The 144,179-nt window shown below is 45.9% G+C and overlaps 1 protein-coding gene across 1 annotated transcript; it reads left to right on the forward strand.

Annotated features, from left to right (window-relative positions):
* Window positions 1-20,195: 20,195 nt before the first annotated feature.
* LOC144763947 (fucolectin-like) lies at window positions 20,196-77,254 on the forward strand. Its single transcript, XM_078649997.1, has 4 exons — window positions 20,196-20,320; window positions 31,142-31,209; window positions 49,537-49,828; window positions 76,557-77,254. Exons 2-4 carry the CDS (start codon window positions 31,143-31,145, stop codon window positions 76,729-76,731), a joined length of 534 nt encoding a protein of 177 aa, XP_078506123.1. The 5' UTR covers window positions 20,196-20,320; window position 31,142; the 3' UTR covers window positions 76,732-77,254.
* The last annotated feature ends 66,925 nt before the right edge of the window (window positions 77,255-144,179 follow it).

A 144,179-nucleotide genomic window follows, 5' to 3' on the forward strand; every position in this document is an offset into this window, starting at 1 on the left:
AATCTGGCTGTTGATTTTTTAATATCCCGGAGGAAGTCTGGTCCTGGGTGAAGGGATGGCAAAGGGTCGGCAGAGGAAGCGGATCGGGGAAAAGTGCAACATTGAAGATGGAGCCAAACTGAGGAGAACTAACAAAAGAAGTCTCTGTATGAGGCACAGGGAGACAAGAATGTTTTAGAGAGAGACTGCCTGCAGTGAAATGCAAAATGGTTTCGCCAACGAAGAGAACCTTGGACAAAGGAACAATGAGTAAGATAGTGATCAAGCAAATGTAGAAGCTCAGGGAGTCCATTTGGCCTTGGGTCTTAGAATGAGGCTTCCCAGGGCGGTGGTAGTCGCAATGATCCTACAGTGAGCAAACCTTCAAACAGGTGGTAATTTCAACTGGTGGTGTGAGTATGAGACTGCACTGGGGTGGGTCACGACCAGGGCTGCGGCCTATGCTCCTCAAGTGTTTAAAATGTGTTTTGGGGTTAGATGTACTCTGCATAGTTTGGGTGTCGGGCAGTTTGACCCTGTAGTGCAGGGAGGCAGGGAGGGGGGAGAAGTTGAAAACCAGGAATGTTTTGGCTGTAAGAGTCTTTGCGAAATACGACAATTGTGGTGCCAAGCGAGGTTTGACAATGTGCAGACTAAATCGTGGCCCCATATATCAGCCTGCCCATACATTGTATATGTATGTAAAGGTTTCGGGAGAAGCTCGGATTGAACACGAGAACACAGTCGGCCCTCAGAAATTGGACGTTGTGGTCCCCACGGGGGAAAATAAAGGGTGTAAAGTGATGTCCTGGAACAGCAATGGGATGGGAGACAAAATAAAAAGGGGGATAGTCCTCCAGAATTTGAAAAGGCATGCACCAGACGTGGCCCTCCAACAGGAGATGCACATTGAAGGCACACAATATGCGGTGCTCAACGGATGGGGCTATAAATTAATTGCACACTCCTAATATACTAGGGGTTCTTGAGGATTTGGTATATTGATGCGCCCTTCCTTTCCCTTACAAATCCAAGGGTAGTGCATGACCCCCAGGGTTGGATGGTTGGGGTTACAGGTGGCTGGGAGGGACACATTTTTAATATCATCTCACTGTATATCCCCGCCGAACAACAATCCCTGGTTCTGTCAGAACTGGGGGCTCTCCTTTTTAATCTCCCAAGGGAGTGATTGTCATTGGTGGCGACTGTAATGCGGCTCTGTCCCCTACACTGGATCGTCTTCCACCATGACTGCAAGACCAGTAGGGCACGAAATTAGCTGACTTTGTGTCTGCCATTGGCCTACACGATATATGGAGGGGCCTCAATCCTAATTCAGGACAGTATACATATCTCTCGGAGGCACATGGTAGCATGTCACATATTGATTACTTTTTCACACTGGCCTAGCATGCACCCCAGTTTAGAGAAGTTTATAATATGGCTTGGGGAATATTAGACCATTCTCCAATTTGTGCCCATTACAAAATGTCAGAGCCCAGGCCGAAACGTCTCGGAAGGATTAACCCCTGGTACTTTCAAATCCCCTCAAATAGAACCAAAATATATGAAGCAACTGATCAATACACTGGCACAGTGGACTCGACCTGCACACTTTGGGAGGCTTCTAAGGCGGTGATCAGAAGGCAGGGAATCACTCTCATAGTGGGTGAAAAATAAGAAGTGTGCGCGATTGGAGGAGATAGAACGAAATATCCTGGCCCTGGGGGCAAGCCTGATAAGTAATAATGACATGGGAATTAAGCATCAGTTGAGTTTGAAGAAAGCGGAGTATCGGGCGATAGCTGAAGAGGCCGTGAACACCAGATATTGGGCGATGCAGCAGAACCTTCTTGAAGTGGGAGACAAAGCAGGCAAATTGATGTCATGGTTGGATAGAAAATTGGAGGCGTCTAGATGGGTTCAGGAAGTGCAGAGGAGGGATGGATCCACTGTTCAGGGTAGGAGTCAGATAGCAGAGGCTTTCGCTGATTATTATGAGCATCTTTACGCTTCATATTCCAGCGCTACCCCTGTGACCTCGCCGGAGCTACTGGCTGCGCTTAGATTGTGGCGCCTTGGACCAGCGGAAAAGGAATCATTAGAGCAGGACTTTGTGCAGTCTGAAATAACCAAAGCAGTTACAGACATTCGATCAGGTAAAGCCAGAGGCCTAACGGGCTTTCAATTGAACTATATAAAATTACATCAATAAAGAGACACCCCTGCTGCATAAAATGTTTAACGAAAGATGTGACAAAGGAATCCTCCCCAGAGACCAGCATATAGCGAATATCGCAGTGATCCCAAAACCAGGTAAACCCCCAAAAGACTGCGCCTCATATTGGCTGATTTCTCTGTTGAATGCCGAGCCTAAAGTCATGGCCAAGCAGTTGGCTAACCGTCTACTCCCAGTGATAGATTCTCTGGTCCACCCTGACCAATCAGGCTTCATGCCGAGACGTAACACTACTCTCAATCTTAGATGATTGCACGGGGTAATTGGAAGAGCAGGGGCCATTGAGACACGACTCAACGGAGCTGACTGCTGCTTTCTCTTGTTCACCAGATTTTGTCACATGCTATCCCTTATCAAGGAGGCCCTAGCAGCCACTCTGTACACGCTTACTCCTACACAGACGCCACATATACCTATGCCCTGCAGAAGTTCATTGTTCTGAACGAAACGCGTTAGCTGACAATTTTCTGTATTTGGATTTTTGCAGTAAAGGATTGTTCAAGATACCTTAACAAAGACTTTAAGAGTTATTGAAAATAACTTTCTCTACATATACGGGTGGTTCACCACTCCACTCTTGGGTTCACCATTGAGCAGGATGTGTTGGTGGTGTCACTGGATGCAAGCATGGCGTTTATTTATTTAAAAGGTTCTATATAGCGCTGGCTAGACCCGAGGGTATCAGAGCGCTTTATAATGGTTAGGCGAGGACAACAATTGCAATAAAACATTTGTACAAAAAAGTTAAATGCATGACAGTAACAACACTATGCATAGGACAATTATATCATGGGCAAGAAAATAGAAAATACAGTTAGGCCATAACATGTATTGCATAGTTAAGCTAGCGTGTGAGGTCAGGGATGAGGGGGGATATAAAATAAGGAGGGAACTGAGGAGGGTTATGGGAGAGGTGATAGCATGCGGGTGTAGACAGTAATTAAAAGAGAACTGGAGTGGGAGGTTATAAGTATATGAAAGAAAATTAGTAGAGGGGTGTAGTGAGTCAGATATAATGGGGCGGGAACATAGTACATTCAGGAGTAGGTTGAGACACCATGCTAGGCGGCAATGGTTAAGGACCCCAGTATTTGTTGAGAAGGTGCACCTTGAGGTCTTTTTGAAGCTGAGGTAGGAGAGGTTGCAACGTAGATCTTTAGGGAGTGAATTCCAGATTGTAGGCGCATTCCTGGAGAAGGAGCGTGATTGAGTAGATTTTTTGCTTAACAAAGGAGGAACTAGTATGAGAGCATTGGTGCTCCTCATTTCTCTTGCGCAGCCGGCCTTGTGGAGTTTATCTGAATAATACAATGGGGTGTGAAGATGCAAGGCTTTATGCGTAATGCAAGCAGTGTTGTAGGTGGATCTGCCTTCAATGGGAAGCCATTTGAGACCTTTGAGGATGGAGGAGATGTGTTCAAACTGTCTACAATCGAAAATAAGCCTGGCTGCGAGGTTGAGGACTGATTTGATTGGGGCTAAGTGGACTTTCGGTTGGACACGGTGGAGTGGCACTTTCTGTTCGCAGTACTAGAGAGACTGCGTTTCGGCCAATATTTTTAAGGTGGAATGCCTAGCATAGGTCTCGGTAAACGGGGTTAGGTCTAGAGTGTTTGAACTTTGTAGGGGGACGCAATAGGGATGCCCGCTTTTCCCCCTGTTGTTTGCGTTGGGCCAAGAACTGTTGGTGACCTGGATTCGGGAAGATCCCATGATCAGTGGGTTACTTTGAACCACGGAGTGGGAGGACAACATTTCTCTGTATGCAGACGATGTTCTTCTGTATGTAACAAACGCAAGGGTCACAATCCACAGGGTGCTCAATATATTCAAACTATTCTGCAAATATTCGGGGTACACAATAAATTGGGACACGTCCGTGATTTACGTATTATCAGGAGGCCAGCCTGTACTCCCCAGGGGATGTCAACTCCGAATAGATACAAGGGGGGTTTCGATACTTGTGCGCATACATCACTAAAGATCCTAAGAGCTATTATGAGCAGAATTTGGCCCCAATGTCGCACCGTCTACAGTGTGACATTCAATACTGATGATCGTTACCACTCTCCCTGACGGATAGAGCGACACTTTTTTAAATTATGGGTCACCAGCCATGTAGGATGTGTTACCTTCACGCATTGATGACATGTCAGTTAAACACTTCATTAGGTGTCTATCTTTTTCTTTTTCTATACATTCATGGAGACTGGGTGGATGTCAGGCTGTGTAGGAGGACATGTGCGTGAGCAGAGCTTTGTGTGTAATGTGTGTAGCCCATTAGACGTGGGGATCAGTGGTGACATGGCCGCCAGGTGGCTGTGGGCAAAGGAGTGGAATAGATGTGGGGAGTTGGTCAGAAAACAGGGCCTGGTGGGAGTTGCAGTCCTGACTCCCTGTCCCAGCCCACACTCGTAAAATAGCTACCTACCTGTGAGGTGAAACTGACTTGTGTAGATGGCTGTCAGGTAGCTGTGGGGCAAAGAGTGGAATAGATGTGTGGGAGGTGTTGATGCAACAGGGATTGATGGGAGTTGCAGTACTGTCTTCCTGTCCCAGCCCACACTTTAGCAATGGCTACCTGCCTGTGAGGTACTGTAAAGCTGAGTGGATGAGATGGCTTCCAGGTGGCTGTGAGGAAAGGAGTGGAGTAGATGTTGTTAGGTGCTCAAAAAAGAGGGCCTGATGGGAGTTGCAGTTCTGACTTCCTCTCCCAGCCCACACTTGTAAAATGGCTACCTACCTGTGAAGTGAAGCTGAGTAGAGGAGATGGCTGCCAGGTGGCTGTGTGGAATAAAGTGGAGCAGATGTTGATAGGTGCTCAGAAAAAAGTGCCTGGTGGGAGTTGCAGTCCTGACCCCCTCTCCCAGCCCACACTAGTAAAATGGCTACCTACCTGTGAGGTGAATCTGAGTGGTGGAGATGGCTGTCAGATGAATGGGGAAAAGGAGTGGAGTAGAAGTGGGGGGTGCTCAGACAAGAGGCATGGTAGGAGCTGCAGTCCTGACTCTCTCTCCCAGCCCCCACTAGTAAAATGCCTACCTACCTGTGAGTGGAGAAGATGGCTGCCAGGTGGCTGTGGGTAAAGCAGTGGATTAGATATAGGGGAGGTGCTGAGGCAACAGGGACTGGTGGGAGTTGCAGGACTGTCATCCTGTCCCATCCCACACTTGAGAAATTGCTACCTATCTATGAGCTGAAACTGATTGGGGGGATGGCTGTCAGGTGGCTGTGAGTAAAGGAGTGCAGTAGATGTTGTTAGGTGCTCAGAAAACAGGCTGTCTTGACTCCCTCTGCTAGCCCACACTTTTAGTTTGGCTACCTACCTGTCAGGTGAAGCTGGGTAGTGACATGGCTAACATAAGGGGATGATGGACAGAGCGCTAAAACTTTTCAGGCAGTCACCCCCAGTCACAGACCTGGGTTGAATCCATCATCGTTCTTTAGTTCACTTCGCCACCCCAGTTCAAAAACAGCTACATGCAAACCAGTCTTGATCCTGTACCTCATGAGAACAGTCTAGCCTGAACTGCCAAGCCATGTCTTTCCTGGACCGGAAACATGTATGTTGGGACCGGTTTTGGGGTAACACCCCTCATCAGCCAGGCTAGCTTGAGTCCAGTGGCTAAGTGAGCAAGGGACCCATGTCGGGGCATACCCTGCCAACTTAGGTGTGGTGGTCGATCACTGCTGTGTGACCAAGATTCCTACCACTAGTACATCAATCTCATCATAATCTGCTCATTGGATGGACCTCAGTGCTTTCGGCATTGAAAGGCCTATCGGAAGACTTTACGACCATTGGGGTCCACGCAGAGAGCTTTCCGACCGCAGCAGTTGGATTTTGCCATTGCATGCATCATAATCGGTCGTGGTATAGTCCACAGACTTGGCGGTCGGAATGGACACGCGGACATGGATGCACAGTCCGATTGGCATTGTAATCAGCCCCTATGTCTATCTCTCGCTCTCTCAATTTTCATGTGGTGTGTTTGTCACTCTCTCTAACTCTCTCTATCTCTGCTTTATCTCACTCATCTAATTTTTAATTCCACTTCTGGTTCCTTTACTTCCCGTTCTCTGATGTATCTTGAAGAAGATTCTAACAATCTGATTAGTGTCTCTTTTCATTTGGGCTTTACTTGCTGTCTTCCAACCGCATGACCTAGTCACCATTTCATTCAATTCAGCACGTTCTTCTGGGGTTCTTCCACCTGTCCACCGAGAAAACTGTCTATTGTCAGCACCCTTAGGTCTCTGTAATTTTCTATTTGCACTTAATTCGTTCTCTCTCCCTCCTTTTCTCTTTTTTTCTGTCTCCTTTTCTCTTTCACCCTATCTGTCCAACAGTCTCTCTTTCTTTCTATTGCTCTCATTCTATCTTTTTCTACATCTCTACCCTTGTCCTCAGTCTCTGTCCTTCTGTTTTTCTATCTCCCATTCAATGACTCTTCTACTCTTTTCATCAGTCTCGTTAAGGGGAGTGCAGCCGCTGTCCGTGCAGGTAACAGCGGTGGGGCAGTGGGGCCGTGTAAGGGGAGATTTCGAGGGATGATGCCGAGGGGAAAAATTTATTATTTATTTAATTTTCCATCTGCATCGTCCCTCGGGACGCTACCGGTTCAGCAGGGACCGCGGCTGGGGGAGAGGGTTTGTGGGGTGGGAGCATTGGGCCACTCACCACAGGGAAAGCAGGGGAAACTGTCCCTCAACCATGGGGGTGGAAGTTGTTTGCCTCTGAGGGCCCAGGGCCCGTCGTACTAAGGCTGTGCACAGTGGGTGATGGCGTAGTTTGGGGGCCCTTTTACTCTGTGAGCTAAACTATTATCACAAATGCAATAGATCTTTGCCACGTGTATTGCAAGTGAATGAGTAGATAAATATTTCAGATTCAAATTGAAATAACAGTTTCAAGATGAGTCAAAATTGAGAGTTGTATTTTCGTTTCAAGAGATTTTATTTCTAATTTAAGAGATTAGTAAAATACTTTCTTTATTTTAAGATTTATTTGGTTAATCTATAAATCAATACATTTACAGAAATCTCATTAAAAAAAACATTGGTTAGAGCAGAGCATCAGTAAATTTAAAAGCATTTAAGCATGTTCTGTAAAGAAAACGTTCCCTAGTCTTAAGGTTCTATTTCAAGTCCTAGATTTCATGAACCTGTAAAAAAATCAAAATGAGGAAAAGAGCGAAATCAGAGGAGCATAACCTTCAAATCAAATCGGAATAGTAGAACGCCCCATAAAGAGCAGTTCATAGACCCAGCCAAGTCTTTCAGTCAATCCAAAGTTAGAGTAGCAATCTCTGAAAATTAGTAGAGTGGAAAAGGGAAAACAGTAGCAGCAGTAACTACCACCGTCAATGGTCCAGATCAGCATCCATAGGAAAAGCCGGCAACATCTGCGCTCTAGTCTCTCTAGTCCACATCGTCTCTCCAATCTGGAGTTCTACCTACCTAGTCTTCTACGCACTAATATAAAATAGACAAAGCATTTTCAAAACATTGTATCGGAATTCTTCCACAAGCCAATGAGGGGGCAGGGGTCTTTGGTAAGCCAATTCATCACCTTCAATCTCACATAAACAAGTGCAAGGTATACTATTTTATCTTGTTGTTGGCTACAGGTCATCCTACAAGTTACATTTTAGATCATCATAGTTTTCCCCATAGGCTTCTCGTCTTCATCGACCTTCTATAGCTCCACTTATTTCATTGCACAAACAAAGAATCACTAAATAAAAGACAGAAAAATCTGGTAGGTACCACACACATCTATAATAAAAAGACAGTCATTGTTTAAAATGCAAGCTCCTCTGTTCAATGATTAAATGAAACATAAGAAAGTAGGAAGTTCATTACATTCAACTAAGAAATGTTGCATAATAAAATAAATGCAAAAAGAACAATTCATGAACAGAATGTAGAACAATGGAATACATCCACCCCAGTATATGGATCTTGGTCTAAATCCATCGTTTTGTGGTCCCCATCCCTTTCCAATTTGAACCCAGACATAGGCAAATCAGTCTTGACCCTGCGCCCAATGGGAACAGTCCAGCCAAAACTGACAGCATCCTAGGAATGGTTTCAGGGTTTTACCCCCAGGGGTGGCACTTCTATTAGGGCAGAGGAGTGTCGCCCCACCGCTTTCTCGTAGTGCGAGAAGCAGAAACATAAAATGGTATTTTAAATACTATTTCATGTTTCTGCTGCTCACAGAAAGGGGTGCCTGGTGGAGGGGCGGGTGGGTGAGCGAGTCAGGGAGGAGTGGCTTGGCCAATGGTGTAGGCCCTGACTGTTTGGTCGGCCCTCTGGGGCTGACCAAACCAGTCATGCACACTTTACATTTTCTCAATGTAGGCTGCATGCACCCTACATAGAGAATATGGCCTCCCTACAGGCGCCCAGCTGCGCTCCGCCAGCACTAATCACAACGCTGTCATTGAAGCGTTGTGATTGGTTTAGGGGAGGGGGATGAGGATGCCTGCTTCCTGTTTCTGGATGAGCAGGAAAGCAGCAGGAAAAAACGGGTGCAGGAGCGGAGGAGGCGCTTTTTTTTTTACCCCCGCGAACCCCAGCACAACTTATTCCTACCCCCCCCCACCCGCCAGTATTGAGAGCTTCGACTGTTCACCCCTCATCAGCCTGAGTAGCTTGACTCCAATGGAATGGAGAGCACGGGACCTATGTCTGGGCATACCTGCCCCACTCAGGTGACAAATGCAAAAAGAACAATTGATGGACAGAATGAAGAACAATGTAATTCATTCACCCCAGTGCAGAGATCTGGGCCTAAATCCACCGGTCCCAGGATGCTTGTTTCCAGTCCAGGGAGGACCTGGCCTGGCAGTTCGGGCTGGACTGTTCCCATGAGACACAGGGTCAAGACTTATTTCATATGGCTGGGTCCAAACTGGAGTGGCTTAGAGAGCAGAAAAATGATGATAGATTAAATCTAGATCTGTAACTGGGGGTGAGTGTCTGAAAAGTTTCACCACTCCGTCCATCATCTTATTGTGCTTGCTATTTTAACCCTAAGTGGCCAGGGTATGCCCAGACGTGGGTCCATTAGTCTCTTTAAAACTAAAGGGGATGATGGACGGAGTGTTAAACATTGCAAGCACTCACCCTCAGTCAACTGATCTGGGTTTAATCCATCATCATTCTTTAGCTCACTCTGCCACCCCAGTTCAGACATGGCCATATGACAATCTGACTGACCAGGTGCCTCATGGGAACAGTCCAGGCCGAACTGCCAAGCCATGTCTTCCCTGGACTGTAAACAAGCATCCTGGGACCGGTTTCTGGCTAATAAGCCGTCATCAGCCAGCCATGTCTTTACGGTCCAGGGAACACATGACTTGGCAGTTCGGGCTGGGCTGTTTCACAGCCAAAGCAAACTATTTTGCAGACTTAATCTTAAAAAGCTCCAACAAGTCACGCGACATCTTTAGGATAGTAAAAGAGCTGTCCCATCCTAAAGGTGCTAATAGCAAAATCAAGCCCTCACAGGAACTATGCGACGGTTTGGCCTCCTTTTTCCAGGAAAAAATTACCAAGATCATTGAGGGCATGAAGGATGCCCCCACCTCCCTAGCGCAGCGTAATAGCAACATAGAGAACGGGAAGAAGAGCGAAGGAAAGGAAAGACACTCCATACCAAAGGCTATCTTAGATAAATTCGAGACTCCGACAGAACAAGAGTTTGCTCAAACAGCCCTCAATATAACATCGGGATCCCCACTGGACCCTCTACCCCACAAAATAGTAAAGGAGTTTGGGGATGAACTCTTTCCAGTACTTCATCAGCTGTGTAATCAATCCCTCGAAACAGGTATTGTACCAAAAGATTGGAAATTGGTAGTTGTCACCCCCTATTGAAGAAATCAAATTTGGACCCCAATTGCCATAAAAACTACCGACCTATATCGCTCCTGCCGTATCCAATCAAGATCATAGAACGGCTGGTCAGCAGATCATTGTCCCTCTTCCTGGAAACTAACAACATCCTTGAAGAGGAGCAATTCGGTTTCAGACCAGCCCATGGAACAGAGTCAGCTCTGCTGATGGTCCTGGACAACCTGCGAATGTGGGCGGACAGGGGAGAATCAGCAATCTTAATTCTGCTGTACCTGTCCGCCGCATTCGATACAGTGAGTCACGACATTCTGCTGACAAGACTGAAAAGCCTTGGAGTTGGGGGAGTTGCGCTCAAGTGGTTCCGCTCTTATCTGACGGACAGATGGCAGGCAGACTCCCTCCATACCAGTCTGAGTTTGCTACAGTCCCACAAGGGGTCCCACAGGGGTCTGCAATCAGTCAGATACTTTTTAACGTACACATGCAACCCCTGATGGGCATCATCAAGGCTCACGGCATTAGCGTGATCAACTATGCGGATGACACCCAGCTGATGATTTCTCTTGATGGTGTTCATGCAGATTCACTCGAGACCTTCCACACCTGCATGCTGGAAATGGCATCTTGGTTAAATAAGAACTCACTACAGTTTAATAGTGATAATACCGAGATAATGCACTGCAAAGTAGGTAGAGTCACTAGAAGCCTGCCTGCCGACTTTTGGCCTCTGGAGCCAGGGGAGCTACTAACTCCAGTAAAATCAGTGAGGAACTTAGGGGTCAGCTTTAATTACAGTCTGAGTCTAGAGACCAATGTCAACAAGCAGGTAAGCAGCTGCTTCGCCTTAATGCGAGGCCTTCGAAAGCTGCTGCCCCTTTTACCAGCACAGGTTAGAGCCACCATAGTCAGGAGCACTATTCTCAGCCGCCTGGACTATTGTAACGCTCTGTTACTGGAATCTCCTGCTTACTTGATCTCCAGACTTCAGAGCATCCAGGCGGCAGCAGCCAAAATGGCACTTTCCCGAGGACGAAGATCCTCCACCACTCTTGCACTGGCCGAACTACACTGGCTGCCCGTACATCAGAGGATCCTTTTCAAATCCCTATGCACTGTCTTTAAGCCAGTGCATGGGATGGGCCCCTTACCACTACAAAACACATTTAAATGGTATGAACTCACTCGGACCCTCCGATCCTCCTCCACTAACCTCATTAGCATACCCAGGATCAGGAAAGCCACGCATGGCGGCAGAGCCTTTAGTATAGCGGCAGCCCATCTCTGGAATAGCCTCCCTATTGCTATCAGGAAAACAGACGAACTGATGGCATTTCGAAAAAAAGGTAAAGACATGGCTCTTCCCTAAAGTCTAACTGCCCCAGAATCAAATGACCACCCATTCTACCCATGATGCACATCGTTCCAGCTATACTATCACAGCGCCAGGATGCCCGTAGGGTTGCAGAGCGCTTTATAAATACTATAAATAAATAAATAAATAAATAACTAATAATTTCCATGAGGCATAGGGTCAGACTGATTTGCATATGGCCATGTCTGAACTGGGGCGCACTTAGTGCACCCCTCCTAGTCCAAGATGGGTGCAGGACCTCACTTTTGTCAAGGGACTGGCTTAAACCACTGCATACACACTAGATTAGTAAGAAAGGGGCTAAAATAAAAAACAGGATTCTAGATACACGCAGTCAGGCAACCATCACAGAAGTTTACAACTGAACCCCACCTACGGTCGAAGACGAGGCTCATGAACCCTCTCTGTCACGCCATCTGCTACTAACGATTCTAGAGGAAGAACTAATGTCTCTAGTCGAAGACATAAAGTCTAGGTCCCCACTTGACCCTTGTCCGCATTTCATTTTTAGACAGCTGTGTTCAGGTATAATCTCCAACTGAGGAAATTTTTAAAAGAATCCCTTAATCAAGAAGTTCCAATACTTTCTGAAACTGCTCTAACTACTCCTTTAATGAAGAAAGCACAGTCAGATACTTCTGGTCCTAAGATTTTTTTGCCCCATCTCCTTGCTCCTATTTAAAGCTAAGGTGCTATAAAGATACATTATCTGGTTCATAGAGCATCATCTTTCGACAGATAATTGTCCCGCTAATTTATAGACACACTTTAGACCTGCTCATAGCACTGAGGCAATATTGTTGTCCTTGTTAGATGATTTGAAGACAAATAAAGCCCCCGGACAGATGTCTGCCCTAATTTGTTGGACCGGTCAGTGGCATTCTATACATTTACGTTTTTCAATATGGTACAGTTTTAAAATGGTTCTCAACCTGGTTCTGACAGACCTCTCCCCAGTCCTGACATCAATTCATTTACATGCCCCAAAATTCAGCACTATTCCTCTTTCAAACTTACTGTATGATGATTTGGTTTTGTTCAGCCATACCAAGGGGGGGATGCAGGTCCTTCTGCATGCCATGTACGATTACTCAACAAAAAACAATCTGACAATCAACACCAAGAAAACCAATTCATGAACGGCTGCAGAAGAACAGGCAGTAAAATATGCTTGTTCCTCAACTCCATAACGGTTAAAGAAGTCATTGAATAAACAGGCGCCACCAGAGCAGGTAAGAGCGGTGGGGTGGGTGGGGGTCGACGACTAAAACTTAATTCCAAAAAAAGACAAACATGTTTTTATTTACTTTTATTTAAGTTTCCCTCGTCCTCGTATATCGACTAACCCACCACCGTTCTTGCCTGCACGGATCACGCCTGAGATTACAAGGAACTCGGATTAACATTTGACAACAAAGGAAACTTCAAAGCATACAGGGAGGAAATAAAGTGGAAAGGGCTTGTCCTGGCAGAGGGCTCAGTTTACTCTTTAGAAACCTGAATGGGGCCATCGTTCATCCCAATCTTGGAGGTAGCTAGGGTGAAGATTGTTCCACCTTTGGCACATGGAAGCAAAGCCGTACTAGGGAGGGCCTCAATCACTCTGGACAATACTGGCATTAAAACCTATTGGGGAATTTTCCAACTACCCAGATACACCTCTGTCACCTCTGTCACCTCTGTCACCTAAATCACTCTAGAACTTGGTCTGGCCAAACAAGTAAAGAAGAGCAGCATTTGTTAACATGTGCAACAGGATCTATTCATAAATCACATCTGTCTTGAAATCAATAAACCCCATTTAGCAGTGGGAAATATTTCAAAGATTTCATCGATCAGCTCGGGCTAGCTCAGTAATGGTCTGTAATGCCCACCATTGTTGTGTTTAAAGGGCTAACAAGCAAAATGTGGCAAAAATTTGTATCCCTAGGGGACAAGGCTTTTCTAGGGAGCCGTGCCCATGCTTGGATGGTCTGAAATAGTTATACACTGTTCAAACCAGGCTCAAGGGAGCCTTCCCGAAACATCGCCTTGGTGTCCTCCTGCGAATATGCATGCAGCAGGAGAAGCTCCCTGCAGGCTGTGTCATCAACTAAAGGAAGACGTGATCCACACCTTTTGCCTTTGCAAGTCCACTCTAGAATTGTGCCGCCGCTAGCTCAGGGTCCTCTGGAACCAGGTTGGGGACGCTCTTGCAGGCAACAAATAATTGCATGTTTAAATTCTGGTGACCCTTGAGCAATCACTCGATCAATAAATATGTACAGGGAGTTGACCAGGCCTGAAAGAAAGCACATTATCAATCTGTCCAGCTCACACAGCAGTGACCACGCATCCACCCCCGTTTACTGGGCTAGAGCCCCTTGCCCTTAAACACTGCCCTGGACTTGAATTTCTGGCTTATTCAGAACTTGGACTCCAGCCATCATTTGCACAGGTGTTCCCCCTGCACAATGCACTTTCCCCCCCCCTCCACAACCTGAATCCTAATTGCCTTTAGGCAGCGCTAACAGTCAGAATTTATTTTACAGATTACACCGCCTCTTGGTACCTGCATATAGCAGAACTCAATTTTAAAGCAGAGATACTTATTCATGAGCCTTGAGAAATTCTCTTTTTAATATTTTAACAAACTCTATTTGTCACTGTTTTTCATATTGAATGAGTTTAATTAATCTAAAGCTAAAGCTTTTACTACTACTTTAAAACTGTTCTATTCTTTTCTGTCAAACTGGTCCCAGATGTCAAACTAGGCTCATTTACTGGACAAAAACTCCCTAACAATTATGGGTTCTATAACAGGGCCTCCCATTTCGGGCACTAGCCCTGTGCGCGCCACGCTGGAGCAATGACACACACATACTGAGAATTATAGTGTGAGCTAAAAGACCCTGTGTGGTCTCTGCCTGTTTATTATATAGTGTCTGGCCAAGCCTGGCCGCAGGATGCATTAGGTGCAGTTCCAGGGCACGTCATCACTGCTGGGGCGGTGCCTACTGGTTGTTACATCCCTCCCCAACTTGGCGTTGGACATTGCTGTAGTGATTGGCATGCAGAGTCACTGAGTCTGTGCCTTGGGAGCGGATTGGGCCTGAGGTTATATCTCTTATGACAGGAGCAGTTGTTACTGTCCTCCGACTCCTAGCGCACTGGTGAGTGTTGACAACATTGTCTCTCGAGTCACTTGATACAGGGGTAGGGCTGTTTGCCGGGATCTCCCCAGAGCCTGGCTGCCAATATGAGCTCTTCCACTTGTTCTCTTGCTCCTCTTCTTCTGAGACTGGCTGCATCGGTAAGTCTACTCTTCAGAACCATGACACATTTCTGGGAACTGTTTCTTGGCCCTTTCGGGCAGTGATCATGGTACTGTCTGAGTGGATGACTGTCCAGGTTCCGGGCTCAAATGGAGTTGAAAACCTTCACCCTGATCTCCTATTCTTTATCAATACTTTGTCTCCGGGGGATTTTACTCAGACTCTTGCATGCCGCCCCACACTGGTATGTACTTTGGTTTGAGTGCGCTTCGTCTTGGCACATGCTGGATCATATGGAGGTGAAGTCCATCCTGGGGAGACTTGGATGGTGTCTCGCCTGCTCCCCTTGAGCATTAGGGACCATGGTCACCGTTGTGCGGTGCAGTGAGACCAGGTATTCTCTTAAGAACATGTGCATGCTCAGTTCTGGGTTGGTGCTTTCAGCGATAGCAATTCTGAGAGTTTCATTCAGGGTGCTCATGTAGTGCTCAACTTTGCCATTGGCTAGCAGCCATTTAGGGGTAATCCTATAGTGTCTGGTCCCCAAGTTGTCAAGGAGTGTTTTGAACTCTGATCCCTGGAAGGGAGGGCCATTGCCCTTCTTTATTTCATGTGGGACACCAAACAGCTCAAAAGTTCTTGGCAGTTCGGGCTGGATTGTTCCCATGAGGCACAGGGTCAGACTGATTTGCATATGGCCAGGTCTGAACTGGGGTGGCAGAGTGGGCTAAAGAAAGGTGATGGATTAAACCCAGATCTGTTGACTGGGTGTGAGTGTTTGATTGGTTCAGATGCTCCGTCTATCACCACCCCCATTTGTACCGCTTTGTCGCCATAAGTTGGCAGGGTATGCTCAGACGTTGAGTCCCTTGCTCGCTTTGCAACTGGGTTCAAGCAAACCTGGCTGAAGACGGCTGGAATGCCAGAAACCGGTCCTAGGAACCTTGATTCCGGTCCAGGGAAGGCATGGCTTGGCAGTTCCCATGAGGCACAGGGTCAGACTGATTTGCAAATTGCCATGTCTCAACTTGGGTGGCAGAGTGGGCTAAAGAACGGGGATGGATTAAACCCAGATCTGTTGACTGGGTGTGAGTATTTGATTGGTTCAGATGCTCCATTCATCACCACCCCCTTTTGTAAAAGTTTGAAAAAGTTCTTTCCAGCATCAGGGCTGTTGGAGAAAGCTGCGTAGTCTACCACCTAAACGATGGGAAACTTAGAGTAGCTGTCAACCATTACAGTGGTAATGCATCCATCGGGGAAGCTCTCAAAGTCTAGGCTCACCTGGGACCATGGCGTGGTACTCGGTTCCTCAGTGATGATGGCACTGGTGGTTCTTGCAGGCTTGTGATCTAGCACAAGGGATTGTGTCTCATAGCTTCTTCAACTGCTGATTCTAGCTTGGAAAACCAGACCTTTTCTCTTATCCTGGACTTTATACGAACTGTCCCTTGGTGTCCTCCATGAGCTAGGGCCATTACCTTGTCTTGCAGGTTTTCGGTTATAACGATGTGGGCCCCATGCAGCACTAATCCTTCTGGCGTGGCACTCAGGTCATCATGAACCTGCCACATTTTGAACATGTTTTGTTTAGGGCCCATGACAGTCATAGGCCTTTCTAAAGAGGTAGTAGCTGATGGTCAGTGACCAAACGGAATGGCCTACAACTGAAGGAGAGATGGAAATGGTCACATACCCATTTGATGGCCAATGCCTCTCTCTCTATTTTGGAGTATCGGGTCTCAGATGGAATAAGGGCGAGAGGTGCGAGAGGTGCCCATTTCCCTGGCTCCACTTCTTGTGTGAGGACAGCTCCCAGGGATACGGGGCTGGCATGAACCAGAAGTTTAGCCTGTCACTTAGGATTGTCATTTGCCATCGTCATTTTGCTCAGGAAGGCTTCTTTCACCTTTTGGTATGCCTCCTCTTTCTGGTCCTACTGCCAGGGGACATCCGCTTTCATCAGGGCGTGTAGAGGCTCAGCAATAGTCGCTAGGTTGGGGATGAACTGTCCACAATAGGTGGTCATGCCCATATAGTTTTGAATTTCATAAACCGTTGTTGGTGCTGGGGCTTACTTCATAGCATGCGACTTGCGAGGATCAATCTGGACTCCGTCCTCGTTGAAGACATAGCTGAAGAACTTAATGGAGTTTTGAAAGACAGAGCATTTCTCCCAGTGGCAGTTGACACTGTGCTCTGAGAGTATCTTCAATGCTGATCGGAGGTGTCTATGGTGCTCCTCAGGTTGCAGAGTGGATCAGGAGGTGAGCACTCATATTCATGACCACCTGAAGGCCTGTCAGTGTGCTTCTGATGGATCTTGGAAGACTTCCGCTGGGGACAAGAATCTGAAATTTAGATTCTTATATCTGTGTAACCCCAGATGCGTTAAGAAAAGGTGGTGATGTACCTTTGCCAGCAGCAACTGGTGGTTTCCTCCATTAAGGTCTAGCTTAGAGAACCATTCAGGTCAGCAATTATATTTTCCAGTGTCAAAGTGATATGTTGTTCCCGCTGTATGGCTTGGTTGGGAAATTACATATCAATGCAGAGACTTATCTTGCCAGGCTCCTTTAGCTTCTCAGTGATAACCATTGGGGAAACCCACGGTATTGGACCAGATACTTTTTCTATCACCTCTAGGCTTTCCAGTTTGTTTAGCTCTTACTCCACCAGTGGTGTCACATGGAAAGGTATGCATGTCTGGCGATGGGCGACTGGCTTCTCAGTTTTGTCGATATGTGAATTTACTGGTTCAGGCTTCTGAGCCCTTGGAACAATTCGGGGAACTGACATGAGTTAGACTGCTTGGAATCACTTCATGTTCCTTGGGAAAGATACAATTCCGAGGTCTTCTGCAGTGTGGCTGCCGATGAGGGTGAAGGCCTCTATGTCAACGACATGGACAGTTGCTGTGACCTTTCAGTAGTCAGATCTCATATGTACTGTCCTTTTCTTCTTAACAAGATCATAGATTTTCTTCCATACATTAATATTTTGGTGTTTATACTGACTAACGGTGGTCTTGGTCATAGACGCTGATATTGTTGGATTCCCATTACATTTACCGAAGTGCATGTGTCAATGAGGGCTTTGACGCTGGACCCTGCGACATCAACTAGGCAGGTCAGTTGAAGCCTTCTGTGTAGTTTGAGTTCATTTATGAACAATATAAGGAATACTTTGTCTTTGTCATCCGGTGAGTAATCTTCCAGCTGGTGTCGCTGGTGGGGAGTTACATTGGCGGCCTCAAGGATGCACAGTCATTCATGGACAGTTGTCAGACTGACTTGGGCTTGGAACTACCCCCTCGTGTGTCTCGTCTTCTAAGGTCCTTTCTACAGACAAAATTGTTTAGTTTGCCACATTTGGAGCATATGCAACCTTGGGCTGGACATTCGTCCAGTGGATGTTCACTGTGGCTGCAGTTTTCATAGCTTGATTCTGAGTGATGGGGCACTGACGTCTTCATTATCCTTCCCTTATTGCCAGTATTCACAGTGTCAGCATGTTCCATTGTCGTAATCGTGTGTTCTCGCTGTTGCACGATTTTCATGTCATTAGACCTTGTTGCATACAGGTCATGAGGCCTGGCCAGGACCAGAATATCATTCAAACTAATATTAGGTTGCCTGAGGATAAGCCCTCTCAGTACTTTGTTCCTGCAGCCCTGTCTGATTTGGGCCTGCACATCTCTGGGTTGATCGTCAACTGTACAAGTACTGGCTAGTTCACACAGTTGTGCATAGCAAGTGTCTATCGACTCACCTTCCCTCTGGCTGATAAGACGGAGGTTTTGTTTGTTACTGGCTGGAGTGATTTATGGCTAGATAGCTACTGGCCACCAGTAATGGGAAAAGATTCCACCCGTCAGCAATAATCGAGAGTCTGGAGGTCAAAAGCAATTCTTTGCATACTTTATCAGCTCCGTTTTCATCAGTGTTATCCTCCTACTCACATAATTTGGAAATTCTATGTAAAAAATTTCTTTTTCTGTCAATGAACTGCAAGCAAACAGGAGCTAGATCCCTTAATGGGTCTCATTTAGACTACACAAATACTTTGCCCTTGAAGTTACCAGCATGCCTTATTTGGAAAAACTTGAGGGCGTCCAGAACAGTGCAGCATGGCTAACTTTTCGTTGTCCCCATAGTACCCAAGCCAGACTTTTACTTTAGAAACTTGGGGGCATATTATCAAGAACAGCGTTAAAATTATGGCGTTTTAACAGCAGGAAACTGCTCCTAAAGCAGCGATAATGGGGTTGATAATATGCCCTTGAGAATTCCCATGAAAGCCCATATTCTGGTGTGAACCTGGGCTGCTATGGGAATTCACAAGGGCATATTATCAAGCCCATTATCGCTGCTTTAGCGGCAGTTTCCTGCCGCTAAAGCTGCGATAATTTTACGGCCGTTCTTGACAATATGCCCCTATATATTAGCTTCCAATACAACGGTGTATAGAATCTAAGGCATGTTCCACTATTTTTAAGACCTTGCAGTTCAAAGCCCCCAGCTTTATCAGCAATTGTTTCACAAGATATAACCCCTCTAGTATATTAGGGCCATGTCTTTTTTGGTTCTCTGATTTAAAAGTCAACAGCTGGGAGGTCTCTCCCTGTATCCTTACAGCTGTTTAGATCCTTACTTAGGTTTGGGAAACAGCTTCTCCGCCAAGCATTTAAGGTTTAAAAGTTGGGAATTCTGAGTCTGAGTGGCCCTTCTGCTCATCATTTTATCCAGTGATGTGCCTACAGGCCTTTGGTAATAGAGTACGAAATAAATGCCTATTAATATAACATAACATTACTACTCAACACTCTCTTTGTATCTCTTGCTCTTTCCTTCTCTCCCTCTCGGTAGTAATGTCTTCATCTATTCCTTATAGCTCCCTTTCTCTACTTTGTATATCTATCTCTCTTTTAATCTTTCTTCCTCCTTTTTTCTTAGTGTCTGTCACTCTTGCTCTTTTTCTCTGTTTCTATCCATTTTCACCTCCCCGCTCGTCCTCTCCTCTCTCTCTTTGTTTTGTCTCCTCCGCCTACTCTCTTCTTGGCCTTCTCTTGGATTCTTTCTTATACTGTTGTGATTGAAAATGGTTTCTAACCCTCAGATAAGCGTTGTTGGCATTAGCTGGGTGGAGGTTGTAAGCTCTCTTTGCATATAATGCACTGGGAGTAGTCACTTTCCCTAACCCTTGTTAAACAGTCACCACACCCCAAATGTGTAGGTTCTGAGATAACTTCTGGCTACGAGCAAACACACATGGCGCTGAAATGCAGAAGGCAAAAGAACTACTCAACATTTTCCAAGGGAACACTCATTGGTGTGAAGTTCACCACATATTGACTTTTAACTTTGGCAAATTTCCTTCTTTAGATATTTGTCCAACAAACTCACATAACAGGTTTGCCGCAGGCAAATAATTAACCCATCTAAAAATAACTGGGAGGCCAAATCCCATCAGAGGTCAGACTGAGATTTGATTTTCTTTTATTCCTCCTAAATATATAAATACATTGGTTTCCTCGAGTAGAGAGCCAAGACCTGAAAAGCAGCTGTCTGGACAGCACGCCAGCGGTGACGGACACTCCAGCTCGACCAGGTGAGGTGTGGTCTGCTCTATGTCGACTCATATTCTGCCCCAAAATGAGGAATGGGAGTGGCTGCAGCAGGCTGCATTGGTCCATCAAGGATAAAGTGTTGTTTGAGTGAAAAACATTGTGGATGTATTCAAGTGATTTCAAACACAGAAGATCAAAGATTTATCGAAGTTTTGATTTTTTTGTTTATTTGCAGTATTCCTTTAACTTGCCCATTGCCACTGAGCAATTGGCTGACTAGTAAAGTTGATTAGTTACCAGCTGCGAGGCAGGGTTAGACAGGAAGGGTAGAAGGCCGAGCAGCACTTTGAGGGCAGAGGTGAGAAGAGTCTTCACAGCACTGAGAGAAGCCACAATGCTGGGACCCGGAGAATGTCTTCTGCAAGAAGACTCCAAGCTGGATGTAGATCATCACTAACCATTGGTACCAGCCAAGGATTTCTCATTGGCCCAACTCTTCCCAATGCTCTGTTCACTGCTAGCGAAGCAAAATATTCAAATAAAAGAGCAGCTCTTTTACTAATACCCAGTGTGTCCCTTTGTATAAATTAAGTCACATTCATTTACATCTCAGTGCCCAACAGTAGTATTGGCGCCTCATAAAACAACTAATTCTGGAGTTACCCAGGTTAGCCTTGGATTAGACTTGACAATCAAAAGGAGCAAAAGGGAAACATGAGCTAGGGATCATCCTCACTAGGTGATTGGACTCTGCTTCCTTATAATCCTGGCATTCCCTTTCAAACTGTACAGCGCTTTGAAGTGACTGTGAAGTGATACCCAGCGCTGTATAAAACTTCCAATTCAATTAGACATGCATACAAAGTTGTTTTTGCACTACTGCTCTAAAAAGTATTAATCTTCTAGCAACATGTAAGAACAATACAATTCACAGCATAATGTGAGATCATGTAAATAAAATACACTGCTTTATAAAAAGCACAGGGGTAAAGACATCAGGCTGCAGAAGCTGGTCCGTGTGGCTACTCTCTCTTTAATGTCTTCTCTTCAATGCAAGAGTGGACAATGGCCACTGTAATAGACACTGGTTTACTAAAGCTTTGCACCGTAGCAAAGGGACGAAAGTGATGCAGTGCTGCGCATTGGTATTTACGTTCCAGTCCTAAAGGTATTTTGTGCTTAAAAGGTGCTCTTTTGTTAGCTCATTGCTCTGCTGCTTTGTTACTTTGTGTCAAGGGGCGTTACTTGGGTGATATTTGGTGGATCAGTGCAAACACCCATAGATTGTGACATAAACCTTCATCTACCTCAGATAGCCAGGCCATGCTTTTTGTCAAAAACGTGAGACTCCACTCATGTTTGCAAGGCTAGTGAAGGTACACGAGTGAGACTCCACTCGTGTTTGTAAGGCTAGTTAAGGTACACGAGTGAGACTCCACTCATGTTTGTAAGGCTAGTTAAGGTATACGAGTGAGACTCCACTCATGTTTGTAAGGCTAGCAAGCGTACGCAAGTGAGACTCCACTCATGTTTGTAAGGCTAGCGAGGGTACGTGAGTGAGACTCAACTCATGTTTGTAAGGCTAGTTAAGGTATGTGAATGAGACTCCACTCATGTGTGTAAGGCTAGCGAGGGTACGTGAGTGAGACTCCACTCATGTTTGTAAGGCTAGCAAGCGTACGCAAGTGAGACTCCACTCATGTTTGTAAGGCTAGTTAAGGTATGTGAATGAGACTCCACTCATGTTTGTAAGGCTAGCGAGGGTACGTGAGTGAGACTCAACTCATGTTTGTAAGGCTAGTTAAGGTATGTGAATGAGACTCCACTCATGTGTGTAAGGCTAGCGAGGGTACGTGAGTGAGACTCCACTCATGTTTGTAAGGCTAGTTAAGGTATGTGAATGAGACTCCACTCATGTTTGTAAGGCTAGCGAGGATACGTGAGTGAGACTCCACTCATGTTTGTAAGGCTAGCGAGGGTACGTGAGTGAGACTCCACTCATGTTTGTAGGGCTAGTTAAGGTATGTGAATGAGACTCCACTCATGTTTTTAAGGCTAGCGAAAGTACGTGAGTGAGACTCCACTCATGTTTGTAAGGCTAGTTAAGGTATGTGAATGAGACTCCATTCATATTGTGAGGTTAGCGAGGGTACGGGTGTGAGACTCCACTCATATTTGTAAGGCTAATGAAGGTACATGAGTGAGACTCCACTCATGTTTGTAAGCCTAGCGAGGGTATGAGAGTGAGACTCCACTCAAGTTTGTAAGGCTAGTTAAGGCAGGTGAGTGAAACTCCACTCATGTGTGTAAGGCTAGCGAGGGTACGAGAGTGAGACTCCACTCATGTTTATAATGTTAGGTAATGTATATGAGTGAGACTCCACTCATGTTTGTAAGGCTAGCGAGGGTACGAGAGTGAGACTTCACTCATGTTTGTAAGGCTAGTTAATTTATGTGAATGAGACTTCACTCATGTTTATAAGGCTAGTGAGGGTACGCAAGTGAGACTCCACTCATGTTTATAAGCCTAGCGAGGGTACGAGAGTGAGACTCCACTCATGTTTGTAAGGCTAGTTAATTTATGTGAATGAGACTTCACTCATGTTTATAAGGCTAGCGAGGTTACGAGAGTGAGACTCCACTCATGTTTATAATGTTAGGTAATGTATATGAGTGAGACTCCACTCATGTTTGTAAGGCTAGCGAGGGTACGAGAGTGAGACTTCACTCATGTTTGTAAGGCTAGTGAGGGTACGCAAGTGAGACTCCGCTCATGTTTGTAAGGCTAGCGAGGGTACAAGAGTGAGACTCCACTCATGTTTGTAATGCTAGTGCGGGTATGCAAGTGAGACTCCACTCATGTTTGTAAGGCTAGCGAGGGTACGTGAGTGAGACTCCACTCATATTTGTAACGCTAGGTAAAGTATGTGAGTGAGACTGCACTCATGTTTGTAAGGCTAGCGAGGGTACACAAGTGAGACTCCACTCATGTTTGTAAGGTTAGGAAAAGTATGTGAGTGAGTTTCCACTCATATTTGTAAGGTTAGGTAAAGTATGTGATTGAGATTCCACTCATGTTTGTAAGGCTAGGGAGAGTACACAAGTAAGATTATACTCATGTTTGTAAGGCTAGCGAGGGTACTAGATTGAGACTCCACTCATGTTTGTACGGTTAGGTAAAGTATGTGAGTGAGACTACACTCATTTTTGTAAGGCTAGCGAGGGTACACAAGTGAGACTCCACTCATGTTTGTAAGGCTAGCGAGGGTACAAGAGTGAGGCTCCACTCATGTTTGTAACGTTAGGTAAAGTATGTGAGTGATACTCCACTCATGTTTGTAAGGTTAGCGAGGGTAAACAAGTGAGACTCCACTCATGTTTGTAAGGTTAAGTAAAGTATGTGAGTGATACTCCACTCATGTTTGTAAGGCTAGTGAGGGTAAGCAAGTTGGACTCCACTCATGTTTGTAAGGTTAATTAAAGTATGTGAGTGAGATTCCACTCATGTTTGTAACGTTAGGTAAAGCATGTGAGTGATACTCCACTCATGTTGGTAAGGCTAGTGAGGGTAAACAAGTGAGACTTCACTCATGTTTGCAACGTTAGGTAAATTATGTGAGTGATACTCCACTCATGTTTGTAAGGCTAGCGAAGGTAAACAAGTGAGACTCCACTTATGTTTGTAAGGTTAAGTAAAGTATGTGAGTGAGACTCCACTCATGTTTATAAGGTTAGTCAAGGTAGGTGAGTGAAACTCCACTCATGTTTGTAAGGTTAGGTAAAGTATGTGAGTGAGACTCCACTCATGTCTTTAAAGCTAGCAAGGGTACACAAGTGAGACTCCACTCATGTTTGTAAGGCTAGCGAGGGTACAAGAGTGAGACTCCACTCATGTTTATAAGGTTAGGTACAGTATGTGAGTGGGACTACACTCATGTTTGTAAGGTTATGTAAAGTATGTGAGTGAGAGTACACTCATGTTTGTAAGGCTTGCAAGGGTACACAAGTGAGACTCCACTCATGTTTGTAAGGTTAGGGAAAGTATGTGAGTGAGACTCCACTCATGTCTTTAAAGCTAGCAAGGGTACACAAGTGAGACTCCACTCATGTTTGTAAGGCTAGCGAGGGTACACAAGTGAGACTCCACCCATGTTTTAAAGGCTAGCGAGGGTACAAGAATGAGACTCCACTCATGTTTGTAAGGCTAGAGAGGGTACGCAAGTGAGACTCCACTCGTGTTTGTAAGGCTAGCGAGGGTACGAGAGTGAGACTCCACTCATGTTTGTAAGGCATGCAAGGGTACACAAGTGAGACTCCACTAATGTTTGTAAGGCTAGCGAGGGTACGAGAGTGAGACTCCACTCATGTTTATAAGGCTAGTGAGGGTACGCGAGTGAGACTCCACTCATGTTTGTAAGGCTAGCGAGGGTACGCGAGTGAGACTCCACTCATGTTTGTAAGGCTAGCGAGGGTATATGAGTGAGACTCCACTCATGTTTGTAAGGCTAGCAAGTGTACGAGAGTGAGACTCCACTCATGTTTGTAAGTTTAGGTAAAGTATGTGAGTAAGACTCTACTCATGTTTGTAAGCCTAGCGAGGGTACGCAAGTGAGACTCCACCCATGTTTTAAAGGCTAGCGAGGGTACAAGAATGAGACTCCACTCATGTTTGTAAGGCTAGAGTGGGTATGCAAGTGAGACTCCACTCATGTTTGTAAGGCTAGCGAGGGTACGAGAGTGAGACTCCACTCATGTTTGTAAGGCTTGCAAGGGTACACAAGTGAGACTCCACTCATGTTTGTAAAGCTAGCGAGGGTACGCAAGTGAGACTCCACCCATGTTTTAAAGGCTAGCGAGGGTACAAGAATGAGACTCCACTCATGTTTGTAAGGCTAGAGAGGGTACGCAAGTGAGACTCCACTCATGTTTTTAAGGCTAGCGAGGGTACAAGAATGAGACTGCACTCATTTTTGTAAGGCTAGAGAGGGTACGCAAGTGAAAATCCACTCATGTTTGTAAGGCTAGCGAGGGTATGAGAGTGAGACTCCACTCATTTTTGTAAGGCTTGCAAGGGTACACAAGTGAGACTCCACTCATGTTTGTAAGGCTAGCGAGGGTATGAGAGTGAGACTCCACTCATGTTTGTAAGGCTAGCGAGGGTACATGAGTGACAATCCACTCATGTTTGTAAGGCTAGCGAGGGTACGCGAGTGAGACTCCACTCATGTTTGTAAGGCTAGCGAGGGTACGAGAGTGAGACTCCACTCACTCATGTTTGTAAGGCTTGCATGGGTACACAAGTGAGATTTCACTCATGTTTGCAAGGCTAGCGAGGGTATGAGATTGAGACTCCACTCATGTTTGTAAGGCTAGAGAGGGTACGCAAGTGAGACTCCACTCATGTTTGTAAGGCTAGCGAGGGTACGAGAGTGAGACTCCACTCATGTTTGTAAGGCTTGCGAGGGTACGCAAGTGAGACTCCACTCATGTTTGTAAGGCTAGCGAGGGTACGAGAGTGAGACTCCACTCATGTTTGTAAGGCTAGAGAGGGTACACAAGTGAGACTCCACTTATGTTTGCAAGGCTAGCGAGGGTACGAGATTGAGACTCCACTCATGTTTGTAAGGCTAGCAAGGGTGGGAGAGTGAGATACCACTAATGTTTGTAAGGTTAGGTAAAGTATGTGAGTGAGACTCTACTCATGTTTGTAAGCCTAGTGAGGGTACACAAGTGAGACTCCACTCATGTTTGTAAGCCTAGTGAGGGTACACAAGTGAGACTCCACTCATGTTTGTAAGGCTGGTGAGGGTACATGAGTTACACTGCACTCGGTTCTTTGGAGAGGATTAGCAGGCAAAAGAGTCAAGAGTGAGCAGGGCGATTCTCACACACATACTGTGCAATCATTTAGGAACTTGGGTTTCATATGCAACCTTTACACTTATTTGTGTCATTTGGAAGGTGATGTAGTTACATGACTGAGGGCCCCTGGTATTTACAGTGCTACCACTAGAGCAATGGGATCACAAGCACGGTGGCACACTTTCATTGTTGTATCTTCAGGAAGGATTACGGTTTTGATCAGAGTAGGGTGACTGTTTCTTGATCAGGAGGAATTAGTGCTTTTAGGGATACACGGGCCCTCTGAACCTAAATATCTTTTTCATTTCAGCTGTTAGGTTGGGCTGTTTTGGAGGGTCGATTTTCAGATGGGTTGTACCACTAAATATCAGCGCCAACAATTTTGAGATACAAGAATACAGAGGACAGAATGTAGATGCACAAAATATCAAAAAGTAAGTGCATATAGGGAAGTATAGATGTACTATTCCCAGCTGCACATCTATGTACCTTGAAGATATATGTACAGTATAGGTACATATATGTGGAGTTAGGTATAGAAAATCTAGATTTACTCACTGGTTGATATTTTATTTTCGAAATTATGTCCCAGATATTATGTCCAATCAATATTATGTTTTCGATAGTCAGAGTGCACACCTTCAGCGGCACCTCATTGCCCAACATCTGGCAGCCAAAAAGAGACATGAATATAAAAACACATCCTGCTGAGTGCATCCAAAGCCATGGATTATATCATTTCCTGGAAGGAGCAGGAAGGGGTACTCAGTCCACTGGCGCCCTCACCGGTGTCATAGAAGGGAAAAATAACGACGTACCCTGATTGGAAGGCCGATTGCTATATCTACATATAAACTGAAGTGAGCAAAATGACTGATGAGGAGATGGCTGAGGTTAGCAGTCTTTATGTCCACATGGGAAGTGCCTCAACAGGTGATTGCACTTGCTGTAGGGATGTGTGAGTCTGAGTGTAAATATTTACAGTAGGTTTCTGAAGAAAGCTTACACTTTTGCTCCATGTACTGTGCATGTTCTGAGTGAGAGAATCTTGCATTTGTGTTACTTGTTCTGTGCATGTTGCGCTGTGTGTGGGGGGAAGCGGCAATGCACATGCCTGTGTCTATATAACTACGAAATAAGGCGGTTCTGTACTGCTGCCTCCTTTTTTGCGTATATTATGTGTGAAGATATCTTGTTTAATCCGGCCTGCTCTGTGTGGGAGATGAGCTCGTACTGCAGTGGTCTGTACTGCATGTATTGTGCATGACAAGTTTTCATCATGCTTTGTGCCTGTCCGCGTAGCTGTGAGGGGAGCCTGTTGTGCTACTGCTCATAGCCTGCCTGCCTGGGCATGTACTGGTGAGATGCCTGAGCTGCTGCCGCTGTTGTAACTGTTGTATGTGTGTGAATGGAGCTTTCGGTGCTGATGGTTGTTGTGACTTGTACTGCTCTGTGTTGGTTACCAGGACTCATACATTAGAGCATGGATAGTATCAGGTATTGTACATCAGGGAAATGCATGAGACCGCCTGCTCAGAGACACTTGAGGAAGCCATAGCGAGGCAGAGCTGCTTTTACTGCCAGTTACAGCCTTTGCATAATTTAACCACAAACCAACATCTCATTAGCCAAACTTTCCAAACTATGAGGGGGGACTTAATGAAACATTCTCAATAAAAGAATGACAACCCAGCACACTTGTGTTACCCTTGCCAGTGTGAATAGCTCATCTACTACAGGGTCTTTTTCACATTTTTAGGTCTCGCCTAGGCAGCTCTTGCGCTGTCTCTTTGAGAGATGCTGTATTCAGGATATGTGCATAAAGATCCGCCCACTTTCCGCCCATCTTTTTAATTGCCTCCTGTCACTGTCCTTTGTAAATGGTGGCTTTTCATTGGTCAATAGGCTAAGTAGTCCTTCCTTAGTACCGCCTTGTCTCTTCTTGTCACCTCCCATGAGGACACCCCCTGTTAACAAGTGTAGTTACTCCCTAGGTTTTAATTACAACATCAAGGCACTATTTTTTTAAAAGGCTTCAGGCAAGACACACTGTTGGTCCTAAGCTAAGCTGGCAGTGGTTACTTTGCTCACTAGCTCTAAGAAAAAACAGGGTGCCTTTTCCTGATTCTTATGCCTTGTAGGTATGCCACTCCTACTGGAGGTGGCAACCTATGTATGAACAGGAATCGTGCAGTCTTATTAAGGTTACCAAATTTACAACCATGAATTAACAACCTTTCAGTGTTGTACGGGACCACATATAAAGCATGGAAAGCATAGAAATGTTTAAAATTTGTAGTGCATTTATTCAAAAGAATTTATTGTTTAAAAAGTCATAGTATCACAAAACTGTTTCATTAAAAAATCGTTACACGGTATATATTCAATGTATATAAACAATATTAATAACACATTTCTTAAAAGACAATATCAATTATTTTTAAAAAAAGTTCTCCTTTATACAGTATTGTTTCCAAAAAACATATTTGTAAAAAGATAATAAAACACAAATTTGTGTTTTATTATCTTTTTACAAATATGTTTTTTGGAAACAATACTGTATAAAGGAGAACTTTTTTTAAAAATAATTGATATTGTCTTTTAAGAAATGTGTTATTAATATTGTTTATATACATTGAATATATACCGTGTAACGATTTTTTAATGAAACAGTTTTGTGATACTATGACTTTTTAAACAATAAATTCTTTTGAATAAATGCACTACAAATTTTAAACATTTCTATGCTTTCCATGCTTTATATGTGGTCCCGTACAACACTGAAAGGTTGTTAATTCATGGTTGTAAATTTGGTAACCTTAATAAGACTGCACGATTCCTGTTCATACATAGGTTGCCACCTCCAGTAGGAGTGGCATACCTACAAGGCATAAGAATCAGGAAAAGGCACCCTGTTTTTTCTTAGAGTTATTGACCCAGTCCTTTTCCTGACAGAAAGGGTAGCTCCCTACACATAATTTTTTTGACAATACTTTGCTCACTAGAACATCTCACATTTACATGAGACCGTTCATCAGTTCCAAGCAGAGTACAACCTAATCCGAAATAAATGTAATAATTCTTTTGTAATATTTCAAAGTTACTAATTGTATATATGGACATAGCTATTTGGATGTACACGTAGCACTGTCTTGCATGCAATGCATTATAGGTAGGGTGGATTTACCACATCTTCTGCAGGGTGCAGTACCATATGTGACCAAAAAGAGGTCCCCAGTGCTGGTGTCTTGTTCACTAGGGGCCTCAAGGAGCAGTTTGCGGTTCGGCGCCTAGACATGCAGTGCTGGTGCCTTGCTCGCTATGGACCTCTAGGAGCAGCTTGTGATACTGCACAGAGAAATGCAGGGCTGGTGCCTTACGAAGTAGGGACATCTAGGAGCAGCTAGCGGTACTACACCGAGACATGCAGGGCTGGTGTCTTGCTCATTAGGGACCTCTAGGAGCAGCTTGCTGTACTGCACTGAGACATACAATACTGGTGCCCTGCTCACTAGGGACCTCTAGGAGCAGCTTGAGGTACTGCACTGAGACATTCAATGCTGGTTCTTGGCTCACTACGCAAGCATTTGCACTGCACTAAGTCTTGCATTACTGAAAGTATGAGCTATTGGGGTTGCATTAATATTTGCAATGCCAATACCTCAAACAATCAGTAATGCGAGACCTATTTCATTGAAAATGCTTGTTGTTCTGGTCGTTTTGTTTTTCATATTAAAAATTCAGATCTGCAAGTATCAGACTGCAAAGAAAACAGCTGAACTGGGTGAGCTCTACACGTCCATCATTGGAAAAGCTGGAAAATGTGCATCAGTTTAAGGAATAAACACATTTGCTCTGTGGTTGTTGGGTGCTCCATCAAGATTATTAATCCTGCCTTCTAGAGAAAGAATTGGGAGCTGCATAGAGGCAGATTGCTATGGATGTCAGGCAGATGGAACTCATAAGCTCAGGAAACAAGGACTGAAGAAAGGAATTATAACAGCATCATTTTTATATTTCCTGACCAAATGGCTGTTATGTAAGGTCACTTCTTCACTGAGTACCCAATTCACAGAGCCACTTATGGCTCGTAAAGTTACGAGTGCGGACTCTCCTCACTTGGGACGGACTCTCAGCACTGAGAACTGCGGTATGGAGATCCCGCCCCCAGAGCGGATACTCTGCACTGGTAACTTTACCATTCGTAAGTCCCTTTGTGAATTGGAACCCTGATTGTTTTTTATTATCCTGTCACTGGACCATCATTAAACCTCACACACAGGTCCCCTGACAAAAAGAAAGGTCAAAAGTAAATGTTTTCATCTTTAGTGGGATGTTTACTCAATCTCAGTTTGTGACTACCCCAAGTTAGAACCTTGACATGAAGGTGCCCAGCATGGCATGCAGTGCCCATACCTGGCATATGATTGTGATGAATGTGAATTTTTAACCTTGGTTGATGAGGCTAAATATGGACTTAAAATAGGAATGTCTGAGCATTTGAGGAGACTACTAGTGTCTGAGCATGTACATGGGAGTGGAGGTGGTATCTGGCCAGGTGGAGGCAGAAGACAAAGAAAGCACAGGTTGCAAAGGACAATCTGAAGTTGTGGCCGGAAGACCCATAACTATTTGAGGTGGAAACAGTGTTTCCAAAAACAATTTCCAGGACAGCAATTGAGAGTTTCACACTTGCCAGGGTTGAGGCCCATATTCTGTGGGAGCGCTAGGGCCCTTGGCACCTTTACTACCCGCTGCACTACCAGTACTCGTAGGGTTAATAAAGCGGATACAACGGGCTGTGCGCAAGTGGTCGTGGGATCCGGAGATCTCTCTCTGGAGGTATGACATCTGACTATTCAATTGTTGGTCGAAGTCTGTTCACTTTTCACCTCGAGTTTCTGCACTGCAATCAGTTCAGAGTAAGAAATTAAATATTACATGGCAGTGTTTAACGCTATTGTCAATTAAATGCCCATTTATTTTTTATTTACTTGCAGAATGAAAACTCTCCTTGAAGCTGTGTTTCTGTGCTGTGCTCTGCTCAGCAGTGCTACAGGAAACCCAGGTAATGATGGCTCAGGTTTACTGTAAATAATGTTATTTGATAATTGATTAATACTGATGGGAAACATAAGGAGCTGGTTGGTGAGCGGTGGTGCTCTCAAGTGTGTAGAGTTATCCAAAGCACATGGTTGTAGGGCAAGGCAGTATGCAGGGGTGAGGTGATGTGAGTCGGTTCTTTAAGGGGTTGGCTGGCTGTATTTATATATACTGCTTCACGCTGCACTTCTGTTACTTCTAAGCGCTGTAAATGACGTCCATGCGACTGCTCAAGTTAATTAATTTACCATGTTTGGAAGGATGCGAGGAGAAGATGGCCACCCCAGGAATAGAACTTGTGACCTTGAGATGCTAGTTGCAAACCTTCTTGCCAAAATAGATTCTTAGGTAAGGAAAAAAAAGTTACAAAAAAACAGTAGGTTCCGGAAATAAAATAGGAAAGCAAAAGGGGGTAATTGCAGGAGAGAAAGTCCCACCTAGAATTGTAGAATTGTTTAAGGACATCTTTGAAAAGGGCAAAAGGCAAATGTGGCCGGGCCTGGTGACAGTCATTAAGAGACAGAAGAGCAGAGAGCTTCCCGGAGAAGGGATGGAGTTTTTCTGAATATGGAACCCTATCAGGATTAGGAGGGAAGCATAATGTGCCTGGTCACATGTTCAGATCAAGTCTCTGATCTTACACATTGGCCTGGGTGTTGATAGGCACTTGGAGTGGAGTGAAGGGTGAAACCACCCTAGGGACAGACAAGTTGGAAGCCAAAATACAGAAGCAACTTAACTTCAAGCAGAGCGGAGCGAGTTAAAGTCATCTCATCCATGAGTTGTGAACCTTGAGCAATCTGGACCTAAGTGAAAACAGCAATGAAATCAAGGGACACCGCAACCCTCTCACACATTTACCTACCCTGCTTCCCACCACCAAAATGATACTGGTACTTAAATTACAGTATTACATGCAGGGTTAACACATCATATGGTTTTTCTGCTACAAATAGTACGACATTTGGCAGTTCGTCACTGCCCTATAAGAACAAGCATTGGCAAAGCCAATAGGTCTTGCCTTTGGGACCTTCTAAGTTTTAACTTTGCAGGATATTAGCCTGGGTGCATGATCTGCCAGGGATTGAAGAGCTACACAACAAATAAACACACCGATGAACACATGCATGCACTATTCAGAGCAAACAATAGATGGCCATTAGCACACGTAGGTAGACCAACATGCTTGCAAAGTTTCACAACCTCAGGCAGAAAGAACACACAGATACACACAAACATACCCCTTACAGCTCCTCCTGTGCACACACACACAGTTCCACCTCTGGGACATTCAAAGTCATCAAAATTAAAATTGAAGATACAAGAGGTTTACATACGTTTACCACTTGTATGATGGTGTTAGGATGCAATTGTTAGAAAAAAGTGAGGCAAACTGGTTAGTGTGGAAAGGAATCTTTAAAGAGGTTAAGAAAAGACAGTGTGCTGTGCAAATGAAGAGATTTCTAACAGATTTGATTAAAGCCTGCATGTGAGATGGTATATAGTTACTTTTACTCCCGAATGTTTCTTTTTTTTAACTGAGAGTGCTCTGTGCTGCCTGCACTCAGCAGATAATTAGGGTTTAAGTTCCGGGCTCTGCCGGAGGCACCGTAAAAAGTTTCCAGAGGCAGACCGGCTGGCTGAGACGCACTTGGTTACACAGCGAGTCCGTTTCATTTTGCAACATTTGTTTTGTATGCTAACAGGCTGACAGAAGAAGTGTTGCAAAATGAAACGGATACCCTGAGTAACCGCGAGTGTCTCAGCCAGTCGGTCTACCCCGTAAGCCTCTGGAAAGTGAATGAAGGGTTTAGCAGAAGGGAGCTGCAGAGGGGATACAGCGACACCGGCTCCACCCCTCCCCCTCCTGCAATGGCCGCCCCTCCCCCTCCTGCAACGGCCGCGCCACAGAGCCCGAGAGGCAGCAACAGAGGAGCTATGTCTGCATGATAACACGTTCTGCAATGTCTAAGGTAGAAAAAAAACAGCCCACGATTTATATAATTATTGATACAAAAAAACGTGCATAGTGGCATGCCTAGCCTGATCTATTCGGAACAACGAGCACTGGTAAATACAATTCTGCTATTTCAACAATTGCAGAAGAAACCTTTGGGTCTAATGAAAAAAAAATGATCCAGTTTACACACATTATAATGGTTTCTACCGTTCTCAGTGTCATGAACGCAGGAACTGACACCAGTGGGCAGAAAGCGAGCCGCACATTTCCAGATGCGCGGCCGGTGACCCCCTAGCTGCAGAGAGCTCAGCGGGACACTAAATCACGGGCGGCAAATAATGGCAAGGTTTTCTCTGCCTCGACCTCAGTCATTAGTGGTCATTTATACCTACAGTGCATTTGTAGATTCAACAGCCCATCAGAGCGTGAGCGAACACACCGCCCAACAATTCATCAAGTCATTTAAACTTAACTTGCAGCAAAGTACAGAAAGAATTTAGGCAGGCCGCCGACAAATTACACAATTGTAATTTACAGCCTGTAATTCTGCCAGATTACCTCCAAAAACATAAAAAGGCTGCGAGACCGTAACAATCAAAAATACTTTGCAGGCACTCTAAATCATTATGACATAAACGCTTCACAAGAGTGTGTCGTTTATTTTGGTTTCCTTTTCCTCATGCGGTAGCTGCTGTTATGTTTTGGGTTCATAATCCGCCCCTGGCGTAAGGGGCGTGTAGTGTGGAAGTCATGTGACCGCCTATAATAAAGAAAGGCTCCGCACGCACGTACGCCATTCTGAGACGGGCGCACGGAGAGCCAGCAAGTTATTTCCCGTGTCTGCATCCTTTATTCCTAGGGCCACGTGTCAGGCCTAGTGCCGATTAGCTAAGTTGGTCCAACCTGTCTGAAGGACACAACAATTGGCGACGAGGGTGGCTGCTGGATCCTCGCTGGGTGAGAGTACCTGCCTCCTGCCCCGTGTGGCGGCCGCGAGCCTGTCCCTCGGCTCGTGGTGCTCGTGCCGTGCGGCGTACCCCACCTCCGCGCAAGCGCGCCTGGGAGGATGGCGACGATTCCGCCCATCGAACCCTTTGTGGTGGAGGGTGCGCCCTCAGCGCTCGCTCCCAAATGGAAGGAGTGGGTGGATAGACTACTAGTGTTCTTTGAAGCTACGAAGACGCACAAGGAACAGAAACGGGCCATGGTGTTACATCTCGGCGGCAAGGACATACACTCCATTGCTCGGACCCTCCCGGAGGCGACCCCCAGAACTCATCACACGCTGATTAATGCCCTCAATGCCCATTTTGAGCCCATGGCCAATCAAGATTATGAACGATTTGTGTTTAGACAAGCGCGCCAGCTGCCCGAGGAATCGCTGGACACATATCACACCAGGCTCAAAAGGTTGGCGCTCACGTGTGGGTTTCAAGATACCACTGAGGAAATTCGGGGGCAAATCATACAGGGATGTGCGTCGGCCAAATTAAGGGAACGGATTCTGGAGGAGTCTGGCAAGCCGCTGACGGACATCCTAACTCTTGGCCGCACGAAAGAACTCTCCAAAGCTAGGGCTGCGCACATGGAAGCTGCGTTGCAGGCATCGGTCAAAGTGGAACCGGTCAACAAGATACAGACACACACGCCCACCAAGTGGCCCAAGAGACCGCCCATTCAGGGTGGAGCGTCGGGACAGTCATGTGGGTATTGTGGAGGTCCGCGACACCAGATGGCAGAATGCCCAGCACGGGGCAAGCGGTGTTCGGGATGTGGCCGGCAGAATCACTTTGAAAAGGTGTGCCGATCGAAGAACTTCCGTAAACCACGCCCCGCTGTGCAGGCCATAGTGGAGGGGGAACAGAGTCACAGTGACATGGATGATGACGAAGAAGAAGAACGGTCGGTGCACAAGGTGCACATGATTGGCACCGCTGCCCGCCGCACCAGGCCCCTGCCTCAATGCGCCATACAGGTAGCGGACCAAGATCTTATAGCCGTGGTGGACACGGGCGCATCCATAAACTTGATGAGTGTTTCCCTCTACAGGACCATGACCACGCCTCCAGCACTGCGTCCCACCCCCATCACTGTCTTCGCGTATGGGCAAGACACCCCTCTCGAGATTAGAGGAAAGTTCAAAGCGGTAATCCGCCATGGGAACAAGACGATCAAAACCAATGTCTTCGTGTCAGAAGAAGGCCAAGGCATGCTGCTGAGTTGCAGAGCGGCTGAAGACCTGGGAGTGGTGACATTCGCCTTCGGGGTCCATGAGGAATCTGTCCAACATCTCCTCATGGAGTACCCGGACCTTTTCGAGGGCATTGGCAAGTTCAAAGGCCGAGAAATTCATCTGCACATTGACCCAACGGTGCAGCCGGTGGCTCTGCGACACCGCCGCATTGCGTTCCATCTACGGCCGCTGGTGGAAGAAGAACTGCACAAACTGGAAGCGGCAGGCATAATCGAAAAAGTTTCGGGTCCCACCCCATGGGTTTCGCCCATCGTGGTCAACCGGAAACCGAAGCAACCCGGAGCGGTCAGGATATGCGTGGACATGCGCCTCCCGAATGCTGCCATAAAACGGGAGCGCCACATCACGCCCACCATAGATGACCTCATCGGAGAGATGGCAGGTGCCCGTTGGTTTTCCAAGCTGGACTTGCGGTCAGGGTACCACCAGTTGGTGTTGGACATGGAGTCGCGCAACATCACTACTTTCTCCACTCACATCGGCCTTCGAAGATACACTCGCCTCAGCTTCGGAATCTCCAGTGCAGCGGAGGTGTTCCAGAATGTCATCCAGGAGCTAATCGCTGGAATACCTGGAGTGATAAATGTCAGTGATGACATATTGATACATGCCCGCACCTTCCCGGAGCACAATCAAAGGCTGGCCCAAGTGTTTCGGAGACTCAAAGACGCAGGACTAACGCTCCACCGAGAAAAGTGTGAATTCCTGCGGGACCGGCTAGGGTTTTTTGGTTACGTCTTCTCAGCCGAGGGTGTCAACCCGGACCCGGATAAGGTGAAGGACATTAAAGATGCGCCACCCCCGCAGACCGTTACTGAAGTCCGGAGTTTCCTGGGCATGGTCAACTATTGTGGCCGGTTCATCAGAGACTTGGCTAACCTCACGCTCCCCCTGCGGGACCTCACCAAAGACTCCACTCCCTGGCACTGGGGGCCTGAGCAAGAGAAAGCTTTCCGAGACATCAAAGAGTCTCTGTCCAACAACACCACTCTCGCTTTCTTTGATCCCCGCAACCTCACGCTTATTGCTGTGGATGCGGGGCCTGCTGGACTGGGAGCGGTTCTCATGCAAAGGAAGAGAGACGACATCGACTGGACGCCTGTTGCTTTTGCGAGCAGATCTCTCACGGACACGGAACAGAGGTACTCGCAGATTGAGAAGGAAGCGATTGCCATTCATTGGGGGTGCCGACATTTTCACCTCTACATATATGGCAAGCCATTCACTGTGGTGACCGATCACAAACCCCTGCTGTCCCTGTTTGCGGGAACCTCATCCAAACCCCCGCCTCGCATAGAAAAGTGGCTGCTTCAACTGCAGGAGTACAACTGTACAATCGAGTATCAGCCCGGAGCCAAGAACCCGGCAGATTATCTGTCCCGACATCCCAGACCAGCCACGGCTGAGGAGATGGAGGAAGCTGAAGAAACAGAGGCCTATGTCAGGTGGGTGGTGGCGCGATCTTGCCCTCGTCCCATCTCTCTCAGCGACATTGTGAGTGTCACAGCGCAGGACGCCTGCCTCCAGAGGGCCAAAGAACTTGTTCACACGACTAACTGGAATCGGGCCAAGGAGGGGTGGAAGATGCTCACGCCCGAAGCTCAGAAAATAATGGAGAGTCTGTACCATGTCCGAGAGGAGCTCAATGAAGATGAGGCCGGATGCCTTCTGCGGGGGCATCGCTTGGTGATACCCTCAGCCCTCACTGATCAAGTCATACAGTTAGCGCACGTAGGTCACCAAGGCATGGTTAAAACCAAGGCACGCTTACGGACAAAGGTGTGGTTTCCTCTGATGGATGACATGGTGGAGCAGGTGGTGAGGGCATGCGCTGCGTGTCAGGTGACGGGGGAAGCTCCTCGGGAAGCCCCGATTGCCGTGGAACCTCGTCCACAACAGCCATGGGACAAGGTCAGCATGGACTTTGGCAGCCTCCCGGATGGGAACTACACGCTGGTCATGATTGATGACCATTCCAAGTATCCGGAAGTGGAAATAATAGCCAGCACCAGCGCAGAGTGTGTGATCCCGAAGGTAGAGAAGATCATTGCCACCCATGGAGCTATGTGCGAAATTCGCACAGACAATGGACCCCCATTTCAAGGACAGGAACTGGCCACCTATCTGTCATCTCTGGGCATTCGGCATCGACGCATCACTCCCCGATGGCCACAAGCGAATGGGGAAGCGGAACGCTTCATGAGGACCCTTAATAAAGTGATTCGCATTGCTCATGACAAAGGACAGTCCGTGGAGATGGCCATTTTCACGTTTCTTCGCAGCTACCGACAAACCCCCCATTCAACTACCGGGATAGCCCCGGCGCATCTCCTGATGGGACGGATTGTACCTGATTCCATTCCTCACCACCCTCAATGGGCCCCTGCCCCCGTGAATGAAGAAATAATTGCCCGCAAGCGAGAGACTGCATTTGCTAAAATCAGCCACAAGAGAAGAGCCATGGTGACACAATTCAGCAGAGGAGATGTGGTGCTTCTCCGTAACAGGGTGACGAGCGGAAAGTTTCGTTTGAACTATGAGAGAAGACCCTGGCGAGTGGTTGGTGTTAAAGGAACACGCATCACTGTGGTCCGCGGAAGGGAGACTGTAACCAGGAATGTGTCGCACTTTAAACATTTCCATGGGGGTTTGAGCGCCTCGGATTCACCACCTCTGGTAACAGAAACTGAAACTGCCCAGGACTTGCCAGGCAGGGAGCCGACGCCCAGTCTCGAGATCACACAGAGTAGCACTCCGAGGGCGGTGATCAAGGAAACAGAAGGCGGTGCGGAGGCCCAGGAAGGGGTGTCAGATCCGGAGGAGCCCGACATGGAGGCGCCTGAGACCGGCTCCGCCCCAGAGACAGACTGTTCAAGCCAGAGGGGCGTGGATCAAAGGCTGAGACGTAACCCGACGCCTTCCTGTCGACTACGCGATTATCTCACGTAAGACTGTTCTATGTATCAGAGTTAAATACAATGTTCCGTAATGTGTCCTACGGGTTGGGAGCAGTTTTTGAAAGTGAATTTGAAGTCTATGAAGATTAGTACAATAGACTACCCCTCAAGACGGAAGGGTGCAGCTGTCTGAGAATTATTGTTTTGAGTTTTTCTTGTTTTAGGAGGAATGTTATGTTTTGGGTTCATAATCCGCCCCTGGCGTAAGGGGCGTGTAGTGTGGAAGTCATGTGACCGCCTATAATAAAGAAAGGCTCCGCACGCACGTACGCCATTCTGAGACGGGCGCACGGAGAGCCAGCAAGTTATTTCCCGTGTCTGCATCCTTTATTCCTAGGGCCACGTGTCAGGCCTAGTGCCGATTAGCTAAGTTGGTCCAACCTGTCTGAAGGACACAACAGCTGCCAAAGCGGTTCAAAATCCGCGCAGTCCGTCTCCGACTGAGTTCAATGGTCGCACTGTCCATCTTTGAATGGAGTCCGCGTGTCCGTGCGTGGGGAATAATGGCAGCGCCGTTCGTCGTGGGGTTTGATGGTCGTGTCGTCCGAAAGGGTTTCCCTACATCCCCGGCTCCTGCTCATGAAACTGGAGCCGCGGCCACCAGCAATATATCAGAGGGCGCAGGTGCACTTTTAAAGGCGCGCTCAAATGTTAGGACTTTAACATCAACTTTCTGTCCAAATAATCACACTTCTTCTTGAAGCTGTGTTTAAAAGAAACATGTTTGTCTCTATTCAAAATTAAGTCTTTCCTAAATAAAGCGAGCAGGAAACAGAATGGGCTGCTTGAATAATAACTTTACTTTATTGCGTGATTAATAAAAATCTTTGCAATGACTGTTTATAAAAACAGCAAACAAACAAATTCACAATCATGAGTTTTACAAAAAAGCGCATAAAATCAATAAAAGAAAATTAAAAATATGGGCAAAAAATCCATACAAAGTAGTACAATGGATTGCCTTTGTATAATAAGGAAGAAACCGTTCAGCAATTACTGATGATTAGCACGCGCTTCTGGCTGCTATTCCCCGGGGGGAGACGCCCCCGGAGGCCTCCCCACTGGAGGATCGGGTGCTTGATGGTCATCTCCCAACGAGAACGATATCTCTGATATGTAAAAAGTTAGTTAATCATATGGGGGATCCCCTTGGGGCTCTTAGGGCTCAATGGACTGCGGATGGTCTGGTCCTCGATGATGAGGACTGGAGAGAGGCGGTGGCGTCTCCAAGGGTCATTGCTATCCAAATGAAGCTCCTATTGGTTCAGTTGAAGATCCTCCACCGTTTTAATGTCACTGGCCCCAGATTGGTGCGTATGGGTTTGGTTGAGAGTGGTGAATGCAAAAGGGGGTGCGGAGAGGTTGGAACGCTTATGCATATGTTGTGGGACTGTACCCTCGTCCGGGGGTATTGGTCAGCGGTCCATGATAGAGTGCAGGAGGTTTGAGGCGTGGGCCTTGAGTTGGAGGTGCGTAGATGTCTTTTGAATGTTTGGGAACCGACGGATCTTACGTCTCATAGTAGGGTCTGGGTCACGCTGGCGTGTGCCATTGCCAAGCGTAATATTGCTCAATTGTGGGGGGCGAACCAACCACCCACCATAGGTAAATGGGTGGAAGACCTGGACTGGTGCATGTTCAGAAAGCGGGCTGTGTATATGGCTAGAGGGAGGCCCAAGAAGTGGGGAAAATTTGGGGGGCTTGGAACGCGTTTAGAGGCGATATTTGTTCGACTCCTGTGGCTCCAGATGTCCATGTGTTGGCAGATGATCCTTGAACCCGTAGTCTAACATCCGCAATGTAATTCTGTATAGAAGAGAGGTGACATCATTTATTGTTTGCCAGATCATAACCCAGTGTACTTTATTGTTTGTGTTTGTGTATTATTTTTTGTATGCATTTAATAAAAATAATTAAAAAAAATATATATATATATTGCTAGGAATTGAATAAAATGCCATTCAATGAAATTAGGAGAATGGTAATGATAAATACAGCAATATGATGTTGCTGAATTTATCCTACCTTGGACAGAAAATAAGTTATAAGACATTCTTGTCTGTAAGCCAACATTCAGCCTTCCTGCAGTCTTCCCTGATTGGTCAGAGTTAACAGGATTAGCCAGGCTGCTTTGACAAAGTGATAAGAGGCCCACTGGGACAGAGAATCTATTGGGGAGAGCTCTGCTAAACAGGAATGCCAGAGCATGGGGAAGGGGTTGTAAAGCATGAAGCTTCAAAGAAGGAACTGGACAGACAGGGAAGGCCAGGTCCACTTACCCCCTTCTCTCTGACTCAGCCAGATAGTAGGCTTAAAGAAGGAATCTGTAGATGTTAGGGGAGGAGAGCCATTGAAATGAACCATACTGGAGAATGGTTTAACTAGTTCTTTCTCCTCTGCTGAGATTTCAGCCTTGATGAATTTTGGAGGAACAGTGCTTTCTGGGACCAAAATATGCCACACTTTAGAGGGAGTGGTCATGCTCTGGGGTGTTACCTTGTGTCTCATTGGGCAGGAACACTCTCCTTCTTGACTCTAGAGAACACTGAATACATATGTGACAGGTGCAAAGCCTCTCAGATCTGCTGCTTGAAACTAAGAAATGAAGAAGGCTTTCCATGCTGGAACTTGATTTGCACCAACCAGGCCCTGCACTCTAACTGACAGTGCCTGCTGCACAATCTGGGACTATAGCCCTGTGGATGTACCTTGCTTCTGAAAGACTAAACAGTGGACTCCCTGCAAGCTATAGGTTAACAGAGCTCACCTAGATCATCACCACCAAGAATCCACAGCCTGGAATGCGTCCATTGCATTTGTAAGGGTTTTGTCCAGGTGGATTGTTAGAATTGTACTTCCAAACTTTTAAGGACCATCTTGGAGCTTCCAGACCCTTGGATTGTGTTTTGGGCATGTTGGACCCTCAAGAGGAACTTTAGCAAGAAGTTCTGGAAGTATGGAGACATTTAGAGCAACTTTGGAAAAAAGCACTGTAAGCTGACCAGCTCAACTGCGAGGTCCAAGCCACCCACCTTCAACCACGAGGCCCAAGCCCCCCACCTTTAACCACAAGCCGGTCTGGATCCCTGGTTCATCTCACTGAAGAATTCTGGAGGTCTAACTCCCAGCATTTGACCAGGAGCTCCCTGCAAGGGAAGTCTGTGAACCCTCACTGAATCTGGACTGGTGAAGAGCATCAGGAACCCGGCAGAAAAGCTCCAGGAAAAGTTTCTAAGTACGAAGACAACATTTTGACCTGGACCTCCCGCTTGGTGTAGCAGCGTACGGCTCCATCGCGGTTGTACTGAAGCTTTTGCTTTGGTCCAGTCTAGCGCGCCCAGATGTCCTAAAGTAGCGCTATGAGTTTTAAGTGCTAGATTGTGTTAAATCATTAAAAATGCATATATTCGGTTCATTACATTGGATTTATGTCATATTGGTGTGATTCTAAAGAAAGAGAATATTTACTATTTTTATACATTTGTGTAGGATTTTTATTGCGTGTTGTGTCTTGATAATTGATGAATTGGTGTTTTTAAATGCTTTACTCACCTGTCTCCTAAGTTAAGCCTGTCAGCTCACAGCCAAGCTACCCATGGTTGTGCATGGGAATAATTTATTGAGACCTCTACAGAACCTTAGACTGAGTTAGTAGCCTTATTAAAGAAACACCAAAGGTGGTAATGGACGGAGCGTTGACAATACAAACACTCACCCCCAGTCAACTGATCTGGGTTTAATCCATCACCGTTCTTAAGCTCACTCCGCCACCCCAGTTCAGACATGGCCATATGCAAATCAGTCTGACCCTGTGCCTCATGGGAACAGTCCAGCCCGAACTGCCAAGCCATGTCTTCCCTGGGCCGGAATCAAGCTTCCCAGGACCGGTTTCTGGCATTACAGCCATCTTCAGCCGGGCTTGCTTGACTCCAGTGGCAAAGTGAGCAAGGGACTCACGTCTGAGCATACCCTGCCAACTTAGGGCGAACAAAGAAACACCAGAGGTGGTAATGGACGGAGAGTTGACAATACAAACACTCACCCCCAGTCAACTGATCTGGGTTTAATCCATCACCGTTCTTTAGCTCACTCCACCACCCCAGTTCAGACATGGCCATATGCAAATCAGTCTGACCCTGTGCCTCATGGGAACAGTCAAGCCCGAACTGTCAAGACATGTCTTCCCTGAACCGGAATTAAGCTTCCCAGGACCGGTTTCTGGCATTACAGTCGTCTTCAGCCGGGCTTGCTTGACTCCAGTGGCAAAGTGAGCAAGGGACTCACGTCTGAGCATACCCTGCCAACTTAGGGCGAACAAAGAAACACCAGAGGTGGTAATGGACGGAGCGTTGACAATACAAACACTCACCCCCAGTCAACTCATCTGGGTTTAGTCCATCACCGTTCTTTAGCTCACTCCGCCACCACAGTTCGGACATGGCCATATGCAAATCAGTCTGACCCTGTGCCTCATGGGACAGTCCAGCCCGAACTGCCAAGCCATGTCTTCCCTGGACCGGAATCAAGCTTCCCAGGACCGGTTTCTGGCATTACAGCCATCTTCAGCCGGGCTTGCTTCACTCCAGTGGCAAAGTGAACAAGGGACTCACGTCTGAGCATACCCTGGGGTGGCGGATTGAGCTAAAGAACGGTGATGGATTAAGCCCAGATCAGTTGACTGGGGGTGAGTGTTTGTATTGTCAACGCTCTGTCCATTACCACCTTTGGTTTTTCTTTGTTCGCCCTAAGTTGGCAGGGTATCCTCAGACGTGAGTCCCTTGCTCACTTTGCCACGATCTAACTAACGTGGCATTTGCTAAAGCAGTTCAAATGAACTCAAAATGGAGAACAGTGTAATGCAATTTGTACTGGGCATTATGAATCAGGATGCTAGCCTTGCTGTGCTCCGAGAGCCTCATAGAAGCAAGGGCGGCCACGAGGCATGATTCTCATCAGAATACAAAGGAGTAGATTCCTCTTTCTATTTGTGATACAGAATGCAGCACACATAGAAAGAGGAAGCAATGAGGAGAAATACAGTTATTTCTCCTTTTTACTCCCCTCCTGGATAAGTGTATCTTTTTGGCGCATACACAGGTTTACCAATTCTAATGTGTCAAAATCCATGAGAGTTGCATGGGAACACCCACACAACGCCCATGGAAGGGTTTCCTAGGGCGGAATGAGGTAACGCAGGGATTTACTTTGCGTTGCTTTACTCCAGATTTATGGAGCCACTCAAAGTGACCATGCGTGGCTTCATAATTCTCACTTATGGTTTGTGTCATGCATGTATCAGGGTGCATGGTGCAAACATGATGCAAACATAAATATGCCCCAAAGAGCTTTGTGAACACTTCTTCAGGCACAATTTTGGTGCTTCCCCTCAACTTTATGAGCCTCCATTAATTTGGTGCCGCAGACAGAGCTCCCACTGTCCCCTTCATGGACTGTCCTATGACACATTAACATTGGGACACATGTTGTGGCGTTGTCACTCTGACACATAAAGGGAGAGGGGGTGTAATGCAGGTATATTGCAAATGCGACTGCAGCGAGGGTGGTCTGCTGTCCATTGTAGGCCCCCAACCTCCACCATGTGATACTTTCACTAGGAGTCCCAATCCAAGCCTCACCCATTAAAATGTACGAGGTCCGCAGATTGCAACTCTTCGTGGATAAACTCCTTGAAGGGCAAGGGGGCATAATGCAAAATAAGGGGGCCCTGATTCTCCCATATCTGGCCGATATTCATTAGGCTTTGGATGTTGGATCTCCCCTAGGGGGGCCCTCTAAAGTTTGGGGGAGGGGCTGAAGGCTTGGGGATGGACCCCAGCGTTGCAAGGGTCTGTGTTACTCCACTACTCTGAGCATCCCCGATGCTTCAAAAGGAGGGTCTAGTAGGAGTGCAATGTAAAAATCATGCTGTGACCAGCCTCTTTTTGTGCATCAGGTCCCAGACCTTCTTATATTGGTCTATTATAACTCATTGTGCAGCTTGCCAAGGAGGTGTTTCCTTAAGACTTTACCATTTGCCTTGTGGAAACATTCGCTGAGGATCCTGGTTCCAGCAGCTATTTCCTGGCGGGATCTGGGATCCGGCCAGTTGAGGGAAATATGTTGAATTTGTCCTGGTGTCATTTCCTGACATAAGGACATAATTCAGCAGCGCCCACACGTAGTCTGCATTTCATTGGATGCAGCAGCCTGTAGGCAGCGAGGGGTCTTTTGTATTTTTGCTTCCAGCCAGGCCAAAACAAAACCTGATTTAAAGAGCCATCGGTTCTTCTTTTATTCGAGTATCATTATGGGTGGGAGCCATCTGGAGCTTTCAACCTAGATGCCGATATAATGGAAGGAAACAAAGGCACAAAGAATATCACTACACTGTACTTAAGAGAAACTATGACATGAAGACAGGTTTTTGATTGTGTTCAGCCCTCCATGTAAGAAATCTACATGCATTATAAAAATGCAAGATTTATCTATGTGTATGAGTAATTCACTGATAATGATTAAAATAGGACCTACTAGTTTATTTTTTATTTATTTCTTTTATAGCGCTACTCAATCAATCAGATCACATTTGTTTAGCTCGGCTTATCACCCGAGAGGTTATCCAGGCGCTGTGCTGCAACTATCAGGCGAAAGCCATATCTTGAGTCTCTTCCTGAAGTGGGTCAGCGAGGGTGAGGTGCAGAAGTGGAGGGAGAGGGCATTCCAGGATTTGGCAGCGAGGTAGGAGCAGGGGCATAGCTAGAGCTTGTGGCGCCCGGGGCTATCCATCAGATTGCCGCCCATGGCACCCGCAGTCCTGTGACTGTGTGAGGTTAAGTCTCGGACTTGAATATTTAATCACCTCACTGTCATATTTCGGGCACATATATTTCTCATAAGTATTGGAATGCTAGTTTTACATACCTGAGATGTGAAGATGACTCAGGAGTATGCATGCACACTGTAAAAGTATCAGGAGTGAGGCTTTTTTGTAACCCCTTCTTCCCTTAAAAGAACTGTACAGGTTCGAGAAGCACGGTGTCAATTGTTAAGTTACATTAACTAGTAAGTTATACTGGATTCCCATTGCAGGAACGAAATCCAATAAAATAAAATACTAGGGCAAGTGACCTAACATCCAACACGGAGCATCTTGAACTCTCGTGCCACCTCTTACTAACTCTTAGGACAGGCTGATGGCTGCTGGCATGCGTGCCACAGGCAAAACATGTGCGCCGAGGCAAAGCAAGCAAGAAAATCCTCCATCACACAGGCCTTACCTCCTGTCACCTGACAGCAGAACTGCCCGTTCTTACCACCTTCCAAGGATACATGGCATTACCCACTCCTCCTGCTGCCCAGCCAGCGCACGCCGTAGCCCACAGACCAAGGGCATTGGCACTGGGGAGGAGAGAGCTATATTTCTTTATATATGGCGCTCTCCTGTTCTCTTCTTCTTTTGCTTTATTGCCTGCTGTGCTGTGTTGCGCGAGATTTTAGTAAAACTGCCCCACAGTTTACCTACACGGCATCGCAGTAACATTACACTTATCTGTAGCATCATGAGTGCACAATATATCAGCCACAGCATCAGAACAGCACAGAATATCAGTGCACCCTCTGCCTAACAATAGCATAATATATCCGCATCCTCTCACGGCATCATAATGGCACATTGCTCAGCGTACCCTGGTTGCCTAATATTAGCCCAAAACCTTAATGCACATCATAGCCGAATTATGATTCTAATTTATGTCAAATTGTCAGTACCCTTTTCTATCACGATAATTGAACAATGCATTGGAGTAACCTCGAGGCACAATATTTCGGTGTAACCACATAATATCACGATAGCTCCTAAGTGCATCCTTACACAATAAAAACACCACACTATCTCATTCTGCTCTCACGGCCGCATCAAAGTTCAGTACCTGGATGTCTGCTCGTGGGATTGTGCTTCTTTCCAGGTGTACAGGTCCAACTATCTGCGCAAGGCCAGGTCAGTTTCCAGGTCTCTCTGTCAAACGCTCCCAAGTGCAGAGGGTCACATCACTCAAAAGGAGGCAGGCCATTGTGCCTCGGAAGACGTGTGATAATTAGCCAGTAAACGAGAAGGATGGTTTCACCGTGCCCCTGCTGCTCCGTAACTTAGCCTCAAGCATACCTCAAGGAAGCGGTGAAGGCGGCCGTGACTCCGTTATTTGGGCCGCGCAGCCTCGCACGTCCCCCACACAGCAGGTGCTGGGACACCCGGCCAGAGGCGAGCACTGCACACACACTGAGGAGGATGTGCTGCTTGGCAGGTAACCCGAGTGCAGGCAAGAGAAGCTGTGGCCCCAGCCAGAGACTCTCTCATCCTCATCGAATGTTGGTTTTTAACCACTCCCAGCCCACGCCTTGAAGCACTCCCGCTTTTTGCCGCGCAAGGGAGACATAGCTGCCAAGGTTTGAGATTGCCAAGTGTGACATTTTCATAATTTCTGTGTAATTATGAGTGACATTCCAACGACTAAGAGTGACACTTTTTCGCAAGCAAAATCAAGCAATGAAGACTTTGAAAACATAAATATCAGAAATTACGCCCATTTGAGCAACAAGACGCTCTAAAATGATGTTAAAACTTCTGGAAAGCAACAGAAACTGAAGCATCTAGTGCCCTTCTTAGCTGATCAAACTATTAACCAAAACGAGGACTCAGATCTGCACCACTCTCATTGACAGTGCGCGCCATGCCACTACAAACAAAAGGACTTTCTGTAAATTTCAGCTAATCAAGTTTTCAAGATTGGGTGTCCTCACTTCAAAGTGCACATCATTGTTCGTTGGGGTACTGAATGTATCCGAGGTGCAGACTCTCCACCACCAACATTTTTAACAGGTGTTCTGATTTAATTTCTTCTGCAGCCTCTGACAAACCGAAAATAACAAGCTTTACTAATCACTTCCCTGACTGCTCGACCGCTATAAATCTGGACAAACAAATGAGCACAGGGACATCAATAGTATTAGGAGCACCGATAGTTTTCCGAGTTCAGAGGTTAAGTGATGTGTATCTTGCACTTACTTTGATTACAGGCAGGCGAAGATCGGAGACGCACCAGGCTCCCATAACTGTTAACATGCTCACCCATTCTAGCCTTGCGGTTTCAGCCCTCTATAATTGAAGGCATCGACTCTGGTCCGCAGAGGTGCAAGGCTGGCTGCAAGCAGACTCAGGCCGTCACAGCGGGCCGCGGCAATTCGAGTTTGCCGCCTGGGGGTCAAGCCCGCCTTCCGTGATAGTTGTGTTGCCCGCTCAGCTTTCCTGACTTCTGTGATTTCCAGTCTAGTATCAGACTGTCCAGGTGCCACACAAATATTAATTGTGCAGCCGTCAATGGACCTGCAAAAGTTAGGGCCTTACTCGTTATTGCTAAGGGTGCCAACATATGCTCAAACACGCTTGGGGGCAGGACAGCACCAATTTCAGGGCCGTCATTGGTAGCGATTTTGCGCGCTACAAGATTGACGGCCCTGGGACTGGACCCACAAACGCGGTACGTCGTGCACTGCAGGGAGCTTACAAGAAGCAGGTGTGGTTGCATTTTATACGGCGGCCGCCCGGCACTGGTGGCGAACTTTATAATTTATTTGGGTACACTGTAGTGTCACTAAATATCCCCAAATAAATTATAAAGGCCCGCCACGGGCCGCCAGTGCTGCGCAGCCGCCGCCCCCAATATTGTGCCGCCTGGGGCGGACGCCCCCCCCCACACCCCCTAGTTACGCGGGTGGGTAGGAGAAGGAGCGCCCTCTGGAGCGGCCGTGAGAATATGTGGTATCTGTGCGAGGGCGAGGTGTGCGGAGCGAAGGTTCCTGGGTGGTCACTGGAACTGCAGGCAGTGGTTCAAGTAGGTGTGTTCTTGGTTGTGGAGGACTTTGTAGGCTTGGGTCAGAAGCTTGAATTGGCATCTTTTCTGGACAGGCAGCCAGTGGAGGTCCTTCAGGTGCTGGGTGCTGGGTGATGATCAGTCTGGCTGCTGCGTTCTGATTTGTCTGGAGTTCCATCATGAGTACTGGGGCTATGGAGACATTGAGGATGGGTGTGAGCTGGTGACTGATCTCGTCTCTTCCGAGGTTGAAAAGTCAGTGTGGGCATGGCTCGGTGAGAACTCCAGAGTGGATGGGGTTCATAAGGGTGGGAGTGTTCAGAGTGTTGATCTGTTCCCGTGCAGTGAGCTACTCATCCAAGTGTAGGGTGTCAGAGCGCTTTACATCACACACAGAAACACAATAAATCATACATTTGTAAATCAGTGAACAGGATCAGATAATGAGGGTTAGAAGGTGAAGGAGTCACGTATAGTCCATGTATGTTAAGAGTGAGTGGGAGGGAGAAACAGAAAGTCAGGATATAATACATAACAAAGTGGGGTTGCGTGCCCTTACAAGACTTTATTAATTTCCAGAGGAGCTTGTCTGTAAAATCTTAGAACAAATATAAATTGAGAAACAACACAAAAAGAATCTGAACCCATGAATTACAGTTTGCTTGCAGTTTCTTAATGCCAGTAAATAGATCCCTGTGGTATATTAGTATTGCAACTTATAAACTGGAAGTAATAAAAAGGTCTCAGTGTCAAAAGCAGCCACCCACTTCTTTTCTACATAAAATACAGATCTGGATCTGCATGTTACACAATGTACTTTGCAGCAGGCACATTAACTCTTTATGAGTCAAAACTGTGACTGGACAAAACACAGAACTCTTATCACTATTGCACTCCCCTCAGAATTGCTGGGCACACAAAGATCTCTACAGCAGGAGTCTTAAACTGTAAGATATTTTTACATGATACCCCTTTGTGATTAACTATGCAAGAGAGAACAGATTTGCTGTTAAATTTGTCATTGTTGCCAATTTCCTTGCAGTAGATATTTTGAAATAAATGTATATGTTGTCTTCCAGACTGTGCTTTTCACGCCCTGTCCCTTGTGACTCTACCCCTTTTTCTATCCCACACCTCGGCCCCTGATTTATGGGTTTTCATAGCACACTTTTTCCAACTACACCAGTGATCCTCACAATGTTCTCTGCTTTCTATGTTGTGCTGCTCACAAACTCCTTGTTGTTTCTTCTTTCAGTTGAAAATGTGGCTCTGCGTGGCAAGGCCACACAGTCAAGTGTGATCCTGGGCTGGGCAGTCCCAGCAGGAGCTTACAACGCCATAGATGGGAACCTGGACTCCGATTACTACCATGGCTCATGCGCCATCACCAACTATCAGCTGTCTCCTTGGTGGCGGGTCGACTTACTGGCACCGCACAAAGTTCTCCATGTTGCAATCACTAACACAGTCCTCTACCCTGAACGGATGAATGGAGCGGAAATCCGCATTGGTGACTCCCTCGAAAACAACGGCAACAGCAATCCACTGTAAGTCCATTGAAAATGTGTTATTAGCACTGGAAATGTCAGGCCAGCCTACAGGTTTCAAGTAGGACCATTACAGACACATAGTAAGGGGAGCCTGATGGCTCAGTGAACTAATACATTCGCTGATTCAGTCCATCTGTATTTGTTTTTGTGGTGCCATGTTCAGACTGTATCAACTTACAACAAGTGTTCACATGGAACTCAATTTGAAAACAATTCGATGTTGTCGCTATTTTATTCTGTGTGGATTTAATCAAGAAAAAGCGGGTTGATAATGTGCTGTGCATACTAACTTTGCCGGCACAAACATAATCTATTGCATATGGTGTCTGTGCAATGTGATATACATTGGGCAAACATCGCAACCAACCAAGACAAGAATTGCCCAATTTACAAGCTGCATATGTTGCCAAGTTGAGAATTCTCCACTTGCGCAACACTATAAAGAGAAAAAACACAGCCGATGACTTAAGGGGGCAGATTATTGAGAAGGCCATTGTTTCTCCGAGAGGTGGGGATGTCTTATTTACCCTACAGAGCCTAGAGTGCAAATGAATAGATAGATGTAACTCTATCAGACAAGGTTTAAACACACTGGAGGAATGGCGCTAGTTTGTTACTCTAAGTATCTGGCTGTGCTATCTATCCACAATATGGAATCTGCCTCCCCATTGCACATGTGAGGACATCCGCTTTGTTATTTAAACATGACCATAGGATCAGCAATACATTGTATATAAAAGGCGTAACTTTTATAAATCCAAAACTGTCACTAAAGACGTCCTCCAAACAGTACCAATTGTATTCATATCTGTGTTACACCTGTTTGATTACTTGTATATAAGGCTGATGATCAGAGACAATCAGCAAAAAAGTGTTATTGTTTTTGAATTGAATGCTCTCTTTTTTGTTTTAATTGTAATTTATATTTACATGAATAATACTTAACATGAATGTGCTGTGAAAAATTAGCTATATGGTAACTCCATGTTAATAACTGTGCCGATGAAATAGCGACAGTGGCAAACACCATTATTGACTTGAGCGGTACGTGCGCACTATGTACCACTGCAAACCTATTGGTTGACATGTCTAGTGTTGTTACTCCTGCAAATATGTTCTGTCTGAATATCATCTCTTTTTCTTGATTAAATCAACACAGAACACAGTTTGCATAGACATATGGGTTGCTCTTGTTTTTTTAAAGAAGTTCAGGCAAGTCAGCTTTGCGTTTCATCCTTCCAAGGCCAATAAAATGAGCACCGTTGAACTGCATAAAAATGTTAATTAGTGCCAAGAACCCATATGTGAATGTGCACCTCATAAATACAAAGCTCATGTTAAGGATAAACTCAGACTTTAGCTTTTACCTCGATTTCAGGTTACATACTGAGAACATCCATTCTTGATCACAAGCTCTTTTTTTTGGGTCACGTGGCTTGCTGACACCAACCCTCCAAGAAGACAGACTGATGGTCTCCAATCTGGGTGCCCTTTGCTAGGATGCTGCCACCCTTTGCCTTGTTTACTCTGTAGCTCAGCAGCTGCCTCTCTAAGGCCAGAAAGAGCAGTCAGCAGAACTTTAAGAATCCAGTGTAAGCTTGAGAACTGCCAGCTTTTCTTCAGCTTTTGCACAACTTTGTACTTAAATGTGTTACACTATATATTGTTAGTTTAACCTCTAGGTCACTTTTTGGTGTAACACACCTGAACTTGAGAATTGGAACTAGAAATACACCTCCCCTCCCCACCTTTAGGTATATTAGGTGACTATGAATACTAGTGCCTGGAAATGCCCTCCTTTTTTGAGACATATGACTTGCTGACATCACAGCATTCACAGGATAGGGAAAAGGTAAGAGTTCCAGTGTAGATCAGCACTACAGACACAGTGGCGACTAGCAGTAATAAAGTATTGTGGGGCGCGATGGCACACAACTCAGCATAAGTAGGAAGAGGGAGCATGGCCGTTGCGGCTACTTCTCACTCAGGATCCTTGTCCAGAAGCAGGAAAGGACTTCCTTCCTGCTCATTGGAATACAATCCAATCAATCCTGGAGCTGTTCTCATTCTATTATCAGCATGAGAGCAGCTTCAGAATTGGTTGGAGCTGGCTAGCTCAGCGCTTATTTTGTGGATAAGGGCCTGTGCCTCCAATCCCCGGCTGATTCACAGCCTTTGGAATGATGAGTCCACAGTGCGCATGTCGGGCTGGCCAGTCAGTCCGACATGCACACTGTAGACGATTGCAGTCATCCTGCATTTGCAGGGTTCAGCCACGCTCCTGCCCTCACACTGCACACAGCACAAGCTGTTGCAGTGACAAATAATTAAAATGTCATTGACATGCCATTTTATTTATTTGTGTTTACCTGCTCAGATTGCAGCAGATGAGGTGACGCTCCTCCACTCTTTAGAAAGAGATGCCCCTGCTACAGACTCACCCAGCAGGCACATCCGAGGCTTACTAAGAACAGGGGAGAAGATGTAGCCAGATGGCTAGAGTGGTCGCCCTTGAAGCTGGAGAACTGGGTTCAAGTCTCGAAAGGGACGCTCAACAGCCTGTGATTCTAGGCAAATCACTTTATCTGCACGTGCCTAATAAAAATGAATGTGTCCTTCTGTAATGCTCATATAAAGTGCTCTGATACCTTCAGGTCAAGTTCGTCCTATATAAAACTCAGAAAAAAATAAACCAGAAACAGGCCTGCCAGGGCCTTTGTAGCAGGGTGGGTTAGGGGACAGGGGGTAAAGTTGCAGGTGTCAGGACACCATGACATTAAGGCTAGTGATAGCCAGCTAGACAATCCTGTTTACTCCTTCCATCTATTAAGGGATTTATGGGTTTCAGTATTAAGAATATATGGTTTTAAGATTGTCCCTACAGAATGCCTGGGAGGAGAGGGCTTCCACGCCACCTCCATAAAAACACCGGCCTAACCTCATATACAAAGACTACTTGTGTATGCAATTGCTATGGTCCACAAAAGCACGGGGTTTACAACTGCAAAGGGGCTTTCCTATATGTTCAAAAGCCAATTTAGGAGTTAGAACAGTCTTTCCAGCCTGTTAAGGCCTTTTACAATCATTTCCCAATCACAAAGAGGCGGGGGCATGAAAGGGGCATCCCCCTCTTATTTCCAATTTGGAAACATCTGTATTAATGGTTTAGAAACATCCACTGTGATCTATGGCCACATATGTTCTCTTTGCCACATCCTTCACACAACATGTATGCCCTGCGAGACAGCATTACTCAGCAAAATGCCATGTGTAGTTCTGATGCAGGCGGTACCTTCTGACCACACCGTCCCTTGCCACAAGCCATGCATTGCAGCTCTAGGCCTATGCATTAGCTTTTGGCCAAACACTGCACTCAGCACTCAGGCCCACAGAATCCACTGCCCTATGTCTTTAGCTGAGCACAGTGTACTACTGGGGCTGGACATGGAGTCCAGCTACTACTGGTGCACAGCCTCCCTGCCCTCAGTTACCATTTCAGCTCTTAAAGCTTGATATATTTCCTTGTAATCTTCAAATCTAAAATGAGCCGGGGGAGCCATGATTTTTTGGATTTGTGGCATTAACACAGACCCATTGGAGCCATGACCTCCATTTAACTCTGCAGCTTCTACTTTAAATAGAACAGAAATAGTCCAGGGTCCTCCCTGTGGCAAGGGGAAGCTCTCTCATCCTATTTAGAAACCTATTTTGTCTCATCCTGTGGCTCTGAATAGCAGGCCAGCAGACTACCCCTTGGAGTGGGATTTATATCAGTCCTCTTCACCCACTGGCTTCTTTGATTTACAAAACACAGCAGTTTTTCACTTCCACGAGGCATGGCTCTGATGGTCCTTGTGAAATCCTCCATGACTCATAGGTGGAAACATAGGCTGGGCCTACTGCGGTAGCTACTGGACCCATGGTGGGCTAGTTGTGATTTTCACTAAAGGGAATTTAATACCATCTGTTTTTAGGTTAACTTGGAAGTAGACAGGAAGGGGATAATCAGAACCTGACCTCTGTGGAGGCTGAGAGATATGTGTCTTGAGCCTCTCACTGTGATCACAAGACTGTGAGAATGGAGCACGGAATATGCAGTGCCCCTTCTATGCTAATGTGACCTGGTAGTCCGAGAGGTCAGATTAGGGACGTGACTGGTAACAAGTCAATAGCAGTCGACTCCTCTGCCAAGTTGGACGAGCGTTGCCCCACTGCTCTCAGAACAGTAAAAATAAAATTATAACAACCTCGTTAATATCATTTTATTTTTCGCAATGGGGCTTGGTTGGGGAAGAGCGGGCGTGACTGGTGGCAGAGCCGGGAAGGATTGGTTCATGCAAACTCTAAGTCCGCATGACAGTTTGGCTGTCCGTCCTGACCCAGCCAAACAGTCATACACTCTTTGCATGTTCCTCACCAAACTGTAATACATAGCCCGGTGAGGAACATGTACAGGCTCCCTGTCCCCATCTGAGCGCTGAACCACAGCGCTCAGACCAATCAGAATACTACATTGCGACATTGTGGTTAGCTTAGGGGAGCCTGTGTGATTCCGGGACTGAAGCTGAGAAGAAAGCGGTCATGAGAAAGGACGAAGCTGAGGAGCGACGGTGGCTGTGCAAAGGTAAATTATTCCTTTTTTTTAAAAAATTCTCCCTGCCACCCCCATTCCCTGCAAGCCGACAGTGGTTGATAGCATGCCTTAATGAGGCTAATCTGAACATGTTTTTATTATAAATGAGTTGTGGTGTACTTCTGAAAACACACTAAGAATTACAGAGTAAATCTAAACATGCATAATGGTAGTAATTTGCCATATACTGTGGGTATACTTAGCATTACAGTGCCCTTCTCTGGTGAAATAACTACACATGCATAACATTGATATGGTATGTTGATATCAATAAGTTTGGTGAAATCTGTTTTCATCCCTTCATGCATCCACTCACCTTCTCAGCTATTAATATACTAATCCATCTATCCATCCGTGTAGCAGCTTTTCAACAAATCATCTACAGACTCACCTGGTCATCTATGCACTCGTCCGTTTAGTCATCAACTGGGTCACTCATTCATCCAGGCACGAACTCGCTCATCACTCAAATAGTAACTCATTCAAACATTCACTCAATCATACATCCAAACACAATTGCACACATAAACCTTCTTATTAATTAAAACACTTTCAAGTATGCAATACCAGGGCCTATTGGTTTTGGCTGTGCCTGCTTTTCTATGGATATCAACGAATTTGTGCAGTAAAGAGTACTGCAGGCTTTATATTTATGAGCCACTTGTGACAGTTTTGCACTGCTGTTGCGCCGCTTTTTGTGACGCATCGGTGCCATAAAACATGCCTCCTGTTACGCCCTATTTACAAAGTGAAGCATCTAAGCAGATGTAGCACTTTGTAAACCCCTAAGCTACATTACACCTCCATCAGGTATTATGTATGCAGGGGGGGTGTTCCCACACAAGTAATCCTCGTATAAGTGACGCAGTGAAATCTATGTGATTTGACTGTTCCACTTCTAGGACACAAATGCGTCAAAACCTTACGTCTGCCTCATGGCAGGCATATGGGTGACGCAGTGCTATATCCATAGCTCTCCCCCTGCATTGCTGGAGTTGCGTCACTCTTCTGTCACTACTCCAGAAATGTGTATCTGTCATACCTTCGGACATGATGCATCGTACAGTAAATATGACGCATCCATCATGTCGCAAGGAGCGAGCAATGAAAAGTGACACATGACTGTTTTCACGCAGCGATGCATCACTTTTCATAAATGAGGTCCTGCATTGTTTTTTTCCTGAAATTTTTTCATAAAACGTACTGATTTCATATATTATTTGTACAATTTAACAATTTGGTCCGGACCTTTGTGTATCCTTAAAACATTTCCCATGAATTAAAATACACCAGAGGGGTTTTATCTGCCACGAACACCTTGGATCACTTTGCGCAACATTTTTTACCATGAAATCCATCCTTGTATCCAACGTTGACACAAGAGCCATATTTATCAATATTTAATGCAACAATGCAGCAAGCCCCCTTACTGTGCTGCATGAAACAGAGAAGGCAAGAATGTGCCATATTTAACATTATACAGCACATTCCAACTCGCTGCCTGTGCTGGCACGCAAACTCCTGTCTAGGCCCAACGCAGGCACCCTTGCACCATGATACAAGAGTGCCTTTTATGTGGGCAGGTTTGTTTTTGTGCAGGAAGGGACACGTTCCTTTACAAAAACAATCCTCAGAGGCATTTTCCTCTTTCTACGTGTGCTGCAAAATGCAGCACATGTAGAAAGCAGAAACAACAAAGACAAATACAGATATTTCTCCTCATTGTGCCTCAGGCGTATAATTCTGATGCATTCCAAGGTCTACCAGTGTTGGCAAATCTGGGAATGTGTTACAATGTGACGTTTGATGCATGGGAACACCCACTTTCCAGCATATCATGCCTCCCTGCCGCAGAGTAACACAAGGCAGCGATTTGCGTTGCCTTGCATTACCCTAGATTTATCAAGAGTTTGCTCAGAGTCCAGTGGAATTCCAAAGGTAGGCATAGGTAAAAGTAGATAGCACCTTACTTTCTATTTGTGTTAGTGTGGGTCGAACAGTAAGGCTTTATCGGAGGGAGTGTTAAGCAGTTGTTGTACACACTCAATCAGCAAATGATTGACACACATTCAAAGACTGAACTCAGACCAATTTTGTTTGTATAAAAATATTATTTTAGTTATTCTATTTCCCAGAACCAAGCAAGCCTGTCACAGGTAAATGATTTATACTTTGCAACAATGATAAAGTTTGAATTGAAATTGTATTTATATTTTGGTTTGGTTACTGTAGACTTCAAATAACTAAACCTCAGCCAAGATTCATCATGGTTTTGCATCACCCTTGCACCAAGCAAGGTGAAGCAAATCAATCCTAGAATGAGCTTTACCATGCCCTGCTTGGTAAATCTGCTGTAACGCAGTGCAGCGCAAGCCTCTTCCCTGTGTTACATAGCATAGGGAAGGCGTTCCATTGGTGGAGCGTGGGTGTTACTGAATTCAGTAACTAACTCCACTCACTGAACATGAACTCATAAACATTCATGCCCCCCTCAAATCCCCTCTTCCTGACGACAATGCCACTGGTGAACTAAGAAGGAAGTTGTCATGTGCATAATTTCTGTGGCTTAGTTTTTTAAAATACATGGAGCAAGATTAAATCAAACTCGAGAGGAGGTCTTTGTACATCACCCAAATTGAACTCATATAATTGAAAAGGCTCTTGTAGGTGCTAATGAGGAAAAAGAAAACAAAGACTATAAATAATTGCTAGGACACAAAATTTGGTCAAGTGAGAAGCTGAGATTGATTTTATGTTTTTTGTCTCCCATTTAGCCATCACATTTGTATCTATTTCTCTTGCCGTTTTACTTCAAAAGTAACTGCTCGGCCCCTAATTCATGGCGCCTGAGGTCACAGTGTGGACGGCGGGCAGAATCCACATGAAAGTTTGGCTCCGTTTAGGCCCAAGAGTCAAAGGGGGCTTCGAGCTGGGCCAGAGCCAGGCATCTGGCTTGAGCCTTCAGTGGCTTGCCTTACTCTCCTGTGTACAGTACACATCTTTGTCCTTCAGCAGTGTATGCAGGTTTACTAGTGCTGTGTGTAGACCTAGGCATCAATGGTGCCAGTACTGTCTGGTGAATGTGTTTATGTCTGGTGGGCACCTTTGTGAGAGTGCTGGAAGCTTACACATCCCTGTGATCACTGCCAGAGCACAGGCTACCTCCCTGGCTGAGTATTAAATCGTTTAAATAATAAACACCGTTGGACATTGAAGTAACATTAAAAAAATTGGTAAAAAAGACATTCCAGAAAAAGAATAATTACCTAAAACATCTCCTAGTATGAGCAAAAAAGCAGCCACCAGACACCATCTTAAAGTGATGATTTAAATAATTAAATGCATTTACACTGGTTACATTGTGCTTCTTTATAATATTGTATGTTTACCCTGTATCAGTGGTCTCTTACGCTAAATGCATCCGGGATCCCCAACCGGCCTCTTCCTGAACCACTAGCTAAAGCGTTTGTTGGCTTTATGGATCTATAGATCATAAAGCGACAGAATACATAAACTACTGCACCCACTGAGCCTGTCCTTGGCTGTCCTGCTGCAGTATCAGTGTGCCTGGTCTCCAGTATGTTTTTATTGATCTGTTTTCTGTTTGCTTGTGCATAGTCAGCTGTGTTATTGGAACTGTTTGGAGTTAAACTCCCCTTGGTCCCAGGACAATCAATCAATCAATCAATTAGAATACTTGTAGAGTGCGCTACTTACCCATGAGGGTCTCAAGGCGCTGAGGGGAGGGGGGATGCTGCTACGGCTTGAAGAGCCAAGTCTTGAGGAGTCTTCTGAAGGCGAGTAGGTCTTGGGTCTGCCGTATGTGGGTAGGGAGGGTGTTCCAGGTCTTGGTGGCGAGGTAGTAGAAGGATCTGCCACCAGAGGTCGTTAGTTGGATGAGGGGGACAGCGGCGAGGGCAAGGCTGGCAGAGCGGAGCTGGCAAGTAGGGGTGTAGAAGCTGAGTCTGCTGTTCAGGTAGGCTGGTCCGGCATTGTGGAGTGCTTTGTGTGCGTGGGTAAGGAGCTTGAAGGTGATCCTCTTGTCAACGGGGCGCCAGTGTAGGTCTCTCAGGTGGGGGGTGATGTGGCTGTGGAGGGGGATGTTGACAATCAGTCGGGCGGAGGCGTTTTGGATGCGTTGTAGTCGTTGTAGGTGTTTGGCTGGTATTCCTGCGTAGAGTCCATTGCCGTAGTCCAGTCTGCTGCTGTCGAGGGCCTGTGTCACCATTCTTCTTGTTTTGGTTGGGATCCACTTGTAGATCCTGCGGAGTGTGTTGTAGCAGGAGGAGGAGACGGCGTTGACCTGCTTAGACATGGAGTGGGAGGAGTCTAGGATAAATCCTAGGTTGCATGCATGGTCGGTGGGAGTCGTCCAGTCTGAGGGGGTGGGTCCGAGGATAAGTACCTCCGTCTTGTCCGAGTGCAGCTTCAGACGGCTGCTCCTCATCCAGTCGTCGACAGCCTCCATTCCCTCCTGGAGGTTGGTTTAGAGGATGAGCTGGGTGTCGTCGGCATAGGAGATGATGTTGAGGTCGTGCTGGTGGGCCACTTGTGCGAGGGGGGCCATGTAGACGTTGAACAGCGTCGGGCTGAGGGATGAGCCCCGGGGGACGCCGCAGATGATGTCGGTGGCTTTGGATCGGAAGGGTGGGAGGCGGACGCTCTGGGTTCTGCCGGAGAGGAAGAATGTGGTCCAATCAAGGGCCTTCTCTTAGATTCCGTCTTCTTGGAGGCGTGTCTTTAGAGTGCGATGGCAGACCGTATCGAAGGTGGCCGACAGGTCCAGGAGGATGAGGGCTGATGTTTCGCCGTTGTCTAGTTGGTGCCTGATGTCGTCTGTGGCAGCGATGAGGGCTGTCTCGGTGCTGTGGTTTAGTCTAAATCCGGACTGGGACGGGTCCAGGATGTTGTTGTCTTCCAGGTGGAGGGCCAATTGCCTGTTGATGATTTTCTCGATGACCTTTGCCTGGAACGGGAGCAGGGAGATGGTCCGGAAGTTCTTGAGGTACTTGGGGTTCGCCTTGGGCTTCTTGAGGAGGGCGTTGATTTTGGCATGCTTTCAGCTTTCCGGGAATGTCGCTGTTTCGAAGGGAATGTTGATGACCTTCCATAGTTGGGGTGCGATGGCTGCGTCTGCTTTGTTGAATACGTAGTGTGGCCACGGGTCTGACGGAGATCCTGAGTGGATGGAGTTCATGACCTTGCGTGTCTCGTCGTCGTTGACGTTGGACCAGGAGGTCAGGCGGATGGCGCTGGTGGCGTTCACAGGGGAGGTTGAGTCTGCCGTAGTAGGGGCATTAGTGGTGTTGAAGCTGTCGTGGATGTCAGTGATCTTGTGGTGGAAGAAGCTGGCTAGTGAGTCGCACAGTTCTTGTGAGGGCGGGATGTCGTTGGCGTTGGCGCTGGGGTTGGAGAGTTCCTTTACGATGCTGAAGATCTCTTTGCTGTTGTGTGCGTTGTTATCCAAGCGGTCTTTGAAGCGGGATCTCTTGGCTAATCTGATGAGGTGGTGATGTCTGCGGGTGGCGTGCTTGTGGGCTGCGTGGTTGTCCGGTGTGCGTTTGTGGAGCCATATTTTCTCCAGTTTCCAGCATGCGTGTTTGGAGATCTGGAGCTCGTCGGTGAACCAGGTGGCTCTCTTGCTGGCGTGGCTGTGGGCGGGTTTCTTGAGCGGGGCGAGGGTGTTGGCGCAGTTGTCGATCCACTGTCTGAGGTTGCGGGCTGCGGCGTCTAGGTTGGTGGGGTCGGTGGGTGGGTTCTGGGCGAGGGTGATGGTCAGCTGGTCTTCGGTGACTTTGCTCCAGTAGCGACGAGGCAGCTGTTGGGTGCGGTGGTGCGTGGTTGGTTTCTTGAAGGTGAAATGGATGCAGCGGTGGTCGGTCCAGTGGAGTTCGGTGGTGTGGTTGAAGGTGACGTGGGTGCCTGTGGAGAAGACGGGGTCCAGCGTGTGGCCGGTGGCGTGGGTGGGTGTGGTTACTAGTTGTCTGAGGTCTAGGATGGCGAGGTTGTCGATCAGGGTGGCGGAGTTGGCGTCATTGTTGTTCTCGAGGTGGAAGTTCAGGTCCCCGAGGAGGATGTAGTCCGTGGAGGCGAGTGTGTGGGTGCTGGCGAGGTCGGCAATGAAGTCGCTGAAGTGAGCCCGGGGTCCTGGGGGTCTGTAGATGAGTGTTCCTCTGAGGGTGGTGTTGGGGTCGGTGTGGATCCGGAAGTGCAGGTGTTCGGCGGTGTTGAGGGTGTCGTCTGCGTGGGTGGAAACCTTGAGGGTGGACTTGTGGATGATGGATATTCCTCCTCCTCTGATTCCGTTGGCGCGATCCCTGCGGGTGATCTTGTAGCCGCCCGGGATGGCTATGGCGATGTCAGGGGCCGAGGAGTCGTTCCACCAGGTCTCGGTCAGGAAGGCCATGTCTGGGGCAGAGGTGTCGAGCACATCCCAGAGCTCGACGGCGTGTTTGCGTGCGGAGCGAGTGTTGAGGAATATGCAGCGGAGGTGGTTGGGTCCAGTCCTTGGAGGTTTGGTGGTTCTGTCGCAGGTGAAGTTGCAGGTGCGGCAGGAGAAGGGTCTGTGGGTCCGTTTCGGGGCGACCTGAAGCAGGTGTTGTTTCGCCCGGCGTTGAGTGCGTGGAGGGTGCTGGTGTCGTAGTGGAGTTTGGTGTCGTGGCGTTTGTGGGGTCCTGGGGTTCCTGGCGCTGGGTGTGGTCCAGGCAGGGACTGGCGCAGACAGGCTTGCCTTAGGCGCACCTTCGGCGCGCCAGTGGCGCGGTCGCGCAGCGTCCGGTATTAATGGGGAGGTGGGAGGGAGGAGCAGCTGGGAGGCGGGAGCAGCAAGTGGGCAAGGGGCGGGGCCGCAGGGGGCACAGCGGCGGGGAGACAATGGGACCGAAGGCAAAATGGGGCAATGGGGGGGAAGAAAACTGAGTGGCAGAGGAGAATGGGGTCAAACAAGGGGGAGACAGTGGCACAGAAGCAAAGTGGCGGAGGACACTATCAGCGGCAGAGCAGCGACAGCAAGGGCACAGTCGGAGCTGCGTTGAGGGGGAGCGACCTACCAGGAGGGCGCAAACTTCAAAATCATGAACAACAAGTCTTTCTTCTACAACCCATGCACATACAACACATTTTAACCCCATCCGTGCTCCCGTCGGCCGTTGGACACCACGAGCTCTACCTGGCTGGTGCTGGGAATGGCCAACGGCCGAAGCGGCCCCGCCCACTCCTCAGAACGCCCGCACTGCGCCGAAATAACGGCCGCGGTAAACGGATTAATATTATCAATTGTAAAATACCTTTGCAACGCAGAATGTTAACACGTGTATGCAAAGTCAATATCATTTACATTTGCAAGCAATTTAAGATCAGCAACAAGTAATCAGGGAATGTCAGCGCATTTATGCTAGTAAATGCCTATTTTCCATCATAATCATGCAAAAAAGTCCTAATTTTATTAAAGACACAGAGGCGAGTATTATGCTTTTCTTCCTTGCTTTTAATTGGATAGCAGCCAAAACTGTGGTAACAGATAAAACAGAAGAAAAACTACATATCCCAGCAACCCTCTTTAATGAAATAGCACTTTTATGTCAAGACCTGAGGCTTGTATTATGATTATTTTAAAGTACGAAGCATGTGCAATTGGTTTGCAGTAAAACGTTTTAAACGTAGAATTAGTCGGCCACTCTCATAATATCTTCCGAAAAGGCTTTGGAACAGAAAGTTTTAGAACTCAATACCCCACTGGAAGAATGAGGGCCAAACCTTGTGATATCAATACCATCCTGACACATGACTCATTTAACACAGCTGGAAGTGGGAGAGAACACAGGGGAAGGACGATTAATGAGGAAAATGAGATTCAAAGCTTTGATATCAGAAATTCGTTTGAAAGAAATGAGACATAACAGCATCGTTAGATTGCCGGACAAAGCTTCAAGAGATAGACTCACATTATCAGGGTAGGACTGAAACATGTTCAAAACAACACTAACATTCCATGACACATGGTATTTAGGAGACAGAGGGCTACTTGGCCTTATTCCTCAGAATAGTTTGTGAATGAGAGGAAATTCACCTACAGGCCTATGTTGATGATGTCATTCTTTTGCATGTATAGTGTCATGCTTCTATGATCTGTACGTCTGCATGTCTCCATGCATCTCTATGATAGTGTGGGATGTTCACATAATAGAGTATAGAATGTTGTGGGTGATTTAGTGTTAACGGTTCTCTGCTTAGCAGTTGCTCCTGTCGCTGCCTGGGTTGGTGCTGCTTCCATTAAAGCTCCTACTTTCAACTTCATTCATGTGGTGTGGTGTCTAACTACCACATCAATCTTAAATGTAGGAATGTTGTAAGGCAATTGTGGACCTGAGAATATTAACAGTTCTGTAAGGTTTTCCAGAACCTGCTAGGTTGCTGTGATAATTGGATATGGTACCAACATCGGCTTACAAGTGATCTGAATGTAATCCCAAACCCCCGCAAGTCCAAGAGTTCCGGGCTGACTTGTAGGCTCTGGAAGTGTCCAGGGACTAGGCCCTTACAATGAAACTTGCAAAAACAACAGTTGATGGACAGAATGCAGAACAATGTCATACATTCACCCCAGTACAGAGATCGGGGCCTAAATCCATCGTTTTTTTGCTCACCACACCACCCCAATGCAGACATGGCCATATGCAAATCAGCCTTGACCCTGTGCCTCATGGGAACAGTCCAGCCCAAACTGCCAAGCCATGTCTTTCCTGGACCGGAATCAAGCATCCTAGGACCGGTTTCTGGCTATCAGCTGTCTTCAGCCAGCGTAGCTTGACTCCAGTGGTGTGTAGAGCACGGGACTCACGTCTGAGCATACCCGTCCCACTCGAGGTGACAAATGCGAAAACAACAGTTGATGGACAGAATGCAGAACAATGTCATACATTCACCCCAGTACAGAGATCTGGGCCTAAATCCATGGTTTTTTTGCTCACCACACCACCCCAATGCAGACATGGCCATATGCAAATCAACCTTGACCCTGTGCCTCATGGGAACAGTCCAGCCCGAAGTGCCAAGCCATGTCTTCCTTGGACCGGAATCAAGCATCCTAGGACCGGTTTCTGGCTATCAGCCGTCTTCAGCCAGGATAGCTTGACTCCAGTGGTGTGGAGAGCACAGGACTCACGTCTGAGCATACCCGTCCCACTCAGGGTGACAAATGCAAAAACAACAGTTGATGGACAGAATGCAGAACAATGTCATACATTCACCCCAGTACAGAGATCTGGGCCTAAATCCATCGTTTTTTTGCTCACCACACCACCCCAATGCAGACATGGTAGTACAGAGATCTGGGCCTAAATCCATCGTTTTTTTGCTCACCACACCACCCCAATGCAGACATGAACAGTACAGAGATCTGGGCCTAAACCCACCCTTTGTTTTGCTCACCACACCACCCCAATGCAGACATAAGTGTGGCAGGGTATGCTCAGACGTGAGTCCCTTGCTCACTTTTCTCACTTTGCCACTGGATTCAAGCAAGCCAGGCTGAAGACGGCTGTAATGCCAGAAACCGGTCCTCGGAAGCTTGTTTCCGGTCCAGGGAAGGCATGGCTTGGCAGTTCGAGCTGGACTGTTCCCATGAGGCACAGGGTCAGACTGATTTGCATATAGCCATGTCTCAACTGGGGTGGCAGAGTGAGCTAAAGAACGGTGAAGGATCAAACCCAGATCTTTTGACTGGGTGTGAGTGTTTGATTGGTTCAGATGCTCCGTCCATCACCACCCCCTTTTGTACCGCTTTGGCCGCCAGAAGTGTGGCAGTGTATGCTCAGACGTGAGTCTCTTGCTCACTTTGCCACTGGATTCAAGCAAGCCGGGCTGAAGACGGCTGTAATGCCAGAAACCGGTCCTCGGAAGCTTGTTTCCGGTCCAGGGAGGGCATGGCTTGACAGTTCGGGCTGGACTGTTCCCATGAGGCACAGGGTCAGACTGATTTGCATATAGCCATGTCTGAACTGGGGTGGCAGAGTGCGCTAAAGAACGGTGATGGATCAAACCCAGATCTTTTGACTGGGTGTGAGTGTTTGATTGGTTCAGATACTCCGTCCATCACCACCCCCTTTTGTACCGCTTTGGCCGCCATAAGTGTGGCAGGGTATGCTCAGACGTGAGTCCCTTGCTCACTTTGCCACTGGATTCAAGCAAGCCGGGCTGAAGATGGCTGTAATGCCAGAAACCGGTCCTCGGAAGCTTGTTTCCGGTCCAGGGAAGGCATGGCTTGGCAGTTCGGGCTGGACTGTTCCCATGAGGCACAGGGTCAGACTGATTTGCATATAGCCATGTCTGAACTGGGGTGGCAGAGTGGGCTAAAGAACGGTGATGGATCAAACCCAGATCTTTTGACTGGGTGTGAGTGTTTGATTGGTTCAGATGCTCCGTCCATCACCACCCCCTTTTGTACCACTTACAATGAAACTGGCAGTGACTGTCGAAAGGCCTGGGAAAGACCATGATGGCTTGAAATCTTCGATACCATCAGTTGCAGTTATCCCGAAACAAACAGGTTATGGACTTCCCCTTTGCGACTAAGTAGCAGATCTGTGAATAAGGGAGACAGAAGAGGTGCAGATATTGACATTTGTAGAAGATCTGAGCACCAGATTTGGGAGGGCCCAAACAAAAGTTAAAACGGACCACTCCCAGTGAGTTTTCAATCGACAATGAGGGATCATGAAGAAAGTGGGGAATGCATATGGTAGCCCTTTGTTCCACAGTTGGAGAAACAGGCTTGATGATAAGGTCATTTGGTCTGACCTCCAACTGAAGAACTGAGGTAGTTGAGCATTCAATCTGGTGGCGAACAGGTCGATCAAAAAGGGACTCCAAAAACTCTGGAGTTTCCAGAAGAGTGGGACATGTAATTGCCCATCATTGCAATCCCTCAAGTGCCGAGAGAACCAATCTGCATGTGTTTTGAGATAACCGGGAGATTTCTGCCTTGACCAAGATGTGGCAAAGAAGACGAACCTCCTAGAACTGTTTTGCTAGAATACGGAAGCCGGTACCCCCGAGATGGCTGATGTATCTTACTGCAGTAAGGTTATCCATTCTAAGAAGTACAGAACACCAAGCTCTGATTTTTGTGAAACACTGGATGACAAAGTAGCCTGCAAGAAGCTCTACATACTAGATATGCAGTGAAAACTCCTTCCCTGACAATGCCCCTCCAGTCAAGAACTGGCCGCAGCGAGCCTCCCACCCTGACAAACTTGCGTCAGGTTCTATAAGAAAATCAGCTGTTGTATTTAAAAGTGATCTGCCGTTACAAGCTTGGATGCTTCCAACCACCAGGTGGCCTCTCCCCTGGTTTCTTGATCTAAAGGAATATCATATGAGCTTGTAAGACCCTTTCTGAGATGCCGGATCTTTAAACATTGTAATGCCCAATAATGTAATGGGCCTGAGATTATTGCCTGAACGGTGGGCAATAAACGCCAAGTGGCACAGTGATATTGTAGTAGAAAGGGACCACAATTCTTTTGTGTTCATTAACAATTTGGATTGAGGCAGGTGGAGAGTGACATATCAAATTGACCTGGAATCCCAGAAAATCCAACGCCTGTGCGAGAGACAGAAGAAACTTCTCTTGGTGTATAACAAAACCCCAACTTTCCAATTGGAAAATAGTGGTCTGTAGGTGAGATAGGTCTGGGACATCAACAGAAGATTGTCTTGATAAGTCAGTTACCCTGTGATCAGAGTTAGGCGATGACTGGTTTAATAAATTGGTGAAACACCAAGGAGCCAAAGAAAGTCCAAAAGGAAGCACAGTGTAATTATTAAAATATGCTCCCTATTGGAAATGAACACATTTTTGGTGTGATGAAAAATTGGAACTAAAAGATATGCTTTCTTCAGATCCAAGCAAACCATCCAGTCTAGAGGTTGTGGATAGTCCTGGAGATTGGGAATAATTTCCATCTTGAAGTCTATAAAGAACAAATTGGTTGAACCGCTTGAGATTCATGACAGAGAAAACTGTTTTGTTCTTTTTCCTTGCTAGAAAAATGTTGCTTAACAACCCTGAGGGAAGGAAAACAGTTTGACTGATTGCTTCTTTTCTCAATAAATCTTGAACTTCCTAGCAATCTTGATGGAGTGATTACCAACTTCCTTTGGGGTTGCTCAAGAGAGAGCGTGGCTCTCACGACTTGCCAATGAACCACATATGAGGGAGGAATGGGAATGACAAATCCCTTTTTATGCTATCTCACCACTCACCTCTTGATAATCCATGATACCTAGATGATTATATTTTTAGAAAGCTTTGCTGACCAGTGGAGAGCTGCCTGCGCTGCTGCAGCCAAAACAAACTATATTGAACTGTCACTCACTCGACTCACGCCATGGGTAACAAGACATTCCTGTCCCACTGATTAAAGAGTGTGTTTGAAAAACTTATCCTATCCTCAACCTCACCGACCATCTCGGTACTAGCCACAGAGCGTACTGACTTCTGACGTCAGTCACGATGTACAGTACGCCAACGCGGGTGTCTCAGTTGGTGCGTTAAATGGGAAAAAATAAGTGCAGGTACTCACCAAAAGGAGTGGTGGACTGGGGGGTGGATTTTGGGGCTGGACTAGGGGCAGAGCCAAGGGTGGGGCAAGGTTTTCAACCTTTCCAAACTTTATATGCAAGAAATCTGAGTGCATTGTAAGAAAATTAGAAGTATCTGTCCAATGACTATGGCCCTAATAATCATTTATAAAGCATTTACTAACAAGGTTATGTTCAAAACAGTCTCTGAATTTTGCCATCAAAGCTTTGCATGCTGGAATTTTCAGAAACCCTTACTTATAATGCGAAAGGGGAACTACGAGTCCCAGCATGCAAAAGCATTACCAGTTAAAATCTAGAACTGTTTGAAAGTCTAAGGCATTCCATGGAGCTGTCTGTCGCATTTGGATTATACATGGTTTCCATACGCCGACGACACCCAACTGCTGGTTCAGTTGGAGAATTCCAGGGAGGCACAGGATTCGGTAAAGAACTTGCTCAGTTTCACCGTAAATTGGTTGACCAGCAACCTCCTGAAAGTCAACGCTGAGAAAACGGAGGTGCTGGTTATTACCAATCAAGAAAATCCTTGGTGTGAGCTGTTCTGGCCTCCAGAATTAGGGACTATGCCAACTCCCGGAACAGTGGTAAAAAGTCTAGGCCTGAAGATTGATGCAGATCTATCTATGGCCCCCCAAGTCTCGGCGGTGGTAGGTTCCTGTGTGGGAGTGCTCAGGCAACTCCGGAAGCTGGTACCCATTTTGTCCACCTCTACCCTGCAATCCATAGTATCCGCCACTGTCATCTCTCGGCTGGACTATGGTAATGCTCTGTACCTGGGCCTCACGCAGAAACTCCTGAGGAAACTGCAGGTTGTGCAGAACGATGCAGCTAGGCTGATCTTTTCTCTGCCAAGGAGCTCTCATGCAACCCCCCTTCTCTTGAAGCTGCACTGGCTGCCCATTAAACTTAGAGTGCAGTTCAATTGTCTTTGTATGGCCCATAAAGCCATTTTTGGAAAGGCCCCTAATTTTATCAAAGAGCGCTTGAGGAAGTACATCCCAGGTAGAGCTCTGCGCTCTGGTAAAGCCTGCAAACTAATTCAACCTAGATTTAAGCTGAAATCTAAAGGTGGCAGAGCCCTATCAATACTCCTTCTGCAACTTTGGAATGAGCTACCTGCTACTTTGCAGGAAGACTCAACATTACTTTCCTTTAGAAAGAATTTAAAGACCTACTTGTTTAAAAAGGTAACATCAATAACCTAATGGGGTTTGATGGCGGAATGGCGTCCTGGGTTACAGCAGGTTATGTATTTTTTCTGTGAAAGCGCTTAGAGACCAGTGGTGATTTGCGCTATACACAAACATTGTAACATAACATAACATAACATAACATACGAAACAAGTGGTTTAAATGCACCACACCAAAAATAATTGTGTTGCCTTTAAGGTGTATTATTGTTTGAGGGTAATCATAAAATTGGCGGCAAGGGTACGGATTCACATTCAAGAAAAAATGCCTAATTTAAATTGCTTATGAACTAACATTTTCAGTCATTTAAAACAATGGCACATAAAAAAAGCTGTACTGCCCTGAAGAATGCCTCCAAGGCCTCGTCCATTAGCTTTATGGTGGACTCTCAGCTCCTACTGTGCAGGTTCAGAGGGTCGCCTCACTGCTGCTGGAAGAGTTGCAGAGAAGCACGACAAGAATGCTGTGTCCAGGTGACAAGAGCTGCTGTTCTGGCGTTCCTGTGCAATCTCAGCTCAGGTTTGCAGAATAAGAGCGGTTGTGTGAAAAGTGCTGCCGAGGCACGAGAAAATGCGAGGACCACCGCCTGAGTCTAGTCAAGGCCCCATGAGTACTGGTACTCTCCTTGTCCTAGGAGAAGTTCCAGGACTTAAGGGGCGAAAATTAAAAAGTGCCGGTACTCTATCATTGAATACCGGCACATTTAAAGCACTGGTCTAAGGTGAATGAATACTTATATGTTACATTGTTACCAGAGCACCTAGAGCTGACCGTGAGCTGCTGAGCCAGTCCCAAGCCTGCGTGGAGCATCGCACACTGCCCTCTGCCACCCCAGCTTTTAGTAATGGTGCATTAGCAGTGCTTCGGCTTGACAGCTGAGGAGGAGCTATAATAAATGACTTTGCATTTCAGTGCGGTGTTGCGGACCACCACACCGAAATGTGTTAGTGCAACACCTGATGCGTTTTACTTGGCAGGCCTGTATACGCAATCACGGCGACAGACAGAGCTGCTCTAGTCACTGGCCCAATAGAAAAAGAAATGTGCCATTTTAGAACAGAATCCCAAATAGGTTTTGACAGAAAATTTACTTCGTAGCTATCAGGCTCTTATTAAATATGTTTGATGCATGCCTGCTGCTTCCAGAAGTGAGCGTCTTGGCCAGAATCGCCTCAGGAACACTTCTTCCAATAACTTAGACAATAGAATTTATGAGGAATTGACAGCTGTTGTGACAGAAGATCTGAGGAATTGTTTCAAATCAGTTAAAAAAAAGGTTCTCATTGGTATCCTTTTCCTCCTTATCAACATATCCTGTCAAAGTAGAATTGTTAAAAAAAAAAATGTGGTCAGTACGTTGCAGCAGAGGAAGAGGAATTAACTGAGAAGTTTAGGAAATTGGCCTTGCACCAGTGCAGCAAACGCTCGGTGGTCGCGGGGATAAACCCGAACCAAGAATTATCCGGCAGGAATCGTAGAAACAGACCGGTAAGCGCAAGATGGACAAGCTGTGAGGCCTCCCTGAGCATTGGAGCTCTGAGACGTGCTCAACAGGTGAGGATGCCCGAACAGTATTGAGGCCCCGGGGCAGCAATCAGCACAAGGGTGGCACGCACTGATGCTCCGGGACTTATTTACAAGCCCATTGCGCCGCCTTTGTGTCACTTTTAATAAGGAGAGCATGACAGTATCATCACAACCCAACAATCACCAGACCCGGATAGGTTGGCCGCTTGCAAATGAAAGTTAAATAAGGTGGTAGTAGGCAATAAATTGCCATAAACAGTAAAGTTCAATAGTAAAGCTTGCACAAAACATGAAGGGACTTATCGGAGTGGCTGACAGCAGCAAGAAAGAAGAAAGACATAGATTTCAGAGACTATTTATTGGAAACTAATGTAACACCTGTGGATTCTGTTGGTAGTTTGTTACTCCGGGTTGCTGGGATATGTAGTTTTTCTTCTGTTGGAAAATGAGAGATAGCGTTCTGCAGTGAAACGCTTACACACAAATGTACAAAGTATCAATACTTTTTAAGGACTTGCTTTTACGGCACCTTTTTATCCATTTACTAAACATGTGAAGTAAATGGATGCGTTGTAAATGACTAAGCAATGTAAAACTGTTTTGTAAAAGAAGTCGCTAAAAATGATCAGTAGTGAATGTAACATATCCTATGCCCACATTCGTTTATAGCTCTGTTGATTCTTGTCTTCATCTGTGGACCAATCTTTTGCCTGCTTGGCTATTAAAGGAAACAATAGTTCTGTCGGGGAGATCAACTGATTTGCATCAAGTACTTGATACATAAAAGAAAATATACTGTAGTCATATAGTGAAGTAACAGACCAAGAAAGAGCAAACAATTTGTGTGAAAGAACGAGTTTGTTTACTTTGTAATTATCTATATGTAAATCAATGAAAAACAAGCTGTCTAAGACAAAAAACACATACGGCGAATGAGCCAATGGCTGTGTGGTACAATTAGTGACTGATAGTGATATGTGACAAAGTACTGTACATGGGTGACATAAATAACACATATATTACACACAAATAATATTTCACATGAAAATCCACTACTCCTTGCATAAAACCCAACAGAAGATATGATTTTCTTTTCAGATAAGGGAATTGCCTGGACTAATTAGGACAACAACGTCGACGTTTTGACCCTTGAAAGTAGTGCAGATTATTAAGGATCAAAGGCGGGTCTTCATCAGGACAGGGGGAGGTGACAGCCAAGCAACTTTGGGTCCTATATTGCACACGTCCAACTTTGTAGCAATTTTCAGGAAGGTGTCAGCCGACACCACAAACTCACATCAATAGAATGTAGTCTGTGAAGGCCATAGAACTTTTATCTTCACCAGCCGGTGGAATTCAATAGTAAGGTGCCGCCAGAGCGATCAATTAATTGGGAGGGAGAATTCATCGTACGTCCATGTTTGTTTAATTCTCCACTGATTGCCCCATTTTAGCCTTTATCTTTGTCATTGCCCCCAGTCCTTTTGCCCACTTTGATCTTTGGCTCTGTCATTCCCATCTGACTTATCTCTTGCTCGGTTAACAAGCCTGGCAAAGTGGTTTGTCAAACACAGATACTGTTAGGATCTTCCAAAGGGGGATATCCTCATGTAAGGTTAGTGGTTTGCAGGCCTGCTGAAGTTCAGAAATAATGCAGGACCACAAGCCCTACAATGCCTGGGAACCTCATGGTTCGCCACTTCTGCTACCCAAGAATGTTTTGTGAAATGATACAAGCAATCGAAAGTTCTCTTTAGTTGGAAGTAATGCAACAGGTGTAGCTTATAACTGAAAGTTCCTGTTCATTGATTGGTGAGTTTGTGTTTGTGTAGTAATGTGGGTGGATGGCTGAGTTAATGCAAGAATATGCCAATGGGTAGATGAAAGAATGCATGAGTGCAAGAGTGAGTTATTGTGTGAATGGATAATTGAAGGCAACGGATAGATAACTAAATGCACTGAGAGGTACTTTCAATTACAAGCCTGACCAATTACCTTTGGCAGTGATTGGTCAAAACATACATTAGCAAAAGGTGACTGTTTGTTGCTCGCAACTGTCCTAGAAAAAAAATACCATAATGAACCAGGCTCTTCAACAAAAACATATGCATGTGATCCCCCTCCCGGGCCAATTCCAACCCTGGGTACCCCATCCTCTTAGGCCCGGCACTATAGTAATGAGGGAGTGGGGAATATGGCCCCCCTCCCCGGGCCGATTTAGGCCTCGGGGACCCCACCACCCAGGGCACACACCATATTCTGCTTGGGGGCCGTGGGGGAGCCTCAAGGCCCCCTTGGTCCCAGGCAGGACCCTGCATCCAGCGGGAGCCGGTATTGCTCCAGTGCACAGGTAGCAGCTAATAATATTGCTCTGTGTGTGTGGGAGCATATTTAGATCTGTTTCCATGCCCGCACCAGTGTGGGCAGGGAAAGAGATCTAAAGTAAGCTCCCAGCGGGCAAGAGCATTTATGAAGCTCCTGTCAGCTGGGAACAGACTTGTTGTCTTCTAACGCTTGGCGTGAGATTTAGGAATACTCCCGCAAGTGGGGTTAGGCCGTAGCCATTGCAGGGGTGCAGGGAGGGGAGAATGTTTTTTTTTTTTTATTTTGTCTTTATTTAGTTCTATGGCCTTTTTTTCTTTCCTTCCCCTTTTACGAGAGGCGATATGTCTATTCTGAGTCTGTTTTTCACATGTCCGGGTGTCTACTCTGGTTCTACTTATCCTGTATGCGTGGGTGGATGGGCCTTGCTAGTACAAGCTCGACGGGGTTGTTGATTATATTGATTGTCCGTTCTATGTACACCTTTTCATGTTGAAGCCCCACGCTCCTTGTATTGATAATGTCACATTGGCCTATACTCCTACGTACTGATGCAATGTATCCTGTTGTGTGACACCTGCTATGTGTAATACTCTCTCTTGTTTTTTCTTCTTTAAACAAAAAGATACATTAAAAAAAAGAATACTCCCGCAAAGCAAGCGCACATCCAGATTTGCTGCAGGTAGGGAAACCGCCATTTACCATGATTGGGCACTCCAGGACATAGCTGCTGAGCCAGCCCGGCTTGTGGTCTCCTCATGCCGTTAGTGACTTAGGAAGGGGGGCAGCGTTGTCCTCATCCCTTAGAGACATCTCCCCTAGGGACGGCTCCCCAGCGCCTTTTCAGGGGCTTCCCCACTTTGCATAAAAATGTGTGTCATCCCTGTGGGTTGGCTCCGCAGGGCCTCTTGTGGCATGGGGAGGGGGGTTGTGTAGCAGCCATCCCCATAAATTATAAGTTTGTCCTCAGGGTCGGTTCCCCCGGGCCTCTAATGGCCCAGGGAGGGGGGAAATGTGTCACCCCTCCCCATAAGCATAGTTTCTGGCTCTGGGAACAGCCTCCCCCAGGGCTTATATTTAAAAAAGTGCAGCCTGGCTATCATTTTTTTCTGTTGTCTTTTTTAGATTCAGTGACTCTCACTGGATCATGGCAATTTTTGCTGTTTTTTTTCTTTTGTGGTCCCAGGGGGGGTCCCTATGTGTTCCCCCAATGGGGCTATGGGGTCAGGGTATCCCTACCCTGCCCACATATATCTTTCTTTTCACAGAACTTCAGGACTGGAGACTAAGTCCCTGAGTCCTATGTCAGTTGCAGCAAATTTTTTCTCTTTTTGCTTGTAGCCAATCAGAGCACTCTCTCCTGTGAGAGTCTGATTCCCATGGGAGCGAGATGGCCCAAGGAAAAGAAAGCTTCCTGGGCCAATCAGAGCACTTTACTTTAAATTGGCATTCCCGCAGGAGTCTCAGAGGCTCTCGTGAGCCCAACTGCCAAAATATACGATTATTTATTAATAACTCAAAAACTATTGAACAGATTTACACCAAATCAGAAAATGCACAATCTGATGAGCAAGATCTAATTTCCAGGCGAATTTGGTGTAATTCTGTGAAGCAGTTTTTGCAGTAGTCTTATCTAAAGAAGTCTTAGATGCATGCATGGGGATTTTGCATTTTCAGACCCCCCCTTTTTTCTCTGCCCTCGCTTGACGGATCAACTCTGAAGGTTTCCTGGGAGGAGCTGAGATGGATGAACTTTGTTTTGGAAAGTTTCATGAAGATTCGTCAAACGGGGTCAGAGTTAAGTTATTAGCAAACCAAAGACCTAACTCTGACTACCTAGTGGTGACCCCCACTAGGTTTTATATATATATACAGTGTGTATGGACTGAAGCAAGATATGGAATTGCCAATGCTACCCCCTTGTCGGTGTCGGATTCTTTAGGGGAATACGGAGGTGGTATTTGATTACATGTACCATAGTATGTTTTCTTTGTCTACACATCAGTCAGGTGGGAAGGGCTTTATAAATGAGATGTGAAAGTATTCCAAACTAGATTGACAAAGGTCCCTCTTGAAGGCTGTAACACGTCTCTCCTGATGCTTGTGATCGAATGCGTTAACTTCCAATAAAGTGATGCTGAATCCTGAACCATTTTGCGTCCGTTCTTCCTTCCTGGGTGTCACTGTGGGAGGTGGATTGTTTGGTTCATTGAGTACAGCGTGAGCAATCGTCACACCTACACGGAACACCAGTTGCTTGTGGCTCTCCCTTCAGAACCAGTGTTTTGGATGAGTATTGGAGTGCAATTGGAGGAGCCCCCAGTATGTTGGCCAGGAAGAAGAACGAGGATGACTGCGGTTGAGGATGTGGGTCTCACAGCGGGCGGTTTTTACAACTGCCAGCATGGGACCTGTATTTTTCGCCAGCCTTGCCCGGATTACCGACACCAGCTGGTAATTGGCCACCGCAGGCGCCGATGCGGTGAGGTGGTTTTGGCGCTATCTATTTCGCTGAGAGTCCCCCCCAACCCCAAGTTTGTACCTTATTGAAATTAATTTCAGTAGCTGGTACTGCGGTGAATTGACATTTGCCTTTGCCTCGTAGTGAAATATCTTTGACTCTGGCCCTGCATTACATAACTTTAAGCTATCGTTCAGCAGCATTATGGGATCTGGAGTCTTGATGGGGTTTTGAGCATGCGCTCGAGTGACTTTGAGGTGCAAGTATACTCATCGTCTAAATCAGTAACTCCGCAATTAGACTCTATTTGTCCGGTCCCGGTCCTTTGAGAACTTTAGAATTGAGACATTTCAACCATGGAAAGAAAAATTTTTTACTTTGCAGTTGAGGTCGGAGGTCATGTTTTTGCAGACTTGACATTAGTCTGGGTGAACTCTCCACGGCTTGGGCGGTTAATGTGGGACATGAATCTTAATGGTAGACAGCTTTTTAACTGTTTATTTTTTGTAACGTTAATAATGACAACACAGGATTATCAGTTTGGTGATAAAGTTTAATGCTTTAAGTGAATCCCATCATGACTAATGCTTTATGTGATGTCCATCAACAATTATTTATGCTGTCCACAGTTACAGTGTTACCAGTGGATTCAATTGCAACTATTGTACTCAATTATTCATTTTTGTTACACCTTACCTGTATTAGGGCTGTTGTTTGCCAGTGGGCAGCATATATATGGCGCATTTGGGCCGTAAGTTGATTACATATACCATAGTATGTTTTCTTTGTCTACACATCAGTCAGGTGGGAAGGGCTTTATAAATGAGATGTGAAAGTATTCCAAACTAGATTGACAAAAGCCTCTTGAAGGCTGAAACGCAACTCTCCTGACGCTTGGGATCGAGGATGACAACTTCCAATAAAGTGATACCGAATCCTGAACCATCTCGCGTACGTGCTTCCTTCCATGGTGTCACTGTGGGAGGTGGATTGTTTGCTTCATATATATATATATATGGGCTGCTGCCAGGTGCAGCTCGTGACCTCATGAGGAGCCGAATTCACTGCAATTTTCGATTCGCGGCCCGGCCGACACTTGCATTAAGGGCTAGAATGTTTAGGGGACCGGAGGAAGCCTAGGGACACACAAACAAACCAGGAAATTCCATTCGGACACACCGCACCTTGGTCCTGATTAGCAAATGCCCATTGGGGTGAAAAATCGACTTTGCTTTCCCCTTGCAACACTCACACCCGAACAGTGCACTCTGGGAACAGTAGTTGCGTCTGGACTACTGTGGGTGTGCAACCTCGTGATCTGGGGTCAGGAAGCTCCCACCAATGGGGGTGCGGCAGGACATTTAAAGGCGTGGTAGATGCTTTATACTGGTAACAGCGGCATCCGTCGAAGGCTATTTGCCGAAATGCATCATGCCCAAGCTGTCATAATAAAGGTTTCCAAAGTTCTTCCCCGAGTGGCCTCTCACCTTTCTTTATTGGAGGGGTTTGGAGTGGATATATATATATATATATACATACACACAAAAGTAAGTTGATTGATTGATCATGCATTTGCATAAAATGTTTTGCAGAACCATGGCATATCATTGAAACAGTGGTAAAGAACGTATACTGCTTGCACTGCTGTCAACCTTTTCTTCTGTTTATCTTTCTCTGTCAGTGGGGTTACCGGAACTTGGGGGGGCCCCCCTGCAAGGTACATGAAGGGGCCCCTTCCAGACTCAATCAGGAGCTCTCCGGCCAGTGTACTGTTCAGAGGGGGCCCCCCAGGGCTCGGGGCCCCGCACCGCAGGGGCTGTTGGAGCCTATGTTACGCCACTGTTCTGTGTGTACTATGCACTGCACAAATAATATTCCACAATACATGTAACATATATCTTTTTTACAGAAACAGTGAACAATAGATTTTTAATAAGCACCAACACAAGTAAACTCTTTTAAGTGTTGCTTATTTTTTTCCACAGGTGTTACACAATTCCAAACATCCTGGCTGGAGCAACGACAACATTTGAGTGCAATGGAATGGTTGGCCGCTTTGTGAACATCATTGTGCCCGGCAGATGGGAATATTTCACACCGTGCGAAGTTCAAGTCTTTGCATACCCTGTGGAGAAGCTGAGCTGCCTGGCCAGGGCCTAATTTGAGCCGGTGGATTCCGGTGCTCTGCACCAGCACTTCATTCTCAACTCCAGCACCAACCCCAGTCTACCACATAGTGGTGCTGTCTGTCTAATTTTGAGATGAGCACATCAACTGGGTTTAGTAATACAATATAAATTTAAAATGAATAATAACTGTCACCCACACCATACTTATAGCTTTGGGTGTTCTGGAATAGTCTGAATTATAAGCGATATTAGTAGCTTTGTTGGTATTGTTATTGGCAGATCTGGCAGGGCCAATGGGTGGTGCAAGCTTCAGCGGCTCCTGGGAAGCGCCTTGACACTTTCTTTTTTACAAAGTAAGCACTGGGGTGAGGAGAGAGGCACAGCTTCATAGAGGATCAGCACATCACAGAGAAATGACGCTAAGGCCACACCAGATTGAAAAAGCAGATACTGACTCTCATCTCCTGATCTTTCAAGGGCTCTTCAGGAAAAATCTTAAATGTGTTTAAAAATAATAGGTCTACACATTCATTAAAGACTAATCTTGGCACATGTATGATTGCAGATGTGTATTAATCAGCTGATATTTACCATAGGAAAAATTAGGGCCAATGTTTCAGAGAAATGGCGGTCTTTCCTGTTTGGTCAAACATGGGACATTTTATTGTTTCACTTGATGTTCTGTTTTTCAAACTTGGGGGCATGACAGTCATATTCTGCTTGACTTCCTAAGCCAGTCGTATGACAGATTCCAGCTGCGACTACATCTTCCCCCGGAAGGCAGTTCTACCACCTGATACCATATCCACCTTGCTCTGGATTCTTTTTTTGTGCAGTTTTATATAGTACAAACCTGACCCACAGTATTGGAGTGATTTACATGAGCATGTACATGAGTATATTACACAAGGTCACATTCTTATTTTGTAGGCACAGAGAGAGTAAGTGATTTGCACAGAATCACATGATGCTGAGCCGATGCTGAGAATCAAATCTAGCTCCCCAGTTCCGAAGTCAACAGCTCTGGTACTAAACCCACACCCTCTCTCTTGAGAGTCAAAGGTACTGGGTTGCAACGTTGAACACCCGGGGCCTCATTTACGAGAAGTGGCACATCACTGCATGAAAGCAGCGATGCGCCTCTTCTCAGTGCACCCTCCTTGCGACACCAATGATGCGTCATATTTACGATATGACGCATCATGTCGCAAGGAAGGACAGATAAGTCAGTATAACTGACGTATCTGTCAGTGCGAAAAGTGGCACATTGCTGGAGCTGTGTCAGAAGCCTGACGCAACTCCAGCAATGTTTCTTTCACATAGGACAAGCCCCGTGTGAAAGGGCCTGCCTCACCTTTACACCTGCCATGAGGCAGGCATAAGATTTTGACGCATCGGTGTTCTAGAAGTGGCGCAGCGAAATCTCATAGATTTCGCTGCGCCATTCCTGCGACCCTTTCTTGCGGGGGTACGCCCACCCTGCGTACATTATACCTGGCACAGGTATAATGTAGCGCAGGGGTTTATGAAGTGACGCATCTACCTAAATGAGTCACTTCGTAAATATAGCGTAACATGGCGCATGTTTTACGCCGCCGGTGTGTCACGAAAAGTGACGCATCGGTGGTGCAAAAGTGGCACAGCGGCTCATAAATGAGCCCCCAACACTTTATTGATTGGATGGGGGGGGGGAAGCTAGTTCTCTAGGTTGAAAAGTGCTTGCAGGCATCTGTTGCATTTACAACCTCAGGAATCCAGTTCTACTATGAGCTCAATGAACGGACCTTTGGATCCTGGGGTGGGAAGAGTAAAGCAGCGAGGGCTTAGATGAGAGATGTATGTTTACAAGCTCAGATACAGGTAACCCATAAATACCACTTTTATAGGCCTATGAGCGATAAATCTTTACAAAAATAATAAGAATTGGATTCTTTATTAGCTGCAATGAAAATATATTATGCAGGATCTTGACAGGTGAACGCATTTATACAGAGTTGAGCGTATATAGTGCAATGACTACGTGCTTGGCCCTAAAGCGTAAACTATACATGACACACCACATCCCTCAGCTCACTCTTCCCATCATTCCTCCTTCCCCCATGAAGAGTAACAGTCGTACTGCAAGTGTGTAGTTCTACCAACACATAGTAAAGATCCACACACTCTGACTCGCCTCCCTGGAAATCCAAAAGTACATCCCTTCCAAAACTTTGTTCATCTTCAGATCCTTAACTAATCTCTTTCTTAGGAATGGTATGAATTTTATCTTTTTTGGATTGACACCCTTTCCCAAAATGTCCCGATTTCCCACAACCTTTACAATGTAAAAAATTTTCAGGACAGGGATGACCATATTCTTCTGCATAAAAGAATCGATTTTTCCCTTCTTTGTTCTTGACATTTCTCCTACCAGTATCCTGTTTGTAACTCCAAGACCCTGTCCCTATAGCAACACCACATTGCTCTTTGCGTGTCAACTCCATGTACGACTTTTGTGACAGCTCAATACGTTTTACAATATCAATGGTCTCTGAAAGTGTGGGATTTTGTTTAGCATGAACAATTTTTCCTGTACTTTCGTATCCCATGAGCTTACAACAATTTCATAACTATCAATAGACTCATCCTGAGGCTGTTCTCTCGTGAAACATTAATGTCGAATGACTATCAAGATAGGCTGAACATCAAAATGTTTTTCTAGCTTCTTGACAGCTAGCTGAAACTCATCAACATCTTCTTGAGCCTCCCCTACCTCAAGCGGTGGTAAGTGTTCATAGATGGAATCATGGATTGACCTTCAAACCCAAAATTATGTTCTCGAAGAAACTATTTCCTCTCGGACAATATCTATTTCCTCCTATGGCCTCAATGTATTTTGCAACGCCCTGAACTATGACTTCCAAGATATGGACAGACCTCCAGGTGTTTGAAGAAAAGGAGGGCGAGCATTAATGCTCTGCATATTTAGATGATCATTAGTGGGCACAAAAGTGTGTGCCTTTCACAGCTGACACAATGTTGTGTGCGATTGTGTATGCTCAACCACGAAATTGCTTTTACCTCAACTGTTTTCATGTATGTGACACTTAGTAAATTTGCACGTTTCTCAGCTGAATATATGTTGTGTATATATGTTCTGTGTGCATCACAGTAAAAACCATCTCAAAAGTTTTCTTGAATGTGATATGCAATATATGTGTGCATAGTACCGTAATGAGTCCTCCAACAGAATTCTGTAGAATGCATCGTACAGTCTGTGTGCATATCACAGACAAAACCGCCGCAGTGGGTCCAGGGTAGTGGTTACGTCACTCTTGTCGCCAAATTTGTAGTAGCTCCTCTCAAGTAAACACCATCAAATTATGATGAAGTAAGGAGCTTTATATTTGTCAACCACAACCCCTGGCAGCATCAGGACAACGGCCCACAATAGAACATCAGTAATCAACTGCCTCCAAAAATCTAAGTTCTTTATGCAAATATGTCTGACAGTGAAAGCATTGATGACATCTCCACCCACAGCTAATTAATCAATCAATCAAAATTCCATCAAAGGATACAATGACAGATACATAAAACGTATATATGAGAAGCAAGGAAACAAGGAAGGCAACACACCGTTTGTGCAAAAAGTGAGACATGAAATGTGTAAAGCCAAAATGCATTTAGCCATGATTCACTAGTGACAAACAGATCAAAATTGTGGATCTACTCCTTCATTTGCATGCCGCCATCAATGATCACATTGCACCCAGAAAATTCTTTCTATTTGCATTCCTGCAGGGGAAAGACCCTAGTGCCGAAAAATCACATTCCCACCAAGGGTTCACTGGCAAATGATGCATGAACACATATTTACACAAGCTTCCTCTGTGACTAGGCGAAGAATGACAACATCTACATAGCTTAATACAAAAAACTCAACTCTTGGGCACCACGTAATGCACTGTCCCTGCCAGGGTACCTGAGTCCCGACCAGCCTTCATGCAAAGCCCCATCAATAATCAACTTCAGGCAACCCAGGGTAGGGCTGAAAGGTCCATGACTTTCAGAAGGTCAGCCCCCCTTCCAGACTACAAAATGTATTTCCTCATCAAGGGGACAAAGCAGCAATTTAGCCCTAATTCTCTGGTAGCCCCATTCTCTTCAGATCAAATTTCTACCTTTTGCTCTATTAGAGCGTGGGAGTGTGTTATTTCCGAAGTGACCCCCCCCACCACAGAGTCAGTGTTTCTGGAGATGCCTTCTGTCACATGGTTGAGGAACACTGAGCCAGCTCCACCGGCCTGCAATGTTTCTAAGTCCCCACTGGTGTGGCACCCCCGGATGACATCACCAATGGGAAGAAGCTTGGGGCGGCCCTTCGTCTATCACCCTGTGACAAATGGCCGGCTTGGAGGTGACTCCCAAGCCCTCACACAGCGCCCCGGGCAAAGATGACCTCACATCCGCACCTACTCATGGAGCGACTAATGGTGACTCTTTGCTATGTGCAGGGTTTGCTGCCTCAATTGCACTGCTCTTATGAACTGTAGCCCTATCTCTGTGCCTAAAGCGTACTGATTGGAATACCTTTGTTCCTATAAGCTGTTGAGGCTCTAGGTGTGGTGTGTCGGTCGGATCAATTAGTTTAGATTGGAATTTGTGCAATTTGCTTACCCCTGCATGATTCCTTGAGTTGTGTCAACAGAATATGTGATGTTATTTCACATCAACACCAAATATTTTCTGCCACAGGAAGTTGGGCCCTTTCATCCACAGGTGATGCTGGAGCCAACCAGCTGAGTCGAGTGGTATCTTCAGATGATGCAAGCATGGATCTCCTATACTTAGGGGAACATCCTGGTGGCGGCCCAGACAGCCACACAGGGGTTGGCTGCAGTCTTACAGACAGGGTCTTGTTGTGGCCTGATGGGCAGAACAACCAGTAACAAATAAAACAGTAAATGCACACATCAAGGTCAGGAGACAAGGTGAATAGAAAACCCTTCTTTCGTCAGGGTAGGTCCATTGGGTAGGACCATGTTGTTTGACTACTGGGCAATGTCTATGCTGGTGAGCAAGGTTCCAGTGGCAAACGAAACTGGCAATCATCGAAAGGCCAAAAGCCTCGAGATCTGTAGGAATCAGTCATCACAAATATAACTTCAGACACTTATGGCACATCCGGCACCTGTTAGTGTCACAAAGACAGGCGAAAGGTAATGGTGGCTGTAAGAATGGGGTCTTCCCTGAAGGGAAATTTAAGTTCTCCATAATAGTACAGGGTCTTGGCAAGCTGACCATGAGGGTCGCAGCTATTGCTGGCTCACATCTACATTGGTGCTCTGGCACTCTGGGTGTTTTTGCCTTTGGATTCTCCATTGCTCAACTCATAGGCAGCTCCAAGGTGCCAGGGTGGACACATCTGCTGGGCGTGCACTTCTGAGCTGGTGTACTACAGTGGAATAGGCAGCTCCTCGGTTGCGTGGTACACACGCCAGCAGGGCATACTCTGCTGGGATGGTGTACTTGTGTGGAATGAGCAGTTCCAATAATCCAGGATGGACTTGTCCACTGGATACACACTGCTGGGCTGATGTACTAAGATGAAATGGACAACTCCAAGGTTTCAGGGTGGACATGTCAGCTGGGCCGGCAATCCGAGTCACAATTCCCTACACATTAATGTTTGTTATGTACGGGAAGATTGAGTGATTTGCCCAGATTCACAGGATGTTGAGCGTCACTGCCGAGACTCGAACGCGGTTCCCCAGCATCAACGTGGACCGCTCTAGCCCTAAGGCTTCATCCTATCCGCAATTTTTTATTCCGTCGTCTTTTATTAAAAATTCTCTTGGGGTAAGATCTCTAATGGCTGGAGTGTGTCTCAGGGGTTATTAAGGAATGGAGACACAGGGGAGGGTAAAGACCTGATTCCTTCCATTATAATAATGTCTTTCCAACGAAAAAGGTGATCCACATGGAGTTGAGGAGATCATCCTGATGCCTCATCCAGCCAGGTCAATATGTGGATAAGACTCGAGGAGAAAAAAAACTCTACTCAAACCCATACCTTCTCGGTCCACGGGTTGGACAAGTCAAGAAACGCCAGGAGCTGTTCTACTCTGAGATATCCGTCAATTTGTGGCAACCCCAGGCCTCCCTCATGAAAAATCTGTACAACATTTTCCTAGCAACTCCGGGTAGTGGCTAGTAATCAATTCTGTATAGAATGAAGTGCCTCCCTCAGAAACAGAAGGGGTAGGGTTTGAAATACATACAACAACCTGGGTAGGAAATTAATTTTATACAAACTATTTGTACAAACCAGAAAATCTCAAGTATTCCTCATCGATTTACATCTTGGTGCAACGTGTCTAGCAGTGTTGGTATGTTCAACCTGTTCAAGTGGGTTCGGTGGGAGGGGATAAATATGGCTAAGTAGGCCAGGGAGCACATTTCAATGCGAAGATGAAAGGGTGGCCACTCCCATGGCCGTTGATTTCTCCAAATTAATTTTAAAGCCTGAGACTATCGTGGCGTCATCTCTTTCTTGAATGAGCACGGGGAGTGACGCCCACAGATCAGTCAAGAAACACAATATATTGTCAGTGAAGAGGACTAGTTTGTGATTGACAACATCCACAACAAGGCCCATGTCCAATCGGTTAGTCTTAATCCAGTATAGCAGGTGCTCAAAAGCCAGTGCATAAACACTGAGCGAGAGAGGGCAGCCCTGTCTCGTGCCTCTGTGCAGTGGTATCAATTGCCCTAGTGCAGAATGAATGTGCAGCTTAGTTGGGAAGGCAAACAGTGGCGGCTCATGCGCTAAGTCGGAGGAGCATTGCCCCACAGCTGCAAAGAAAGCAGTGAAAGAAAGAACAAAAAAAATGATAATAACTCAGAGGTCAAGAGTCAGTGGTTTGCTATCCCTAGCCTGTCTCCCTACTAGGAAGCCAGATTGGGTTGCTCCAGAGGCGTGACTAACGACCCCACAGCCAGAGGCTACAAAGGGGGGTGCGGTGGGTCCGGGCCGCGGATGTATGACGTTACAACGCATACTTTTACAACGCCTACCTTTACACCGCATTTTTAACACCGCAACATCCATTACGACGCACACCATTACAACACATGCCATTACAACGAATTCTTTGAAACTACCTTTACAACGCATTCCACTACAACGCATACTACATTTACAACGCATACCATTACAACGCATTACATTACATTGCATGTAAGGTAAGTGTTGGATAGTGTAGGGGTAAAAATTACTATTCTAACTCCAGGGGGTGCAACAGTAGGGTAAGTATTGGATAGTGTATAGGTAAAAATTACTATTCTAACTCCAGGGGGTGCAACAGTAGGGTAAGTTTTGGATAGTGTAAGGGTACTATGTGTTGTAATGTTATGCGTTGTAATGGTATGCGTTGTAATGACTGAGTTGTAATGGCATGCGTTGTAGTGGTGTGCGTTGTAGTGTCATGCGTTGTAATGACTGCGTTGTAAATGCATGCGTTGTAATGGATTTTGCATTGTAAAAGTTTCGTTGTAATGGTAGTGTGGTGTAAAAGTTGCGTTGTAAAGGTTGCACACCCCGGGCTTCCCCAGGTGTCATCACTGAGGGGGGTGACAAAATGGTGGAGAGCGTATGGATAAGGGAGGGGAGGGGGTGTTTCCGATGAAGTTTGTCTCTGCAGTTTTTACTTGGGGGGGGGGGGGTTGACAAGAAATGTTGTGCACTGGGTACTACCTGACCTTGCCACGCCACTGCCCACAGCTCCACGTGGTGTGTGGGGGCCCCCGCAGCTTACTGGTCAGTGGTTAAAAAAAAATATTAACTTGTATGCTAGGACAGACTGCGAGTGGGTCCCAGGATGAGTGGGCCCTGTGCTCCACATAGCAGGAAAAGAACACAAGGCCAAGCGGAAGGGCAGCGGACTGTCGAAAGCCACAGCTGCAGAAGGCACATGCATTGCAACCCCCCTGCTGTCACTTTCATTTTATTTAAAACATCCATAACTTGGTTTTTTTACTCCTGGCATAGAAATCAGAATCTTGCTTTTTTTCTCCAGTGTGAGAAAGCCTTGGCTTGCAAAAGAAGTGTGATGGGTTAAAGGTGAAGTGGGAAATAGGAGGTAGGAGGTTTGGAGAAGGATTTTTCAAATGTTGGTAAAACATGCTGATATTTGAGAGGGTGTGGAAACCTGCGTGATATTATAGTTTTAGGCATCTCCCAGATACTTTTAAAGTGATTTCTTTCTGTTTGGACTGACTTGGCTTTGCATTTCAACGGGGAAAAATACCAGATTTCACTGCTTCTCATAACTTTTTTTTACCATCATGGACATAAAAATATAGCCCAGGCCAGTAAAATACCAACTAGTTTTAAGCCCTAGGTTCGAGTTGTTCACTGAGAGTGCACTGAAAACCCACATTCCTCCTCTACCCTGAACTTTCCCAGGCAAACCTATCCTGGCACTGGGTCCTGCACAGAGTTTCCATTCTGCACTTCTATCCTGCCCTATGCCATTTAAAGTATCCCTAACATCAAGACGTGCACCAGGCTCTCGCAATGACCCTCTGTCGTAAAGTACCCAATGTAAAGTTATCCTGACATTGCACCATGAGCCGCTCTTTCAAAATGAAATTTTGCACCGGACTATACTTTGAAAAAACTCTCTCAATGCACTTCTGCCCAGACCTTCCCCCATTAAAAGTTATCCTAGTCATTGACATGCACCAAGGTTCAGCCCTGCCAAGTATCATGCATAAGGGTTAGACTATTGCCTTATAGTTCACCTTAGCGGGCTTTACTGCCATTAATGGCCCACTCCAGCATTAAAGGCCAGGGCTTTTGGTATCTAGCATGGGCATTCACTGTTAGTGTTAAAACAATAGGCCAACGGCAATGGCGGCTGTGGTATAGGATGTGGTAAACTCTGAAGGGGAATTAAAGTTCTTCTTATTAGTGAGGGTCTTAGCAAGCTGACCATGAGGGTAACTGCTATTGCTGGCTCACGTCTACATTGTTGCTCGTGCACCAGGGTGTTTTCACCTAATATCAATCCTCTCAGTGCTCTCCATTCAGTCCACCCCACTAGAGGAAAACAATATGGATTTTTACCCTTCCCCAACATTGTGGACTGACAAGCAGAACTTCAACAGGCTAGGTAGGTGCTACAGTCTGCATTTTGGGCTGCACAAGTCGATCCAAGCCCCCCTTTTAGAGATAAAGCGCACTCCGACTTTCTCGGGTCACAAATCCCTGATTCAGGTTAGATCAAGGGCAGTCTACCCAGTCTAGGGCTATTGGCGTTGGCCCTTCCAATCCTTGCAATGGTGCCAATGTTCAAGCTTCGCCATTTTAGCTCATATTAACTTAAGGCAATGAATTTCTCCATAGCATTATAGACCAGAACTTTGTTCACCACACTGCTTAAATAGGGGTTTTTGTTGCTTTTCAGAACAGTGCAATAGTTAGTCATTCGGCCAGGGGTGATGCCTCTATTAGGGTGTTGGTGGGTTGCCCTGCTTATATTTTGCCCCCCTCTGGCAGTTAAATGTGAGTTGTGCTAACAGTGCCAGACCAGCCGGTTGCAGTATCCCTGAGGGCGGGTCCTGACTCCTGGAGAACCAGTGAAATCCTGAGGGGGGTGCTTACAATATTAGTGACACTCAGACTGACACTGTAAGAGTTGGGTCCCAAGGGCACATATCAGGTTGGGCGGCTGCCTCTCTCCATCCTGCCCAACATGCGCACGAGACAGCTCTGAGTCTCTTCACCTGCACATACTTGAGCCGGGGTGACTCCTATCCGCAGTCCCCGGGCTCTGTAATGAGTGTCAAGTTTGTCTGCCCAGCCAATCCAGGCTCTGCTGTAACAGGAGCAGCAGTATCTGGATTGGCTTAGAAACCCATACGATGTAGGGTGGGAGAAGGCTGTCACTCTCCTTTTCCAGTTTTCTGCAGCTTGAAGAGAGACAGGCTGCATCGATCTAAATAAAAAGAGCTGCTTCAGTGCTTCGTGACTGTTGTGCTTCCCTCCACACAGGTACATCGTTTAACTTTGGAAATTAAACAAACAACAGGTGATTTGCTGAGATATCAGCTGTGTCGATTCGTTCACTTAAGGGAAAATTACGATGAGTGTAGGAAAGCCTCCGACCTTAGGTTGGAGGCCTTCCAACACTCCTTGTCGATTTAAATTCAGACCAGCTGATTATGTTACAGCCGGTTGGAATTGAAACCAGCCAGTCATTCGAGCTGGCTTCCGATGGGCTCATGAAAACCCTGTTGAAAAGCATTTTTGAGGGCCCCTAGCAGAGCTCCCTTTCCGTTGCAGTCTCCGGTTGGGGGCTGAGGGAACACCTATGGTGCCCCCTGCCCCTTGTGGCAGGCACCTAGAGGTGCCTGCAATGGGGTGCAGGGATTAACACAACCTCCCATTTGCATATGAGAGCATGTACTATGGCTGGCTTACGGCTGTAACACATACTCCCATAGGGAAATGTGGGAATGCGACCGAACAGTATTCGGTTGTATCATAATGAGGCAGTCGGGACCGCCGACAGTGTTGTGCGGATGACAGACCACCCAAATTCATAATGGGTCCCAAAAATGTGCCATAAATTCAGTAGTAGGAGTAAGAGGTTGGAGGGTAGAGTGGACCTGCGGGAACCCATGCTGACAGACAGCGTTTCCCACAAGATCAATCGCTCTTCCAAAATCAATGCCTCCAAAGCACTCTGACTATTGGATTACCGAAGAAAGCTCTACCGGTAAAAAAATTTTTTGTTTCAACACTTTATTAGTGACTGCAAAACAGAGATGTATACATTGTCAATTCTGAACACATCGCAATCATTTTACCGTTTTGCGTGGACGGAACTATAGCTCCAGTCTGGTAGAGTCCACAAATAGTCTCTTAATAAAACATCCAAATATGGCATTAAAAAAAAACTAAAAAAAAACAATATCCCAGATGAAAGCCGTCGTTACTCAATATCGCTAACTTGTCTCAATGCTAATTACCGAAATTAGTTCAGACTGGAGTAATATCAATCTTAAAGCAATAAACCCCTCACCCAACTTTCCTCCCTCCCGCAACCCACCCACCCCCTGGTCGTTATCTACTTGATTTGGGGGTATACTTAGGGTACTACCAGACTATCGGCAGATCGTATTTACAGGACACGATTTTATTGACACCTTCTTGTGGGGGGGGGCAAATTTTCAGTCAGTTTCTCATCTTCTGGACAGTTTATGGAGAACCGGCCATGGGGGTGATCATTGGATCTAGTCCTTCACCCTTCAGCACCAGCGCGTCCCACTCCATCGCTATAGGATTTTTCCTATGCCCTCTCTCTTCTTCCCTCCTTAAGGCGCCCCCTCCGCCCGACCCCACTGTACTAGATCTGATTGCCACGTAGAGATCCTGGGGGGCCTGGGGGATTTCCATCTCATTGTGATGCATCTAATCGCCAGAATCAGGGCTAGGTCTATATATTTCAGCTCGACCTTCAGTACTTTAGATCTCCTACGTCGTCCCACTAAACAATATAAGGGTTCCCTCGGGACAGATACTTGTGTGACCACTTGAAGCGTCTGGCATATGTCAGCCCAATACTCCAGCAATCGAGGACAGGACCATAACATGTGAATGAAGTCGGCTTCATCGCCTTGACACCGGGGACAGCAATGTGAGGAATCAGGGAACATACGATGTAGCTGTTTGGGCGTTAAATATGCTCTGTGGAGCACCATTGTCTGAATAAACCTGAATTTAGCGTTACGTGATACTCTCCTCGGGTGTCCTAGCAGCAGCTGCTGTGTCTTATCAGGCAACTCTAATCCATAATCTTGTGTCCAGGTCGCCCTAAGGATCGTAAGCGAAATTGCTGCATGTTCTCCGATCCCGGTGTAAAGCCAGCGTATCAAGTGTCCCCCGTCGCCCATATAATACAGTAAATAAACCAGCTTGTGTTGTGCGGGGGTTGCCCTCAGAGGTGCCCATGTTGTCCTAATATAATGTGTAACCGTGGCATGTAATAAGTATAGTCTTGGAGGGGCTCCCGTGATCTGCATGAAGGTGTTATGGTCTAATAGTGTGTCATCTCCAAAAAAGGCTCCCACATCTTCCACCCCAGCATCCCTCCAAGACTGCAATGCTTTACGCGTAAGTCTGCCTTGTGTTGTCGGAATACCTAACAATGGGATGTTCAGCGCGTAAGGGGGCACTGCAGACGTATAGGATAGTGCTTTCTTCCAGCATGTTAATGCTGTGTGCAGAAGAGGAGAACAGCCCGGGGGGATCCGGGTTTTTGGTAACAATAGAGAGTGGAGTTCCCCACGGTCTAGGCGTTCTTTCGTAAAGGGGATTTCATGAAGGTTCCGGCCCGCAACCCAGTATGACAGCCATTGCAGTTGACTGGCATAATAATAGCCCCTAAAGTCCGGTACTCCAAGTCCACCCAGCCTGGTTCCCAGTTGAAGTTTACGCAGACTAATACGTCTCCGACCGGAGCCCCAGATTAGATTAATCAAGAGGGTGTTGATTGAATTAAATGTGTGTTGGGGGAGAGTCACTGGTATGTTCACGAAATAATACAATAAGCGGGGAAGCATAACCATTTTAGAAAGAGCAATCCTACCCATTATAGACAGTGGCAGTGAAGTCCAGAATCCCACGCTACCACGGAGTCTCGTGATGGCTCGCCTAATGGTCCCATCTATTTGGTCTTCAGGTTTTCGGTATTTGTATGCCCAAATATTTAAAGGATTCGGGGGCCACCGGAATCAAATATGTACCACAAGGTATATGAACGGGTCGTAGTCCCTCTTTAAAGAAGAACCCAACCGATTTTCCAGGATTAATCGCCAGACCCGACAATCTTTCGAATTGCTGGAAGATATTACAAAACGCCATGTGATTTGCCTCCATGTCACTGAAATATATCAGTATATCATCCGCATAGATGGATAGCAAATGGTATACCCCTTCCACCTGCATGCCCATATGATCAAAGGCTCCTCTTAACGCCAGCGCAAGAGGCTCTAGTGCCAAAACAAATAAAATCGGGGATAAGGGACAGCCCTGTCGAGTACCCCTGTGTACTGCATAACAATCAGACACATGCCTGCCTGTACGTGCCCTAGCCGTAGGGTTAGTATATAATAAATGTATCCAACGTATGAGGGTGTCTGGGAAGCCGAAGCACTTCAGCGATGTGAACATGAAGGACCAAGACAGAGAGTCAAATGCCTGTTTCATGTCAAGTGCTATACAGCCTGCCCGTGGGAGGTCCGGAGGCGATTCCGACAGTAGGGCGTGTAATCTACGTGTGTTCATTGAGGTACTGCGGCCCGGTAGGAATCCACACTGATCCGTATGGATAAGTGTGGTAAGGTGGGGCTGGATACGTGTAGCCAGGGCTTTACTAAGGATCTTGTACTCCGTTGAGAGCAAGGAAAGTGGTCTGTAATTGGATAGATCTAGAGAATCTCTACCAGCGTTAGGTATGGAGGTAACCAGCGCTTGCATAGTAGAGTCTGGCAGTTGCCCTTCCTCTAACGCCAGTATATACACCTTCTCAAGGACAGGTACAAGAATATCCTCATAAGTCAAATAAAATTCCACTGGCAGCCCATCCATACCGGGGGGTTTGTTTCGATTAAGGCTCTTGATTGCAGCGCGTATCTCCCGCTGCGTAATAGGGCCCTCAAGTGATTTTTGTGGATGTATGACGTTACAACGCATACTTTTACCACGCCTACCATTACCACGCAATTTTTACAACGCAGGATCCATTACAACGAATACCATTACCACGCATGTATTTACAACGCAGATACCTTTACAACGCATACAATTACAACGTAAGTATTGGTAAGTATATAATATTTTTTTAAATGTGATTTAATTAAAATTAATATAATGTAATTTAATTTAATTGAAATAATTTAATTTAATTTAATTTAATGTAATTTAATTTAATTAATTTAATTTAATTTAATTTACTATTTTTTAAAATGTAATTTAATTAAAATTAATATAATGTAATTTAATTTAATTTAAATAATTTAATTTAATTTAATTTAATGTAATTTAATTTAATTAATTTAATTTAATTTAATATTTTTTAAAATGTAATTTAATTAAAATTAATATAATGTAATTTAATTTAATTTAATTAATTTAATTTATACCCTGTACCTTTTTACCCAAAAACCCAAAACTGACCCTGAACCCAAAAAATACCCCTTTACCCAAAAACCCAAAACTGACCCTGAACCCTAAAAATACCCCTTTACCCAAAAACTCAAAACTGACCCTAAACCCTAAAAATGCCCCTTTACCCAAAAACCCAAAACTGACCCTGAACCCTAAAAATACCCCTTTACCCAAAAACCCAAAACTGACCCTGAACCCTAAAAATACCCCTTTACCCAAAAACTCAAAACTGACCCTAAACCCTTAAAATACCCCTTTACCCAAAAACTGAAAACTGACCCTGAACCCTAAAAATACCCCTTTACCCAAAAACTGAAAACTGACCCTGAACCCTAAAAATACCCCTTTACCCAAAAACTGAAAACTGACCCTGAACCCTAAAAATACCCCTTTACCCAAAAACTGAAAACTGACCCTGAACCCTAAAAATACCCCTTTACCCAAAAACTGAAAACTGACCCTGAACCCTAAAAATACCCCTTTACCCAAAAACTGAAAACTGACCCTGAACCCTTAAAAATACCCCTTTACCCAAAAACCCAAAACTGACCCTGAACCCTAAAAATACCCCTTTACCCAAAAACCCAAAACTGACCCTGAACCCTAAAAATACCCCTTTACCCAAAAACGCAAACTTATAATATTTTTAATAAAATGATATACTTACCAATACTTACGTTGTAATGGTATGCGTTGTAAAGGTACCTGCGTTGTAAATACATGCGTGGTAATGGTATGCGTTGTAAAAAATGCGTGGTAATGGTAGGTCGTTGTAAAAGTTGCGTGGTAAAGGTTGTATACCGGCCCCTGGGTGCATAGAGGTCGCGCAGGTGAACATATAAGGCACGATGAATCTCTGTTTGCGTACAAACCCAGGCGCCCGTCAAGTCACGTATTTGAGTGATAGTCGGTGGGTCAGGCTGTTCGCGTACCAGTCTAGCCAATAACGCACCAGATTTATCTGCGTCCGCGTGTTGGCGCCGTAAGTATTCTCTGTGATCTATCGTCCGGAGCATTTCCAACACCTCTGCATGGTCAATGTACCCCAACTGTAAGTCTCCTCCCTTACCCGCATCCACACTTGCCTCCCGTTCCAATGTCTTCAGTCGGTCCTCTACCTCACAGAGTTTCCTGTGCACCTCCTGTCTGGCTCCTACTAATTGTCCTATGGCCGTACCCCGAATCACGACTTTCATCGCATCCCAGACCACCTGCCAATTCAGACGAAAGTAATCAGTGAGGGCATCAGAGAGGGTCCTCCGGAAGGGGGGTCCTCCAGAAGAGAAGGGTCCAGTCTCCAGGTGGGCACCGGAGTCGGCACCCTACCCCAGTGAAGTGTAAGGGTCAAGGGTCTATGGTCAGAAAACGTTTTTGCCAGATACTCTGATTTCTCCACCTTGGTAAACATGGACCTGGAGCACAGGAACCTCTACCAGTAACATGACAGAATAAAATGTGCCAACCATGAACGACATGGATGAAACTGTAATGCAAGTTCTGAATTTAACTCAAGAGAATAAAAAGAAACAAGAAGTTGAGAGATGAAACAAGCGTGTGGTGACAAATCTCAAGCATGGACTGCCATATTAAAGTCAGGAATGGGGAATTAGAACCTCATTCAGTGGCGCAATGACACTTGAGGAGACCCCCTTGCTCAGGGCATGCAGGGGACCCCCCACGCTCCGGACCCATTTAGAAGCTCTCAGGCCAGGGACCTGCGGGTGCCAGAGGGGGTCCCTGGAGCTCGAGGGCACCCGTACCGCAGGGGCTGTTGGGTCTTTTGCTATGTCACTGACTTTGTTCCAAGTATTACCCTTTTTAAGGTTCTTTTCTTCAATCTTACAAAATGTCTTAACTTCTTTACGGTTTGTCCTTGTGCATTAAATCTGAATCCACACTAAAATGATCTTTTGAAGCAACACAATATTGCGCTGTACCGTGAATGACAGTTTCACACATTATTATTTCTTCTCAAATCTATTATGCTAATTTATTGGCATGCACACGCTTAAATAATAAGAAAAAATATGGAACAGCGCCTTGAGACCCTCACAGGTGAGTAGTCACGTTTAACAAATATTGATTGATTGATTGATTGAACATGGCTGCATCAATTGAAGTGATGGTCTGCGCAGGTGCGGCACTTAATGGCAAAACACATATCTGCCCTCAGCTGCCAGAAAACATCCCATGTGTCTGTTTCAGTGGCTGTGACCTGAAATTGTATACTTAGGGGCTGATTAGATGGCGGTTGAACTTTTATCCGACCACCATCCTTTCGTAAATGGGACCGCCCGACAGGCTGTCGGTGGTCTCACCATAGACATTAGGATGCGACCGCCACCACAGTGGTTACTATGCCTACATTTTGTATTGCGGCGGGTGCTGCTGGCTGGAGCACACACCGCAGTTCAAAAAGGGGACACTACACATATCGCTGCACTACGTGGCAGGCACCATGCCCCCAAAACCCACAGCTGAGGGACAGGGGGAAGAGAGGCCCGATACAGGCCCCAAAGTCCCTTTCCACTTGCCTTTTCATGGAGGGTTAACGTCCATGAAACAGAAGGTGGAAAGGGACATTGTAATCCTTATGGCGCTGCCTGGCAGGCACCACCACCACTGTAGGGAATACAACTCCCTCCGAAGGTCCGATGGGCTCCTTAAGCCTGTCAGATCCGGGGATGTTCATCTCTCCGATCGCCACCCATCCACCCACCATCCTAATGTGACGGGTGGCAATCCTCATTGCGATGGGACCTCCACAGACGGGCTGTCGGTGGTGGTCCCACAGTCATCATAATCATGCCATTAGTCCTCTTATATAATACTAGCTTACCATTCGCGCGTTGCTGCGATCTCTGAAGAAAGGAAATTCAAGGAAACTCGTTATGATAACATTCAATTTACTTTTTTTTTTTTCTTTAACCATTCTTTATTGACTTTTTTTAACATTTTGTTCAACCCACCCCACCCCCATACAGGCAATTTTAAATAATAATAATAATATACACATACATTGGATATACTAAACATAATGAAGTACTATTACAAGAAAACAATAATGATATTTTCGTCAGAGTAATTAAAGACATTACTGATCTGGACATTCTATCCAATGCGTAAGTGGGTACCAAATTGCTAGTCCCTTCTTTTTCTTGTTCATACCCTTCCTACTGTATATGGGTATTTCCAGGTTATAGGTTGCTAGCAATCGTGCCCGCCATTGCTGAAATGTTGGTGGGTCTGGGTCTAGCCAGACCGATGCCAGACAGATTCTGAGCACTGCCATTGAGAGAAACAGAAGTCCCTTTATTTTGTCTGATCGAGTATCCCTGTCTACCCCCAATATTATTTCTGTTGTTGAGATCTCTATTTGTGTCTCAAATATTTCTGATAGAAAAGTAGAGATATCTCGTCTGATGGTGCTAAGTGTCCGACATGTTGCGAACATATGTATTAGATCTACTTCGGGCATCGCACATCTGGGGCATAGTGTCCCTTTACCTGTACTCCATTTGGCTATCCTACAGGGGGTGTAATACAATTGAAAAAAGTTTTGTAAAATTGGCCTTGCAATTTAGTGGACATTAATAGCAACTGTGAGAATTGGAATGCTTTCTGAATTGAGATAACTGAGGTTCCTAGTTTGTTCTGCCAATTATGGGTATGTTTATCCAGATCGTCGGGATAGCCAGTGATTAAATTGTTATATATTTCCCCAATTTTGATTCTGCTACTATGAACCACTGTTTCGATTAACTGAATTTTGTGGAATACTACACTGCCACCCCCCTTTTTCATTATAAAATCCCTAACTAGTAGATATTTTAAAAAGTCTCGATATTCTAGACCAAATTTATTTTTTAAGGATTCAAATGAACTAATGCCAGTTGAGTCATAGAGTGAGCCAATTTGGGAAATACCCGACCTGACCCACCGAGTCATACAAGTGTCAGAGAAAATCTCTGGAAGGTTATTATTGCTATGGAAGGTCATGTAATACAAAAACCTACCTATCCCCAAATGTTTGCGAACATGATTCCAGGCAATATAGATACCTACCTTTAAGGGTTTTGAAGCACACTTTCTTGAAATGACAATCGTAGGTCAATCGCCACAGATGTTCACCCGCTTCTTTACCAAAAATGCGTTCCTGTGGAGTTGGAACCGACCTCTCTGAGATATCATCCTGATTTGAAGTTAACAGCACTCTGCTGTATTTGAGGATTGTCGCACACCAATAGGCTTTAAAGTTAGGAAGCGCGAGACCTCCTCTATCTTTTGGTAGGGTGATAAATCTATAAGCTCTGTGTGTTCTCCCATATCCCCAAATAAAACGGGGAAAAATACTGTCTATTTCTTTAAATATCAGTGGGTCAAAGTTTAAGCAAATAGTACGAAAAAATATAAAAATTAGGAAAGAATAACATTTTAATTAGGTTGCATCTTCCTATAATCGTTAAGTGTAAATTATGCAACTTGCTTAAGCTTTTTTCCGTTTGTTTCAAGAGTGGGTTCAGGTTAAGTTTGACCAGATTGTTTAGGTTTGAGGTAATGTTAACGCCTAGATACATCACGTTATCCGCCACTCTTTCATCATGATAATTGCATTTGCTGTTAATTATAATCTGGGTTTTGTTTTGATTTAATTTGTATCCTGAAATTTCTCCAAAAGTTTTTGCTTCTTCTTCCATTGCGTTGACTGTTTTGTTTGGATTAGCCGTGACTATTGCAATATCATCGGCGTATGCCAGGGACTTGGTTTCTCCATTGGGGGTCTTTATTGGTGTTATAAATGGATTTGTTTCTAGCCTAAAGATGAATGGTCTATAAATATAGCGAATAGCAGAGGGGAGCATGGGCAACCCTGCCTAGTCCCTCTGGTCACTTTGATGGTGTCTGAAGTTTCCCCATTTATCATGACCGCTGCTTCTGGATTGGCATACATCATGCGGACCGTGTTGATAAATAGGTCCCCGATCCCACTCCTTGACATAGCAGTCCATTGATATTGCGAGGAGACCCTATCAAATGCTTTTTCGGCGTCTAGAAGTATTAGTGCCATAGGGTCTCCTGTTACATCTGCTATGTTAAAGATGTGATGTGATCGGTGGTTGATCTGCTTGGGACGAATCCATGTTGCCTAATTGAAATAATTTTGCGAATTACTGGGGCAAGTCTGCTAGCGAGTAATTTAGAATATATTTTAGCGTCAATATTCATTAGTGTAATTGGACGATAAGCCCCTAATTCAATTGCGTCTTTATTCTTTTTTGGAAAGACAATGATCTTAGCCCGAGCCCAGGATTCCGGCGGTCGTCCACCCTGGAAGACATGATTCACCAAATTGTTTAACATTTCTTTTAATTGTTTATTAAATCTAGCATAAAATTCCATCTAGACCAGTTGCCTTGACGGAGGGGAGGCTGTTAATAGATAGGAGGATTTCGACCCATTGTGGTGCCTCTGCGGGAGTATCTTTATTAGTTTGAGGTAGTTGAGCCCCCGTAAGGAGATCCAAATATTCGTCTATTTTAGACTGACTCTTACCTGTCTCAGTATATAGATCCTCATAATACTTCTGAAACGCATCCCTGATCTCTTTGGGGTCGCAAGTAAGGCCATTGATAGGGTCTCTAATCTCTTTAATTGTGTTGTCACTGTTCTGCTGTTTTGTGCGGACTGCCAGTTGATGTCCTAACTGTTCAGTGAGCTCATAAACTTTCTCCCTATTCAATGTGGCTTTTCATATTGCTTTTGTGGTAATGGATTCTGTTATTAAATTTCTTGCTATAGCGCCATCTCTTACAGCCCCTTCTATGTTAGTACCGCCCTGAACTGCCATCATCAAATCTTCCTCTTTTCTAGCAAGATTATCCTGTAAGTTTATTAATTTTTGTTTAGCTTCTTGATTATTTTTTATTGAGAATCTAAGACTTTCTCCCCTTATTCCCACCTTAAGTGTATCTCAGACCACTTCCAGCGGAGCACTACCCAAATTGTGCTCTAAAAATTCTGGAATCCAGTTTTCTATAAGATTACAGTATTTTGCATTAATCAATAAAGCCCTTTCAAACGTCCAATTACTACGGTCTGTTTGTAGTTTCCCTATTTCTATACTTACAATTAGGGGATTGTGATCGGATAAAACCCTCGGTAATCGGTCTATCGAACAATTAGATATAATAGTATGTGATGCAAATATATAATTCAATCTGGCAAATTTGAGGTGAGGGTGGGAAAAAAAGGTATAGCCGGGATTAGTTTGGAATTTCATCTCCCAACAGTCTGATATCCCATGAGTATTGCAGAGCTCCTTAAGGGCTCTAAATGTTTTTGGTTTCCTACCCTGGTAGCTAAAGTTATGCACAGATGACCAATTGGATGGAAGATTTAGATTAATGTCACCGCAAACAATCATAGGGACTGGCCAGTGTACAAGTTTGTTTGATAGAAAGTTCAGGAGATCAGGATCATCTGTGACACACCCATATACTGAGTAGATCGTAAGTTTTTTTCCCTTACCATATTGGCACTCTGAGATGGCCCATCGGCCAAGTTTATCGGCTGCAGATCTCATAAATCAGACACCTCCACCACGTGCCAGGATAGCCACCCCTCTTGTTTTATTTGTCTGGGTTGTAGCTGTGACTACTCTATATCCAAGTGTTTTCAATATATGTGTTTGGGACCCCTCAACATGAGTTTCTTGGAGACAAACGATGTCTGTCCCGATTGATTTGAAACCTATTGCTATTCTTTGTCTTTTTTTTACATCGGTAAGCCCACAGATGTTGATGGTCAAAATTTTCAACTTAGCCATTAGTACAAATAAGATGTACCTTGTATTCTAGGACTTCCCTATTAATTATAAACCAAGACATAGCTTCTGCCCTGGTTCCTTGCCTGTATGTCCACCCCCTCCCCCTGCCCCTAAAACCCCGCCACCCGAGCCCACCCACCCACCCCTAGGCCACCCGGCCCCCTCCACCATCTACTGAGGCTACCTGGTTCAGAAGGAACCAGGTTGTGGGCATCTGGGTAATCAGTAAGCCACCGCCTGCTCCATGCCCCTTGACCCCTATATCAACTGGGAGAAGGGTAGGAATAATTCTCTACCTTAAACTTCTAATGGGGTCCTGCATGTGCGTACATTATTTTTACTGTTCTTTATCAATCTTAAACGTCCCCCCCTCTTCCTCCCTTCTCGTCTTGAACTGCTAATGATACCATTGGTGGTTTCGATAAGTTGGTGTATTAGTATAGTCTATTTGCTCTGCTTTTTTAAATTAAGTTTGTCTTTGTCTTTGCTTAGTTCTGTGATCTCCTCTAGATATGCTTGTGCCTGGATTTCGCTGGTGAAGCTTCTGGTGGTGCCATTAAAAATAATCTTAAGTCGTTCAGGGTTCTGTAGATATACCGTGGTGCCAGTCTGTTCAAAGGGGGTAAACAGTTGCCTCAACCTCCATCGCCGTTCCACCGTTGCATGAGCAAAGTCGGGTCTGCTGAAGAACGTAAAGTCTTTATATTCTCTTTTGCGGGTGGGTCGTGCCAGTTCGAAAATCGCTTCACGTAAGAGGAAATTACAGAAATATACCAGAAATGCTCTTGGGTATTGTGCTGATGTGTGGGATTGTTTAGGGAGGGTCAGTGGAAAACGGTGAGCGCGCTGGACCTCTTTGTCCCAATCCCAGGCATTTAATTCGGGGAATGACTCTTTAAGAAGAGATGTCATAAAGCCCCTCGATCGTTCCCCTCGACCCCCTCTGGGACCCCAAGAAAGCGTAAATGATTGTGCCTCGCTCTATTTTCCTGGTCTTCGACCTTCAACGTCAGATTTTTCACGATTCCCTCTTGCTCTTTTCCCTGTGTTTGCAAAGCTGAGACATCTTTCTCGAGGTTCTCGGTGCGTAGTTCTACCGATGCCATTCTATCCAAAATTTCAAGACACGTTTGGCCTACTTTGTGAATTGCTCCTTGAAGTTTCTGTATGGAAACGTGGTTCTTCTTGTTATCATTTTTAACATCTTCATGAAATTTCCTGATCGAATTTAGCACATCGCACAGGGAGGGTTCTGCTTGATTATAGTTGGATTTATTTGGATCTCCCGTCGGACAAGGATTCGGTTCAGACAGGGTTGTGATTTGTGGCGATGAGTTCCTCAGTCTGCGATCAATCCGATCTGTATTACTCCCTTGATCAGTAGTGTCCTCATAGATCAGTTTGTTTTGTCTCTTTTGTCTTCTTTTCTTTTTTTCCTGTTTCTTTCTTGCTGTATTATCCCTAAAGGACTCATTCATCTTCTTGGAGTTTGGATCTGAAAAATCAGAAGATTCATCATTAACCCGCTCTAGTCTTTGTCTCCGTACCTCGCTTGAAGTAGATACCCCAGTCTCGTAAATTTCCGATTCTGACTGAGACTCTGGCTCAGACACGTCGGGTTGTGCTTGTGCTTGTGCTTGTGCTTGGGGTTGAGGTTGGATTCTCTAGCTTAGATATAGAGTGTCTTTTGGTGCCTTTTGAGCAAGAATAATATCCTCCCCCTCGCCTCCGTTAGAAGCAGCACTGTCTGAGAATGGTTCTAAATCACCTGGGTCTTGATCCATGCCTTGCTCCTCCTCCTGAGGGGGATCGTACACTGTTTCAGTATTCAAACATGAACCTTGAAAAGTTGTTAAAACTGCAAGCCCAGCTGTCAGCACAACCTCTTCTACAGGTGCTGATTCGATCATTCCGGTCGTTCCGGTTATTTGTTTCTCGTTTTTCTCGTTTTTAGCCGCAGGGTGCACACCACTTGTTCCCGATATTTTAGTCTTGTTACTTGGATTACTATCTAGCCCATCCTCCCCTTCTAAGTCAAATACTTCTTTGATTATTGGGCTGAAGATGTTAGATATCCGAGGTTGGGCATCATTTGGCGGTCCGCTAGTTTTGGCGGCCAACTTTAGGTTTTTTATTGTCTGCAATCTCCTTGCCTTTTTAGCCAATAGTTCCATTTTCGCAGGCGATTGCAGGCTGTCCAGGCCCATATCTATGTCTCTTTCCTTGTCCTTTTTTTTGTCTTTGTCTCTTTCTCTTTCTCTATCAATGTTCTTTACTCTGCCACTCTCTTTCTCCTTATCTTTGTCCTTATCTTTATCTTCTTTGTTTTTTGACCCCCTTGTCTCAGGCCGCCTAGTCACGTTCGACAGGCCTTGTGTAGTTTGGCCCTGTGCGGTTGGAAACCTTGATTGCCAAGATGGTTTCCTGCATCCATGAGTATTGCATCGCTCGGCTCGCTCGGCTCCCCCCTGCCCCCCTCTCTCCTGCCATGCTTACTTGTACAGTTTTGTCTGTATCCAGCGCTGATCTCTGCCGTGGTCCTTCCTCCCCTTGGATGGTAGCGTGATCACAGATGCGAGAAGATGCGGTCTTCACGTTTGCTCTGGTTGACCAAACTGACCAAACTGACTGACGCCTCTTGGAGCTTCTTGGCCACCGCCCCCTACACAGTAGTCGGGTCGCAACACAGAAGAGTGCAACCCTGGAGACACAGAAGCAGGTAGGAGAACCAGCAGCCGAGCAAGCAGGCAGGCAGGCAGCATCGACCACGTTAGAGGCCGACCGGCATCTCCCTAGCAACGGAGTAACGCGGGCCAGTGGAGGAAGGCTGGCTGCGCAGAGCGTCGAGCCGTCTCGTCCGAGGATTCCTCTCGAGGTAGCGAGGGAGGCTACCTGGTCTGCGGCTTCTGCCGTCTCCAGATCGGCGTGGGTCCGGACTCAGCAAAAGAAGATTTTCACTTTATATTGTGTCATTTTTATTGAAAAGTATTCATTTTAATATGGAAAACATTTCAAAGTGTCGTTTTAATTCTCTTTATTTATTCGAGTGCTTGTGGATACACGATTTTTTGTTTTTCCGTCTGGTGCGTACATCAGTATTCGAAAGATTATGAGGGCCCTGGGGGGCCGATATTTAAAAAAATGTTATGCAAGAAACCTTCGCGGGAGTGTATTCAACAACTTCCCAAAGTTTCCTGGCGATCGGATGAATGCTGTTTTAATTTTATTTATTCATTCGAGTGCTTGTGGATACACGATTTTTGTGTTTTTCCGTCTTGTGCGTATATCAGTATTAGAAAAATTATGAGGACCCTGGCGCGCCGATATTTAAAAAAAATGTATGCCAGAAACCTTCGCGGGAGTGTACTCAACAACTTCCCAAAGTTTCATGGCGATCGAGCGCTTGTGGATACACGATTTGTTGTTTTTCCGTCTGGTGCGTACATCAGTATTTGAAAGATTATGAGGCCCCTGGGGGGCCGATATTTAAAAAAAAAATATGCCAGAAACCTTCGCGGGAGTGAACTCAACAACTTCCCAAAGTTTCATGGCAATCGGATGAATGGTGTAGTAATGCATAAAGGACAAACAGACAGACAGACAGACAGACATACTTTCGTTTTTATATATATAGATTTCCAAATAAATGCATAAGGGAGCAGTCAGATGTCAGGAGTGGCACCGAAAACAGTATGAATGAGTCACACTGGCACGGAAAGCCCGTAAACAACGAGCCGTGCCCTGGAAGGCCCAGTCGCCTCTTAACCCAAATGAATAATTAATGATAATTCTCATGCTGTAGTTATTATCTGTGATAGCAATGTATCTGTCAGGTGATTAATTTCAGTCCTTTCCTCTCTGGCAACAGCAACTCATAATAACTTATTGAAATGCAGATTTAATTATTATCATGAACGTTGATGAAGAAAAGGGGGAATGTTCCATACGTGGGTTAGAAAGAATAGCAGCATAGAAGTCTGAAGTAAATGGCAGCTTTCGATGGCTGTTCATATTTTTTTCTGTCATTTCTGTGGCATTAGTTTTCAATTTCTGAATAACTTGTTTTAAAATGTATTTCACAATGCTACAGCATCTAACCTTTGTTATCAGCCCATCAAAGCAGCCTTTTTTTAATTTGTTTCCACTTTTATACAACGTGAACTCGACCCAAAGGTATCAGAGCGCTTTACATGAGCACCAGTTGCAGTACAGATGGTCACATACATTTTTAGGCACTGGGATATTAAGCGATTTGCCCAGAATCACAGGATGCTTGAGCCTCTCGCCAGACTCGAGCCTGGTTCCCCAGCTTCAAAGTCAGCCACTCTAGCCGTTACGCCACTCTCAGCAAGTGGTAAAAGAGAACTATTGCACAGGTTTTGGTTAAATTCACATATCCACTAACTTGCTTGTTCTATACCCTTGAAATTATATCGATAATTTCCACAGGATGACATTGCCACTGAGGCCCTGTGGGCTTATCACCCAACCAATGCAGCTTGTGGAGTGGCACTGTACACTGATTGGGAGGAAGATGAGCTATTGCCTTCTGCTTCTAAATGGCTTACAGGGAGAATTTCCTTTCAGCTGGAGTTTAACCCAGTGGCGTAGTAAGGGTGGGGCGGCCTATCCCCACCCCGCTCTTACCTGCGGCCGCCACGGGCAGCAAAATCAGGGACACCAGGTCTAGCTATGCCACTGGTTTGACTGTTTTTAAGGCTGCTCTTAGGTGTACAAAAGCCACACACAGATGGTCATTTTGCAGAAGAATGTATGTCCATACAACCAGCGAAAATTGGAAAGTTTGATCAAGCATGCACATTCTAGACCTAAATCCTGCCTGCAAGGGGGTGGTGGATAGGCCCAGTGCCCTGTTTACTCAACTCAAATGTTTATTTCAAATCTGCCTGCAAAAGACTTTCTGCAGGTTGTCAATAAGGCAGATAGGGCAATAGTTTTCTGTATCTCTCTAATTGCCTTTTTAAAAATGGGCACTAATTCTGCATTGTGCCAGGAGTCGGGTATATTTTCACCTCCCATTATCCTGTTGTATTTAAGGTTTATGTGTGGGCCCCATATATTGACTTCTGATCATAGGTGTCTCCAGGGACCTCGTCCAGTCCTGGAGCTTTTTCATAGCTTCTGTGGCTTCTTCCAATGAGAAGCCATCGTTCTGTTGGCTATGTGAGGCTCTACCGGTAGAATTAAGAAGGTGAGTGCACTCACAGAGGGAGATTTTTAAACCTTTTGCGCTGGTTTTGCATCACAAAAGTGACGCTAACAAGCACAATCTTTTTTTCTATTTTCTTTCCAGCGCAAAACAGTTTTGCGCTGGAAAGCACCCTCTAAGTAGCGCAAAGTAACACCAAGCACTGCTTTGTGTTACTTTGCACTGAGGGGCGTTACATGGGTGGTACATGGGTGTTACCATGCAACCACCCATGCCTTTTGATGTAAAACAATATTTACAAAGATTTGTAAACATAGTTTTGCGCCAAAAGTTAACGCCCCTTCAAAGGAGGCGCTACCAGGAGACATGCTTTCATTTCCCCCTGCTTTTCTGACTTTGCATGTGTGCTGCACTGTGCAGCACATATGCAAAGTGGGAATAGCTTTGCATCATGTCTAGCATAGTTGTTGTAGCCTTCCTGTGCAAAACCTATTCTACACTCATGCACACACCCTAGCGTTGCAGCCAGACTCACAGCAACTGAAACCAGTGCCGGCACAAGGAAAGGGGAGGAGAGAGCCATATCTCTGAAGATATGCCACTCTCGTGCTCCCTCACTGTCGTGCAACGCAGAGTAGCCTTGTGGGGGCTGCACTGCGTTGCATGACTTTTAAAAAAAATCTCCCCCACAGTATTAATCTATAAAGTGTTTTACCCACTCACTAGGCTGCACAACACATTCCAGTGGGCTGATAGCTGAGTGACTGCCACATGAGATTATTTGCCAAAATCCTGCTGGGTCCTTCTTCTTTGTGGTCTCGTGTAGGTCTAGCCAGTTTATGTCATGACACTTCTGTTTACTTGTCCTCAATAATCTTTGGTAGGTATTTCTAGCATCCCTTATTACCTCATTGCAGTGTGATTTTATAGCTGCTATAATTGTGGCAGTGTTTTGAGAACCAAGGTGTTGATTTATCAGTAATGTGTTCTGCTGGTTTATGGACTTGTAGTGCAGATGGTGCCTAGTTCCTGAATCATTGTCTTATGCAGGTCCCCAATTAGTACCTCACCTTTGCATATGGGTCCAGTATATCATTACGGGCAAGATGTTCAAAGCATTTTTCTGCCACAAACAGCCTGATTCGCAGAATCGGGCCATTTGCAACCAGAAAAATGCCTTTTTAAGGGCCACACATAGAAAAGGATTTAGAAGTCGCAATTAGAAAATCAGGCCACTAAATAGCCTTTTGACATGTACTAAAACTATTTTGCAAGTCTTTAACCTCTTACTGAATTTCAAAATACAGTTTGTGAGTCAGTATTAGGAAGGGAAATTTTAAGGGCACCACTTCCTAAAAGTGAGTCACGGAGGATATATGAATGTTTTGCGACCGGAATGCGATCGCAAAACATTTGCAGTTTACCACAAACTTAAAATTGATGGTAATACGTTCACATATGGGAAAGGGTCCCTAAGGGGAAACATCCTTTACCGCATGTGATGTTACTACGCATTACATTACATCGGCTTGCTGTATGGGGTGCGTTGTTGGTCTGGTGTTGGATTTTTAAGTCCAACACCTTCCCTTCTGTTGCATAGTCTGGAGTTGCAATACTAATTTATACTATTCCAAAGTCCAGCAGCCCCCAAGGCAAGCTGTTACAACAACTTGTCTGCTATAGTAACGTATGGTAATGTTGCATGCGGTGTACTGACAGCCTTGTAAAGGATGTTTCCCCTTGGAGACCCATTCCAATTTGCGTAAAGGCAACCAACAACTTGAAGTTGGTGGTAAATGCCTGCGGGAGGTAAATTCCTAAAGCGTTCCATCATACAACTGTCCCCAAGGTACTCCTTCTTCTTTGTGAATGCAGGTACAAGTAATTGATGAGAGCAGTCAGTGGTCCCACGGACCACTGCCTACTCTTAAACAAGCATTTGCAATGCAATCGGTCTCGCCTTTGGGACCTTATATGTATTTAGCTACGCAGCACATTAGCCTGGGTGCTGAAACATCTACTGTTCTTTCACATGGAGGGAAAGTAAACACCAAACTGTTGAATATGCCAGGTGTGGGAACACATGGAGAGAAAAATATTGCCTAGTAGTGAGAAATTGTATTGTCAAAAGCTCTGTTTTTTAATATAAAATTGGGGCCTTCGGTGGTCATATCACTGAAAATACAAGATTTGCAAAAAATATTATTGTCTGCCGGGGCTCATGGGAGAAAAGTTTCTATGGCCTGGAATCTAGGGAATGATAAAGAGATTCTGGTATTTTACTGACCCTGCTGGTAGTTTTCTATCATGAAAGTTAAATAGAGGCAGTTGCCAGAAAAATGAAAAAGGAAAGACCCTAAGCAGAAGGCAATTCTGGTATTTTACTGACCTCTACTGGTCGTGTTCTATCAAGACAGTTAAATAGAGGCAGTTGAAAAGAAAAAAATAGTCTCTAAGCAAAAGTAGAAGCAGGCCAGTCCTGGGGCTGATCTCCAGAGTCCACGCGATGTCTAGGCTCGACCTAAAAAGGTATGTATATAGTGTGTGGGAGAGAAATACATTGAGCAATCAGTGAGTGGAAATAGAAAAGATGTATGTGGTTTAAATATGGAAACATTAAAAGCAACGTAACTCAAATTTATTCATGCATTAAGCCTAGACAAAAAAATGAATGCTCCATGCCGGCATGTGACATAAAGCGATCAGCACCATAGGGAACTAGGAAATACAAACATTTTCATTTACATTATACCTAGCGATAGGCAGCATCCCTGGGGGGCAGCAGTGAGCTTCACTCTAAACTCACACTGAAGTGAGCTGATCAAGTTTAGTAGAAATGAAAACCATAATAGTTGAAAATGGTGAAGTTTGCTTTATAAATGTAACGTAGCTGTCGACGGAAGTTAATTAACTTCGTTTAGTAATTAGGATTCATAATAAAACAGTAAATAGGCAGCAGCTGTTAATGTATTTTTACGGTCCAGGTGGTTTGTCACTTGTAGCATTAGGCAGAAGCTTTCTCATGGGTCAAGCAGGAATATGAATGAAGATGGAATTCAGCATAGGACAGAGACTTCATTTTCGTTGGTCAGAACGGGATGCAATGCATGGTGGCCTGAGTAGCACATTTCTACCATCAGTATGGCCCAGTAGTGCTCATCTTTTGGTGTGCCTTGCCTTGAGATGTCAGGGAGATTTTAAAAAGTAGGATCTTCTCTGAAAAGTGTGTGTAACTGCTCCCATTGCACAAAACATATCACTTTTTGTCACTTAGATACTCAACCTGTAAATAACCCCATTGCAGCTGACAAGGTACACTTCCTATTGGACTCCTTACCTACAGGTCAATTTGCAAACCACCAACCCTTGGATAGTTACACACTACTACAGTGCTGAGGGGTTGGTGATCGGCGGGAGCACCAACAAGCCTTGACAAATTAAACTCACGCAGCAAGTGAAGAAGGAGCAACTTTAGGACAAGCATTGTTCAGGGTACCCACCACAAGTAGGAGAGTCGGGGCAGGCCCCGAGCACTCAGGGGAGCCCCCAAAAAAATGGTGACCCTCAAGTGGACCCACAGGCTAGAGGCCCTGGAGTCAAGAGAGGACCCCAAGCAGCTCACCAAAAGATGCAGGCCACGATGCACACGGTATGGTGTGGCTGAAGATTCTGGCCAGTTGATGTGCTCCAGGTTGGGGCTACCTGGAGCCCGAAGATCTTCTTGGAAGGAAGCCAACAAACCTTTGAAACTACAAGTTGATACAGTGCAGAGGGGTCAGTTATTGCAGCCCCCATGAGGGATACTGGCCTCAAACTTGGTGAGAGGGCAGGGCAGGCTTCAGGAGCTGTTAAAAACTACCACCCGTGTTGCAGACCCTACGGAGTCCGGAGAAGCTCAGGATCAGGAGACCGGTCGGCTTAGTTGCGGTGCCTGCGAATGCAGTAGAGTGACTCCTTCACTCCAAGGGAGATTCCTTCAGGTGTCTTTGATGCCCACAGGTCTTGGAAGGTTCCTGTATGGTGCAAAGGCACAGACAATGCAGCCGACTGAAAGTGAAACAAAGTCGGGCCCGAACAAAGTCCAGATTGCCCAGACAGTAGAAGATGAAGTGATGTCTGATCTGAATCTTGTCCCACGACTAATCTAGGGACCTACACCCAGGTAAGCCCTTAAGTACCCTACGGAAAGGGTTGGGATAATTCAGGGGAACCCCCAGGGGAGGGTCTGGACAGGGAGGAGGTTACTCCCATGTCCTTTGTCCAGGTTTGCGCCAGAGCGGGAGCCAATGGCTCCCAGGACTGGTTTGAACAAGACTGTGCAAGGGTACACCATATGTGCCCCTCATGGAGACTGAGGGCATTGCCAAGCGCCCCTACCCTACTCCAATACACTAAATCCTGTCTGGGAGGTGGTCACACCTCCCTGTGACTGGATGCCTATTTTTCTGCCTTCCCCTGCTTGAGCATGTCCCAGCAGCAGGCGGGCAGAATTGTATCTCTGGTCGGCAGCAACCATTTTGTGCTGTCAGGGTCAAGAAGGCTTGTACCGGGAACACTGAGAGCCTAACAGAGGGCTCTTACAGTGTTTGGAATCATGCCTTCCACACCGTTTATGGTGTGGGGTATGATTCCAACATGTTTGATACCAAAAATGATAGGATTTGTTGCAGCCAGTTTCGAGATGGTCATCGTGTAATAAGAGGTGCTGCTCTGTATAGTATATGGCTGCTTCACTGACAACCTGGGAGAATTGACTACGTAGGCAGTAGGGGTATCCTGCTCATGCAGGGGCACGCTCTCACTTAGAATCAAGCACCCTGCCCTCAGGATTGCAAAGGCCTGCTATAGGGGTGACATAGGTTTTTAGTGCAGTGACCCTATATCTTTAGTAAGTGGTGCCAGCACCAGCTTACACAGGCTGCAATGGCAGGCCTGTAGTTCCATTTTGATTGGTCTCCCATGGGTGGCTTAATGCATGCTTCAGCCCATGTGGCACCTCTGGAGTACCTATGTCCTGGGTACATGGGTACCATATACTAGGGACTAATGAGGGTACCCCAGTATCAAATGTGGAATGTACAAAAGGAATGAACATAAGAATTTAGGGAGAATGCAGATAGACTGGGCTCCCGATTAGCAGGATCCCAGCCAGCCAATACAGCTTAGCAACAGGCAAAAAGTGGTGGTAACCATAGAAGCAGATCCAACTTTCCTACATGCAGCTTATAATATGTGGATGGCAATGCAAAGCAGGCCATAGGAAAAGACGGACAACACAGGAAACATACTCATTGGTTGCCATGTAAAGTTAACGCATTGAGAGACATCCATCATCTTGAGGGAGATGTTGGCAGTGTATGTACACTTCCGGAGGACCAAGCACGTGAGTTTGCTAGGAGGTACTATGGCTCCTTACACAGGAGACGCTCCCCGAGTGGAACAGAAACACTTCATACATATGTGTCCTCTGTAGGAGTACTGAAGTTGGGGGAATCTGAGATGATGTTGTTCGATGAGCCCATCACAGCTCAATAAATCTCTCAGGGCATCACACAGATGCCATCGGGTAAGACCCCAAGCTCTAATGGATTCCCAATTGAGTTTTCTAAATGTGCCAACTCCCTATTACAACAATCATTATTAGAAATGTTTGAGGAGGCCAAAGAGGTGGGAAGGTATCCTTCAGACCTTTGTGAGGCCCACATTGGAAATATCCTAAAAACAGGGGCTATGGGGAAAAATCTGAATTGATATCGTTCAATATTCTTAATTGACATAGCATTTTAACATGGGAAAGTATCAAGCCATTATTTGTTTTAAACAAAGCTGATTATTAACTTCCCAGACACACTCCACAAGCTCTGGGGAAACTTGAAGGTGGATATAGACACACTGCATGAAGAAAAATGGATGTTTGTCCTCCTGGCTGAAATTACAAATAGGCTGCGCCTTATACAATTCAAATATTTACATAGAATGTGCCTTACTGCGGCACGTGTAGTGTGCTTTCCGAGAGGCCATGGAGCCCAGTGCCTTAGCTGTTCATTTTTCAGGTATATAGTTCCATACTGCAGAAGCCATTGGAGTTCTCTCCAAAAGTTGCATGCATGACTATCCTTGAAGATGAGGGTTATACAAAAACCAAACATACACTCCTAGTCCATGGGCGACAGGTGCTTAAGTGCGTAATGGGCGTTGCCATGCTAATCATGGGGGGGGGAGGAGAAGGAAATTCAAGCACAACGAGCTAGCAGATGCTCGTGATGTTTCACCCTTGATTGTTTAATTGTTTTTGAGTGATATTAGGAAAATAGAGCCCTATGCACATATGCCAGTCGAGGAAGCCCTCGCCCTCGAGGAACAAGCCATGACAGTGACAGCACAGTGATGGGTGAGGCTAGGCTCAGCAGTGATGAACAGGTTTCCATTTGGGCATCTACTGCTGTGGCCCAGGGCGGGGTCATCAGAATCCCTTTCATGCAGAGGGCCAGGTTGGAGCAGACCGATGAGTTGAAGGAAGGAGTGGGAGGTGGCCAGCTGAGTGAGGGCTCTCCCTCCCCAGTGTCAGCCACTGTTGTTTACTTCTCAAACCTAAGGGGCAGTCTGCAGAAAGAGACCGTCATTTTGACTTCCGGTTTCTATCGAGTCAGAAGCATTGAAGAGCAAGCACCTTCTCTGTTATGCTGAGAAACAGCTCTTCCTCTTTCCCCAGCTTAGCCGGCCCTAGTAGTGGTTTTATTACAATGTTATTTACTTTTAAACCGGTCTCCCCTGAACAGGCTGTGCCTGTGTCAAGCACTGCTAGTTCAATAAAAGTATACCGCCTGCGCCTTCAGCAACAGCCCCCACCAGTTGATTGCTGTTTTGTTGTTGCTGCGGTACCCTACTTTAAAAGAAAAACATGCAGACAGGTCTGTCGGTCATTCGGCTTTTGTTTTTACAGCTGTGCTTGAAGCTCACACTAAGGACTGAAAAATAGGGTGAAACTCTTTATACCAAGTTTACATTATTCACCAAGTTAGGCAGATAAGGAAACGTGAGCCCAAAAGATGACCGGTCCGTGAGGTGCTGATCTTTTGCTGCTTTGGTTATCGAAAAGGTACTTATGAAATCACCCCAAATGATCCACCAACTGACACTGCCTAAAAGATTTATTAAGAAACAGCCTACATTTCATGTAAGCTGTGAATAAACCTGGGTGCACCACCATGATTAATTGTTCTTCACATTAATGCTATACCCTTCCCTCTGGCGGAGGAGGCATAATTTGGGTGGTGGGCAATTATGGCATGTTAATGCCTTCTAGAAGGTGCCTTACCATACTAGACCATGCCTTTAGGTACTCTCATAGTTAATACACTAAGGCTCCCATTAGTAGTTGTACAGATCTGTTTTCCATGGTGGGTATGAAAGTGACACTGCTGTGTCCATTCCTAAGTCTTAATGGATGTGGGAATAACCCAGTAAAACAAAATGTGCACAGAAACATCCCTGGAATTAATGCCCGCATGGAGGATTTTGAACCCTGGACTTTGGTTTCCAGAATAGTATTTCCCACTCCTAGTCTGATAATGTGAATGGCAGTAATTTGAATGGAGATGCTGGCTGGAATCTGTGCCTTCCGTCCCTCTGTTCCAAGGTCAAGGTAACAAGCTCAGCCATAAGAGCACATGACCCTGGCATTGCTCACAGTAGAGCTATCCTACCCAGCACAGCTCAACCTCCAGCTGGTAACAGTGACCTTGACCCGCCAGAACACAAAGACATGAAAAGAAGCCTCTTTGCCAAAATAAACAGGGTGTACATGGTTCACTTCCTGAAAACAATCCCGCCAGTGACTTACAAACACAACCCATTGAATGATGGAATTTCCAGCTGCACAATTTATATGCTAAGGTAAGATCAGGTAAAGAAGACGAATAGTTTCACCACTCTCTGGCTTCCATGTAAAATGTTAGTAGCACCAGTCAAGTCCACCTTTGAGTCATATTTTTATCCTAATGAATAATTAATAGTTAAGCATATTTTTCCATTCAGCAATGAGCCCAAGATTGCTCAGGAGAGTTTGAAAAACAGTATTGAAAGAATGACTTTGATTAGATAAGGCAGAAAAGGACTATGAATGCTACCAGCAAAGGCATTTTGAATTGACAGTAATGAATATGGACGTGAATATCTCTGACTAACCATATTTTTAAATCTAAAAAGAAATTGCTGCAGTATTTGATTAACAAAAAACACGGCCAAATAGACTCCCAACAAATCCTTTCACTTTTAGTGTTGTATAGCTGAAGCCAAAATGTAAGTATATGGTGTAAAATGAAACCTTTACATTAAAATAGACTAAAATTACCTAAAATTAGTCTTCACAAAAATGTATTTAAACGTGTGCAGAAGAGATTTTCTAAAAAGGTGCGAACAAGCAGAAATGGTAACTGCCAGACACTCCGAAAAAGTTGTATTAGAATTTTTTTTTCTATTTTAGAGACCCGCAAAGGGAGGAGAAGAGTGATGTATTACAAAATGATATATCATAAGGAGCTATACTAACCAATAGCTCAATACCAATTATCAAATAATCAGTCAGTTGGCAGTGAAGAAAGTTCAATCATTTATTACACAAAATACTCTATAGTGGAGCCTCTCCCATCCTCACACCTCTGTGTGCGTGGAGAAGACTGCTGGCTATCATTCATACTAAGATTCTATCATTCTTTGCTGGCTATCGTATATACTTTCAGCATGATACATGAACACACCTTAGATGGAAAAACACTACTTGGCTCATGAGCTACAAGGAAGACCATAGAAGGCACACATGATTGGTTCAGAAGCTCTGTTTAGTTATTATTGGGGAAGGTCAGGAGGGTGACTCCCTTACGTCTCGTTGGAGTACAGGCACGGCGCCTTCAGGAATGCGCTTATCACACCCAAAGCCAGATGCGACCTGGGGTCCCAGGGCAGAGGAAAAATAGAGTGCATTCAGCTGCTTCCAGTCACTCACTTGAAATGGGCCTAACAACCATCGGGAGGTATTATGTGGTAACTGCTCAAGCCTGACACAAGCGTAACAACATGGCTTCTGTATAGTTCTCTGCCTACCCAATATCCTGAACATGCGAACGACATATACCCTTACTAACAAAACAAAAACATATGTAGGATAGGTGTTACGCATATCTACTATATAAGGAACATCTAGATACATCATGCTAATATACAATATATATGATCAATAATGCAAATATAGGGGAAATCGGATTTTTATCCCTCAAGAGAGCAATGCAGGAGGCTGTGGGGGTAGATCTGGGAGAAGTACACATGGAAGTAGCAACAGAGGAGCTTGAGGTGAGAGAAAAAATATATTAAAAGTGAAAAAATAGGGTGGGGAAGCAAAGTGTGATGAGTCAGCATGCTAGATATTGGGCACTAATGTACCCGCCAGGAACTTGCCAGAAATGCATGGGCTCGCACTCACGCCAGACTGCGGAGCGCGGATATATAAATAAAGGTGGGCAGGACGGAGAGGCAGTCCGCTAGCAATTACATAGCGAGTGTGTGTCTTCATTGCCTGAATGCATACCCGCAGCGTGCTAAAGCTTAAGCAGATCCTGGCAGGGGATCTTAACACTGGCGATGGAGGACGGGACGGACCACGCCCCAGGCCTGATTGAGCGGGAGAGCTGCGCCGCAGCCCCTTGGGTGCAATTAAGGGTGGTTACTGTTCCACTCAGGAAGTGCGCGTCACGTCGGACAACCCGAGGCAGACTGGCCTCTCACCTCTGCATGAAGGCTCCACCCAGCAGCCACTTGCCAAGGCAAATACACCCCCACACACATGGTGAGTCACACAGGACACGTGGTGCGCACTCCTGGGCGCTGTATGTGGCAAAACCAGTCACGCGCAATGAACTGCACTAGGCTGCTCAGGCAGCATCAAGCCCCACTGCATCAAAGGCACTCGCGCAGGCACTCCAGGACACCTGTAAGAGCGTGACACCCTCGCTGAGGCTCACAGGGACCACTACTCACTGGCAGCCATGGGAGATCAAGGGAATGCAGCACAGCCCCCAGCTAGGGCCACACCGCAACACCTTCCAGCAGGTGTCTTACTGCCATTCAGTGAACCGGCTGACCCCACCACGGTGTCACCACGGTCGCAGACCCGGCTAGTCCACCTCGAAAACTACTTTATCGCCACCAGAGAAACAGATGGTGCGGGCAAATGGGCCTTTTTGCTCCACTACGCAGGTGAGGAGATCTACCTGCTTTTCAAACACCTCCCCAATAAGGGCCTCCCTGGTGACTACGCGGCATCGCTCAATGCGCACTTTAACACCCAGCTCAATCCGGACTTTGAGTACTTCAAGTTGCGGCAAGCAAGACAGAAAGAAGGTGAGTCAGTGGACGCCTCCCACGTGAGGCTGAGAGAGCTCGGCAGCACTCACCTCGTGGGCGACAGGGCAGCGAAAGAAATCAGGGCCTAACTTATCCTTGGAATCCTCAGCAAGGTCCTGCGAGGCCTCATACTGCGACAGACAAACATACCAATAGCTGACAGACTAGTGATGGCATGGTATCATGACTTTTCAGCTGCACGCTCAGAGGAAATGCATCTCGCACTGGTGCGCAATCCAGAGAAGGGTGCCGCCTTCAAGACCGAGAGGGCCAACGTTGTTGGGAAGCCAGAGAGGAGCAGCAAACCATGAGCTCGCCCACCCCTGACCACAAAAGGCCAGTGTGGGTACTGTGGGTATGAGGTGCACCCGCCCCCGTCATGCCCAGCCCAGGGGAAGACATGCAGCAACTGTGGCATTGCGAATTACTTTGCATCAGTATGCCAAAGAAGGGCACAACGGAAGGATGGGAAGCGACCCTCGCCAGAGCGAAGGCTAGTCCGCCAACTGTCGAGCATCTCGCTATTGTCCTCGAATAAGGGGAAGAAGAGTGAACAGGACGTCTACCGGGCAGATGACACCTCGTCTGATGATGAAGGGGAGACCTACCTGGTCTCGTTCTCACAAGCGCTGAAGAGATGGAGGCAACCTCAGTCCAGGGGCACAGGGCTAATAGTGGGGTCGAAAGTCAGTGTAGTTATTGATACAGGCGCGTCAGTCACCATCATGGGGATCCAGCAGTATAACAAACTAAGGCCTAAACCGGAAGATCTTCGTGTATTTGAGTGACTCACCCCTAGTGAGGCAAAATAACAGTACCCGTCCGATCCGGAGACACCGAAATCACGATTGACATCCATGTCATCAACCAAGAGGCCGACCCACTATTGAGCAGCCATGCAGCAGAGGACCTAGGGCTGGTGACGCTCGCAAGGAGGGTTTGGCCGACCAGACGAAAGACATGCTTGACCAATTCAAAGACCTTTTCAGAAGGCTAGGATGGATACGGAAAACTCCAATCAAGCTGCACATAGAACAGACCGTCAAGCCGACGGCATTGAGACACAGGAGGATCCCTTTCCACCTCAGACCGATAGTGGAAGAAGAGCTGCAAACACTAGATTACCTGGGGTCATAGAGAAAGTCTATGGGCGCACACCGTGGGTGTCACCCATGGTATCGCCAAAAACCCCGCCAACCAGGAAAAATAAGACTCAGCATAGTCATGCGCCTCCCCAACAAGGCCATTCAGCGTGAACGCCACATAACACCGACGATGGACGACATCGTGGTGGACTTAAATGGGTCCAGGTGGTTCAAAATTTGACCTGAACGCTGTTTATCATCAACTGGTGCTTGCCAAACAATGCAGGTATATGACCACATTCAGTGTCCAATTCAGTATCCATCGAGGAAGATACTAGCGCCTAAATTTTGGCTCATCGTCAGCTGCTGAAATTTTCAAAAGTACAGTCAAAGAGATCCTGGCCGGATTGACCGGCGTGTTAAACTTGAGTGGCGACATCCTCACCCACTCACAGACTGCTGAAGAATACTACCAGCACCTGAGGGCCACGCTAAAAAGAGCCCAAGACCATGGGGTCACTCTGCACAGAGAAAAGTGTCTGCTATTCCAGCAAAGGATATAATTCTTTAGATACACTTTCACACAGGAAGGAATTCAGGTCCACCCTCGGACATCCCTGGCCATCAAGAATATGCTGGCGCCACTGACAGTAGCGGAAGTGTGCAGTTTCCTTAGGATGGCGACGTATTGTGGCCGTTTCATTCCGGACCTCGCCACCATCACCGAGCCCCTCCGAAACCTCACTCGCACTGACGCCATGTGGCAGTGGGGACCCGCTGAAGAAGTGGCATTCCAAGCAGTCAAGAACGCTCTACTTGACGACACAACGCTGGTTTACTACAACCCGTCCAAGCAAACAGAGATATTGGTGGATGCTAGCCCCGTTGGCCTGGGAGCCGTACTCACCCAGGAGCAGGAACCAGGTCGGTAGGCTGCCCTAGCCTATGCGAGCAAGGTGCTCTACCTGACCAAAAAGCATGCCGGCATTTCCATCTGTACATCTGCTTCTGCGGCCACCCGTTCAAGGTCATCACGGATCACCAACCCCTGGTACCCCTGTTCAGAGACTCTGCGCCCCACCTTACACCATGGATCAAAAGGTGGGCCATTGGACTCCAACAAAACGTGATGGTGACAGCATATTGACCCGGGGCGAAAAACCCCGCCGATTTCCTGTCCAGACACCCAGACCCGCACGAAGATGGAAGCAACAAGCCTGACTCGGAATCCACTGATGCACACCTGGACATGATCTCAGGGCTCACATGCCCTCAAGCGCTGACACTTGAAGAGATAGCAGTCGCCGCAGAAGTAGATTCGGTCACCGCCAAGGTCCGGGCAGCTGTCCAAGGAGGGCACTGGTGTCAGTTCCTACAGTCTGCCAATTCTTTTTCAGGTCCGGAGAAAGAGAGCCTCATGCACATATGGAGGGTCAGGGACGAGCTGAGCGCCACAAAAGCGGGAATCCTAATGAGAGGGCCACGACTTGTCATCCCCGTGTCCCTCCAGTTGCGAGTGACACACTAGAGCACGAGGGGCACCAGAGAGTGGAGAAGATGAAAACACACATGCAGGAGAAAGTCTGATTTCCACGAATGGATGCCTGTGTCGTCGAGACGGTCAGGAGATGCCCCTCCTGCCAAGTGAGAAGCGCACCGAAAGGCCCGCGCCCATCCACACCGAGGTGCAGGAGAGAGGCCTCTGGGAAAAGATTAGCATTGACTTCGGGAGCTTCCCGGATGGCAGAGCCACCTTAGCCATTATCGACAGCTACTCCAAGTACCCTCTGGTGGAGGTCGTCAACTAAACAGCATTCTCACACGTGGGCCCAGTGTTGAACAAAATCTTCGCCATGTTCGGATGCCCCGAGAAAATCAGAAGCGACAAACCGGCCCACGTTCCAAGGGCACGAGTTCCGCAAGTTCCTACACCACCATGGCATCCAGCACAGGCGTATCATCCCGCAATGGCCCCAAGCGAACGGCGAAATTGAAAGGTTTATGAGGACCATAAATAAGGCTTTCCGCATCGCTGTAGCCAAAAACACTGACCCTGAGCAACACCTCCAGAAATTTCTTCGGGAATACCGGTGCACCCCTCAAAGTTCCACACGTCAGGCATCTTGGGCATTAATGTTCAATGAAGTCCACCGCAACGACCTCCCTACCACCACAGGGTGGACACCCCCTCCATTTGACGATGAAGGTGCCCTTAGGAGGAGGGAGAAGGACAACATAACGGCCAGCCAAACAAGGAGGGCCGTGTCCCGCCAGCTCCAGGAAGTGGACACCGTAATTCTGAGAGACCGTAGGCCTGGCGGGAAGTATCGGTCTCGCTATGAACAAGGATACGGGACTGTAACTGATGTAAAAGGGACCATGGTGACGGCTGAGAAAAAAGGAGAGACTGTAACACGCAACATCTCATGGTTCAAAAAGGTTGACAGTCCCGCTCCATAGCCAAACCAGCTGTTGATCCAGGGGAGCGAGAAGCCAGCCAATCGGAGACCGGAGGGGCCGAGGGCAGCGACCCGGGGTAAGTCTCATCGCCTAGGGCTCCGGAGGCGACCCAAGATACCCAGGGAGCACAGCCCATGCCCAGTGAATCAGTGGCGACACCCCAACCCAGCTGCGGCAGTCAAAGGTATGCTCTAAGAGACAATCCACAGCTGAGCATCTGACTCAGAGACTCCACATGCCAAGTAAGTGAACAAAGAGACACTTAGGAAGCAGTCAAGGACTGAGTTGGGATGGAATATGATGAGTCGGCGTGCTAGATGTTGGGCGCTAATGCACGTGCCGGAAATGCACAGGCCCCACGCTCACGCCGGACTGCGTAGCGCGGATATATCAATAAAAGTGGGCGGGACTGAGAGGCAGTCCGCAAGCAATTGCTCATCCTTGGATCCTCCCCCTCAGCTTGGGACGACTCCTGGTGGCCTTCCGCTTTGGGATCAGCGCCCACACCCACTGACCATGCACGTAACCTGGGATTCATTCTAGACTCCTCTCTCTCAATGTCCAGACAAGTCAACGCCGTATCGTCCTCCTGCTTCAACGTCCTTCGCATTCTCAAAAAGATCTTCCGCTGGATCCCCCTCGAAACAAGAAAGACTGTCACCCATGCACTGGTCACGAGTCGACTGGACTATGGCAACACACTCTACGCCGGAATTACAACAAAATTGCAGAAAAAGCTCCAGCGCATCCAAAACACATCAGCGAGACTCATATTAGACATCCCGCGCCAAGAGCACATCACCGGTCACTTAAAAAACCTCCACTGGCTTCCCGTCAACAAAAGAATTACTTTCCGCCTTCTTACCCACGCACACAAGGCCCTTTATAATCTAGGACCCGAATGCCTCAACACCCAACTGTCCTTCTACTATCCCACCCGCCAACTAAGATCATCCAATCAAGCCCTCGCCGCAGTCCCGCGCATTCGGAAAACCACCATGGGTGGCAGATCCTTCTCCTTCCTGGCTGCCAAGACCTGGAACTCACTCCCCACCCACCTCCGCCTTACTCAGAATCACATCTCCTTCAGAAAAGAACTGAAAACTTGGCTATTCGATAAATAGTAAGCCCCTCCCTCTAGCGCCTTGAGACCCTCTGGGTGAGTAGTGCGCTTTATAAATGCCTGAACTTGAACTTGAACTATAGCGAGTGTGTGTCTTAATTGCCTGAGCGCACACCCACAGCGTGCTAACGCTTAAGCAGATCATGGCAGGGGATCTTAACACAAAGGATGAGTCGGGAATGAGAGAGGTGGGAGCTACAGGAGAGTACAGGTGGCAGTAATTAGAGTGAAAGCAGCACATGAGAGAGAAAGCAAGACAGCATATGGAGTCTCATAGAGTGGCAGTACTTCTTTAAACAAAAACTGAGACATATTGTCTTTTTAATTTTGCATTTAGCACTGCATGGTAATGCATGTATTTCCCTTCTCCTTCTGCCGCTTGTTCCTCTTCTCCGAAGCTTTTTAACACTTCACCACCCCTTTGCACTTTATTTTACATTTTGTTAACATTCAATTTAAATTATGAAAACCTTTAGAACAGGAAATTAACAAGCATTGGTAGTGCATCGGTATTGCCTATGTAATGAATAAAGGGCTGTTTTCATCAATCATCGTCTGGGAGAAGGAAAGAGCTCCCTGAGAGGTTACACAGGAGTGTAAAGGATGTGGCCCTGCGGCCAGAGCTGCTGACTCGAGAGCTGAGGAGCCTGGTTCAAGTCTCTGCAAGGCTGCAGCACAGCATCCTGTGATTCCTTGCAAATCACTCAATCTCTCCAGGTGATAAATTGTTATATAAATATGATGCAAAAGTAAAAGACAAAACTTTATGAAAATATATTTCCAACAAGGCGGTTGTTAACAGTATTTTTGCGGCGGGAAACTGATAAGTGAAGCGGAGGAGAAACAAGCATTGATAAATGCGTGAAAATATGCTACTGCCAATTAAAATGGAGGACAGCTAAGTGGCACTCACAGGAACCAATGAGAAGCCAGGAAAGAGGAGGCGGATGTAAGTCCCTTTTAAGTGTATATTTAAAACAATAGACTTCCTAAGCACAGCGCAAGCACGGTGCAGGTAAAACCTATATTCTTCATCTCCATACTGATGTGATTATAGGCTCCTGGTGTGAGCCATCCTCATTTTAGTATGTCATTCCCCAGTGACTGCCACATTTAGAGTGCACAAAAATAAAATCCTACAAATGGCAATGATAAAAATCCTGCTTGCTCCTTATATGATTCAGGGAGATGGGCGCAGAAGAAAATGAACAAAAAAGAAAATAAATTGTTTATTGCAGTTTTTAAAATGTATTTTACGAATACTCACTGAGGTCACCTGTCATGCAATATGTAATTTTTTACATTAAGCAGGCATGTTGTGGTATTAATCTAATTTTCACACAGCCCTCATTACCCTCTCCTACGTTTTGGGTGAGTTGTAATTTTTGCTATGCAGATGCAAAATGTGCTACCACCAAAGCGGAGAATAATCATGTTGAATTTCAATGTCGCATATCATCACCAAATTCCCATGCTGAAATGCTATCATTTCAACTGTGCCACAAAATGCTCAGCACAAGTTAAAGGCACAACTGCACCCTTCGCGTTCTATGTGCTTTTTTAAAACATAAGAGACTACAATTTTAAAGTAAATTACCAGCCCATCAGAGGAGAGGACTATAGGAGCAGTGGAATATTCTAATAATATCCCATGATTGCTCAAAAGCACATGTTGCACATTGCTAGGGCTCCTTTTGGAAGTACCATCAGGTGTAAGAAAGAAACCACTAAGCTTACTAACCATTTCTTGGAAAAAGGCCATCTTCCAGAGGAATTAAGGTGAACGGCACCGGACAAACCTAACCTGACGTCCACCTCACTCAATTTGACAAAGATTCTTTTAAAAATTGAACAATGATGGGTTTTTTAGACTGAGTACTGACAACACAGGTATGAACGATGAATATCTATGGTTGTCTACCCCATAGTATGTCTGTAGATGGTGGTATTAGGATGTAAGTGGAATCATACTGTTCTTCCTTTGATCCCTCTGCCATGTGTCTGCCATGTTTCTTGCAAAACTTTGAACAACATAATAATTTCATTGCTTGTTTAGTGCTTCCTTTCCTTTTCTCCGCTCGAATTTTTGAATATATGACATCTTTAGCAATTTATGACCTTCAGTTTCAGTTTTCAACTGTGTGAGGCAGAGAATGAGTTTCTTAACTACATCTTCTACAATACAACATACATGCCCATTTTTAGGTCGAGCCTAGTGTTGCAGCACATGCGCTGCTCGCTTTGCGAGGCATTCAGTATTCAGCATAGTGTGAAAATGTTGTGGAAGCTCCGCCCACTCATCATTTATATTGGCTTAGGTCCTAAATGCTGCCTTCTGATTGGTTTTAGGCTTGTTAATCCCTTCTCATGACAGCCATGTCCTCATTTGTATCCTTCCATGGTTACTGGCCCCTTTACTTCGGACACTATTGTCTTCCCTGTCTCCCCCACCCCCTCCCGCAGTCCATGACTTCTCTTCCCCCCCCGGACCTCCCACTCCCGTTCATGCTTTCTTGCCCGCCTGCACTCCTGTTTCAATGCAATAGGTCTTGCGTAAATACGAGTCCTATTGCATTGCAAATGCTAGTTTTAATTATCTCTCTTTCCTCCATCTGAGGTGATGGGACTTGATTTTTTCTTTTGTTGTAAGCCTCCTAACATTGAAGGCTTTTGAAATGCAGTACGGGGCCCTGGGCAGCTGCCCATATCTAGCCCTGCCGGAGGGGGCTGTGCTGGCACGTCTGGAGGCATCATCTCTGCTCCTCTGCACATCCAGCAGTAGAGAGAGCGAGGTGATCGACGACAGTGCCCCGTCCGCATCTGACCAGAAGCGCAGGTTATGGGTGCTCCGTGCGCAGCGGGACCGTGGTTACCTTCACATAAATCACACATCATTATTCACATAAAGTTATTACACCAGCCTCCCACGGCACGTCCAGTGCAGTAGAACAGCGTGCGTCCACACAACGCAGGCTCACTGAACCAGGGGCTGACTAAGCACGTGCAGTGCGCACAGGTGGCGCGGTTACCTGTACATAAATCACGCCCCAGCCTTGTAAGGACGCCCCTTATTTTACATAAAGTGATTACACCAAACGCACACATAGGAGCGGCAACAACGAAAGGTGTGGCTTTGTCGGCTCTGCTCCTCGACACATCAAGTGGAGCGAGGTCACTTATTCACAGATCATGCCCCCAGCCCTGTAAAAATGCCCTATTTTGTACAGAGAGTGCTTTAACATAATACAAACACTCTGATGGGCAAGGAGAGGTGACTACAAAAGGGGCGGCGCTGCACTTAAAACTTCAAATGGATGCACACAGCAGCGCTAGTGCGAGAAGTTTGTGGGCAGAGTAAGAAGCAATGGAACAGCCCTTCGAGGTGCCCCTCTCCCTGTCCGCAGCTGAAGGGTCCATAGCAGTGTTCGATGCTGCGGCAGAGCCCTCCGAAAAGACATGCCCCTGTCCGAAGCCGCCGTGGAGCACCAGCCGCATATCGAGGAGCCCAGAGCCGGCCCCCAACGCAGCCAGGATCAGAAGACAGGGGAGTTTGGAGTGTACCCGTCCTTCCATCTACTGCTTTCACGAAGCAGGGACTCTGATGTCAGAGCATCTTCTGCCACCACTACTCTGCCGGAACTCTATATTTGTACCATGACCATGGCGACACTTCTCTGCATCCAGCCGGCCATGTGGCAGGCGCACAACACCCGTAAGGCTGCCCCGTGTCTGAGCCCGGGCTGATGCATGTTTCAGGACATACACGCACACAGAGCTTGAGCTGCTGTGGGCTGATTGGGCAGTGGATGACGCCTTATCCCTGCCTCATCGGAGATTTTCACAGGCCTTTAAAAGTCTGATTACTTGTTAATGAGACTTTTTTACACTGGTTCCCAGACCCTCTGCATTTCCACTCTGCTTATTTCTTAAATCTGTAAGTACTTTTGCTGCCACAGTGACTACTATGAGGCAGTTTAGGGGTAGGTCAGGATTGACTACCACCCCATGCGTGGAAAGGGTACCTCCCTACTGCTAGGGTCACTAAGGACATTGGGTGGTTAGTGACTTACACCTCCTGGCTGGCACTGGTCTGGGGACCTTAACCGGTTCACCACCATTGTGTTACTGGTACCAGGTCTCTCAGGGCAGTGGTGGTAATCCAATTTACCTGATCTGGTGAAAGTGCCTTCTACCATCCCCTGGGATCACCAGCTTACCATCCATTCCTTCTCCCAGGTAAAAGCTACAAGGATTTCCTAATCTGAGGTCATCTCACTAAATGCTGTACTAGCAACCTCTATCGTGGAGTATGCTGCATCCCCTCTGTGATGTCCTGGCTGCTGACAGTCAAATCACGACCTCTTCTCCAATAGTTTCTTTAACTCTGGTTCCCCACTACTCTGCTTGCTGGAGGTCAGCTGGTTCTTGACACCCTACTTAGGGCTTTGTGGATCTGACGCAGCCTCCTTGGAAGACTTACTACCTCCCTCCCTTCCCTTCTACGGGCCTAAACCCTATACTTGGGATCCCCCCCCCCCCGGGTTTTCACAGGCCTTTAAAAGTCTGATTACTTGTTAATGAGACTTTTTTACACTGGTTCCCAGACCCTCTGCATTTCCACTCTGCTTATTTCTTAAATCTGTAAGTACTTTTGCTGCCACAGTGACTACTATGAGGCAGTTTAGGGGTAGGTCAGGATTGACTACCACCCCATGCGTGGAAAGGGTACCTCCCTACTGCTAGGGTCACTAAGGACATTGGGTGGTTAGTGACTTACACCTCCTGGCTGGCACTGGTCTGGGGACCTTAACCGGTTCACCACCATTGTGTTACTGGTACCAGGTCTCTCAGGGCAGTGGTGGTAATCCAATTTACCTGATCTGGTGAAAGTGCCTTCTACCATCCCCTGGGATCACCAGCTTACCATCCATTCCTTCTCCCAGGTAAAAGCTACAAGGATTTCCTAATCTGAGGTCATCTCACTAAATGCTGTACTAGCAACCTCTATCGTGGAGTATGCTGCATCCCCTCTGTGATGTCCTGGCTGCTGACAGTCAAATCACGACCTCTTCTCCAATAGTTTCTTTAACTCTGGTTCCCCACTACTCTGCTTGCTGGAGGTCAGCTGGTTCTTGACACCCTACTTAGGGCTTTGTGGATCTGACGCAGCCTCCTTGGAAGACTTACTACCTCCCTCCCTTCCCTTCTACGGGCCTAAACCCTATACTTGGGATCCCCCCCCCCCGGGTTTGCTTGGTTACTCTTGCCCTAGCCCACCATCTGGTATCTTGATAAGCTCTCTAGGGCTAGATAACCTTGAGTCTAGATGTTGGTGTAACTTTTCTGTAGAACAACTAGTTAGAATGTGCTCCTTAACCCCCAAATTCTAGAGCCCGCCAATTGTAGAGGCCTCCCTAAGTGACCACGCTGTTCCCTTTTACCCAACCATCCTGTGCCTTTGCAGAAGCATTCTCAAAGTTCACTCCTTCTATGTTGTCCCCTTTTGTGTTGTCCTAAGCTTCTGCCTGCACTCTTTGGGAGTGAGATCAAACAACTGCTTACTTCATGTGGGTGTAGGACTCTGCCACCTCATTCTTGAATGTGAGTATCCTAGCTCTACCAGATACAGGCACTAACTCCAAGAATAGTGTCCCACAGTTTTGTGAACCCACCTTCCTCTTCCTAAGAGATGTATCATGGGATGCTACTCGCTTGTCTTTGTCATCCCCCTGGACATAGCTTGGACCAATCCCTTTTGGAAATCTGGCCTCTTGAGCACCCTTTTCAGATACCTCAATCACGTTTTGCTGTACCTTTCTCTTTGGGCCTCAAGCCCAACTTGGCTGTTCTTTTCTTCAAAGGCCAGGGCTCGCTCCTCCAGCTCCAGGGGAGCCACCTCTTCCTGAACTGATCTCCTACAATGAGGGAGCCCTTCACACTGTTTGCTCCAAGGGCACCCATGGCTTGGTGTTTGGGGCAAGGACCTTGATTCCCCCACCCCACACCTCTTCTGTTGCTGACAGTCCTGTCACCCTCCCCTTCTTCTTCCCCACTGGTTGTGCCATCTCTTTCTCCAACAATAGAGGGGTTTTAGTGGCTTCCTCCCAAGCGTTGTGGTTCCTTCACTATAAACTGCAGGCCCTAGGTACCCCTGGCACCATATACTAGGAACGTATAAGTAGGTTAAGCTATGCCAAGTGGGGATAAGTTCATTAAACGTACCTATTCTTAAGGGTCTGAGCACTTGCACCGAGGCCTGATGATCAGGGCGGGGCATTTCAGAGCCATTAAACCATTGCCTTGTAGATAAAATGGGGGCTAAAAGTGGTGGTGAACCAGCAAAAAGCCTCCTGTGTCCTCAGCTGTAAGTAAGGTTGAGGTAAAACCAATGGGAAACAAGAATGGTGATGCTCACATAGGGACTAAAATGGTGGACAGTAACATGAAGGACAATGTGAAAGGTGGTGACGGATGAAACTGGTGCTAGAAAGGGTGGAGAAGGGAAGAAAGGGACTGATTACAAGAAGAAGTCACCTAATATGGGGTTGGTACTGGGAGCTCATTTGTCCATTGCAACAAAAGAAAGGATATGGAGAGGGGACATTTGTGGATGTGTACTAGGTGCTGCATAGAGAGATGCAAACAGAACAATTGATGGACAGATTGCAGAACAATGTCATACATTCACCCTAGTACAGTGATCTGGGCCAAATCCATCGTTTTTTTGCTCCCAGTGCCATTCCAGTTCGAACCCAGCCATATGCGAATCAGTCTTGACCCTGCACCCAATGGGAGCTGCCACTCTAAACTGCTCTATGAAGGGAACTCTTTCTAAGCCGAATCACACCTTGACCATCCCAACGTACTCCCTCATTTTGCCATGCCCAATACCAGAATCTGCCAAATAACAGGAGAGCTCTTACACAAACAGGACTGTTGCCATGGCGACCGGTAGAAGCTTTTACAATATGCATTTTCTTTTACAACATAACTTAAACACAATAGCAGAGCCAATGGCTCTAGCTAAACACTTACAATATCCCAAAGGCGAGACCGATTGCATTGCAAATGCTTGTTTATATGGTTAAGTAACCACATGACTGTATAGATGCACTGATTGAGGGCACAATCTATATTTTTTATAATACTTTTGATGATCAAAAATAGGATTGCCATTCTTTTCTTTGATGGGTTTTGGTAGTTAAACAAATTAGTTAAAACTACAACTCCCAGCATGCCCATATTATAAACAGGAAGTACTTGCTGTTTAGGTCATCCCCCACTACAGAATATCTGTTAGAACCGGCTGGTCTCCGCTTGTGTTTGGGTTCTCGGCATGGCTTGTGGCATGTTGTGTCTGCCTCATATGGTGAGTGCAGGGCATGAGGCACGGGTACACGTTGGTGCATGGCGTCCACCCACTATTTTCACAGGGTGGAAACTGTCCACCCCGCGAAGATGTTGGGTCCCACAGAAATATGTTGAACTTGTCCCAGTGTAATTTTCAGACACCAGCACACATTTAGAAGCTCCTGCATGCTGTCTGCTTTTCATTCTCAGCAGCAACGTGCAGGCAGAGAGGGGGCTTTTTTTCCTTCTCCAGTTGTGCCAAAGACATTTGTGTGTCTTGTGCCAAAGATAAAGGCAGAAGTTAAGGGGCCATCAGGCTTTCTTTTGATAGAGTATCGGGCTGGAGGTGGCCTGAAATCCCACACTTCCATGCAAATGCAACGAGGAGAAAACAAAAGCACACCGCTTGTTATCTCTTCACAGGTATGTAAGAGAGGCATGCTTTTTACATTGTTCAGTCCCTGTATATAAGTGCATGCACTTTAAGAATGTCAGATGGCGTTGTCTGTCCCAGTATTTACACAAATAACAATTTAAATATCACTATTTTATTTCTTTTATAGCACAACTCATACTAATGCAGAGTGTTAGAGCACTTTATATAACATACACATTATCCATTCAAAATTAATCACATAAGTGTGCAAATCAATGTACAAGATGTGTTACATGAGACAGTCAGGGTTACAAGGTGTAGGAGTTAAATGCCCTTCATAGCACACTGTGGTCTACTAGAAGGATTACAATTTTTGAATTGCAAGTAACAAAAGAATCTCTGTGTTAAAAGCAGTAATCCACTTACCTATCTGCATAAAATAATAATCTGTGATCTGCATGTTACATAATGTGCTTAGGTTTACACAAGACAACTTTTTTTTAAACATATTTTATCGTATTTTCAGTTGGCAAAGGTTATATCACACATATCAGAGCACTATTTCATAATTATGTGGTACATTTATGCACAAAACATTGTATAAAAGGCACACCTTGTGTGTCGCGATATCATGAATATCAAACCCGAAGAAGGTAGCAACAAAATAGAGGTTCAACAATCCCCAAAAGCCCAGTCCCCCCTAAGAACAGTGGGTGATTATGTTTTGCAAGAGACAACTTAATCTTCTACACTACTTAGATTCAAATTAGGGACTACACAAAACAAAAATCTCTCCAACAAATGAGTTAACCTCCAAAGTTATATCACCATTATTAGTATTCCCTGAGATTTACTGGGCACCTCTTTAGCAGATGACTTAACTCCATAAAATATTTTAAAATGCAGACTTTGCAACCAATTTAGTAGAACAGATCTACTACCATGTTTTCCTTGTTGCCAATTTCTTTGTGACAGGGTTTAAAAAAATGATTAGTTGAGGCCCAGATTTTGCGTCAGGTTTGCGTCACTTTTTAGGCACAACCCAACTCCAAATCTCATTTGTTAAATATCATAATGCACTTAAATTTACTCATGATACTCCGATAAACATATGTGTGAGATCTTAGCATCTGATGTAACTTCTTGTGATGTCACTTCGAGTGAGGTCACCAGTGTCGTAACAAAATTTGAGATGGCCCCTGTGCAAGGTGCATGGAGGGGCCCCACTCCGGATTTTATCAGGAGCTCTCGGACGAGAGAACTGTGCTGAGGCGGCCCTCTTCAGCTTGGGCCTGTGTTACGCCTCTGAAGGGAACTTACTGTGATGCCATGTGGAATGTCATGAGTCGTAACGTAATGTCCTGTGATGGCACGTGTCATGATATCACTTGCATACTGCCTAAGTTGGTCAGTCCCCCCACTTCTTTTCATAGGACTTGTGCCCTGGGTGAGTGTATCTGTTATGTTGGCTCACACGCGTTAGAACCGCACGAGTAATATACGTCGTTTACGCGTGTGGCTTTTTCATTCTAAACAAGGTGTGAATTTGTTTCTCTGTAGCCGTAGAGCTGATCACATTAGTGTTGTTTTGATGATACACTTGTCGCTCCTCTTCCATCAAACTCAACAGTAGTATGAATCATCTCACACACTGAGTCTGCCCTTTTAAAAACAAAAAAGAGAACGTCTTGGATGAGTGGGTTATCAAAAAAACATGCGTAACTCGCTTTTCTATAAGCGAGTGTCATTCAGTTCCCTGATAGTTTAGTATAACATACTTGGGCCACCCCACCTTTGTTTAATTAGACATCATATTCAATACCAGTGTGAATTATTTCACAAACGTGAGCTTGCTTTTCCAACAGACATTGTAGAGGGCAAGTGTTTTTTGTTTTTTTTAAACATGCTTGACTCGCTTTTCTATGAGCGACTGACACCTAGGTCCCTGATAGGTTATTAGAACAATAATACAACAATTCAGGGTTACTTTACCTTCACTTAATTTATAGAGACCGGCCTGCCGTTCTCATCATAATATGGGATTTCGAACGGCTTAGAAGAGTCTGTTGCAAAACAACTTGGTTTTTGCATTTGGGGCTTATACTTTCCTTATTTTATTGGCACATTGTTCCATCTAGCTTAACATTAACATCATAGGCTCGAGATTAACCCTGGGCGTCCGAATCGGCTACGCCCACGGAGTAGGCGTAGTGTTGCCTCCTACGCATTTTGCGTAGACAGCGTAGCCGGCAACACTACGCCCACTCCGTGTGCGTAGCCGAGTCGGCCGCCACCCGCCTCCCTCCCGCCCTCCCCTACATACATTATTTAAGCAAAATACCCTTAATAAAGCAATTTTAAAGCATTTACCGTGTCAGGGGCTCGTCCGGGGCTCCCTCTTGGAATAGCGTCCCTTCATAGATACCAATGCGCATGCGCGGGCGGCCGCGCATGCGCATTTCTCGGGAGAAATGTGCATGCGCGGCCGCCCGCGCATGCACATTGGTATCCATGACGACGCGATTCCAAGAGGGAGCCCGGACGAGCCCCGGACACGGTAAATGCTTTAAAATTGCTTTATTAAGGGTATTTTGCTTAAATAATGTATGTAGAGGAGAGCGGGAGGGAGGTGCGTAGTGGGGCTACGCGGAGTGCGGGAGTGGGCGTAGCTTCTCGCCCACTCCGCGTAGCTCCGCGGAGCCCCACTACGCCCACTACGCCCGGGCTTACTCGAGATGGTACATTATGGTGCAATCAATGTATATCTATAGAACAAGGAATTTACATAGGTCTTTTTTGTATTATACTAAAAGAAATTATGAAACATATTGAAATGTCCCATCTACTGTCTAGGTTTCTCTATTCTGACTGCTTTCATTAATCTTCTGTCAAAACTGATTTGATCCTCACTGGAGCCATGTTTGCTGACATACCCCTCAATTGTGGTTTATTGTACCTCTTCCTTCTATTATACAGGTCAGAGACGTGACTGCCCCAAAGCGTTTACGCCAAGAACAGCTAAGACATTATACCCAACTGCAGCGGGTAAGTGTCTGTTCCAGATACTGAGTATGAAACTTTGATGATTGGGTTCTACCCGTTGGGGTGTCCACAAATCTTAAGCTCCACTGGGATGTATGTAGATATAATTTTTGATGACAGTTATCTCCCAATTTTGAAATATAGGCTAAATTGGATAACCTTTTTTCTTTCTCAAACCTTTAATCTGTATGTACTGCCAGTGAATCCACCACTCTGAAAAATCCATGGATCACTGGTTTTATATATAAAGAACACATACTTTCTCCTATACATTTTTTGTAGTTTTCACTCTCACAGCAGTAACACGAAGCAGTTCCTGAAGAAGGCCACAACACTGACTAGGTCACCGGCCAAAACATGTTGATCTTTGAATGACACGACGGGGTCTAATGCTTCCTAAAGAGCTCTATGTTTTTAATCCTAGCACAGGGCAGCCAGAACCACCTGCACTGTGTTATTCACCATGCTAACAAGCTCTAATTGGGTATTTATTAACTACCCCCTAGTGTACAAACTTCTCTGAGCTCCTCCCTCTCAGAGAGGGGGTTGTAGCCCATACAATGATTAGGTTTCATTGTGCGAAGAGGTTCACCAATGACGAAGCACACCACCTTTGGTGGGTGAGGGAAACCGACTTTTCAAAAGAACACCCCTTTTGATCTGGTGTTTCTGTATTTAGCCTAAGGGCTTTTGTGTATTTAGTCATCATTTCATCAACCATGTCCTCTGCCAAGAGAGTACACATACCCAAGGGGCTGGTGCCTGATTATGGAATGAGAGATGACATAGACAGATGGTTTGGGGCTTATGAGATTGCTATGCAGATGCACAAGATCCCTGAGTATAATTATGGGGATCTTGTGTGTGGAAGCATATCCCCACTGATTGTAGGGGCACGCTACTCACAGATCTGCACCAGCTCTTGATTAATAGTAGGCTCTCTGACCCCAGGGAGCTTGCTAGGGCGGAGGACCGCTGGGTCTTCACCGGGGTCCATACGACGGTATCTGGATAAATCACCCCCAGAGCAGTTAGGGTCCTGACCAGAAGATGGAGGCGGGGCAAAAACAAGGATTCTCTTAAGGGCCCTAAACTAGCTCTGGAGGTCAGGACTCCCTTCCCTCTGCTGAGAATAAAATAAAGACGTTCCCTGACAGTAAGTCTGCAGGGAAGGCATTGCTTAAGTGTAATGAGTGTCATCAGGAAGGGTACTACAAGGGGGATGCCAAGTGTCCCAAGCAGGCACAGCCCCCCACTGGTGGGCAGTCACTGTGGCTGACTAGTGTGGCGCTTGGGGGGGAGTGTGTCCCAGCTAGTGGTGGGGACAGAGTTGAGGTTACCCTAGCATCTCTTTGTGATGCAGGTATGGTGTAGAGAACACACATGCCTTTTAATAGTAGGAAGTATAGGCAGTGGGTCATCATTAATAGGCAGTGGGTAGAGGCTCTAAGAGCAGCAAGAGACAGTATGACTATCATCCGATGTCATCTAGCCTCTGCAAACAAGGTAGTCCCTAATGTGTTCTGCCAAGTTGTTGCTGCTGAGAGCCATGAGAGAAAGTCACTACTCAGTGGCTCTATTTCCCTTTGAATGGGGGAGAGGTCTCAGATCCTGGATGGTAGCTGTGAGTTCATCCATTCCTGTGGATTGTCTGCTAGGGAATGACCTGAAGCATACCGCCTGGAAGGAGGTGAAGATCAGGTCACACTCGGAGATATTGGAGCTGCCTGAGTCGGTGTGCCTGACCACACATTCCATGGCAGCTCGAGAGGGTGGTTAGAAGGGCTTGGAGCCTGGGAAGATGCCTGCCAAGAAGAGGAAAGGCAAGGGGCATGGACAACACACTCATGAAACTCCCGGACTTTGAGGGGGATGACAGGGTAGGATGTGGTCGAACAGGGGAACTTGCCTGAGCTGTCCAACCAGCAGCAGGAAGGAGGTCCCACCAGGGAGGTCTGCAAGGTACAGAAAGACTGCCCTACTCTTGTAGGTCTTCGGCAGCAGGCTGTGACCCAGGCAGCTGGTGATGTCTCCGGAAAATACCTGATTTACTGGGAGAATGATCTCCTGTAAGGTGAACCTAAGGCTCCTGAGCCTGGTGCAACACATGTGTTGGGGATACCCCAGTGCTTCAGGTCCTTCTGACTGGGTCTGGCTCAAGATGTGCCACTTCAAGTCACTGGGGCATGACAAGGTACTTTCAGACCTGCCAGGCAAGTGGCAAGTCAGTGGGGAAGTGCAGTGCCCCCTGCAACATTTCCCGGTCATTAGTGCCTCTTTTGAGAGGGTTGACATTGACATAGTGGGGCCTCGAGTCCCAAGACATCCACGTGCAACAGATTTGTTCTGGTCTTGATGGGCTGTGCCACCCTGTACCCATAAGCTATTCTGCTGAGGACTGTAACTGTGCCTGCCATGGCCAGAGCACTAAGGGGGATCTTTACTCACATGGGTTTCGCAAAGGTGGTGGTATCTGACCGGGGTACCAGCTTCATGTCTGGGTACACAAAGGTGTGGGATAACCTACACGTTCTCCACTCCTGACCAATGGGCTGGTTGAAAGATTCAACTGTACCCTCAAAGGCATGATTATGGGTCTACCCAAACCCATGAGGCATAATTGGGACGTCCCTGAGAATGTGTTGGCTTCATCCCTTTTGAAAGTCCATATGGGCATCCTGTGAGAGGTCCTCTCCATTTGGATAAGGAAGAGTGGGAGCAAGCTCACAGATGCGACCCCAGGATGCAATTAGCTACATGCTAGCGTTTCACAATCAGACAGCCTGCTTCTGGAAACTCACACTAGGGAATACGGAAGCTAGCCAGGAGAACATGAAACACTAGTATTACCAGAATGCCACTTGGACTGAGCTTCAGCCTAGCCAAAAAGTGTGGTAATGGAGCCGTAGAGCCCCGGGCCCTGCAATACTGTTGGTTTGGGCCTTATAAGGTCAAGAAGGGCTAGAGTGTTGTCACCTACTTGTGGACCTCAAGACTCTCAGAAGCCCTTGAAGGGTCGTTTATGTCAATCGCCTCAAGCCCCACTGTGACAGGATTATGCTTACCATGCGCTTGGTTACTGATGACAGAATAGAAGAGGCGAGTGAACCTCTCCAGACCTCTTTTCTTCCAAGGAGACGGCTGGGTCAGTGGAGGGTGTGAGCCTGTCAGGCAATTGGCTAATGTAGTCTCTGTAGTTTCCGGAAAAGGGAAACTAGCAAAACCATCAGTAGACGGGGTCGCTCTGATGGTGCCAGAGAATAAAACAGCCCAAAACTCTCATCACATTATGAATACCTTGCAAACACTTGCGCCTCACTTGATTTTGTAGATGACTATTAAATTTCAAGATCAAGAACAAGATCCACCGGAGTGGCATTGAATCGAGTGACCATAAAGAACCGTTACCCTCTGCCTTTGATTTCCGTACTTCTCGATCAGATTAAGGAAGCACGAATTTTTACAAAATTGGACCTTCGAGGAGCGTACCATCTCATTCGGGTAAAAAAAGGACATGAATGGAAGACCGCATTTCGGAAAAAATATGGGCTGTTTGAATATCAAGTTATGCCATTTGGTCTTTGCAATGCCCCAGCAGCCTTTCAACACTTCATTAATGACATCATGGGAGATTTAATTGATAAGATAGCTGTCGTCTATTTGGATGAGATCTTGATATTTTCCAAGGTTCCCCAAGAGCACACTACACATGTCAAGATGGTTTTGGAAAGATTACATCACCATCAGTTGTATGTAAAGCTTGAAAATTTTGCTTTTAGCTTACAAACAGTGTAATTTTTGGGCTTTGTTCTCTCCACAGAAGGTGTGACTATGGATCAGAAGAATTTACAATCTGTGATGAATTGGCCTTCTCCAAAGGATGTTAAGGAGGTTCAATGATTTTTAGGATTTGCCCATTTTTATCGACGCTTCATTCAGGGCTTCTCACAGAAGATTGTCCCCATCACCAAGTTGTTAAAAAAAGGAGTGACGTTCCTGTGGACTGAAGAAGCAGAACAGGCTTTCAAGTTTCTTAAGACGGGTTTTACCTCTGCCCCCATCTTACTACATGCAGATCCCACAGAACCCTTCTTTGTGGTAGCTGATGCTTCAGATTTGGCAATTGGAGGGGTGATATCTCAACGTCATAAAGATACAGGGCAACTTCATCCAGTGGCCTTCAGAACTAGAAATGTGACCCCTGGAGAAATAAATAATACAATTGCAGAGAAAGAATTACTGGCTGTTAAAGATGGTTTTGAAGAATGGAGGCACTACTTATTGGGCGCCAAACACACAGTAACAGTATATTCAGATCATAAAAATTTGCAGTTTTTAAAATCCGCCAGGACTTTGACCCCCCGACAGTTGTGATGATCTCTTTACTTCAAAGATTTACATTTTTTGATTACTTTCCGACCTGGATGCAAGAATGGAAAGGCGGATGCCTTATCCAGGATCCAAACAGAGAATCAAGAACATCCAGTAATTCCACAAACCATCATTCCTGAGGATAAGATCATCTGTACCATCTCTTTGGTGGAATTTAAAGAAGAGGTCAAGAAAAGTTTGTCTCCGGAAGAAATTTTAAATTGGTCTCTACAGCATTCTAGAAGAGAAGTACTCCAAGAATTGCCCAATTTCAATGGAGCCTTGTATTTTCCAACAATTGATCTTCATGAGAAAGCCTTATAAGTGTGTCATGCTCAACCTTTAGTGGAATCTGTGCCCGAGGTAAGGCCCTGAGCCAAGCTCCCCAAGGGCTTCTATATCCTTTGCAAACCCCTTCCCAACCATGGCATACTATCGCTATGGACTTGATTTTAGACCTGCCCCTTAGTCATGGGTTTAACACTGTGTTAGTTTTTGTAGACACTTTCACGAAAATGAGTCATTTCATACTTCTCAAGGGAGTTCCTACAGCTAAAGAGTTAGCTAAACAGTTTAGTGAGAACATAGTCAAGATCCATGGGGTCCCAAAAATTGTGATTTCAGATCGGGGTCTCAGTTTGTGTCCCACTTCTGGAAAGCCTTTATGGTAGGCCTTGGGGTGGAAGTCAGATACTCGATCAGTTATCATCCTGAGACAGATTGTCAAACTGAAAGAGTCAATTAAGAGTTGGAGCAATATCTCAGGATGTTCTATCTGGATCAGGAGGGTGATTGGTCCAAGTTATAAGGGATGGCTGAATTTGCATTCAACAATGCCCAAAAAATTTTCCACAGGCTATTCTCTCTTCTTTTTAAATTATGGCAGGCATCCTCACCCTTTCATTTGTCAAGGAGATATGAGAGTTCCAGCAGTAAAAGATTTAATACCAGACTTTATCCAGATTTGTAAGTCTACAGAATTTAATTTAGCTAAGGCCAAAGCAAGTTACAAGAAACAGGCAGATAAACATCGAAAACTTGCACCAAAGTACAGGGTGGGAGATCTGGTTTGGTTGTCCATACGTCACCTTCATTTAAAGGGAAAACGAAAATTCCAACCACGTTTTGTGGGACCTTATGAGATTGAAAAGATTTTGGGTCCGGTCACAGTGAGGTTAAAACTGCCCACTAATTCAGGCATTCATCCTGTCTTCCACGTCTCTTTAGTAAAGAAAGGTTCTCCAAACACTAGATTAATCAAGCCTCCAACACCTCCATTGGTAGCGGGACAGACAGAGTATGAAGTAAAAGATATTCTTGACTCTAAGAGAACCAAGGGAAACCTCTACTATTTGGTGGACTGGAAGGGCTATGGACCTGACAATAGATCCTGGGAACTAGCAGTAGATGTACATGCACCCCGACTTCATGCACAGCATCCTTTCAAGCCAGGGTAGATGGATCAGCCTTGGAGAGGGGGTACTGTCAGGAAATTGGCTAATGTAGTCTCTGTAATTCAGGGTGAGTTAAGAAGACCAAACATGAGAAGAAGAAAGATTCGAGTTAAGCCGCAACTGGTAAATCTATGGTGTGATTTGTAGACTTTCACGTAGATTGCACCCTTTCAAGATGGCCGCTGTATGAGCTTTAGTTTTCACAGGACCAGAAATGACAGGTTGAAGAGGAATGCGCGCGCTTTGCACTGCGCACTTCAATTTTGAAAGCTCACGGAGAAGTTTGTTCCGACCGCTCCTCTTCTCAGAGAAGGAGGCGGTCACTGAATGAAGTTTCCCTAGCATAATTAAGCTACTTCCTGAAGTTTAAAGGCCTCCTAGTTCAAAGGGATGTTAGCGAAGATGTAATTTGACTCAGCGAATTCTTCGAGTCTCCGCTCTTGACAAGCAGTTTCTTCTGCACTTCTGTCAGCATGTATGTAGTCTGCATACGTGGTTGCTGTTGGTGAGCTCTGCATTAATGCTGCAAAAATCGTAGAAGGTGGACAGTGCTATCTACAAAAGCCAGTAAGAGCTGTCAATAACCTAACGGAGATAAGAGCCACTACCTCCCTCAAGCGTGCTATCCTATCTTATCCTCCCTGTTTTTTCCCTTCCCTGTATCCTTATTGCACGCTTTCCTCAGAGGCATTTGGATCTGCTAATAAGGAAATACTTCCGCAACACTCGCAGAATTTCATGAAAGATTTGAACTTCATCTATAATGTACTTTTTCTTCAGCGTTTGAAAACCATTCAAGTTGTTGTACATTGTTATGTAAGAAGAGAGGCTCAGTCTTTAGGAGTTCTGGGTAGGAGTTTAGCCACATTTTGAAATTACTAGAAACTGTGTAGTTGCTTTATTGTATTCTATCCCCTTTGTGCTTTAGGTAAATCCTCTTACTGGAGCGTTACTGGTGGCAACATAAAAGAAGTTCACCAGCGAGGGTTCCTACTCCAGAGGGTTCTCATATCCTGAAGCAGTCTCTTCTCTGTCCCACTCCCCTTTCCCGCTTGCTGGTAGGCATTACTAGTTCTACTTAGTGACGCTACCGGTGAATGGGCATTGGGAATCTAGCATCATCCTGCCTCTGTAGATTCGCAGGTACTTTGATCATTTTGACAGAGCCTCTCCCCTCCCTTGACCCTAGATCTACAGAGAGAATGCTTCCAGTTGCCGGGACATTTTGTATCTCTGTTATACCTTCACCATACTGCTGTCTACAGTTCTAGTTGAGAGGAAACTTGCACCACTTTCAGGAGGTGCTACAAGTACTGCCTCCACAAAAATACGATATGTGCATGGAAACCTTACTGTTCCACAAACGCTGAGCAATAGTTCATAAAGCCAACATGGCTTAACCTCCAACTTATGAACATCCTCACGGGGAGCGATATTTAAACTGCATAGGCAAAATCATATCTTAAGACAAACTTAAGACTCAAAAGAACACTCAAAGCAAAAATATTAATCCAGATGAACATGCTCATTGCCAGAGTAATATCCCAGATTAATAACTTGACAAAACAAACATGCATGTCTAACCTGTCTAAAATTCATCGGTAAAAGCAGCAGGTGAATATATTGATGGTGTAAGGTAATCTGCTACAGATCATCATAATATGCAGGGTGTCGGTGATGGAGATGTGGTCATAGGAACATGATTTCAGTTCTGATCCCTTTATCCAACCCCCCTTGAAAAACATCAAATGATGGAACAAATTTAACTTAAAATAGGTCAGCAACCTGTGATAACTAGACATGGCCAAGTCCAAATATGGTTCCATTCCACTTACTCATTTTACCAAGATAAATTGGTGCATCGAGTGCTCGGTCATAGCAAAAGCCTCTCGCTACGCTGTCACTCTAGAGTAAAAGGCTGATGTAAGTAGCCATGGAATTAAGAACATATTGTACGGACTCAAGCAGTCCTGCCCAGTTAGTTTATTAAGATTTAATTTGTCCTTCAGACAGAGGGAAAACCATAAAAGAAGTTGGAGATTAATAAAATCATATATGTGTATATATATATTACCTACTGGCGGTCGCCAGTAGGTAGTTATAGTTAGGATCGTTTTCCATAGGAAATCCGCAACATTCTATTGGGAATAACTTTGGCGAATGAGGGATCTGCCTGTAATTTTCTTTAACTTTGCCTCGCTGCGCTCCGCTCCTTCCAAATATGTTTCCATTCCACTTACTCATTTTACCAAGATAAATTGGTGCATCGAGTGCTCGGTCATAGCAAAAGCCTCTCGCTACCCTGTCACTCTAGAGTAAAAGGCTGATGTAAGTAGCCATGGAATTAAGAACATATTGTACGGACTCAAGCAGTCCTGCCCAGTTAGTTTATTAAGATTTAATTTGTCCTTCAAACAGAGGGAAAACCATAAAAGAAGTTGGAGATTAATAAAATCATATATGTGTATATATATATTACCTACTGGCGGTCGCCAGTAGGTAGTTATAGTTAGGATCGTTTTCCATAGGAAATCCGCAACATTCTATTGGGAATAACTTTGGCGCCGAATGAGGGATCTGCCTGTAATTTTCTTTAACTTTGCCTCGCTGCGCTCCGCTCCTTCCCTGAAAGTTTCGGGGGGATCCGTCAAGCGGGGGCCGAGATAAAAGGGGGGTCCCAAAACGTGTTTTCCCCATGTTAATTTCCATAGGGCGGTTGGACTCACTTTTAGCCCGAACGGCTGAATGGATTTCCACCAAACTTGGCAAAATTGTAGGGACTGGTACCCCGATGTGCCTTTGCTATGTCTCAAGATATATGCTCCAGTGGTTTTTACGAAAATTAACTTTGAAAAAATATATATTGGGCTATATATATATGTTAGAGCCCAAATGTAGCCCAATGTAGCCCAATGTAGCCCAATGTAGCCCAAAGATGGCCACCAGAGACAAGAAAAAACAAATGTAGCCCAAATATCAGCCAGATGTAGCCCAACTATAGCCCAATGACAGAATGTCCCAGAGCGTTCTAAAGAACAACTAGAGCGCTAACAGTCTTACTTATGACAAAAGTATGGCACACCTGAAGTCATCTTGATTGGAATAAAGTGTTAACACTTAAAACATTTAATTTGCAAAGGAACAAAATGAGGGGGTTCATTTTGCCATAGAAATTATGATTAGTGCTGAAGAAAGAAAAATTAGGGCACATTTTGAGTGACTTCTCAAATCCTCTTATATATCATTAAAAAAATTCTGATATGCAGTGTCCCAAGATGGCCACCAGAGACAAAAGAGCCCAAATGTAGCCCAAATATCAGCCAGATGTAGCCCAACTATAGCCCAATGACAGAATGTCCCAGAGTGTTCTAAAGAACAACTAGAACGCTAACAGTCTTACTTATGACAAAAGTATGGCACACCTGAAGTCATCTTGATTGGAATAAAGTGGTAACACTTAATACATTTAATTTGAAAAGGAACAAAATGAGGGGTTTCATTTTGCCATAGAAATTTTATATATATATATATTCACTGAAAAAACCATAGGTTATAGACCATATATAGTTAGGAATTAGCATTTAAAAAACCTTATTTTACTCACACAAAACCATTGAAATTCCATATATAGTTAGTTGCACTAACTATATATCGCGCACCCGCAATCCACTGCTGATCATGTCACATATTACATCATTCATGACATGGTCAGTGACATCACTGATGACATCACTGATGACATCTCAAATGACATCACTGATGACATCACTGATGACAACATCCAGTGACTGTATGTTTCTGTAAAGTTAAAATATGTCTTACATATTGAAGAATGAGTGGATGTATAAGTGTCTGGATGAAGGATTTAGTAGGTGCGTGACTGACTGTATGAGTGAGTGATTAAATGTGTCTCACTGAATGCATGGGTTAGTGACTAAACTGTCTTAATTTGTGCATCATTATGTCTGTTGTTCTGTAAACTGCTGCATGTGTTGATCATTAGCTATACGAGAGGCTATATGTGTTATTAATTGGTTGCCCAAGTATTTCTATGGGAGATTGAGTTTGTGTGGGGGTGGCTGGAAGGTGTGTGACTCTATGCATAGATGTGTGAGCAGTTTATTCACTAGGTGTATGAGTTCAAGAGTGCATGTGGAAACAGCTACATGGGCAGTTGACTGTGTGCATGAGTGTATTGATGAGTGAATGGATATCTCAATGCTACATGTCATAGTAAGTACATATGTAAAACACAGTACATGTGAGAGTTGGCATATATAAATAACTGTGCATGAGAGCCACTGAATGAGTGAGTGGTTGTATCGATCATTGTGAACTTGTATCAGGGATTGTATAAGAGAGTAAATATGTGTTAGTATATGTTTCAATAAGTAAGGTGTGTTTAACTGTATAGTTGAAGAAATGGAGGTGAGATTGTTTCTTTGCATGACTGACTGGGTGTGTGAGTAACTCCATGGATGAGTGGCAGTGTGTGAGTGTCTGTATACACTGAGTGTATCTAAGGTTATATTAGAGTCTGAAGAGGTTTATCGTATTAGCACAAGAATGATGTCAAATGAGATGTCATCAGTGATGTCATCAGTGATGTCATTTGAGATGTCATCAGTGATGTCATCAGTGATGTCACTGACCATGTCATGAATGATGTAATATGTGACATGATAAGCAGTGGATTGCGGATGCGCGATATATAGTTAGTGCAACTAACTATATATGGAATTTCAATGGTTTTGTGTGAGTAAAATAAGGTTTTTTAAATGCTAATTCCTAACTATATATGGTCTATAACCTATGGTTTTTTCAGTGAATTTTCAAGGTTTTGTAAATGCTAATTCCTAACTATATATGGTCTATAACCTATGGTTTTTTCAGTGAATTTCAATGGTTTTTTAATAGCAAATATCATAAGCTGTCGAATGTCAAGTACGTGGTAAGTGAAAACATTTTCGTGTTTATGCACACTGATCTGCTTTGAATGGTGCCCCCCCCCTCATTTCTATTAGGAGTACTCTCTCTTTGCAGATAGTGAAAGGTAGTTAACACAGGCGTATGCCCCCGTTGTAATCCGTCGTGCCTGCTTCTCTCTCCATTTGATTGATTGTTATCCAAGTATTTACTGTTTTAGAATTAGTTCTCTTTGGTTCATTCTCTATTTACAAACAAACACAGAGTCGCAATACTCTGTTTAGTCTTTGCAGATAACGAAAAATCGTGTAAAAAAAAAGAAAAGGAATCGAGCAAAATCAGTAGGCCACTAATGGGATCTCTTTTTGACCTCGCTAAAATAGAAACATTAGGAACAACCCCTCATGACAAATACAAAACTAGTGAGATGAACTGAACTCCACACAATGATGGCTGCAAAACAGCTCGGCTCCGCCACCCACCCCGCCCAAAATAACGATAAAGAACGGCTGCCATGATTGGTTGCGGAATGACCACGACGGAGCTACGAAATGGTGCTGCTCTCATGCTAACCCCAGCTTCAGTCTGAAACATCCAGAAACACTGTAGACTACCAATTCGATCAGTTCCGGTAGCGCCCCAATGTAACCCGGTAGAGAAGAACTAGCCCTCCCCTCTTTGACTGATGGTTCTTGTTGCCTGTCCCTTCTGTTGCCATTTAACAGAACTATTTAGCCTGCTGAAAGGGGTTGTGTTCCGACCGCTGGTTGGTGGAGACATTTTGACTATATTCTGTACCTGCGTTGTCGCGTAATGCGTCATATGACGCGCCGCGTTAGCGCATCCGGAAGTCATCCGGGGCGCGCAGCGCGTAACGTAAGCATAACAAGTCATGTGACTTGTTAATAAAACTTTTCATTGGTTCATTTTACTTTTCTTATTGTAATGATGAAAGGCTTGGTCATATGACCTAAAAATTACGCTTTTCATTACTTCCGAACATTATTTTTTCTTAAATATATGTTATAATGTTCCAGGCTAATGTACTTTCCCGGAAATTTTACAACTGTCCTGCAAGTAAAATATATTCTTTTTTCGAGAAAAAGAGCGTTTCTTCGTCCCATGACGGAGCCGTTGAGCAAAAGAGGGTCGACCTGCTGTCTTAGTCGCCGATACGCCTGAATATGAGATTCTTATCGATCACTTTATGTTGCAGGAATAGAAAACACAACAGCCCTTGACCATTTATCTTTACTGCGTTCCTTCGTATTATACCTTTTACCCTTCATGTAATTGGTCTGCTTTATTTCACTTGCCTTTTAATGATTCTAAAACAGTCACTATTATTAAAAACTTTACCAATGTATATACTACTACCATGTTTTCTTTTAAAAACCTTTATTGTGAAAATGTCATTATACAAATACGAGCCTATAACCACGTGGGCCTGCCACAGAGCAAACTGTAATCGTATATGATGAATAGACATTTACACTGTAGAGGAACGTAACGGGCGGGCCATTAGGTTGCAAGAACTAAGGTGTCTAACAGTTACGGAATCGGTGGACGTACATTTTATAATTAAAATACGACAGGGCCAGTTACAATAAAATTATCTAGATATACATTTGCGGGCAAGTACCATGGGTGACGTTAATTCGAACTTTCAACAGTACAGTAATCAATAACACATCAGAACTTAATATCAATAGGGATGTCGAAATAGTCAATCAATTCTCGTCCCCGCCCGCCATGTGCTTCAAAACTGCATACGTATCTCGTGATTTCAAGGTTCTGCAACCAGTACACAACAAGGAGTTACGAGTCCCATTTATTCCGGCGCCATTTTGGGCGAGGACGGGCAGGTCCAGGATATAGTCAAAATGTCTCTACCAACCATCGACTATGATGATGTTCATATGCTGTATTTATTAGAGTAACACTCATCTGTCCACATGAAATTAATTTGCCACAATCTAAACATGTCATTTTAATCTTTCCAAAGTTCTTCTAAATATTTGGGACCGTTTCCCTTGCCTCTGAAGCTCTCAGTGCCACTTCTTTGATGAATGTACTAGCAGGTCAGGGGTTCTCCTCCAAATCTCTCTTTTATGCAGCACTATAATTAATTGGTGCCACCTCTCCATATGACGATGCATGGTATAGTTACCACAACTATATTTTTTTTCGGTTCCTCTGGAGAGTTCATCGTGGCAGATGAAGCGTGTAACGTACCGGGCATTTACCTTTTTTTGCATGTACAGGAAAGGAAAAAAAAATCGAGCGTCCGAGTTCTAAGGTGTCCCAGGGCCATTTTAGTGGACCAGGCCCAAATCCAAAGAACAGGCCGCCATTTTGAGAGTCCTCTTGCAGCCGCCTGTCGCTGTAGCATCAAGAGCAGCCGAAACTCAGCTGAATGGCAACTGAAACGGTAAAGGGGCGCCCCACTACAGCAGACGAGCCTCCACCTAGGAAGGCCCATTCACGCCGGCTCCCCCCCCTTCGGGCACCCCACGCCGTTATTCGGAGCAGTATTGTAGGATGGCCACACCAGTGCGGCAACTTGCTAGACATCACCTCGGTGGTAACCGAATCTCAACGCCTTGTGGTGTCTTCTATTCAAAAAACATTGTTATGCTGCCTTCGACCTATTCGCCGCAAGTGCGCACACAACTCAACTGCATAGCTTGCTAGACACCACCTCGGTGCCATCCGGATCTTGGAATGTCAGCACCTTTTGGTGTCTTCTCTTCAGAAAATATTGTTGCGCTGCCTTTGGCCCCATTCGCACATCAGTCTGCTACTGACGCCATCTCACAGGCTAATGGGGCGCCCCACGCCGACTTTCAGCATTGTAGAATGACCACACCAGTACAGCAACTTGCTAGACATCACCTCGGTGCCATCCGGATCTCGGCGCCCCACTGCAGATGAAGTGCCTCTCAACTATGAAACCACCACGGTGACATCCGGATCTTGGCGCGTTGTGCTGCCTTCGGCCTATTCGCACATCGGTCCGCTACTGACGCCATCTCACAGGCTAATGGGGCGACCCACGCCGAGTTTCAGCATTGTAGGATGACCACACCAGTACAGCAACTTGCTAGACATCACCTCGGTGCCATCCGAATCTTGGCATCTCAACGCCTAGTGGTATCTTCCATACAAAAAATATTGTTACGCTGCCTTTGGCCCCATTCGCACATCAGTCCGCAACTTAGACATCACCTCAGTGCCATCCGGATCTTGGCATCTCAGCGCCTTGTGGTGTCAGTCAGAAAATATTGTTGCGCTGCCTTTGGCCCCATTCGCACATCGGTCCGCTACTGACGCCATCTCACAGGCCAACGGGGCGCCCCACGCCGACTTTCAACATTGTAGGATGGCCACAGAAGTGCGACAACTTACTAGACACCACCTCGGTGCCATCCGGATCTTGGCGCGTTGTGCTGCCTTCGGCCTATTCGCACATCGGTCCGCTACTGACGCCATCTCACAGGCCAACGGGGCGCCCCACGCCGACTTTCAGCATTGTTGGATGGCCACACCAGTGCGGCAACTTACTAGACACCACCTCGGTGCCATCCGGATCTTGGCGCGTTGTGCTGCCTTCGGCCTATTCGCACATCGGTCCGCTACTGACGCAAACTCACAGGCCAACGGGGCGCCCCACGCCGACTTTCAGCATTGTAGGATGGCCACACCAGTGCTGCAACTTGCTGGACACCACCTCGGTGCCATCCGGATCTTGGCGCGTTGTATTGCCTTCGGCCTATTCGCACATCGGTCCGCTACTGACGCCGCCTCACGTGCCAACGTATTTTCTACGCATTTTATACCCTATGCCGCATAACAGGTCATGTGACTTGTTTATAAAACTTTTCATTGGTTCATTTTACTTTTGGTTTCCTAATGATGGAAGGCTTGATCATATGACCTAAAAACAACACTTTTCATTGGATGAAAACTTTTTTTTTTTTCCCAAACGATGAAAGCCCCACCTTGTTTCTAGATGTTTCAGACTAAACTGGCGTCAGCATGAGAGCACCACCATCTCGTAGCTCCATCGTGGTCATTCCGCGAGCAATCATGGCAGCCGCTCCCCACCAGAAGCCTGCAGGAGTCGGGGCCCCCAAAACTTTTGATGAATTCTCAAGGCGGAGGGGACGCTTTCGAGAATGGGGTCCAAGACCTAGCAGACAAGCGTCCGATTTCCAAGGTGTCCCAGGGCCATTTCAGTGGACCAGGCCCAAAAAGGAAAGAGCCTGCCGCCATTTTGAGAGTCCTGTGACAGCCGCCTATCGCTGCACCGCAAGAGTGGGCGCAACTAAGCTGAATTGCGGCTTTTGACACAGTGGACCAAAAACGGACGGAATGGCAACTGAAACGGTAAAGGGGGGCCCCACTACAACAGATGACACTCCACCTGGAGAGGCCCGTTCACGCCGCCTCCCCCGGGGCGCCCCACGCCGTTATTCGGAGCAGCATTGTAGGATACAAAAACCAGTGCGGCAACTTACTGGACATCACCTTGGTGCCATCGTTCTGCTGCCTTGGAACTATTCGCACAACAGTTTGCTACTGATGACCCACCCCCCGCGACGCCCCACGCCGTTATTTGCTGGGTGGCAACTTACTAGACATCACTTTCGTGTCATCTAGATTTCGGCGCGTTCTGCT

Source organism: Lissotriton helveticus, chromosome 6 (assembly GCF_964261635.1).
Source record: "Lissotriton helveticus chromosome 6, aLisHel1.1, whole genome shotgun sequence".
Taxonomy (NCBI): domain Eukaryota; kingdom Metazoa; phylum Chordata; class Amphibia; order Caudata; family Salamandridae; genus Lissotriton; species Lissotriton helveticus.

Coding starts and splice junctions, on each gene's coding strand:
- LOC144763947 (XM_078649997.1), top strand. CDS start 31,143: ATGAAAACTCTCCTTGAAGCTGTGTTTCTGTGCTGTGCTCTGCTCAGC. Junction 31,210..49,536: donor CAGTGCTACAGGAAACCCAG/GTAATGATGGCT, acceptor TTCTTCTTTCAG/TTGAAAATGTGGCTCTGCGT. Junction 49,829..76,556: donor AACGGCAACAGCAATCCACT/GTAAGTCCATTG, acceptor TTTTTTCCACAG/GTGTTACACAATTCCAAACA.